The sequence below is a fragment of the Aedes albopictus genome, chromosome 1 (assembly GCF_035046485.1).
Source record: "Aedes albopictus strain Foshan chromosome 1, AalbF5, whole genome shotgun sequence".
Taxonomy (NCBI): domain Eukaryota; kingdom Metazoa; phylum Arthropoda; class Insecta; order Diptera; family Culicidae; genus Aedes; species Aedes albopictus.
In genome coordinates, this window is record NC_085136.1 from 107496019 (window position 1) to 107640197 (window position 144179).

General features: G+C 38.8%; 9 protein-coding genes and 2 long non-coding RNA genes across 12 annotated transcripts; 3 read left to right on the forward strand and 8 right to left on the reverse strand.

Annotated features, from left to right (window-relative positions):
• Window positions 1–14417: 14417 nt before the first annotated feature.
• LOC109397663 (leucine-rich repeat-containing G-protein coupled receptor 4-like) lies at window positions 14418–15811 on the reverse strand. Its single transcript, XM_029874422.2, has 2 exons — window positions 15627–15811; window positions 14418–15562 (listed from the first exon to the last, which is right to left on the reverse strand). Exons 1-2 carry the CDS (start codon window positions 15761–15763, stop codon window positions 14506–14508), a joined length of 1194 nt encoding a protein of 397 aa, XP_029730282.2. The 5' UTR covers window positions 15764–15811; the 3' UTR covers window positions 14418–14505.
• A 2562-nt stretch (window positions 15812–18373) lies between these two features.
• On the forward strand, window positions 18374–19987 carry LOC115266669 (uncharacterized). Its single transcript, XR_003897396.2, has 3 exons — window positions 18374–19051; window positions 19116–19165; window positions 19223–19987. It is a non-coding gene; the product is annotated as an uncharacterized LOC115266669 (long non-coding RNA).
• Window positions 19988–45612: 25625 nt separating this feature from the next.
• Window positions 45613–52062, reverse strand: LOC134288954 (uncharacterized). The gene is made up of 3 exons (XM_062854891.1): window positions 51815–52062; window positions 51621–51753; window positions 45613–51561 (listed from the first exon to the last, which is right to left on the reverse strand). The coding sequence occupies exon 3, from the start codon at window positions 51469–51471 to the stop codon at window positions 45613–45615; it is 5859 nt and encodes a 1952-aa protein (XP_062710875.1). The 5' UTR covers window positions 51472–51561; window positions 51621–51753; window positions 51815–52062.
• A 2857-nt stretch (window positions 52063–54919) lies between these two features.
• Window positions 54920–56680, reverse strand: LOC134285478 (uncharacterized). The gene is made up of 2 exons (XM_062846277.1): window positions 55058–56680; window positions 54920–54997 (listed from the first exon to the last, which is right to left on the reverse strand). The coding sequence occupies exon 1, from the start codon at window positions 56580–56582 to the stop codon at window positions 55560–55562; it is 1023 nt and encodes a 340-aa protein (XP_062702261.1). The 5' UTR covers window positions 56583–56680; the 3' UTR covers window positions 54920–54997; window positions 55058–55559.
• A 28-nt stretch (window positions 56681–56708) lies between these two features.
• LOC134288959 (uncharacterized) lies at window positions 56709–57973 on the forward strand. Its single transcript, XM_062854893.1, has 2 exons — window positions 56709–57796; window positions 57937–57973. Exons 1-2 carry the CDS (start codon window positions 56709–56711, stop codon window positions 57971–57973), a joined length of 1125 nt encoding a protein of 374 aa, XP_062710877.1.
• A 97-nt stretch (window positions 57974–58070) lies between these two features.
• On the reverse strand, window positions 58071–62486 carry LOC134288963 (uncharacterized). The gene has a single exon (XM_062854897.1). It carries the CDS (start codon window positions 62484–62486, stop codon window positions 58071–58073), a length of 4416 nt encoding a protein of 1471 aa, XP_062710881.1.
• A 6668-nt stretch (window positions 62487–69154) lies between these two features.
• LOC134285107 (phospholipase A2 inhibitor-like) lies at window positions 69155–80415 on the reverse strand. The gene is made up of 2 exons (XM_062845160.1): window positions 70853–80415; window positions 69155–70788 (listed from the first exon to the last, which is right to left on the reverse strand). Exons 1-2 carry the CDS (start codon window positions 70870–70872, stop codon window positions 69789–69791), a joined length of 1020 nt encoding a protein of 339 aa, XP_062701144.1. The 5' UTR covers window positions 70873–80415; the 3' UTR covers window positions 69155–69788.
• Window positions 80416–91850: 11435 nt separating this feature from the next.
• LOC109397662 (uncharacterized) lies at window positions 91851–93822 on the reverse strand. Its single transcript, XR_003897789.2, has 2 exons — window positions 93271–93822; window positions 91851–92866 (listed from the first exon to the last, which is right to left on the reverse strand). It is a non-coding gene; the product is annotated as an uncharacterized LOC109397662 (long non-coding RNA).
• Window positions 93823–108217: 14395 nt separating this feature from the next.
• LOC134285479 (leucine-rich repeat-containing protein 15-like) lies at window positions 108218–109664 on the reverse strand. Its single transcript, XM_062846287.1, has 2 exons — window positions 109614–109664; window positions 108218–109553 (listed from the first exon to the last, which is right to left on the reverse strand). Exons 1-2 carry the CDS (start codon window positions 109631–109633, stop codon window positions 108533–108535), a joined length of 1041 nt encoding a protein of 346 aa, XP_062702271.1. The 5' UTR covers window positions 109634–109664; the 3' UTR covers window positions 108218–108532.
• Window positions 109665–109962: 298 nt separating this feature from the next.
• Window positions 109963–112690, forward strand: LOC134285105 (uncharacterized). Its single transcript, XM_062845158.1, has 2 exons — window positions 109963–111432; window positions 111489–112690. The coding sequence occupies exons 1-2, from the start codon at window positions 111237–111239 to the stop codon at window positions 112688–112690; spliced, it is 1398 nt and encodes a 465-aa protein (XP_062701142.1). The 5' UTR covers window positions 109963–111236.
• LOC109419479 (uncharacterized) lies at window positions 112626–115931 on the reverse strand. 2 transcript variants are annotated; one of them, XM_019693699.3, is made up of 3 exons: window positions 115481–115931; window positions 114453–115420; window positions 112626–113472 (listed from the first exon to the last, which is right to left on the reverse strand). In XM_019693699.3, exons 2-3 carry the CDS (start codon window positions 115416–115418, stop codon window positions 112948–112950), a joined length of 1491 nt encoding a protein of 496 aa, XP_019549244.3. In that variant the 5' UTR covers window positions 115419–115420; window positions 115481–115931; the 3' UTR covers window positions 112626–112947. The 2 variants fall into 2 exon arrangements, with proteins under 2 accessions (XP_019549244.3, XP_029735862.2); XM_029880002.2 differs by having other exon boundaries at window positions 114453–115931.
• Window positions 115932–144179: the final 28248 nt, after the last annotated feature.

Consider the following 144179-nt stretch of genomic DNA (forward strand, 5'->3'; position numbering starts at 1 on the left):
TGAGGAAATTATATAATGAACTATCCCGCTGGACCAGCTCCATGATTTTTTTTGTTCACGATTTTATTCTGTTAACATTGTGGAAAGCACTTCATGGCAGAAATTCCTTTTATGAGATCCGCAGTAGTTCTTCCAAAGATTTCTCCAAGAATCCTTTAAAAGGTATTGTCCGCTTCAGAACCTTCTCCACGATTACTTCCAGAGACGCAGCCAGAAATTCCCTTGTCAAATCGAATCCAAAAGTTATTTTTTTCCTGGAATTTTGTGGACTGAAAAGTTTTTTTTGAAATTCTTTGGATGGTTTTAGCAAAAAAATGCATCAAAGCCTTCTCCATTAGTCTCTTTGGAATGTATTTGAGACGTTTTCAGGAGTTCCTCCAGAAATTTTCCTTGGGTCTTCTTCAAGGGTTGCTCGAGAATTTTCTCATATAAATTATTTTTGAACGAGTCCATGTTTTTTTTTCGGCAATTCTTTCAGAAATTTCACCTTCATGGATACATTGGGATACACCTTTAAGGATTGCTACGGACGTTCGTGCTTGTAAGTGTTTGTGAACAAATTTCTCCAGAAACATTATCGGAATTTCCGCCAGGATTTTTTATTTAGGATTTTTCCAAGAATTCTTCAATAAGTTTCTCGAGAAATTTCAGGAATTTCCCCTGGAACTCATCCAACGGTTTTGCAATTCAGCAGACCATTTTTTAACTGAGATTCGGAGATTGCTCAAAAGGTTCTTGGAGAAAATCCTTTGAGGATTTCCTCTAGAAATCCAGTTTTTTTCAGGAACTCTTTAAGAAGTTATGGCTGGACGTTAAAAATTATTCGATATATTTGAGAATTCTTCAAAAATTCCACCAGAATTCCAAGTATTTATATTCCAAATTTTCTTAAAAATGTGCTAATTCCAGATTCTTCTCCGAAGAATCTCGCAAAAATTTCAGCAGAAATTTCTCCATAATCTATTCATAGGCATTTTTCAAGAAATTCTTCTGTAATTTCTGAGTTCTTCCAAGGATTCCTTCAAAAAATCCTCCAGGGATCCCCCAGAAACTTTTCGATGGATTTCTCCAAAAATTCCTACCATTTTTTTGTCTACAATTTCTTCAAAAAATTCGAAAGAAAGTTTTAGTTGGAATTACTTCCTCCAAAAGTTTCTCATGCAAATTATCTGAGAATTTTTCCAGAAATTGCTTCATCGATTTCTGTTCAGGAATCCATCAAAAAAATTGAAAAGAATTTATTCTGGGAATCTCCAGAGGTATAACAAGGATATTTATAAGGGATTTTTTTTGGACTACCATCTAGAGTTTTCTGTTGAAGTTCATTCTGCTAATCTTTCAAGAATTCTTCCATTACTTGTTGTGCAATTACTGGAAGAAAATCGGAAATAAATCCTGAATGAATGTCTGAAACAGTTCCAGCAGGAATCCCTGAATGAATCAAAGGAAAAAATCTGCAGAAATCTCGTAGAAATTTCTGCAGAATCATTTGAAGAATTCCCTCATTTCAGGGAATTTGCAGAAAAAACATTTGGAAGAAATGCTCCTAAATGCTGTTTGGTAGGATTTGCATAAACAAAATTTTCAGGTGTTTTTAAAAAACTCCACGGGAAAACCATTAAAAAATTCATTAAAAAAGGCCTAAAATACCGAAGGACCCTGGTAGCATTTTTAATGGATTCCCTGAGAAAAAATATCAAAAGAAAAAAAACCTTTACAAATTATGGGAGGTACTCTTACATGAACTTCTGGAGGAACATCTGAAGAAATCTCAGGAGGAATTTCTGGAGACATCCTGGAGGAATATTTGGAGAAACTTCTTTGATGGAGTTCCCAAAAAAAGTTAATTTACGTTGAATGAGGTGTCGAGTTGTGCATCAGCACAAAATTTCTGAGTTCCCACTGCCAATCCGAGTCTGCTGTCTCTTGGCTGATTTTCAAACGCTTACCGATTGATCGATTTATCCTCTCGACCTCGCCGTTTGCCTGTGGCCAGTACGGAGTAGTTTTCCTATGTTCGATGCCAAATTTATTGCAGAATTCTAGTAGTTCACTACTTATGTACTGAGGGCCATTGTCAGTTTTGATAGACTCCGGCATTCCGAAACGGCAGAAGGTCTCGTGCAACGCCTTTATCGTCAAGCTAGCAGTAATCTGTTTCATGATGATTATTTCGGTAAACAGACTGAAATAGTCAATGACAACGAGCAGATTATGTCCAGATGGAAGAGGTCCGACGAAATCGATTGCCAGATCAGCCCAGGCTTTTCAGGCATCTTGGTTCGACTTAATGGTTCCGGATGATCAGGAGTGGAAACCAACGTACATGCTTTGCACCGCTTTACGAATTCTTCAACCTGCTTATCTAACTGAGGCCACCAAACTTTTTGCCTCAGCCTCCTTTTCATCGCAACCATCCCTGGATGTGATTCGTGAGCGATTTCAAGTGTCTGTCTTTTTAATGATTCTGGAATAACCAATCTGTCACCCCTCAGCAATAAATTCTGTACTACACATAGCTCAGATGCAAATACTTTAAAGGCCTTAACCGATTCAGGCCAAATTCCGTTTTCCAGACTTTCAATAACTTGTTGCAAAATCTCATCTTTTAATGTTTCATCCGATACTTTTTGAACAGTAATGGCATCAGGGACGTCGGCCAGCGCCAATTGATAGATGCAGCTCTCATCCTTGAAAGTGAGTTCTGTCGGTTTAGACACGGACAGTCGGGATAGAACATCCGCCAAATTGTTAGATCCTGGTTCGTAAATCACGTCATAAGCAAAGGTCTGCAGTCGTAGCACCCATCTCTCGATTCGCGCACATGGCTTAGTTCGTTCCTTGAACAGGAAATGCAGAGGTTTACAGTCGGTGATCAGCTTGAACTTCTTTCCCAGCAAGTAGAGTTGAAATTTTTCAACGCCCCAGACTATAGCTAATGCTTCTCTTTCTGTTTGGAAGTATTTCCGTTCAGTGTCTGTTAATGCTTTGCTTGCGAAGGCAATGATTCTCTTCTGACCAAATTGGTCCTGTTGAAGGAGAACAGCTCCCAATCCCACCGGACTAGCATCTGTTACCACAATGCAGTGATCATCTGGGTCATAGTAGCCTAGAGATTTTGAGGTGCAAATCGCTGTTTTGATCTCCTCAAAAGCTTTCGAGTGCTTATCTTGCCAATTAAATGTTTCTCCAGTACGCAACAAACTCCGTAGAACTTCCGTTTTATCCGCCAAATAGGGAATGAATCGTCCGACATACGTAACCAAACCCAAAAAAAACTCCGCAGCTCGGATACGTTTACCGGTGTTCTGAACGATGCTATGGCAGCTACCTTGCTTTCCATTGGTCGTATACCCTCACTAGACAGCTCATGACCTACGAACTCAATTCGAGATACATTGAACACACATTTTTCCTCGTTCAACAGGATGCCGTATTCTTGAATACGCTCCATTAGCCGAGCCAACCTCTCATCGTGTTCTTTTTGTGTTCGCCCCGAAACCATCACATCGTCAAGATAAACGACAACTCCTTCTAATCCAGCAACAATCGACTCCATCACTTTCTGAAATAACTCAGGAGCGCAGCTTATTCCGAACATAAGACGTTTAAATCAGTATGAAACAACAATTGTTTTTTTTTTAATTTTATTATCGAGAAAATTGACAAAACAACATTAGAACTTGTTTACATTAATAGACGTTTTACCTGAACAGGCCCTGTTTCGCAATGAAAGTAGTGACTTCCCTTGAACGCTCAGCTATTTCCACTTGATGATACGCCTCCCTGACATCTAGCTTCGAAAAACGAATAGCTCCATTTATTCCGCCGAAGAGTTCCTCAACTATTGGCAGAGGATGAGTTTCTCGTAGAACAGCTTTATTGACTCTGCGCATATCAACACACAACCGAATCTCCCCATTATCCTTGAGAATCGGCACTATGGGGGACACCCAAGCTGACGGCTGGTCAACTTTCTCAATGATATCTCGATCCAGCAGGCTTTGAAGTTTTTCCGAAATTTTGGATTCTAAAGCAAATGGCGCACGTCTGTAAGGTTGTTGGACTGGTTTCACATTGGGATCAATAGGAATTTCCACTAATAATGGTGCTTTCTCAAGTTTCAAACCCACTTTATCAGGAGTACCTCAAGGATCGGTTCTTGGTCCTCTTCTATTCTCTCTTTTTATTAACGATCTCCCAAGTATTTTGAATTATTGTTCGGTTCATCTGTTTGCGGATGATGTCCAAATATATATTTGTATCGATGATAATACGGATTTGACAACCATAGCGAGCATGATGAATCATGATCTCTGCATGCTTGTAAATTGGTCGAAAGATAATTTGCTGCCCATTAATCCTAGCAAAACAAAAGCCATAATAATTTCCAAAAGAAAACAAACGATTACACCACCTAGAATTTTAATCGATGGAATTGAAGTTATGTTTGTACAACGGGTAAACAATTTGGGTGTTATATTTACAAATAACTTAGAATGGGATGATCACATAAATCATCAGTGTTCAAAAGTGTATGGTTCATTAAAACGTTTGAACTTGACCACTAGAAGTTGTAGTACCGAAACAAAATTACAACTTTTCAAAACACTATTGCTTCCCCACTTTATTTATGGCGATTTTGTCTACACAAACGCCTTAAGTGGTACAATTCACAAGCTTAAAATTGCACTCAACGCCTGTGTAAGATATGTGTATAACCTTTCTAGGTATTCTCATGTATCCCATCTACAAAAGAACCTTATAGGCTGCCCCTTCGCTAATTTCTACAAGTATAGATCGTGCTTCAATGTTTTTAGAATAAGAATTACCTCCAGTCCAGGCTTCCTTTTCGAAAAACTGGTTCCATTGAGAGGCACACGTACAGCAAATTACAGAGTTCCACAACATAATTCTATGTATTACAGCCAATCCTTCTTCGTCAGAGGTATTGTTAACTGGAATAGTTTACCAATTTCTGTTAAAACAATCACTTCTAAATCAGGTTTTAGAAGAAATCTCCTACAGCACTTGCAATAGACGGGTAATTTAGTTAGTTGAAGAGAACAATCTTTCATTATGCACATTAGATATCTGTTTATCAATTTATAATCTAAACTGTAACAACAAAAAAGATGTATGTCTTACGTTACAAGGTATTCAATAAATAAATAAATAAATAAATAAATAAATAATACTCCTTTGAACTTAGGAAATATTTCGCACGGTTGGACAGATCCTACGTTGTATCCAATTTTCAGCACCTTAAGCCTTTTCGCTGTCTCGTCTCCTAGGAGGCTCTGACCGCCGTTTTGAGCGACGTAGAAGGTTGCCTCAACTTTGTTGTCTTCGGCTTCAATTTCCGCAGAGAACATACCAATAATGTTGAGTGGAGAAAGGGATCCATATGCTCTGAAAGAGCGGTCTACATGAGCCTTGAATGCCAGTTTAGCACCCTTGGCACATAGCTTTTCACAAGTGCGAAAATCTATTAGATTGGCTGCTGCGCCCGAGTCGATGGTCATTTCAATTCCAATTCCCCCTACCTTGAATCTGAATACGTTCTCACCCATCACGTAGCAAATCTCTTCCTCCAATTTACTATCGGTTGGCTTGCTATGGTCGCTTGTCTCGTATACTGCCTTGATACGCTTAGTGGGCAGAATAGTTTCGTTTGTGCCATCATTCGATCGCTTCGTACACCATTTAGCGAAATGCCCAACACTCCGACATTTTAGACATTGTGCGTCCTTTGCAATGCAGGCAAAACTTCCTCGCAGGTGCCCTCGACGACCGCATTCAAAACAGATCCTGTTGTCAGTGGCGAGTTGACGATCACCCCCACCTTGACCAGAAAACCGTGGCTTCGATTGCGCGTTCCAATTTGTTTAGCTTTCGGGACGGAAACGAGATTGCGGATGAACGAACTGCCGACGCGAATCTCCCGCGATACCAGAAGAACGATATCCGGAGGGTTGTTGTGAAATCTTCCGAGAAAATCTGTTTTGAGGATTGACCTGGTTGACCGTTTCCATCTGCGTTGTCCCTTTTTCCTTTTGACCCATCTCCTTGCATTGAAGAACTCTCAGTTCCTAAAAACACCAACAAATAATTGACGACGATCCAAAACCACACGAAATAAACAATTGCTACAAGATTTGTCCAAAAGTAAGTACCTTGTGAACGAAAAAAAATGAACGAAGACACTTCCAAACCTTCTATTTTTACTCAGAGACAGCAATGAAATCATATAAAAATATCACATGTCACATCATACCAAACACAATAATCACATATAACTACAGCTGCGTACATGTTAAAAAAAATACCAAGTTTTACTTGATAATACTAATGCAGGTACAAACAAAACAAGCAATCTACTAGCTCCATCTCTTGCCTTTCGTTTTCAAATAAGCGCAGTGCTCTACTAATTTCACTTTTCATTTTGAAACTATTCTATTTCGGTATACACTACCCGCCATAAATATGGAATCGCATCGTCTAGTATTGCAACACCCCAATTGAATATTGCAGCACCCCAAAAAGTTTGGCATCACCTGAAAACCTTATGGTTTACTAATCTATATCTCAAAAACTGTATCCTCTGCAAAGTTTAGACCTTCGGCAAAGTTGTTCAGCAGGTTTATGACCTTCAATTGGTGAAATGTTTGGTACGTAATTCCGCCGCTATGTGGCGCTAGTGTGCATTTACAACGATGTAGTTCGACATGGTTTATCTCATGATTCTGACCACCTAGAATGTTCGTGTCTTCAGCAATGTTGATCAGAAGGTCTATGGCTATCAAATGATGGTAATATTAGTGCTTAATTCCGCCGCTATGTGGCGCTAGTGTGCATTTACAATGAAGTACTTTGACATGGTTTATCTCAAGATTCTGACCACCTGGAATGTTCGAGTCTTCGGCAATGTTGATCAGAAGGGTTATGGCTATCAAATGGTGGTAAGTTTAGTATGTAATTCCGCCGCTATGTGGCGCTAGTGTGCATTTACAACGATGTAGTTTAACATGGTTTATTTCATGATTCTGACCACCTAGAAAGTTCGTGTCTTCGGCAATGTTGATCAGAAGGTCTATGGATATCAAATGGTGGTTAGTTTAGCGCGTAATTCCGCCGCTATGTGGCGTCAGTGTGAATTTAAAACGAAGTACTTTGACATGTTTTTTTTTTCAAGATTCTGACCACCTAGAAAGTTCGTGTCTTCAGCAAAGTTGATCAGAAGGTCTATAGCTATCAAATGGTGGTAAGTTTGGTGCGTAATTTCGCCGCTAGGTCGCGCCAGTGTGCATTTACAATGAAGTACTTTAACATGGTTTATCTCATAATTCTGACCACCTAGAAAGTTCGTGTCTTCAGCAATGTTGATCAGAAGGTCTATGGCTATCAAATGGTGGTAATTTTAGTGCGTTATTCCACCGCTATGTGGCGCCAGTGTGCATTTACAATGAAGTACTTTGACATGGTTTATCTCAAGATTCTGACCACCTGGAATGTTCGAGTCTTCGGCAATGTTGATCAGAAGGGTTATGGCTATCAAATGGTGGTAAGTTTAGTATGTAATTCCGCCGCTATGTGGCGCTAGTGTGCATTTACAACGATGTAGTTTAACATGGTTTATTTCATGATTCTGACCACCTAGAAAGTTCGTGTCTTCGGCAATGTTGATCAGAAGGTCTATGGATATCAAATGGTGGTTAGTTTAGCGCGTAATTCCGCCGCTATGTGGCGTCAGTGTGAATTTAAAACGAAGTACTTTGACATGTTTTTTTTTCAAGATTCTGACCACCTAGAAAGTTCGTGTCTTCAGCAAAGTTGATCAGAAGGTCTATAGCTATCAAATGGTGGTAAGTTTGGTGCGTAATTTCGCCGCTAGGTCGCGCCAGTGTGCATTTACAATGAAGTACTTTAACATGGTTTATCTCATGATTCTGACCACGTAGAAACTTCGTGTCTTCAGCCAAGTTTGTCTGGCGGTCTATGGCTATCAAATAATAGTAAGTTTAGTGCGTAATTCCGCCACTATGTGGCGCCAGTGTGCATTTACAACAAAGTACTTCGAAATGGTTTCTCTCATGATTCTGACCACCTAGACCTACCTGTGCGCCGACTATGTTTTGCTCGGCGGCAGCGTGAGGGCCATTTTTGGCCGGCGGCGGCGGCGTCACGCCGGTGGCAGCTTTCGGCGGCGTGAATCGGCGTGACCAAAATTTGACCGTAATGTTACATTGACAAAACAAACAACTTATCATTAAGCTCTAAAATTTGTAGTCTGAGCTATTTCATGACCATTGATGACACAAACTATTGATTGAATGAATACCTTTTGTAAGCCCTGTTCAGATCCGTCGCTGCGACCAGTGATTAGACCTGTTGTGACATTACCCGCATCCTTAGTGTAGGTCATGTTGCAATACTGCATTGCAATTGAAAGCAATACAATAGAGATTTTGCTACAGTTTTTCTTTGATTTATTTCTATTGATTTTTTAATTTCTTTAATCGCGTTTCTTCAGGGAGGAATCCAGGAGGAATCTTGAAAGAAACTGGAGAAATCCATGAAGAAAATTCTGGGCTTATCTCTGCAGGAACTGCTGTATGAGGTCCTGAAGCAGCTACTACAGAAATCTCTGGTGGTTCAAGAGTCTGTCTTAGAGAGATCTCTGCATAAACTTCTAAAGCAATCCATGATTGAAATTTTCGAGGAATTTCAGAAGGAAATTCAGGAACCCCATAAATGAATTCAAGAAGAAATCCTAAGGGATTTACAGCAGAAATCCTCGAAGGAATTCCAGTGGGAATTTCTATGGGAATTCGAGAAGGAATCCTTTAAGCAAGGAATTCTAGGAGGAATCAACGAAAAATATCCAGGAGAAATTCCGAAAGATTTTCCAGCAGGAAACCTCAAACGAATTCAAGTGGGAGATTAGAAGAAAGTTAGAAAAAGATTCCCCAAAGCAATTCTAAGAGGAATTAAACGAAAATTAGAGGTATTTCTGGAGGAATTCCAGGAGAAATCCCTGAGAGAATTCTAGGAGGAATCCCCGAAGGAATTCTAAGCGGAATCCTCAAAGGTTTTTAAGAGGAAACCCCCAAGAGGAATTTCTATAGGAAGTCCCCGAAGAAATTCAAGAAGGAATCCTCGAAGGAACTCTAGGATGAATCCACAAATTCTAGAAAGAATTTCCGAAGGGATTCTTGGAGGAATCACTGAATAAATTCAAGAAGGAAACCCTGAAGGAATTCCAGGAGGAATCTCCGAAAAAAATTAAAGAGGAATCACCACAGGAATTCCAAGAGGAAACTTCAAAGTTATTCCAGGAGGAGTTCCCGTGTTAATTTTAGGAGGGATCCCCGACGGAATATCAGGAGGATTGCCCGAAGAAATATCAGGAGGAAACTTTGAAGGAAGTCCAGTAGGAATCCACGAAGGAATTCCAAGACAAATCCCCGAAGGAACTCTAAGAGGATACCCCGAAGGAATTCCCGGTGGAATCCACGACGGAATATCAAGAGGAATCCCCGAAAGAATTTCAGGAGGAATCCATGAAATTCCAAAAATAATTTTTCAAAGTAATTCAAGAAGGAATCCTCTAAAGACTTCTAGGAGGAACCATCGAAAAAAAAAATTAGAGGAATCCTCGGAGAAATTTCTTGAGGAACCCGTGGATAAAATTGAAAAAGGATCTTCGACAGAATTTTAGGGAAAATCCCCAAAGGCATGGAATTTCAAAAGCAAATTCCAAAAATAATCCTGCGTGAATCCCAAAGAAATACCAGCAGGACTCCAGTGGGAACTTCCAAGGGAATTCGGGTAAGAATCTCCAAAGGATCTCAATAACGGATCAACGAAAAATATCCTCTGAAAGAGTTCCAGAAGAAATTCGTGAGGGAATTCTAGGAGGAATTCAATGAGAAATTTCTGGAGCAATCTCCGAAGAAATTCGAAGAGGAATCACAACAGAATTTCCAAGAGGAACTCCAAAGGAAATCCAGGAAGAACCTCCGAAGTAATTGCTGGAGGAGTTCCCGTAGAAACTCCAGGGGGAATCCCCGAAGAAATTTCAAGGGGATTCTTGAAGGAAGTTCAGCAGGAATTTCCGAAAGAACTCGAGGATCAATCTCCGAAATAATTCCAGGAGAAATCCCCAAAAGAACTCTAGGAGGAGACCCCGAAGGAATTCCAAAAGAAATCTCCGAAAGAATTCAAGGAGAAATCTCCGAAGGAATCCCTGAAGGAAGTCCAGAATGAATACTTCGACGGAATTCCAGGAATTGAAGAAATTTCAAGGGAAATCTCCGAAGAAATTACAGGAGAAATCCCTGCAGGAATCCCAGGGGGAAGAGGAAACCCCATAGGAAGTTCAGAAGAAATCTCCAAAGAAACTCTAGGAGAAATCCTCGAAGAAATTCCAGGAGGACTCGTGGAGGAATTCTATGAGGAATCCCTGGAGGAAATCAAGGAGGAATCTCCGTAGGAATTCTAAAATAAATCGTCGAATAAATTCCAGGAGGAAACCCCGAAGGAATTTTGAGAGAAATCCACGACAGCGTATCAGGAGAAATCCCCGAAAGAATTTCAAGAGGAATCCTTGAAGGAATGCAACATTAATTTTGTTTGTGCACTGATCACCGGCGCGAAAAACAAAAACCGGCGGTGTGACAAACTAGTGATCAGAATCATGAGATAAATCTTGTCAAAGTACTTCGTTTTAAATGCACACTGGTGTCACATAGCGGCGGAATTACGCACTATAGCCATAGACTTTCTGATCAACTTTGCCGAAGACACGAACTTTCTAGGTGGTCAGAATCATGAGATAAACCTTGTCAAAGTACTTCGTTTTAAATGCACACTAGCGCCACCTAGCGGCGGAATTATGCACTAAACTTACCATCATTTGATAGCCATAGGTCTTCTGATCAACTTTGCTGAAGAAACGAACTTTCTATGTGGTCAGAATCATGGGATAAACCATGTCAAAGTACTTCGTTGTAAATGCACACTAGCGCCACATAGCGGCGGAATTACGTACTAAACTTACCACCATTTGATAGCCATAGACCTTCTGATCAACTTTGTCGAAGACACGAACTTTCTAGGTGGTCAGAATCATGAGATAAACCTTGTCAAAATACTTCGTTTTAAATGCACACTGGCGCCACCTAGCGGAGGAATTACGCACTAAACTTACCATCATTTGATAGCCATAGGTCTTCTGATCAACTTTGCCGAAGACACGAACTTTCTAGGTGGTCAGAATCATGAGATAACCCATGTCAAAGTACTTCGTTTTAAATGCACACTGGCGCCACCTAGCGGCGGAATTACGCACTAAACTTACCAGCATTTGATAGCCATAGGTCTTCCGATCAACTTTGCTGAAGGTCTAAACTATGCAGGGGATACGGTTTTTGAGATACAGTTCAGAAAGTGATGAAGTCTTCAGGTGATGCCAAACTTTCTGGGGGTGCTGCAATATTCAACTGGGGTGTTGCAATACTAGGCGATGCGATTCCATATTTATGGCGGGTAGTGTAAATGATGTGAATCCAGTTCTCGACTCATTTCACATCAGATTAAAATACTCAACCACAACTTTGACTTCAACATTTTTTTTCAACCCCACGGAGTGAATCCAGTTCACAACTCATTTCACTCCCCCTCATATGTTATCATCCTCATTCTAGATCAACCTAGTGAATTAAGTTCTCAACTCATTTCACTTGTAACGCAACTCATTTCAGCTAGAGTAAAACCTAAATTATTTTCCCGTATCGAAAAATTTACCTCCATGAGTCGATATCGAGTTAAGGAACATCGACTCATGGAGGTTTGACTGTATAATTGCAAACCTCGCTTCAACCAATCAATATTTGCGTTTGCTTAGCAGCAGTAAATGATGTGAATCCAGTTCTCGACTCATTTCACATCAAATTATTATAATGTTCCACATCAGCATTTCATAACCATGGCGAGTGAATCCAGTTCACAACTCATTTCACTCCCGATCATCTAGAATTAAATCAACTGTCACCTCAAACCTCGATTCAATAAATAAATTTTCACTTTCTATAGCAGCAATAAACATCTCAGGTCATTATGATCAATATCAACATGATTTTAAATGAATTACGTGTATTATCACAAACAACAATTCAACATTTTAGATAAATCCAATTTCGACTCATTTCCCCTTACTAGGTCAGAAAAGTTTCTATTGTATTTTAATTAGGCTCAGTGTACCAGTTATGGCTATAGTACCTTAAATTCGCCATAGTTGAGTTTCAACCTTTAATGATGCAACTCAACAAGAAAAAAAAAATCGTGAACAACAGATCACGTTCTCAAAAGATGGTTGCAATAATTCAAACTTCACAATTTGCTCAAATTATGATAGAAACAAATCAGTTTCTTTAACTTTTCGGCTTCCTTGCACCATTTTTCGCCATAGTGTACCAGTTATGGCCAATCCCATAAGGAATGCTTGCAAATAGTGCGAAGTGGAACCCAAATTAACAAATGTGTCCATAACTGGTACAGGCACCCTACTGCAGCTGCTGACGTTCTGCGATACAACTATATGTATGCTGTACTATACTCACATTAAAAGTGTTGAAATAAGCATCCATATTCACATGTAGAAAATACATTTAAAAAAAACTTACCAGAGTTCACCAGGGGCAGAATCATTAGTGCATCAGACTGATGACGGACGACACAACTTTCTGACACAAACCATGCATACCTCTTTCACAGTCGTGCAACTTTTTTTCCAGCCACCACGTTTGTTGTTAACAGTTGAAGGAAATCAATAAAAAAAACTTAGATCAATTTCTCGCATGGCAAGTGATCTTCTTGTAAAACATTATCCTCTTAATCGAACACTCTGTCCACGATTTTCATCCCCATGTAACAATTTCATCTTCATTTGCACATCATTCGTCTGTTAATAATCTGCTACAACACAATGCTTCACCCCATGCTTTTGTCAAATGTCGGCATCTTGTTTTCCATTTACAACCACATCCAATACCCCCACTCTTTCTTCTTCCTTTAGGGGCTGTCCATAAACCACGTGGTCATTGGGGGGGGGGGGGGGGGTTTCGGCCAATGACCATTTTGTATGGACAAATAAAAAATTTTGTATGGACTAATGACCACGCGGGGGGGGGGGGGGTTGAAAAGTCAGAAAAAAAATGACCACGTGGTTTATGGACAGCCCCTTACCGCATCCGTGGCCGCATCATGTGTTTTGCCGCCAGATTTTTTTGTAAATACATCTTTGCTTTTGTTCATCTCCAATCAACTTCACATTCCATCGAAATTCTTCCAGCACATAATCTTTCATAAACCACCACAGCACTGACGCATCATTTTCCATTACAACCTCATTATCACATATTCTGATTCTCGATTTATTCTTCCCATAACAAATCAAACCAAGCGCACTCCTGGAGCAGCACCCCTACTATGCTGTTATTCTAAATTAAGTTTTTTTTTACACTGGCGCTGTGCCTTTATCACCCCGCATTGAAAGATTCTCCATTTTGAATAACAATCTGCCACAAAATGCACCTTAGAAAATTTTATATTTTCACTAATTTTCCCGGCCAAATTTACCTCCTGCACTTTGCAAACACTTCTCCAACAAAACAAAACCTACAATTGCTTTTTCCACTAAGATTGGATGTGAAATTGATCGCTACCGATATTGCCACGCTCTTTGTTTTCACCTCGTCAGCCAATGTAAAGTCGCGTCTCTCGGATCTCGGAATGAATAACACGTTCGTGTACGCTCGGTGGTAGTCAGAATTCAACTGCTTTATTTTGGTTTCTGTTTTCAACGTTAGTGTACATTAATAAGGTATATTATCACAAAGTCTATTTAACAAGAGGTATGCTGAAATCAAGATACATAATAATCAAGATTTATATAAAACATTATTGCACCGACACTACAATTCCCACCATATTTTTGTCCACAATTTCTCCAAAAATTTCTAAAGGAAGTTTTAGTTGGAATTACTTCTAGAGTTCCTCCAAAAGTTTCTCATGAAGTTTCTACCAGACATTGCTCCATGGATTTCCATCCGAAATTCCACCCAAATTAAAATTTGAGAGGGTGCTGCCAACTCCGAATACGATTTGAGACGAAATTTGTCAATGGGCGTTTACTTTTGGGGCAACGATGTTCACAAGTGCATTACAATCTCCAATAGAGTTTAGGTAGAGATGAAAACACCACAGAAAGTGTCGATTGAGAGATCATTGGAAACTGTTTCATCGGCGAATTTTCCATCATATGTAGCACAAGAAAATAACGGGAAATGAAGTGATATTTTTCACAACGCTAACTAAAACATCTGTGGAAAGCTTCTTTTCTGTATGACGTTTATTTTATAATGAACTTAAGCTCGATACATAAAACTTTTTTATACTTATGTCTATATTATTTAATAAATATGAACATTATTATTTCGAAAGTTATGGAATTTTCTTCGCTAAATTGGAAGCTCTCTCCATTTCAATCCGGTATATTGCCTCAATTATATCATTAGAGACATTTTGCTGTTCAATAATTTTTGCGGTAAGATTTTGCAGCAGGTCTTCAATTTTTTGCATTCTGTCGGAAACTTGTTGATAGTTGTTCAACATTTTTTCTTCAATTTGGCTTAACTTGGTGTTGACACTAGAGATCAGCTGCTTCAATTGATGATTAGTTGGTGGTGGACAATCCAATTCAAAGGCACCCACGCTTTTTTCGTCACAAGATGTAGGGGAATAGAGCCGTATTGACGTATTCTCTAAACTATCTCTCCATGCGCAATTCAATGGGTTTTCATCAATTAATAATAGTTTAAGCGCAGGAAATTGATGAATTGCGAAATGTGTCAAGTTGTTACCTCGCAGAAAAAGGCCGGAAAGAGTAGGCATGATCCAACTGCAGACGGCAAAATGTTGAAGTCGATTATTGTCAAGATACATTTCAGTGAGCGATGGCAAACTCACCGGACCGTCACTGTAAATGTGTTTTATTTTATTAGACGAAAGCCATAGGTATTCTAAATTGTCCAACCCATTTAACTGGTCCATTTGAACGATTTCTATCAAGTTGTCTTCAAGATTTAAATATTTCAAATGTTTTAATCGATTAATGTTCTCTGGGATATGACTCAATTTTGTTTTCTCACACCGGAAACTGCCCAGCTTGTAGAACATATCAGGTTTAATAATCGCATTTTCAGTAGATGTTTCGTGTAAATGATGGTAATCTAATTTAGGATTAATGTGGATTGATTTAACAGATCCACCTACAAATTTAATTCCCTCGCACTTCTCAAATGGCTCAGTGAAATTATATGGCAGTATGTCCACTATTGTATTGAAAAAAATATATTTTCTTTTTTGTTTTGGGATGTTTCCTATCGAGGCTGCATCAGCAGGCCAGTTGAAGTCATATATTTTAATTGAATTTGCCCAGTTTGAGCCGTTTTGCACAGTGAACGGTTTTATGCCGTTGAGTGAAATCATCACAATTAGTCTGTAAGAGGTATTTTGGAATCAATATATAAAAAAACAATAACATTTGCCACAGTTATACTTACATAGTTAAAATTACTTGCATCCTGAATGAATTTTCGACCGACTTCACTTTCACTGGTAGAACTGATGTTTGATGTTTGAGGAGTTGTCCCGACCGCTTTTTATACGTTTGCGGTGATTCAGAACTTAAGAGTAGCATTAGGGTGGTGTGATATTTTAGCAAAATCGTTCTCCGCAGGAAAATGCGAGTTGATTCCGATTTTTTATTGTAGTAAATTTTATGTGATTTTTTTTTATTTGTAAACAGTTTTGACTTCCGAGTGTGCTACCACTTATCAGATAAAAAGCATGCCAACGCAGAGTCGCATGGGCGTGGATTCGTTGATTTTTATTTTTCTATTTTCGCTTTGTTCGCTGCATTCTTCGGGTTGTGATAGTTATGCAGCTGGACAACATGTCTTAGTATTGCATTCGAACAGCGATAGAGCGTTGGATGGATGCATATCTATAGGTGTGCTCGTTCCATGCTATTGATTATACATTCAACGTACGTTCTAGATTACTTGAACAACAATTGTTCGAGTATGGTAATTGTAGAGGTATTAAGTTGTATTTATTCATACAAAATTGAAATGACCAACGCTACATATGCTGGAATGAACTCCTTGTTAACAGATTTGTCAGAACGTGACTAACAGCACTTGGTTAAGCTGAGAACTCTCAAAGCTGTCCATTGTAAACGGTAGTCAAGTCCCACGCTCCGTTTGTTGATTCCTTGTACATTTTCGATTGTTTTGGTCAATCACAGATCACAACTGCAAATTGTGAGGTCAGTTGAATTCATGTTCATTTGATTACCTTGCTTGGTTACCATGCCAAATCGCGGCAAATCTTATGCATGAAAAAAGAAAAATCTTGGAAAGCTGAAGTTAGTTCAAAAATTCAATAATAAGCATCGATTGAAGACTCCCCTTAGGTTTCTGGTACCACAGAGATTCATAACTTCAAAATCGCTCTAAAAATCGTTTAACATTATATTATACACTAGTGAGACTTCCATCGACCACGCATTCGATGATTGTTTGGACACAGAACAACAGATGTATCACTTGGAACAAAATGCAATTAAAATCATCGTCACGAAAACATAATCGCCCAATGCTAACCACGTTGTATTTCGCAAACTCACTGGGTAGATGACGGTAGTGGGCAAACGTCAAACTGGAGCGACAACGATGCGTGCGCCATGAGCGAGAGATTTGCGAACTACAAAATATTTGAATTATCCGTTAAAAAAGGAAACGATGGGAAGTAAGTAGAGTAAGACGTCTGTTTGTCTGTGGTTTGGAGTTCATGCCTTTCTTTCGTTTTGAAGTTTACCACTAGCGCGATACAGAAATCGTGAAAGCGCGTTTTGTGCAACATGTGCACCAGAAATTATAGGAATATTTCAAGGAAACCCATCAAGGTGGTTCGTCTGTTTATCTGTACAACGCCTGTAAATACAGCCATTGGTTATGGTGTAGATACGATTATGGTCAAAGTGACGTTCATAGAAAAAAAAAACAAAAATATACTCTTTAAGCACATCAAATTGAGAAAAAATAAGCTTGACACTCTTGAATCGCTCTGACTTGAACAACATCGAGTTTTTCTACTTTCTTCCGTAAAATGTTACAATTATATTAAAATAAGAAACTAAGAGTTCAAAATCTTTCAGATTTCAGATTTTAGTGTTTCACCCAAGCGTGGTCCACCCTAGGTTTGATTCAATGTGGTTTATGCATATGCGGCGAGAAAAAAAAACATCGGCGAGAACTGCGATAACAGCTCTGACCGAACAATGGGATCAATTCAAAGTTCGAAATTGAAATCGATTCAATCCAACGGAAAGGAAGCGTTGCGTTGTTTGAACAATTGATGAGCACAGCTCAAAGTTGGTCTCACTCTTGCAGCAAAATAAACGACACATAAACAAGAACAATCTTTCGAGAGGTAAACTCAAAAAAGTTTTCAAAGCTCAGACTCTCAAGGTTTAGTGTTCAAAATTTTGAAAGGCATCATATGTTTTTTGTTTTTTTTTGTGGTGTAAAAGATAATTTCAAAATTCAAAACAAATATTTTGGAACATAATTGAATTTCAAAACTTCACTTATATCAACCTACAATATGCCCTTGTGTTTTTATTTGAACCCACTGTTCGTATCGGGAATTTTTGGAACTTTATCTCAACCCGAATTTGCAAACATTCATATGGCATTGCAGTGGTGTAACTCGCCAGCTCGGGGTGGGAATCTACAGGGTCGTTGAATGACTTTCTTTCCCCATACATATACGGGCATGAATGGTACTCAAATCGGAACAGGAACGAAAAAGAATGAAAACTGTGTCATAGATGAACTATTGTCGGAGTGAGAGTGTCCAAACTTAACGAAGAGGATTTACACGCTGAACCGAAACTAATCACTCGAAAAGCGAGGCTTGGACGGTTCCTTTTCGAACCCCGATAATACGAACAAGGCAAAAGTGGTTAAAATTTTCACACCTCGAATAATTTACTGGATTCACGCGCGCACTTCTATTCTTTTCGAGAATCAGCTTTACAAGAGAATTTGCCCCGCCAACATGGAGTCATTTTATAGAGAATTCCTCTTTTACCAATCTTTTTATTATTTTTACTATTTTTTTGACATATCGGTAATATTTGTTAGTGTTTCCACACCCTAATCTCCGTTTTCATCTAGCGTCATCTATAAGTCAGATTTCCCTTGTTATCAGTGAGTATAATTTACCCACGCTCAAACTGCTCGACTCTCGTCTGACGTACATGTCCGAAACAAAGGGGAAAATGAAACAGGCTCACTCACTTGTCCGTCATCAACTAGTGAGTGCCATCTGTTTGTGTTTGAATTTTACTTTCAGGGTCGTAATCGGGAGGGGAAGGGAAAAAGGACTTGCGGTGGAGCCAGCAAGCGTAAACTGGGAACCGAACGGTTACAATACCCCATCGTCCCTCCTTCAAAATGAATGAAATTCATTTTGAATCAATGGTTTCAATCATTAACTTCTACCAAGATCAACTTTTGATTATGGTGAAACTGATTTAAATGCCCTTCTGCGGGAATACTCTATTAGCCCTATTAACCTTCGTCACTGTAGACGAAGCAAAGGTACTCAAATCGAGTGGTAACTCATAACCAACACTGTTGTTGTGTTGAAAAGTATCAATCAATGAACCAATGTTTATGTTTACATCGCGATTAGTACGACGGTTCGCGAGTCCTCGTACTATGTTTCGCGTTCTTTCTCGACATTTCGCGGTTAACGTGGCGGCTTTCAATCGTGTCCGGCAACAGAAAACTCTCGAGAGTACTCTGTATCGCGATTCCGTAAAAATCATTTGCCGGTCGGATTTCAATTTTACTGTTCGACGGAGTCTGCGGGAAAGAGAATTTTCTCTTGCGAAGGCGATTGGCTTTGCCATAAGGTAAGATCAGTTTTGGTAAACAATGCTTCGGTAATAGGATTGTAATCGTTTCTACCTCTTCTAGGTTCATATTTCGTTGAATAATTATTCGTTCCGGAACTATGAATGAAAAACGTAAGTAATCAATCAATCATTGCGACTGACTTGAAGACTGATGAATCATGATTCTAGGATTGTGAGGACTTCAGTCGTCCACAAATGTACACCGACGGGATATGGGGTGTCGCCAGCCATCGAACTGGTCCCGATCGAGTGTGAAACTTGACCTTTGAATATCTCGCATCCTTCGCTGGAGCGACACTGGTCTTCGATGGAATCGTTGGAGTTGCCGTTAATGTGATCTCGAGCTCAAAGGAGAGACCCGAGCAGAAATTTTATATCAACCTCGCTGTATCGTACAGGAGCAAAAATGTCAAAATAAATTCATTTTGGGTGTTGTTATTCGTTTGGGGATGGTGTCTATCGATCTGGTTTACCTCCGGTTTCCGCGATGATTTACCGAAGAGAAAGCATAACTTTTTTTTACGAAAGGTTTACGCGACGATTACGGCAAAAGTTTCTATCGGGTTAGCTAGTGTTGGTTTATGAATGGTCGATTGCGGTTTTTGTAAGATCCTACGGTTGGATACTCATGTTTACTCGCTAGATTCTATCTCGCGCCAGACATTTCTGGGCTTCGGCGGTGCTTGGCTTCCCGCTGAGCGGTCACGGAAAGCCACGAAGGAATTTGCATCTTCGTCTTTCGCGTCGACGGATAGGCTCGCGATTGTTTGCCGGAATCGGAAAAGGAACATTCTACTAGTTTTCGCATTTGTAAATCAACTATACGATGTTTTAATCGGGTTCTAGGCCGCCCGCGCGTCGTTTCGCGGATCAACATCGACCGGTTTGTTGAATTCATCGCAATAAACTGCCGTTTCCTTTTTGATCGGGAAACGTTACGTACGAAATTGAAACAATTAAAAAAAACCTAGTTTTTGCATAGTGCTTTCAACACTCTTCTAATGGATTTACGCGTTTCGATTCAAACATACATCGGAGATTTCTGTACGTTCACGCATTTCTACATAGTTCTAATTAGTTATCGAGCGATTTCAAATTTGTTATCCTAAATTTTCACACGAACGGGGTTCATTTCAAAATCGGGTTGAAATATTCTCAGGTAACTCAAATTTTCAAATTTGGTTCTGAATCAAACTGTTCTCATTCATCCTTCGTTAGGAGAACGAAATTTTTGCAAAACAGAGCTCTGTTTTCATCTCCCCTTCCGGGAGAAATGGAATCGCATGGGGTTGAAGTTGTATTTTTGTTGGGCGCCAATTTGTAACTCGCCAGCTCGGGGTGGGAATCTACAGGGTCGTTGAATGACTTTCTTTCCCCATACATATACGGGCATGAATGGTACTCAAATCGGAACAGGAACGAAAAAGAATGAAAACTGTGTCATAGATGAACTATTGTCGGAGTGAGAGTGTCCAAACTTAACGAAGAGGATTTACACGCTGAACCGAAACTAATCACTCGAAAAGCGAGGCTTGGACGGTTCCTTTTCGAACCCCGATAATACGAACAAGGCAAAAGTGGTTAAAATTTTCACACCTCGAATAATTTACTGGATTCACGCGCGCACTTCTATTCTTTTCGAGAATCAGCTTTACAAGAGAATTTGCCCCGCCAACATGGAGTCATTTTATAGAGAATTCCTCTTTTACCAATCTTTTTATTATTTTTACTATTTTTTTGACATATCGGTAATATTTGTTAGTGTTTCCACACCCTAATCTCCGTTTTCATCTAGCGTCATCTATAAGTCAGATTTCCCTTGTTATCAGTGAGTATAATTTACCCACGCTCAAACTGCTCGACTCTCGTCTGACGTACATGTCCGAAACAAAGGGGAAAATGAAACAGGCTCACTCACTTGTCCGTCATCAACTAGTGAGTGCCATCTGTTTGTGTTTGAATTTTACTTTCAGGGTCGTAATCGGGAGGGGAAGGGAAAAAGGACTTGCGGTGGAGCCAGCAAGCGTAAACTGGGAACCGAACGGTTACAGTGGAGCAGCCCCAAGTACAAAACAAACATACCGTAAAATGGGGTAGAATTGATCAGCAGACACTTGCTCATGAAATGTTCAAATCACCATTTTCATTGAATCTGTTTTTGGTCACGAACTTTGTTTTGGTTAAACTGCTCAAATATAGCTACGAAGAGATATGAAGGGTCATGGAAATCGAGTTTCGTGAATGTTTAAATGAACCGATTATTCTTTACTGTTTTTTTTTTATCGCAGTTTGTTACATTTTCAAAAATCCACGTTTTGCGTAAATTCTACAAACAATGTGGAACTCAAAATTCCTCTACCAGCTACACATGACTTCGAACCGATCCACTTTATAGGTGAATAAATGCTTATTTTTAGTAAAATTATCCATTTACCAAACATATTTCTAACTCCGATAGGAAATTGCCACATCTTTAGGCATTATTTCTAGCTTTGATATTTGTTTTTATTTTATTTTTTATCAAATACCTTTTAATGTTTATGACCACTTGGACTTTTGGCATCAAATATGAATTTGAGTACCTCGATTTAAACTTGTACAGGTATTGAAACAGAAACAAATACTGACTACTTGGGTGATCAGAAGTACCCCATTTCCAAATCAGATGATAAATTGTACGTATTCAAGTTTTTTATGCAAAGTAAGCTCGGATTACGGTTCTTGTGAACAACTGGGCCGCTGAATACTCGCACTTTTTCCTGCGAACAAGTTAAATAAGCAAACAGTAATGTAGTGCAGCATGCAAACATTCAATATGGATCTGCCTTCTGCTGCACTTCCAAAGTTACCCACTTCTAGGGTTCTTAAATGCCTTATTTTTTTTTCGTTTCCTGATTTCTATGTCAAGAGGCAATGTTTGATAATATGTTTATTGCAAATGAATCACTTGAAAAAATAAACTGCTTCGCCACACATCAACTAGCAGATAACAAACCACCATTCGTGCTGGAGCGACTTGAACTTGAACCACATCTGGCAAAAGGATAGACGAAAAAAAATCCGTTCACACATGTTACACTAGTTTACAGCACTTTGGAACTCGGTAAGCCGGTGATCATTTTTAGTGTACAATCCTGCTCTTAGTTTGAAAACGTGATGGAAAAAATACTAGAGCGGTCATTCTTTCGACTCTCCATACAAGGATAACAATTTGAAACCCATTTTTGTCCTATTTTCAAGCAAGGTTGTTCACTTCATGCATCTTATGCTTCGTAACCAATGCCCAGATTGAGCTGAAATGTTCACTTTTACTCGCTTACAACTCATTTTTAGCATGAACGCTGTGAAAGATTTTTTTTTCTGAAATTTTTTTTTAATTTTTTTTGAAAATTTTGCCAAACTTCAAAAAAAAGCTGACCAATTTCTCGACTTTCATCGATCCGACGAAAAAATCGTGTTCAGATGTTCGAAACACATTTTATTCAGTTTTCTATTGATGCAAAAAGATTGAAGATTGACTGACAGGCAAGGCAATATTTTTAACTTTTAGTAAATTCCATGTTTTATAATACTGTAGGGTTTGATTTTCAGGTAAAACTCAAAAATTGTTCACTTCAAAAAAACACGGTTTCGAAATCAGCACGTAATTCATCATCAAAACCAATGCCGTTGATAGAAGTTCACCACTTTCGTTTTATTTTGTGAACTAGTGTTATCTTTCCTCGTATAGAAAAGGAAGAACATTATGCTGCCAGTCGTAGCCAACTCATTTGGTGGGGAAATTTCAGTCGACTTGCTCACTTAGAATCCCCAGAATCGAACGGCGGATTCCGTTCGGGAAATGAAAGTTAATTTTTAAGTTACTTGATTTGGATGTTACAAGAATACCTACTTCGAGTAAGGTGGAACTGGATGAATTTCTTCACTTTTTGGTTTTTGATTTTCTTTTTTTTTTTCAAATAACGGAGCAATGTTCTCAAAATTGGAAGAATCAAGGAATCTCATGATTTTTTGTACTGTTGAATAATGATTTTAAGTTTAACAAGCACCAATTGTAAACTGTGAAGATATAGTGATAAGTTAAAATTTACTAGTAAAATTGAATAAAAAAAATCGAAACAAAATTTTGAAAACAAAATCTTTGCAATGCTATTGAACGTTTTCTACCAAAAAAAAAAAAAAAAAAAACAGGAGAAACCTTGATCCTTCCTCCGAATGTCTATGGAAATCGATTTTGAAAACATTGCTCCGTTGTTAAATAAAAAAAAATCATTAACATAAAAAAATGAAGAAATGCATACATTTTCGATTTTAAAATGACAATCAAACTCAATTTTTCATAAAATCTAACGCCTAGGCCTGGGGGTCTCCAATTCGCCATGTGTATAAGGCTTTCAATCGCCAATCCGCAGCAGGTGGGTTCGATTCCCGTTCCGGTCGGGAAATTTTTGCTGACTTCCCTGGGCATAGAATAGCATTCAACTAATAACTGTGTAAGTACTCAAAGAACACTTAGTTGAAGAGAGGCAGGTTATTGTACATATTAACCTTCCTCGGGCATTGAAAACAAGTTACGAATAATGCATTGGGGTCAATATGACCCAGAAATTCAAACGCTTATGGAACCAATTCAAATGACTAATGTCTTATTTGATAGATAATTTCGTCAAGAATGTATTGATATGTTGAAACAGTGGTTCCGGGAGCATTGGTCACCGGAAATCTGCTACACAGGGCACCATGTCGGACTTGTGCGATAGTATAACATTTTTCCAGTAGTTGTGGAATATCTCGCGTTCTGGACCACTTAGAACGATACTGTCTTCGGCAAAGTTGCTCAGAAGACTAAGAGCTTCCACATAGGAAACAATTTAGTTCGGAAATCACTCACGGCGAGGCGCTAGTGCTCTTTTGAGCCTCCAGTTCTGGACCACTTAGACCAAAGCTGTCTTCGGGAAAGTCGCTCAGAAGACTAAGAGCTTTCACATGGGAAACAATTTAGTTCCAAAATCATTCACTGCGAGGCGCTAGTGTTCTTAGGAGCTTCCAGTTTAGTTTAAACGTTATATATCTCGCGTTATGAACCACTTGGAAGGATACTATCTTGTGAAAAGTTAGTCAGCAGAATGAGAGCGTTCACATAGAAAACAATTTAGTTCGAGAATCACTCACTATGTGGCGCTAGTGCTCTTGGGAGCTTCCAGTTTAGTCTTAACGTCGTATATTTCACGTTCAGGACCAATTAGAAAGATACTGTCTCAGTCAAATTTGCTCATAGGACTGAAAACTTTCGCATAAAAACAATCTAGTTAGAGAATCACTCACTACCTGTCGCTTGTATTGCTAAAAGCTTCCAGTTTAACCTTATTTTCGTGATTCTCGCGTTCTGGAGGATACGGCAAGGTTGCACATAAGATTAAAGGCTTTCACATAGAGAATGTTGTGAACCACTTAGAAGGTTACTTTGATAAAGTTGCTCCAAAGACTAAGATTTTTCACATAGGAAACAATTTAGTTCGAGAATCACTCACTATGTGGCGCTAGTGTTCTTGAGGCATGCAGTTTGGTCAAAACGTCGTATATCTCACGATCTGGACCACTTAGAAGGATAAGTTTTTGGCAAAGCTGCTCATAAAACTGAAAACTTTCGCATGGCAATCTATTTAGTTTGAGATTCTCTCACTACGTGGAATTTTTGATCATAACTTAGTATATTTCACGAACGCTCTGGACCGCTTTGTAAAACACTGTCTTTGGCAAAAATTCTCAGAAAAACTAATAGATTCAATTTAGTTTGAGAATCACTCACTACGTGATAATATTGTTCTTGGCATGGTTCTTGGGGTCTATCAGTTTAGCCTAAATGTTGTAAATCTCGCAATGTGGACCACTCAGAGGAAAACCCACTTCAACAAAGTTGCTCGAAACAACAATAGTTTTCTAGTAGAAAGCGATTAAGTTCATCATTTATTCACTACTTGGCTCTAGTGCTGAAATGAGCTCTGATTTAGGGCGTCGCATATCTCACGATCTGGGTTGCTAAGAATGACAACTGTTGTTGCAAAAAAGGATGTCAAGTTTGATCAAAGGGTAATATATCTTGCGTTCTGAAACACTTCGAAGGACACTCTTTTTGACAAAACGCTCAGAAGACTAAGAGCTTTTATCTGAAAAGCAAATCAGTTTGAAATTTGCCTACTATGTGGCGCTAGTGATCTTAGCAGTTTCCAGTTAAGTCTGAGCATCATTTATCCCGCATTTTGAACCACTTGAAAAAATATCACTTCAGCAAAGTTGCTGAGAAAAAAATTAAGTTCCACATTCACTCACTATATTGGTTTAGTTCTGTAATGAGCTACGAGTTTGGTCTAAGCGTCCTACATCTGACGTTCTGGGTCATTTCAAAGAATACTGGTTTCAGAACATTTGCTTAAAAGAGTGAAAGCATTTGAATTTTTATTGGAAATTTTCAAGTAATCTCTTTGGAAACTTCTATTGAAATTTCGCAGACAATTGATAGAAAGTTTTCCCGCAGTTCTTTTGGGGTTTTCAACAATTACTTTGAAAACAGTTTCGGCATTTCTATTGGCTAATTGCTTTGGAAAACCATTGTACTAATGATTTGAAAACTTATCTTTTTTTTAATGTTTTTATTTTTGTTGGCTTCAGAAAACTCATTGAGAATTTTATTTTGATTTATTTGATTGCTTCGACAATTGCTTCGAAAGTTCGCTCGGCAAATTCTTTGTTATTTTTTTGCATTTATTTTTCAATCCATAATTCCTTTGAGTATTTGTTCTGCAGTTGTAATGAAAATGCATTACAAAATTCCGTCAAAAATTTATTTGATAAATATTTTCAAAATTTCTTACTGCAATTTCCTATTACTTATTTTTTTTTCTGCAGTTCCGTCGGTAAATTTATTGTGATATTAACTAGCAATTCGTTTGGTAATTTCTTCTTCGTTTTTTTCTAGAAATCACACAGTAAATTCCTTTTGGAACTGATCGAGAAATTCCTTCAAGGTTTTTAGGAAACTTCATTTGAGATGCTTTCGGAAGTGCCTTCGACAACTTCTTTGGTATTATTTTTTGGAAATTTCTTCTGCAACGGTATTTAATTCAGGATTCTCTTGTGAAATTTTAGTAGCAACCCCTTTGAAAAGTCATTCGGTTATTCCATTAGGGTGCCTTCAGCTATTTCAACATTCAAACGTGTTTAAAAATTGCTTTCTGAAATATTCTGGCAATTTATTTGAGAATTTCTTGATGTTTGATGAATTTCTTGAAAACACCATGATTTGTGGAAATTCATTAGTTAATTCCTTTGAGATTTTCTCCGGCCATACCATTGCATTTTTTTTTTTCAATTTTTAATAGAGTATCTAATTGAAATTCCAAAGTAATAACAAACGGAATTCTGTAAGGATTTTCTAAAGGAGTTTTCAATACTGAAAGAATACTGAAGAAATTAGAAAAATACAAATTTGCAAAGAGCTGCTGACAGAAATTTTCAAAGAAATTGATAAAGAAAATCCCGTGAGAGTTGCCTGATAAATTTGCACAGCGTCGTCAGCCAGAGACCGCAGACTGAATATAACTTTCACTAGACAACGGAAAACATGTAAGACTGTAAGACATTCAGTAAATCAATGAAGAATTTTCCATTTGGCGAAATTTTTCTTCCGACCGGAATGGGAATCGAACCCACAATCAGTGGCTTACAATATGCCTAAAAAGCTGGCGTCACTAAACAGTACGGTATTTTTAAATATAATATAATAATAATCAATTTCCTATATTACTGCAGAGAAATTTCCAGAAGAGTTATCGAACAAAATTTCAAAGGAATTACCGAAATAGTTTCCAAAAAAATTGTCCAAGAAATCCAAAAAAAAACAAACTTATATGAAGCTTTGAATCAAATCCAATAAAAATTGCTGACAATATTTCCAAAGAATTTGCCGAATAATTTCCGCCAAAAAGAAATTCAAAATATTTTCACAGGGTAACATTTAGGAAATTCGCCAAATCGATTTGCAAAGGAAATGCCCAGTTAAATACCCAATCGAGTTCAGTAAGAATTGGCAAAGATGTTTCCAGAAAAATGTTGAAAAATTCCTAAAGCAATAGCCATAGGATTTTCCAAACGAATTGTAAGAGACAAAAAGAACTTTCAAATGGGATTTCCAAAGAAATTTCCGTAGAAGAAATTCCTAAAGAAGTTCACAAAGCCATTGCCGAAGCATTTGTCACATAAATTCAAGTTCCCAAGGAAATTTGAAAATCTTTTTTGCCACAATTTTTTTAAAGAAATTTCCAACGAGGTTCCAACAAATCATGAAAACTTTTACCAAAGAGGTTGAGAATTCAATTGTGGACACCATAGCAGAGACAGTTTCCAACAGAATTGCCAACCAATTTCCAAAAATAATGTAGCAGGTTTAAAAAAAAAGTGCCAAAGAAGTTACCGAAGGAACTTTCGTAGTAATTTTAGAACCGATTTTCAAAGAAATACCTTTTGGAATTGCTGCACAGATATCCAACGTTATAATTGAACAATAAAGAGATTTCCGAATAAATTACGGAGAAGATACTTGACTGACAGCTCTAAAGAACATAAGTGCCACGTTGTGAGCGAATTTTGAAATAAACTTCAAATGTGGAAGCTTCTTTTTTTCTTGGAAGCTTTAACAAACATAGTAACATATGGATACACAACGATTATATCAAGCTTTCAGCTTCTAAGAACAATACATCCCGAATATGTTTTGCTGAAATTTGTCGAGTTAAAAATTTTAGCAAAATATTTGTGAAAATTCAGCAAGGTTTGCGGATTTGTTCAGTAAAATCTACTGATCACCATCAACGTTTTGTTGTAACTACGTAAACAAAGGACAGGTATTCTGGTGGATCAGTTTAACAAGTGATATTTTATTAAGTTTTGTGATGACAGCATACTCTTTATATGCTATAGCCTTTTTAACATGTCCTATGAATTATCATCATGATGAGCATGGGCATGAGCATGAGATGATCGTACAATTCGTAGTTGCTACTCCGTTAATGACCAGATCAGTCAACATTGCACAGGAAACCAAGAGGAAGGGGCCTGGGTGTAGCTTCCATCCTCAATGTGCAATTTTGAAGATTCAAAACTTTATATTGTCAGTACCGGCACCGGCCACGTCTTTACGGTCATCGGGAAGGGAAGGAATGTAAGTGTGACATCCGTTGCTACTAGAGACCGTGTGTACCTCCGCATTCCCACGGTTGTCACAGGAAGGAAGCTTATTAGTGGAAGGAGATAGATAGTTACATAGATCAGGATTCACATTGGTAAGTGATGTGAGCTATGCAACCCTTGATATGATTTAGTCTTCCGGCAGCAGGAAGAATACAACAATTTAATTGTATGTTTGTGTATTAAATAATGTAGGGTCTTGTACCATTTGGGCAGGTGTACCTATTTTGGGCACTTGCCGCTATAACTAAGTCAATTTCAACTCGATTGATTTGAAATTTTGTACAGAGTTAGGCACGTACAGTATCTAACTCTGTACAAAAATTCAAATCAATCGTTGTGAAATTGACTTAGTTATAGCGGCAAGTGCCCAAAATAGGTACACCTGCCCAAATGGTACAATACTCTATTAATAATTTTTAAACCACGCTTATGTCGGATCAACTCGTAATAAGGCACGTTCTAAGCTTATCGTTTCTCAGTTAAAAATGAACTGTATGCAATTCCGTTCAGTGCCAATGCTAAAAAACCGGAACACGCGCCCTAACTTTATGAGACAACTGAAGCTAAAAAGATGACAATAAATATCGCAAAACGATCTTTGTTTATGAGTTTCACCTATGTTTTTGTATTACTCTTTTCTCGCGTTCCCGTGTTATCAGGATTGCGGATAATTAAACCATTGTACATATTTATAATCCGCGAATGCTCACAAACGCGTAATATAAGTTGGAAATATGAACAAAAAAATCATTTCAATTTTGCATAAAAAATTGAATTTACCAAAAATAAAAATTATCGTACGTGTTCGAAAAAGACGCGAAATTATAAAACTTAGCACAAATAAATCGACGCGGACAACGGGGTCTACTTGTCACTGAATCGTACGGTAATCTTGACCTTTTGCCGATTTGATCGCTGATTGTCTGCTTGTAAATCTGAAATAGAAAAAAATATTAAATGGTGATACTTTCGATCCGAGGCCCGCAGGGCCGAGTCTCATTTACCAATCAACTCAGCTCGACGAACTGAGCAAATGTCTGTGTGTGTTTGTATATATGTGGTGTGTGTGTTTTTTTTTCTTCCCAACCTCCCAAGCAGAGAAAACCGATTGGAAAAACTCTGCTACACCTTGACGCCTCGATCCCCCTGGTACCACTGATATGCGACTGCTTCAGGGGGGGCAATGCGCTCATGCGCTCTTCTGCTATTGTGCTCATGCACTTTTTGTCGCTTCTAAATTTGTTATTCTAGTCGTTCTCGTTTTCGTACCTAACCTATCGCCATTCAGCGACACAGTTATTATTATTATTACATCAACAGGCATGGTATAGCCCCAATGATGGGTAAAAATTAATATAAAACGATGCAATACAAAAAAAAAATACAAATACTTATCGATAACACAAAAAAAAAGTCACAAATTAAATAGTCAAGAAATAACACTTAAAACTAAATCCGTCTGTTGTCTAGAGCTAATTGGTCCGTCCAGCGAAGAACAGGGAAAATCTCCGGCGAAGCGCCTCTCGTGTTGAGTGGAAGTCAAATAAGGCTGCGACTGTGTTAAACACTCGTTGCATACCGATGAGTGCGCCGTAGAATGCATAATTGGTTCGAAATAGAGGCAGTCGCAGCATAACACTGTTCCGTAGTGCTCTAGGCCGAACATTCAAATTGATTTGCTCCAGAATGGATGAGCAATCGACTCGTCCCTGCAGCACATCTGCGATAAATAGAGCTCTATTGATGTCCCTTCTGGTGCGAAGTAGTTCAAGGTCTATCAGTTGACATCGGCTTTCGTAGCTTGGCAGCCGAAATGGATCTCTCCAAGGTAATTTGCGAAGCGCAAAACGAAGAAAACGGCGTTGGACAGATTCTATCCTTTCTGCTCCATTATTGTATGCTGGGCTCCAAACTGCGGAACAATACTCCATCGTAGAACGAACTAAAGAGCAATAGAGCGATTTCAAACAGTGGATATCGGAGAAATTCTTTGCAACTCTGAAGATGAATCCTAAAGCTATGGATGCTTTGTTGATAGTGTACGAAACATGTTGCTTGAAATTTAACTGCGAATCGAGGATGACGCCCAGGTCCTTGATGTGACTAACACGATCAATTTCGGTATCGAGTAGACTGTAGATGAAGACGATCGGTTGTTTTTTCCTTGAAAACGTTATCATGGAACACTTGGCTGGATTAACTACCATCCTGTTTGCAGAACACCAGTTGGCGAAATTATCAAGTTGATGCTGCAGGTACATACAGTCGGCGATTGATTTGATTTGCAGAAAAATTTTCAGATCGTCCGCAAAGGATAACCGCGGGCCTTCGATTACAAAATGGACATCGTTGAAATAGAGCAGAAAAATCAGCGGACCCAAATGACTCCCTTGAGGTATCCCGGATGTAGCTTGAAAGCTATTAGACCTACAGTCTCCAATCACTACCGTCAGATATCGGTCGGTGAGGTAAGAGCCGAACCAACGCAGGAGGTTACCACATACTCCCAACCTGTCTAGCTTCGCAATGGCGATATCGTGATTCAATTTGTCAAAGGCTGCTGACAAGTCAGTATAGATTGCGTCCGTCTGGTCATGAGCAGTCATACTGTCGGTAATGTACGATGTAAAGCACAGCAAATTGGTGTTGGTAGAGCGGCCGCTAGTAAAGCCGTGTTGGTCGTTGCTAATCAGATGCTTACAGTGTGACAGAAGCGGATCCATAACAACGATCTCAAAGAGCTTTGAAATTGCACATAAAGCAGTTATGCCACGGTAATTGTTCGCGTCACGTTTTCTTCCTTTTTTATGCACAGGAAACATGTTAGCTACTTTCCAACAGGAAGGAAAAACACCAGAGGAAAGAGATAAACGGAACAAGCAATGGAGCGGATCAAGCAGACTGGCAATATGCTTTTTGATGAAGGCTGATGGTACACCGTCAGGTCCGGGATTATTAGACGATTTAAGTTGTACGGCAGCCCTTGAAATAGCTGTAACATCGATATCGAAAACGTCCAGAGCTTGTCCGTTCTGAGGAACATTGTTGGCTGCACGAGAGATGAGTTCATCGCTGATTTGTTCATCGCTGAACACGCTGGCAAATTTTGTGGCGAATAACTGGCAGATCTCTTGAGGGCAAGACGCGGTTTTGCCATTCAATTCCATCGAGGACGGAAGGCCCGATTCTTTACGCTGCTCGTTCACGTATTTCCAGAATGATTTCGGTTGGCGTTTGCATTTAAGCTCGATGCTGCGTTGATACTGCAAAAAACAGTGACGGCTAGCTCGTTGATACTCGTAGTTGATCCTCAAATAAATGCTACGCAGTGAAGGCGTCCGATACTTGGTGAACTTCCTCAAGGCTGCTCTCTTGACAGTTTTCATCTTCTGTAATTCACTGGTTTGCCACGGGGGTCGAGAGTTAGTATTAAGTGTTCTTTTCGGAACGTGCCTGTCAATAACGTATGACAAGACATGTGAGAAAGTCAGCGCAGCACGTTCGATGTCGTTGGAATCAAGAGTGTTGCCCCAATCGATAGTGGCCAGTACATCCGCAATGCTTCGATGATCAGCTTTGGAAAAATCGTGCACGACAGCGGGAAACTTGATGAAGTCACGAGCGAGTTTATTCTCCACGGCGATGACAAGAGGTGGATGATGTGGGACCACTTTGACAAGCTCACAGGGTGCCGTACCTATGAGCGGAAGATGGTCACGGCAGCTTACGAAACAGAGATCCAAACTGCGATTGTTCTCGTTGACTACGTGGTTGATTTGCACTAGAGTGGCGGCGCTGTAACTGTCTAAGAGACGAATTGCGGAAGCACTCAGTGTTGAGCGAGCAGGATCCGGGTAAAGGAAGCCGTTATGGGAAGGTTGCCATGAGATACCTGACAGATTGAAGTCCCCCAGGATGAAGAGATCGTCAACAGGAGCAGCAGTCTCCATCACAGTAAAAACGGAGCCACAGTGCGTTTCTATGAGCCCGTTCTCACCAATCCGATCGGGTGGGATGTACAGCGCGCACAAGAACAGAGTCCGATCGCCAAGCTCGATGGATACCCAAACTTGTTCAAGACATTTCCACGAATCGTTTTCAACAACTCTCGCCTTCAAGCCGAGACGAACTGCAACAAGCACACCACCTCCTGTAGATTTCCTACTGTTGTCAGGATTTCGATCACAGCGAAACACTTCATATTGCGATCCGAACACCTGACTAGACAGCGTTCGAGAGTCGAGCCAGGTCTCGGACAAGACGATAATATCGAAGCAGGAGTCCGAAACAGCTAAGCGGTAGTCGTTAACAAATGAATTCATTCCACCAGCGTTCTGATAGTAGATTAAGATGTGCTTCGATGCGGAAACGTCGCGGTCCCTGTAAAGTGTACGTATATCAGGCAATGGCTGGTGACTTGCAGTTGGAATATACTCGCCGTAGCTGGAATTTTGGAAGACCCTCTCACCACATCCGACGACAGGACCGGAACGACTATGATGAGCGAAGGCAGCAGGAGGCAGGACTGCGTCGGAGGGTTTGAGGGCTTCCACGGGGCTTTCTACAGCGCGTTCCGGGTATCCAGGAATGATAGTTGCAGAAGAATTCGTTTGACTAGCTCCCACGGAGTCCGGCAGGGGGAGTGTGAAGTAATCACGCGACCCTATACGGCAATCGTTGTTAGTATCCACTAGAACACTATGTCGGGACTGAATTGAACTCGTGCGCGAAGGACCGGCAACCGACAACTGCGAGTATCCGGTCGAAGCCCTCCACTGGTCGTACAAGAACGCATCGGTGAGTGCGTCCTTCGGAATGCGTTCAACATTATTACGTTTGGTGCACACTGATAGTCGATTTCGATGGATCCCTACTTCCAACTCGCTCGTCGTTGGATGGGTGGGCTCGATTGAGGTAACGGGAATAAAAGCTTCCTCGAGGCTGGCGAGAGGTCTGCATTCTGTTGTCAAGACTGATGTTGTCCAGCATGTTTTGACTGATGAGAGGAAACTAGAGGCAGCGGAGGGTACAACGGACGAAGATCTCATAATAGCAGGGTACTTGCCTGTTGCCGGAGTCTGGAAGACCCCGTTTCCCAGCTCACACGCAGGACCGGGACGACTGCTGGTCGATGGCTGGAGGGGCTCGACTGCGGTGAGAGGGAAAGGGGCTTCCTTGAGGCTGACGGCAAAGCTGCGTCCCGGTGTCCACACTGGCGAACACGTACATGGTCGGGTAGGTGATGTAGGACTGGAAGCAACGAGGAGTACAACGGACGAACTTGATAAAACAGCAGGGTACTTGCCTGTAGTCGGAGTACGGAAGACCCCATCTCCCAGGTCACGCGCAGGACCGGGACGACTGCTGGTCGATGGCTGGAGGGGCTCGACTGCGGTGAGAGGGATAGGGGCTTCCTTGAGGCTAGTGGCAAAGCTGCGTCCCGGTGTCCAAACTGGCGAAGACGTACATGGTCGGGATTGTGATGTAGAACTGGAAGCAACGAGGAGTACAACAGACGAACTTGACAAAATAGCGGGGTACTTGCCTGTAGTCGGAGTACGGAAGACCCCATCACCCAGCTCACACGCAGGACCGGGACGACTGCTGGTCGCTGGCTGGAGGGGCTCGACTGCGGTGAGAGGAATAGGGGCTTCCTTAAGGCTCGTGGCAAGTGTGCGTCCCGGGATGAAGGAGAAATTGAGTTTGCTGTAAGTTACTCCATTTCGACTACCTCGGGTGAAATGTTCAACGGATCGTCGGAAGGGGCCGCAGCAGTAGGGCGCCAAAAATTTTCCGCAGATCTGTTGTCACTGAACTCCCGGTAGACCAAACCTTTTGGCCACGTAGAGGTAGACAATGCCTTGGATTTCAACTCCATGTTTATGCCAATCTTAAACGAAATGAAGGACATTGTGCTTATGTCCCTTCCTTTGGCCACGAGTCGTACAACTTGGACATCCTCCGTTCCAAGGCGTTTCTTGGCTAAAGCGCAAACTTGGCCGACAGAAACATCTCTTGCTATACGCGACAGATACAACCAAAATTTCGGTTGACTCGGTGGTACCGTGGCGATTTCTAATGTTGGGGAGGGTGTACTACCTGTCCCAAGCAACAGAGGTGGCTGCTTATTCTGAGATGGATCAGCAGCCGTGCTAAACAACCTTCTACTTCTGGTGAACCTCGGGCCAACATTAACACGTTTGGAAGATTTCGGTGTGCATGTTAGTACATACATACACCAAATTTGTTATTCTAATACCAAAAGCAAGTAAAAAAAAAAAATCATAGTTTCTCCGAGGAACGGTGCCGTTTTAGCACTCCAGTTTTTCGCGCACGACTCGGATAGTCCCCGACGGTGGATCTACCCTACGCCGACAAAGACTTCCCCGGCAGTGGAACATCTTCCGAAACCGTTTCTTCCCGGACAGGTGCCGAGGTCTCTCCTGCGATTCCGGTTGGAGACTGGCTTCCGGTTCACAGGCGCCCCGACGATCAAGTTCCGGTGCTTCTCCGCGATATACTCGGGCTAGTCCCCGGTGGTGGACCTAGCCTACTCCGACGGAGAAAAACCCCGGCGGTGGAAGTTCTCCCGACACCGATGTTTCTATCCCGACCAGTCAGGTGCCGAAGTCGGTCCGACGATTCCGGTTGGCGGTGGACTTCCGGTTCACCGGCGCTCCGACGACCAAAAACCGGTACTACGCAACGGACGACTCAGTCATGTCCCCGGCGGTGGATCAAGCCTACTCCGATCGCGTTCCGGCGCTCTCTGGTCTTCGCGCCACTTCCTTTGCAGCGCGGACAGCATCCTCGTTACTGCTCTGTCGACAGCGTTCCACGTAGCTTCGTCGCGACACATTTCTTCGACAATGTTGTCGACTGTCAGGCCGCGCATATCCCTGCGCATCTCCGAGAACCTAGGGCATTCGAAGACGACGTGCGCCGGTGTTTCCTCCACGTTTACACACTCCGGACACAGAGGGGAAGACACGTGACCGAATCGAAACAGGTACTTCCGGAAACAGCCGTGCCCGGACAGAAACTGCGTCAGATGGAAGTTCACCTCCCCATGCTTCCTGTTCACCCACGCCGACACATTTGCGATCAGTCGGTGGGTCCACCTTCCGTTCGTCACATTGTCCCACTCTTGTTGCCACTTCACCAGCGAGTCCATTCTAGCAGCTGCTCTTGCATACCTTACGTTACTCCGCCGATAGCACTCGACGTCTTCTTCTAGGGTGATGCAGATGGGCATCATCCCAGCGATAACGCATACAGCCTCCGACGAGATTGTTCTGTAGACACTCGCGACTCTCATAGCCATGAGCTGGAACACACTGCCCAGCCTTCCACGGTTTCTCTTCGTTTTTAGCGCCGGAGCCCAGGCTGGCACTCCATACCTAAGTATTGAGGTTGCAACATTTGCCAAGAGGCGCCTCCTACTGCTTCTTGGACCGTCCGCGTTTGGCATAATCCTCGCTACTGTGTTAACCGCCTTCGCCGCCTTTTCGCAGGTGTAGTCTACGTGCGCGTTAAAGTTTAAGCGGTCGTCGACCATCACGCCCAGATGCTTCAAAGCGCGCTGCGATGAAATTCTCTCCTCTCCGATCGTGATCTCCAACCTTTGCACTGCTTTGCGGTTACTGACTACGAGCACTTCTGTCTTGTGATGGGCTATCTGCAGCTTCACTCCATTCATCCACCTTTCGACTGTGTCGATTGCCTCCGATACCAGCACTTCGACTTCATCGATTGATTCGCCAGATACCGCTAAGACAACGTCGTCTGCGAACCCCACGATAATGACACCTGCCAGAAGCTTCAGTGTTAACACGCCGTTGTACATTGCGTTCCAGAACGTTGGGCCAAGTATTGATCCCTGTGGAACACCTGCTGTCACTCTAAACGACTTCTGCCCTACGTTGGTTTCGTACACAAGGACTCTATTCTGGAAGTAGTTCCTTAGAATCCTACACAGATAGTCGGGGACCCGCATATTATGTAGGGCTACGGTGATAGCTTCCCAACTGGCGCTGTTAAACGCGTTTTTAACGTCTATCGTTACCACGGCGCAGTAGCGATCTCCTCTCCGCTTTTGTAAGGATGCCCTTTCCGCCATATCAACGACGGTCCGAATTGCGTCAACCGTCGATTTTCCCTTGCGGAAGCCGAACTGCATCGTGGACAGCCCTCCCTCACTTTCGGTATACTCGGTCAGCCTGTTAAGGATAATCCTCTCCAGAAGTTTTCCGAGCGTGGTGTGTGTGTGTGTGTGTGTGTATGTGTGTGTGTGTGTGTGTGTGTTTTTTTTTTCCTTCTAAACCATAGGGGGATAATCTGCTCAACAGACACCCTAACAGAAGGTTAGGGTAGTGTAGGTCTGACAGGCCGTCTTCTACAACAAAAGTAAAATCCAGGACTACTCTCTCCTCGTACCCACTAAACCATTCCTATGGTCGCCAAACCCTACGTCTCTCCGGAACCACCAAGAAGGTATTGCTTCAGAGAGGGGCTAGTGCACATCGCACCCACAAGGTTAGCTGCGTAGCCTGCAGCAACGAACATCGATGACTCGCTTTGGAGAGTCCATCACGGTAGCATGCTGGCGCTTAGCCAGTTTCCCGAGTGGTCCTCGCCACTCCCTTTGTCCTCGGAAGGCGGGCAGAGTCAACCCCGCCCGCGCCCTACTGCTGAGCGGACATCAAGAACTGATGTGTGTGTGTGTGTGTGTGTGTGTGTGTGTGTGTGTGTGTGTGTGTGTGTGTGTGTGTGTGTGTGTGTGTGTGTGTGTGTGTGTGTGTGTGTGTGTGTGTGTGTGTGTGTGTGTGTGTGTGTGTGTGTGTGTGTGCGTGTGTGAGTGTGTGTGTGTGTGTGTATGTGTGTGTATGTGTGTGTGTGTGCGTATGTTACAAAAAAAAGTCACGCACGTTTCTCAGCCGTCTGCATTGGCGTATCTAGGATTTTTACCTAGGGGGTGCCTAGGGGGTGCCAGATCTAATGGCTTCCAGTACTACTGCGTTGCGGGAAAAACTAGCCTTCGCGCACTTAATGAACTTAACTTTCATCGCAAAAACCCCTCTATTATGTTGATTGAAAACAATCATGTGTTCAAGAATACATTTTCAGAGCAATTATGAGAAATTAAAGCCTTAAAACTACAAAATTGCATAATACACGAGATATTTATTTTCGTTTCAAATTTAATTTATATGAAATTTTGACTTGTAAAATCAGCTTTGATTCAAAATCAGTCAAAATTTCAGCTTCGTACAGAATTCCGTTTGCAAGATACATGTTTTGGGAGGTTTTGATACTCGACTCCAACTAATCGAGTCCGGTCTGTACTACGGAAAATTTGTGCTTTAGACAATTCTTTAGGGATTATTCCCGGTAATTTATTTGCAAACTGTTTTGCAATTCGTTTGTCAATTCAAAATCCTTTTAGAAATCGTTAAATAATTCCCATGGAATCAGCAAATTTCCCCGGCCCTTTCTTTGGTTCCGCTTTCGCAATTTTATTGAGAATTTCTTCTGTAATATGTTAAAAATTTGTTACATAAGAGCTTCCGCTACATTATCTAAATATGTCATCGGTAGTTACATTGAAAACTTCATAAGCAATTCCTATAGGAGTTTATTTGGCATTTTTGTTAAATTCCTTCGGCATTTCTTCGCCATTTTTTGGCAGTCTCTGAAGCATTTCTTTTTTTAATTATGCCAACAATGATTTTGGTATTTGTTTTTTTTTTTGTATTTTCTATAATAAAGCTTCCGGGAATTTCTTTAAGAATCTCTTCGATGATACTTCTGGTAAATCATTCGATAATGACTCTGAGAACAACCTCAAAAATTTCTTGGGAAATGTCTCAGACGATTCTTTTTTTTATCGTGAATTCCATCGGTATTTTTTTGCATTTCTTTATATACAGGGGATACTCAAAATAACTGGGACAGGTACAATTTTCACTTTTCAAAAAATGTTCAATTAGCTGTAACTTTTCGAAAAGGGCATCAAATATTTTCAAATTTCCACTGTGAGTTCACTACCTAGTTGTATCGCTGGTCCAATTTTGAAAGATCGGGCTTTTCTACATAAAGTTAGAAAGATTCTAGAAAAAGGTATAATTATCCGATAGCCAACATTGAGCTGTTATATCTCCGGAATCAATGAACCGAATGCAATGAAATTTTGATCACTTATGACTAATATAACGAACTTTGAAAAAACATTTGACTTAACTTGAAATTATTATTTTGTAAATTTATCTATTTTTTCATATTTATCCCATTACTTTTTCAATTTAATGCCGGCGATATGGTTGCTTTCCCACGAAACATATATATATTCAAGTCAATTAGAGGGAATTTAAATGAACTATAATTCGACAATGATTTTTCTTAAGGGCCTAACTGACTTGATCGATTTCTCTTCGTCGACTCTCTCTTTCGCTAATAACTTGATCAAAACAAACAAAATCATTATTCTTTTTGTTTCTAGAGCAAGATGTAGTTGTCGTCTTCGCATTTCAACCAAAAAATCTTTGGAAAACTTAATACACTTTCCGTAATAACACAACGAGAGAAATCGAAAATGTCAGTTAGGCCTAATGAAAAATCAGTGTCGAATTACTATCCATAATTTTGAAACGATGATGAAGTTTCGGATAAATTGGTGTTATATTAGAAAAATAATCTAATCGTTTTAATTTTTTTTTTCATGTAAAGATTTTTAAGTTTGGTCAAAAGTTTTTAATAGCTCATTATATTAGTCATAAATGATTAAAATTTTATTGCATTCGGTTGGTTGAATCCGGAGATATAGCAGCTCAAAGTTGGCTATCGGATCATTATACCTTTTTCTAGAATCTTTTCAACTTCACATTAAAAAGCCCGAACTTTTCCAAAAATGGACCACTAACACACAACTAGTTGATGAACTCACAGTAAAAATTTGAGAATATTCGATGCCCTTTTCCGAAAAGTTACAGCTAGTTGAACATTTTTTGAAAAGTGGAAATTTTACCTGTCCCAGTTATTTTGAGTATCCCCTGTATGCTGAGTAATTCGGAAATTTCAATAAAAGCTCTTTCGAAAATTTTTGTGTGAATTACTTTTATAATTCTTATGAGAATTCTTTAACAAATTTCTTCGAGATTTTTTCCGTAATGATTTAGAAAATTCCTGCAGCAGATTCTTTCGGAATACCTTCAGCAATTCCGTAGAAACTTGCTTCAAAAGTTTGCATGGGAATTTAATCAGCAATTGGTTTGAAAATTTCTTAGGCAAGTATTTTGAAGACCTCTCCGATTATAACTCTGGGAACTTTTCTTGTAATTTTTGTAATTTCTGGTTTTTTTTTAAACATCGGCATTTTTTAGAGCTCTTACAGTCAGAATTCAGAATTTGCATGCAAATTCTTTCAGCAATTCCTTTTGAAATTCTTTCTAAAATTCCTTCAGAAATTCCTTTGATAATTTCTCCAACAACTCCTTTAAACATTTCTCTGACATGTTTTTTTTTTTTTGGAAAATTATTTGGTAATTCCTTCTTCGGCGTATTCATCGAGAGTTCCTTTGAAAATTTTGTTTTAAATACATTCAATTTCTTCAGTAACTCCTATATGTCGGCAATTTATTTGGATTTGGCCAATTTCCTTTGAAAACCTTTCATAATTTCTTCCTTAGGAAGTTCTTAAAGGCATTTTAGATCAACTGCTTTAAACATTTCTTCGATAATTTTAATGGAAATTTATTCGGCAATTCCTTTGGAAAACTAAACTGGTATTTCTTGTAGTTGAAAATCACTTCGAGAATTTCTTTGCAATTCATCCGATAATTCCATTTTCATATTTCTTCGGCTTTTCTTTTGGAAATCGCAATTCCCTTGAAAATTCTTTGAGTAAGTCCAAATGAGAATTTTTTAAATTTCAAAAGGAATAGTCTAAGAATTTTCACAGAAATGCCTGAAGAAATACCAAAAGAATTCCCAAAGAACATACCTAAAAAATTGTGAAATAAATCCCTAAAATTATTGTTTGAGAAATTTCCAAATTATGGGCCTAAGGAATTTCCAGAGAAATTGCCAAAAAGGCTTCCTATGAAAATTTCAAAAACAATTACTGAAGGATTTTCCAAACAAATTGTCAAAGGAATTCTCAAGGAAAATGTTAAATAGTGAAGAACTTCACAAAAGGACCGCTGAAAAAATTATCGATGAAATAGCCAAAGGAATTGTCAAAGAAATTTCGGAATAAATTTTCAAAAATATGCCAACAAAATTTGAAACAAATTGCCGAAGCAATTTTCAAATGCAATAAATATAAAGTGAATGAAATCATGGAGAATTACAAAAAAATACGTTCAATGCTTCCAGTGAGCGATTCGCTCTTTAAAGGAAGCACGACACTAGACAGCGGACTAGCATGCAACGCCCAGTGGCACAGCCGAAAACTTTTCCTGACAGCTGCGGCGGGAATCGAACCCGTGCTCCTCCGCACATTGCAACCTAATACTTGGTGACACTAGCCACACGGCCTCGAATTGACGAAGAAATTTGCATAGGAACAACCGCAGAAATTCTCAAAAAAAAAAATAAACAAACATGCCGAAGAAATCCTCAAAGAAATTGCCAAAACAAGTTCAAAAGCTATTACCACAGAAATTCTCTAAGAAAATAATGGAAAAGTATTGAAGGAATTTACTAATATATTTCCAATCATATATCCGAAAAAAAAAATCCCAAAGGAATTGACGCACTATTTTCAATACCATTACTAAAGTAATTTATAAAGCAATAATCAAAGAATTTTACAGGAATTACCAAATCAACTTACTAGTATAAATTTTGTTGGCAAAAATTTTGATTGTAATTCTGATGTAAATACCGATGGAATTCCCAAAGAAATTTCTAAAGAAAATCACAATGATTGAAATAATTACCTACTAGATTTCCGAAGAAATGCTGAGTTCGATTTGTAAAACAAAATTTTCAATTGAACGTTCTTCATGTACCAGTAAAATTAGACGGTTCGTTGTTGCGCACAATAGTTGAGCAAGTCCGGCTTTAACCCACGGGTGGCCTGCTGCAGCGAGCAACGATGCGTCCGGTGCGTCCGACGGCCAACCGAAGAAAGAGGAAAAGTCATGGCCAACCTTGTTCTGGTTGACAACGCGCTGACAGCAGGGCGTTAGGCGTTACTTGGAAAAGGCTGTTTTTGGTTCGTTAGTAGATTGGGGGCAACACTCTAAAATACGCTAAAGACATGTTGCTTATTATGCATTGCACTCCACACAATAGTGATTTCAAATTTAAACATGTATCGCAATATAAAATAGGCATTCCTGTAGACATACCCTGATATTCATACGAACAGACGTTGCAAAGAAGGAGAGTCATTATACAGCTTGTCTCTCATTCTGCTGGAAGAGTCGATCTCAAATCCCCTCCTGCAATCGCAACAATCGTGTTTAATAGAAAGTTTCAATAGTATAGAAAAAATGGAAAATATCATATAACAGGCTTTTAAAATTAGGGTAATTCGCTAATTGTTGAACACTACCCAAATGTTGAACAGTTTCTGAATATTTTATTATAAATCTTACTTAAGTAATTTTCATCCAACGTAAACATATGATGTAGATGCATTTACATGTGGGTCACGATATTGCTCTAATTAAGTTACAAAATTATACATATTTTTAGTCAAAAAAATTGATTGAAAATTTTGTACCGCTGATGACACGAAAAATGCACAATTCTTAAGATTAATTTTAAGAAATTGCTGTTACGAACTAAGCTTTGCGGGCAAATCGACCACAAATATCAAAGGCACACCATAGTTACAAGAACTGGAAAGATGTCATTAACAGTTTAACATTGTTTAAAATCACATTTTCATTGTAATTTAATTTGAAAAAAATATTTTTCTTATCACACTATCATTATGCATCCATGATCCAATTGTTGAACACTGGCATAACCTACGATGTTAGCATGACTGCTAGATTTTTTTTTCAGTTTACCTAACCGTACATTTCGTGGGGTTTCAAAGGCGTTCCAGGGATGTTCTAGGGGTGTTCCAGTGGGTTTCAGAAAGATTCCAGTGGTTTTCAATGGGTTTCAAGGGCGTTTCAGAGATGTTCAAGAGGAATTCAGAGTGTTAGAGGGTCCCAGGAGTATTTCAAGGCGTTCCAGGAGGCTCAGGAGCAATCCAAGGGTTTTCAAGGGATTTCAGGGTCGTTCCATGAGTGTTATTGGGGGTTGAGTGGGTCCCATGGGTTTCCAGAAGAGTTTCAGGGGCTTTAAAAGGCGTACTTTTCTTCTGTCGTTTTCGCTTCTAATCAAATCTTTTCAGCCATTTTTGCATCTAGTCAGCTTTAAACCGATTTCAGTCCACTAGTGCTCTCTTCAAATGTGCGATTTTTGTCATTTAAATGAATTGTCACTAGCTCGGACTAGCTGGGCACAAAACACAAAAAAACCGGAAAAAATCCGCCAGGGTGAAAAAATATCGGATGTCGGGTCAAAGTCGGGTCAATTTTTATCAAATTTGGACCACTGTTGGACCCACATCGGGTAACTGTCGTGTCTATGTTGTGTTTGGTGGCCAAAATAAAAACAGGTGAATGATAGGTTGATGTCGGGTTATACGCCATCAATTACGAACAAAGCTTCAACCATTCAACAATTGGCGAGAACCGTCCAACATTAGGATGAGCTAGCTTAAGGAAGCGTTCAGCATTTGGGTTACAGACTTCCCATACAAATGTTTTATTTTCTCTTAGAAAATGGAATTTAAGGTAATACAAATTCAATGGGCAGTATAAGGGATAAGTAGATCTAGACATTCACTGGATATTTTTCAACTAAAGTGGAATTATGCACGGAAAAACAAACGAAAACCAAAATGCCGGTACTAACCGTTCAACAATTGGCGAATTACCCTACTGTTTTTCATCTCTCTTGAAAATCATTCAATTGTTCATGTAATTATTTACGGGCAATAATATTGAATAGTAGCTTTGCGAAAATTTTTTAATTCGAACCGAAAACACAATATTTCTGTACTACATACACATATTTTTTGTTGTTTTTTTTAGTTCCTGTAATTCATACTTCTCACAATTGTTCTTGCAAATAATTTTCATATGCAAGCTATAAAAAAAAATTGTCGCTATGAACGTTGTGATCGATCCGAAAATACTAACATCCTGTACTGCCCATAATCGCATAAGAGTAATATTCAATAGGAGTAGGCATCGGAGAAAACGCAGCCCAAAGTTTGCAACTTTCGTTTGTATGGAAATGAACCTTATTTTGGAAATTTATCATGTTTAAAAATATTAAAATTTTGTTTGACAAAGTGTCTACATATTTTGTATTGAATAAGTCAACCGTGAGAAACCCACATCCCAACCAACATTTAGGAGACCAACTAATCTTGTAGCGTGGCTTTCACAACCGCTCATAAAACCTAAAACGTTCTATTTTAGTTACATCATCGTACTGAGCTCTTCTAGTCTGTTGAAAAAAAAATACTAGAGATGTCACGCACTTAATATTTTATTACTACAAGCTTTATTCAAACGAATTCGCTGGATTTTACAATAATGCATTCCAATTAAACCAACTCAACAAAATTGAATCAAATAACAACGCATACCGTGAGAATTTGCCTAGAGAAATCACAAAAAAATCCGCGATTTGAGCCTAAATACCTCCAGCATAGATACACATAGTTTAAATAATGTCTCAGGAAAATCCTTTTAGAGATTTCTAAACAAACTACTCAGCTAGGATTGAATATACACTATTATGGTGCTTAATTTCCAGAAAGTAAGTCTGCCGATTGTTCTTACCAATCCAAATCTCTAAAAATTAAACAGGTAATAAAGTAACTCCAGGCGTATTTAATGTTTTGTTCAAATACGCCATTAATAAACATTGGAATAATCATATGAATTTTTAAATTTCAGGTGATTGTCAAGGAAAAATTCTAGGGGGTGCCAAATTTATTCTAGGGGGTGCCAGGCACCCCTGGAACCCCCCCTAGCTACGCCAATGGCCGTCTGATATCCGATTTGGATTCTCTTAGTTGCAAATGAAAGCTACAACATCCTAGTAGAACCCTATTGAATTTTATTACGATCGGACATTTAGTTACTGTTGGCGATAGAAGACGAAGTCTCAATTTTGTGAAGACTGTATTTGACGAATTACAAAATTCCTGTGGCAACATAATATGCTTTAGTATTAAGGTTAACTAGGAGGAATTTCAATACTTACGATAGTAACTTCTTCACTATCGCTCAACAATATAGCCGTTGTTTTCAAGGGCTAAGATAGAGAAAACCTCGTAGCTTTGGTTAGCACTTTCAATAGATACTTCGGTTTCTCTAATCTAGCTATCTATCAATTCCTGTTTGCAAATAACTAGGCATTAATTTCAATTAGGATAACGAATTCACTGCATGTCTTACCATATAAGTATTTAAGCAACAAGATAGGAGAATTTAAGTATAGATAGAATAACAAATTTAGTTTTAAAGTAGAAATAACAAATTTGCGGCACCAGTCCACTCAATCGCCTTTCGAGTTATTCTGTTTGCTCATCTATTATTGCATGACCGTCGTTCAGTAGTCGATCCTTCTGTTGGACGCTGGGTGTGGTTTGTAGTCACGTCAGCCATAGGTGTATCAAGGTCGCTGGTAGACGTTGCGCCCTTAACATTCCCCCCTTCAATGCGCCGAAGTTCTCTCTGAGTTGCATTTCCACCTACGCCAACGTCGAGCACTGCGAGCTTGATGACTGGTCGCTCATATATCCCGTTAGCAGTTTGCACCGTAGCCTGCCTAACTTGGCCGTCTGGTGCGACTTTGGTGGCTATGACTCGTCCCTTAGGCCAGCAGCTGCGGGGGAAATTTGTGTCGACGATGACCACGATATCATTGATCTCGATTGGCTTAACGGCCGCAAACCATTTCGCTCTGCGGGTCAAAGTCGGGAGGTAGTCGTGCACCCATTGCTTCCAGAACTGGTTGGTTGCGCTCTGCGAAAGTTTCCAATTAAGTTTTAGTCGGACAGGGTTGTCATCAAAGCTGGTCCACGGAAGCGCTCCATTCGACGACCCCATAATGAAGTGATTTGGCGTCAATACGGGAGATTGATCGTCGTCCAGTGGAATTTCGGTCAAAGGCCTTGAATTTACTAGGTACTCCACTTCTGTCAGTATGTTTCGTAGCGTTTCGTCTGACGGTATACGGTGAGGTTTAAGCTTCTCTAGGTTTTGCTTGACCGATCGAATCAGCCTCTCCTAGGCTCCGCCCATATGCGGGGACAAGGGTGGGATGAAAATCCACGTCGTATGCGGCGAAGTGAATTCTGCCACGATTTTGTCGTGCTCCAATTCTTCAAGTGCGGTCGTTAGCTCTTTGCTAGCCCCCACAAAGTTAGTACCACGGTCGCTGTAAATGGCAACTGGTACCCCCCTTCTGCCAATTATGTTGCGCAAGGCCATGATACACGAGTCAGTAGTGAGTGAGTGTGCGATCTCCAAATGGATGGCACGAACAGTCAGACAAGTAGCCAAGACCCCCCAGCGTTTCTCCACTCGGCGGCCAACGGTTACCATCATTGGGCCGAAGTAGTCCACCCCCATGTGGCTGAAAGGTCGACTATAAGCTGCGAGGCGCGCATGCGGCAAGTCACTCATCAGTGGCGCCTCTGGACAAGCTCGTTCGTTTTTACAGACTTGGCAGTTGTTCCGGACCGATTTGTAGACCGCTTTCAGACGGGAAATATAGTAGCGTTGTTTCAGCTCGTTGATGGCGGTTTCGTGATTCTGATGCAGGAATCTCTGATGAACGTCCAATACGATGAGCTTTGTGACGCTGTGCTCCCGAGGTAAAATGATTGGATTGACGATGCTGTTGTCGATGAATTGGCAGGCACTGGTACGCCCGCGGATCCTCAGAACTCCCTTTTCATCCATGAATGGGCAGAGGCGGTACAACGAACTGCTTCTTGAGATTTCCTTTGAGGAGGGTTCTTGTTTTGTAGATAGAATTGCTATCTCATCTTCATACGTATATCTCTGGGCTATTTGGTACAGGTAGGATTCGGCCATGATGAGCTCATCACGAGAAAGCGGTCCATAAGCTTTGGGTGATTGTCGTATAGTTCGCTGCATGTTTCTAATGGCTCTGAATACATACGCCGTAGTCTTCAGTAGACAAAGCCATCGACTGAATCTGCTTGTATCAATTATTGACTCGAGGGTCTTGAAGTGGAGGTGCAGATGTGGACGCAGCTCCGTGACAGTGGTTTTGACAGGCTGAGGAGAGATAGGCCATTTCTCTTCCGGTTCCCGAAGAAATTCAGGTCCATGAAACCACCGGCTAGAGGCGCTGAAGTCAGGAGAACCTTTCCATTTGGTACCATCGTCAGCTACGTTCAATTTAGTAGGAACCCACCGCCAATCTCGTAGGGCCGTGGTTTCTAGGACCTCGCTGATTCGGACACCTACGTACTGACTATAACGTCGATGATCCGAGTGTAGCCAGCACATGACGTCCCGGGAATCAGTCCAAAAGAATCGCCTTTGAACCTTAATCGAGAGGGACTCCTGGATAGAATCTGCTAACCTGGTCCCAATAACTGCTGCTTGCAGTTCGGATCGGGGTATAGAGAGGAACTTCAACGGCGCCACCCGGGTTTTGGCTCCTGCTAGAGCGCACTCAACTGTATTTCCCTCCTGGAAACGGAGGTAGACGACTGCCGCGAAGCCGTTCTCGCTGGCGTCCACAAAAGTATGCATTTGGACAATGGTTCCTTCTTCAGCAGACGTGACGGTCCGGTAGCAACGAGGAATCTTGATGTCCGCTACACGAGGAAGAAACCGCAGCCATACGAGCCACTTCTCAAAGTGACAATCGTGGATTTGCTCGTCCCAGTCGACGGATGCTCTCCAGATCTCCTGTAAAAGGCTTCGAAGAAACATCAGGAAGTGGCTGATCAGCCCGAGAGGGTCGAACACCATCATAAGGGTCCTTAAAACTTCACGCTTCGTTGGTCGTTTGCGGCCAGACAACAGATCAGCGTCGTGGCGGGAAGATAGCTTGTATGTGAAACAGTCTGCTGTGGTATCCCACCACATTCCGAGCACCTTCTCAGTGGTGTCTGTTTCTCCGATGCTCAGGTTTTTCCCGTCGGTTTTCTCTCCGTCCAGTGCGGCAACTACCGCTGGTGCGTTGGATACCCAGTTTCTCATTTCAAAACCTCCACGTTCGTGGATCCCTTTTACTTCCGTTGCTAGCTGGATCGCCTTCTCCTCCGTTTCGACACTGATCAGCATGTCATCGACGTAGTGGTCATGAACGATGGCGTGAACAGCTTCAGGAAACTCTTGCTCGAATTTCTTGGCATGTGTGTTCTTAACGTATTGTGCTGTGCTTGGAGAGCAGCACGCACCGAAGGACATCACTTGCATGACGTATGTGCTGGGGGCTGTGGCATCTTCGTTATCCTTCCAAAGAAAGCGTAAACAATGCTGGTCCGCCGGTCTCATCAGCACCTGATGGTACATTTCTCTGATGTCACCAGAAACCGCCACACGAAACTCACGGAACCGTACTAAGACTGACAGGAGAGAAACCAGTAGATCAGGGCCCTTAAGAAGCACCGAATTAAGGCAGACTCCATGGATCTTCGCGGCTGCATCCCAGACAAGTCTGATTTTGCCTGGTTTGTTAGGGTTTACTACCGGAAAGATTGGTAAGTACCAGACTCGGTTGCAAGGTGACTCCAATTCCTCCGCGGTTAGCTTCCTGATGTAGCCTTTCGCCAAGTAGTCATTTATCTTCGCATTGAGAACTTGCGCAAGGTCATCGTCCCTCTGCATCCGACGATCTAGACATTCCCATCGACGTAGTGCCATAGGCTTGCTGTCCGGAAGCCGAACGTTGTCGTATCGCCATAGAAGACCGCATTCGTAGCGTCCGTTTGTGTTTCTGGTCAGAGTTTCCAACAGTTCATTCGCCCTATGATCTTCGTTGGATAACAGAAGTTTACTGGGCTTGCTATGGGTTTCCAGCGAAAAATACTGCTTCATAGCCTCATGTAGCTCCTCGTTCGAGTTGCTTTCGCATTGACAAAGTTGGACACGATGGTGATTGATGTGGTTGACACTGGTTGTGGTGCGGGAACAGCATCCGAAAATCATCCAACCCAGGCGAGTCTTCACCGCTATGGGTTCGTTCGGCTTGCCTTCGCGACATTTCATCACGTTACCTAGACTCGCATGATCCAGCCCAATGAGAAGTCTTGGGCTGACCTCTTGGTAGGATTCCACAGGTAATCCCTTCAGATACTGGTACTTCCCCTGCATCTCGTCCACTAGCATCGTTTGTGGTCGGAGCTGTAAATTCTCAACTGTGTGCACTTCGCCGAGCCTGAACTTCTTGAAGGGACTCGTAACGCTGGAAATCTGGAAGTTTACTTTCTGTGACAGAGCTTCGGTCCTGTTAGTGCCACCGGTCCATCGTAGACATAGAGAATTTTGCGGTCCCTGCACTCCTAGTTCGTTCGCCAAGCTCTGCTCCATCAGCGTTAGTTCCGAGCCGTCATCTAAGAAGGCGTAGGTTCGTACCACCTTCGATGGACCGTACAGAAGCACTGGTACGATTCTGAACAAGATCTCGGACTGTCCTTGGTGTACATTACAGCTGGTATTTGTGGTTTGATTCTGTTGGGTTTCGGTGGACCGGACCGGAACCTGAGATGCCGCAGCCGTGTGTCGTTCTGCATCGTGTAGGAGAGGATGATGTAGATAGGAGCAACCATTGGTGCCGCATTCCTTTTTCTGCTTGCACGGGCCGTTGTGCTTCCGCAGGCACTTTCGACAGATGCTAAATTCTCGCACAACTGCCCATTTCGAATCGTAACTAAGCTCCTTGAAGCGTTTACATTGCGCCAACGTCAGACAGCTTCCTTTGCACCCAACGCACTCTTTGACGTACTCTTTCGAATTCGGAAGTTTACTGCTCACCGAAGCGATTGATGGTTTCTTCAACGACTGTTGGCTATCCTCGGAGTGAAGATTCAGAAACCCATCTTTTTTCGCCGTTCTGGCTCGGTGGTCGCCATCTATGGAAATAGAAACAGCGCTGGCATCCTCGGCTACAAAACGAAGCCACGAGCTGAAGTCTAGGAGGTTTGGATTGGGTTCATTCCGAGAAAACCGTGCCCAATCCAGTTTTAACGTTGGTGGCAACCTTTCCACCAACTCGTACCTTAGCGAGATGTTATACATAAAGTCACCTATCTCACAGGCTTCCACCGTCGCAACTAGATTCTCTACGCTGAGGGCAAACTGGATCACGGTGTCCAGTTTTTCGATGCTGGGAGATGGTAACGAGCGAATCTTCCTAACAATTGCCTGAATGATGATTTCAGGCCGTCCATACAGCATCCTGAGGGTGGAAATCACTCCCTGAACGTTTGACGGATGAAGCATACGGCACTTAACGGCATCCAGTGCCTTTCCTTCGAGGCACTTCCGAAGCCTCAGCATGTTTTCCTCGTTTGAGAATCCACAAAGCTGAGTGGACGAAACGAACATCGAAAAGAAGAGCGGCCAATCTTCTGGATTGCCATTGAAGTCTGGCAAATCTCTGGATACTGCCTGCCTAGCAGCTAATTGACTTCGGTTCAATGTGTAGGCAGCACCGTCGTCTTCAATCTCGCGCTCTGCAGAGGGGATTCTTCTTCGCGGTTGGGTGACTGGAGTGGATCTCTGTCCGGGAACGAAATCCACAGCAGTAGTAAGGAATCTGGTTTCCCTACGGTTGTCAGATCGTGGACGCGGCTCACAAGTTGGAATGTACTGTGATCGCCGTTGGTTTAGAACTGGGTCTGATGGTAGAACTTGAGGACCAAAGGTTCTGCCGGTACTCTGCTGAAACGTTTCCGATGTAGTTTGCTGTGGCTCTAAAGTTCTTAGGCTATTTGTTGGTCTACGATCAGCGTCCCCTAGTCCGATTTGTGAACGCGGGGGTTGATATCTGCTATCGCGATGATTCGTGCAGTTGTTTTGCACCGGCATGTTCACTATGGACGGAGCACGACGTTCTGCAACTTGCAGCTTGTTCATCAGGTGTGTGATTTGGAGTCTGTCGCAGTTCTGTTCGCCTTGAAGTTCTTGGTCTCGCTTACGCCGCCGTTGAACTTCCTGTACGTTAGCCAATACATGTTCGTCTTCCGGATCTACGTCGACAAGACCAGAATCGTCTCCACAATTCTCCGTGTTTTGAATCCACTGCTCGATTTTCGCCGCATTCTCTTCCATCGAATCTTGGTGGCTGATCTTAGATGACGTATCACTCTCCAGTTCTTGCAGCAGGCTGTACTTCTGCTTCAGGTACTGTTGATGCCATTCCCGCTCCTCCTCCAGTTTCTGCAGCTGTAGTTCGATTTTCCTATGCTCGCTACGCCTACTTGATTGGCCAGCCGACTGGGATGAAGCTACTATGCTGGGGGGTGAAGTAAATTGTTGACGATGCTCGCTGGCTCCTTGCATCGCGGGTGCCGAAATTTGCCTGGGGGTCTTTTTCTTGGACGCACTTGCACAGTCAGGGCACGACCAGCTTATTTCCTCCGCTGACTGACTCACTTCAACACACGAAAGATGAAACCGCGAACCACATTCGCCGCACTGCACCATAGCTGTATTATCGGGCTCACTACACAGTGCACAACTACTGACTCGGTTTTCGCGAACGCGGCGCGGGGGGTTTCGCCTAACAAACGGATCGTTACGAATGGTGACATAGACTGACTTTCGTTTGCTTTTATTCTTTGTGGCCGTTTTAGTCTTGGGGATCTTAGGGATGGCTCCTTTGCCGGTACTCACCGTTCTGGTAACGATTACCTGAGGGCTAGAAGGGAGGGCTGCGTTGACCGTCGGCTGAGACTCGTACTGGACTACCTTGCATGGTACTGTCTGCTCCGGCTGAATCCTTGAATCAGTCTGGACGACGTTCTCCAACAGTCTTGCCGTCTCCGGATGAGCAATATCCGGATGGTTTCCGCTGGCCGCATGCGCATCCCCATCGTTGGCCGGGCTATATGGAACATTCGCATGTCGTCGCTTTTGAGAACTGCTCTGACTCGCCATAGTGTCCCGTATCGAATTTTGTAAATTTGTTGGCGATAGAAGACGAAGTCTCAATTTTGTGAAGACTGTATTTGACGAATTACAAAATTCCTGTGGCAACATAATATGCTTTAGTATTAAGGTTAACTAGGAGGAATTTCAATACTTACGATAGTAACTTCTTCACTATCGCTCAACAATATAGCCGTTGTTTTCAAGGGCTAAGATAGAGAAAACCTCGTAGCTTTGGTTAGCACTTTCAATAGATACTTCGGTTTCTCTAATCTAGCTATCTATCAATTCCTGTTTGCAAATAACTAGGCATTAATTTCAATTAGGATAACGAATTCACTGCATGTCTTACCATATAAGTATTTAAGCAACAAGATAGGAGAATTTAAGTATAGATAGAATAACAAATTTAGTTTTTAAGTAGAAATAACAAATTTGCGGCACCAGTCCACTCAATCGCCTTTCGAGTTATTCTGTTTGCTCATCTATTATTGCATGACCGTCGTTCAGTAGTCGATCCTTCTGTTGGACGCTGGGTGTGGTTTGTAGTCACGTCAGCCATAGGTGTATCAAGGTCGCTGGTAGACGTTGCGCCCTTAACAGTTACCGAGATATCTTTCGATGAGTACTTAGAAGTAATATAGGTTGGCTTTTTGAGAGATTTTTTACATTTAGCATATTGATGGATATCTCAGCCGTCTGTCAACCGATTTGAGTTCTCTTGGCAGCAAATGGAAGCTACAACATTCTAGTAGAACGCTCTGAAATTTTATTTCGATTGGACATTTGGTTACTGAGATATCTTTCGAAGAGTACTTAGGAGTTTTACAACTAAACTTTTTGAAATTTTTAACAAAGTTTATCATACTAAATATCTCAGCCATGTGTCAATCGATTTGGGTTCTCTTGGCACCAAATGAAAGCTACAACATCCTAGTAGATTGCCCAGAAATTTTATTAGGATTGGACATTTGGTTACAGAGATATCTTTCGAAGAGTACTTAGGATTTATACAACTAAACTTTTTGAGATTTTTGACCAAGTGTATCATAATAAATATCTCAGCCGTCTGTTAACCGATTTTAGATCTCTTAGCACCAAATGAAAGCTACAGTATCCTTGTAAAAGGCCCTGAAATTTTATTTTGAATGGACATTTGGTTACTGAGATATCTTTCGAAGAGTATTTCAATAAATTCCTTTTTTTATTATTATATTCGCTTGTTATCTTGCTTGAGCTTTTGACCAGTCTATGGGAAATTATGGTTCAATAAATAATGCTGACCTTATATAAAGTGTATACTAGCAGGTTGTTGTTTTTAATAAAATTATAAATAACAAATTACAAATAAACAGGAATTCAATGAAAACATATTGTTATGTTAAATGAAAGCTTTGAATTTATATATTGTGGGAAAAATGCAAGAACTGGACAGCCAAAATAACTAACTAATTCCAAAACTGATTAGCATAGTAGATATATTATTTTTGTCTTTTTAACACCATAACCATGAATACCAAGTACATCGGAGCTAATTTATTAGACTGATTAAGAGATATTAGACAATAGTGTATCTCGCTGATTTTCTTATCCATTTGTTAATCGATTCAAGATCTTTTGGCAGTTAACAAAAGATACAATATTCCAGAATATGTAAGTTATTTTTTTTTATTTCACACAAGATTCTAGAAGATGTCTGGCATTTCTGGTAGTTTAGTCCATGGTCCGTGATGCTATTTTGGAAACCAATCCACAATATTTTCTAGAACTTTAGGTCCATCACACAAAATAAATATGTTAAATACAAATAATACAACATTAGTTTTAATAAGTGTAAGAAGGGTTCTGTTCACCATAGGTGAATTAAATCGGGTGTTTTAACATGCTTTTCCAATGAAAAACACTGTTTAACAGATTAAATTTATTGGAAATTTTACAAGGAATCCAAATATGTAAAAATATTTGAGGGTTTACGATCGAATTTAAAAGGTATAGTGGAATATTGGACCGAAAAGGCGTCAAAACGTTGTAAAGTCACGGTAGTATGTGTCAGAAAGCTATCAAAAATAAAAAAAATAAAAAATAAACTTTAGGAATAAAAAAAATAAAACACTATTCTCTACAATTTTTCTTTTCAGGGATAAAGACCGGTCCAGAAAGTATGGACGCAGTGAGAAAATACTGGCATTTCATAACTATTGATGACTATTTCTTTTTGAAAGCTACATCCTGTTGGTCAACCTATTTTCTCGGCATTTGTATGACGGCTTTTGCGGTTCCAACAGTGTATTTCAAAATACATGAACTTTCAACGGAACATCATTGAAAAATGTGCACAAACGATGTACAGAGGTCACTTAGGAAAAGAACAAAAGATGGTGAGAGTAAGTTAGAAAATTGTGCAACCAGCAATTAGCAACCACGATAGGAACAACACATTGAAGCATAGGCAAAAATTGGATTAAAAATACAGATCCTGCTATCCATCGTTTGGATAAACAGATAATGAAGGTGTTTGAGCATAACAAAAAACCTTCTAACTAACGCAGAGCGGGGTATGACCAAAAAAGTTACCATTTCAAATTCCAACGTTTATCGTGGCAAAGAACGTTTGAATTTTCGATCCTATAGTAAGCAGAAACAGACAAAACGGAGCCCGAAAGAAGAACCATCGGCACAGACAACTGAAGACTAGGTGCGTCCATACTTTCTGGGGCAGTCTTTATATCCTAGGATATATCCTAAAACTTCGCCAAAGATTTTTATGAATGGAATTTCTAGAAACTTTCGCAAACGATATGTCTTTTCAAATTCGACAATAGTTTTACAGAAGTGGCCTTAAAACAAATGTCTTTAGAATCTCTAGAATTTCTGCTGCTATTTCCAGGGAACATTCCGCCGAAATGACGTTCAAACGACAATTTAAAGATCTTTCAATGATTTCTCAAACAATACTTTGAATAAGACTTCAGAAATTATTCAAACAATATTGGGACACAGCCGAAAAAAAAATCGGCCAGAAATACATGAATTTCATTTGATCTGATGTTCAGCAACCAAAATAATCGTCAAAAAATGTAAATTGTTCAGGACTTGGGAATTATGCAAGATTTTCCTCAAAAAAAAAAAAAAAAAATAAAACATCAATGCCAATTTTAACTCTATCACAATATTCTTAGACGAAATCAAATTGGTTCAATGTCACTGTTATTTTTAAGACTCTATTCAACAGATTTTCAGTGGCATTATCTGTCCAATAAATCATTTGAATTGCTAAGAATCGCACAATCTTAATGCAAAGCTAAATGCATTTCTCCATTTTTATGTTTTTTTAATTTTTTTTTAATTTAGAATAATTCCAAAATCGGTTTCCATACACAGCTAGAGAAAGGATGAAGATATTTCCGCTGAATTTATTACCAAAGTTATTCCAGACAACATGTTTTGCCAATATCATAACTGTTACGGAAGTAACAAGATCGAATTGCATCCGGTTTTTTAAATCGTTTATTCCACAGGAACGGTTAAAAAATTCCTACAATAATAGATATTTAATTAGGATAATTCATTTTGGGTTGTTTTAGATTTAACCTACGTTTCGTGAGTTCAGCCAGATTACTTAACCGTGTCTTGTTCCCGGATTATTTGGAGTGCTTGACAAACAGGCGAATGTTTTACAGTACTGCGGAACTTTTGGCTAACTGTTTAAACAAGTAGTTTTAGTTGTAATTGTTTGTAACATAAGCAATACGTTTACCTGAATGTTAACAGTGCTTGTCCTGATTATTGCATAATCATTCTATTAGTCTAACCCTAATTCACTGTAGCAAACCTAATTGAGAGTTCAAGATGTTTTAGAAGAAAAAATGAATAGAAAACTTATTTTATACCTACTATTTTAGGCTTAGATAACAACAAATTGAATTTTAGTGTTTTAATTAGGATATTTAAAGTACTTTATCTAGTTTAAGAATTCACGTTGTCTTCAGACGTAGTTCGTAGTTCAATTTCTCAGCTTTTTCTTCCCTTCTTCTCATTCTGGCTCTTCTGACAATCGCCGTTGACAGTCGTACTGTTTTGGCGCAAGGTCATCCAATTTACGGTATAGTAGGTGCGGCGTCGCACAATGGGCGTGCGCAACAGTCCCCCCCAGTGGTTGGACCCTGGTCTGAACCACTCGTATTTGCACCTACATCCAGTACAGCGAGGTTGACTGCAGATCTTTGAAAAATTCCTCCAGATGTTTGCACTGAAGCTTGTCGAACTTGACCATCCTTCGAAAGAATTGTAGCTAGCACCCTTCCTTTTGGCCAACAATTTCTGGGTTGCTTGGGATCGACGATAACAACTATGTCACCCACTGCAATTGGTTTTACTGGAGCGAACCACTTTGAACGGCGAGTGATGTTTGGGAGATATTCGTTCACCCAGCGTTTCCAGAAGAAGTTAGCGAGAATTTGCGAGGTTTTGTGGGACTGCTTTAGAGATGTAGCACTGTCGTCAAACGGTACCAAGGGCTTTAAACCATTTGACGATCCCACCAGAAAATGATTGGGCGTTAGCGCGGGTGATGATTCGTCCTCTATCGGTACGTGCGTCAGCGGCCTGCTGTTCACTACGTTTTCCACTTCGATGAGACAGTTTCTCAGCACCTCTTCTTTTGGTAGACGGTCTGGCTGCATTTCATAAAGTACTTTCTTCACTGATTGTATCAACCTCTCCCACGAGCCTCCCATGTGGGGAGTGGCTGGAGGGTTGAATGTCCACGAAGTTGAGGTAGTAGTAAACTCCCTTATCATGGCGTCCTGGTCGACCGATTGCAGAGCGTTTTTGAGCTCTTTTTCTGCGCCGATGAAATTTGTGCCACGGTCACTAATAATCTGGATCGGTACTCCTCGCCGTGAGAAACAGTTGCGCAATGCCATAATGCACGATTCTGTGTTGAGTGTGTGAGCTAACTCTATATGTATGGCACGCACGGTAAGGCAGGTCACTAGGACCCCCCAGCGTTTTTCTACTCGACGACCAACTGTGACGCTGAAGGGCCCAAAATAGTCCACTCCTATATAAGAAAATGGACGGACATATGCTGCTAGGCGTGCTTTAGGAAGATCTCCCATTGCGGGCGGTGCTGGTTCGGCCCTACGGATCTTACAACGCTGACAGTTTAAGCGGATTCTTTTGCACTCTATGCGGAGTTTAGGAATATAGTACTTTTTGCGGGCTTCATTCACAAACGTCTCAGGATGGATGGAGGATGGATTTCAAATTCCCCAACGGTTACGACGGCACTCAACAGTGAAAACTCGCTAGGCAAGAGTTTGGACCTTAACAAGGAGATCGCCCTGGAAAAGGTGCTGGGAATGTGGTGTAACACCGACACCGACGAGTTTCAGTTTAAACTATCGAAAGAGCGACATGTAGACCTGCTGTCCGGTGCCAAGCATCCAACAAAGCGGGAGCTACTCAGCATGCTCATGTCCGTTTACGATCCACTAGGCCTGATTGCCAACTTCCTCATGCCCCTGAAACTCTTGCTACAGGAGATTTGGCGGTCAGGTGTATCCTGGGACGAGCCGATTGAGTTTCGTCATATGCAAAAATGGAGAGCATGGCTGAACTATCTCCCCCAAGCAGGTTCCGTTCGAATCCCACGATGCTATACCATGGGACGCACATACGAGAATTTGAGCATTGAGCTGCATACATTTGTGGATGCAAGCGAGTTCGGCTACTGTGCTGTGTCGTACCTGCGGTTTGAGCAAGGCGGACAAGTCGATTGCGTCTTAGTGGGCGCCAAAACAAGGGTGGCTCCCCTGAAATTTGTTTCAATACCGCGTCTGGAACTCCAGGCGGCTGTAGTTGGAACCCGACTCGCCAAAAGCATCCAAGAAGGACATTCAATTAGAATAATGCAACGCTACTTCTGGACAGATGCCGCTGATGTATTGTGCTGGTTGCGTTCAGACCACCGGACATACTCACAGTTCGTGGCTTTTCGGATAAGCGATATTCTGGAGTCCAGCGATATTAGCGAATGGAAATACGTACCAACCAAGGAAAACGTGGCAGACGAAGGCACAAAGATTCAGCGACAAATAAGACTTGATGCAGAAAGTCGATGGAGAAGAGGACCACCGTTCCTCTGGGGACCGAGAAACAGCTGGCCACTGGAGCCGGTATCAAAGCAGATGACCACATTGGAAATTCGACCGAGCATGCTTCATCACTCCGCAATGTCGACTCTTGATTGCCTACAGGCCGACAAGTTCTCCAATTGGCATCGTTTGCAACGGATCACTGCTCTAGTAGCAAGATTCCCGTTGAACATAAGGCAAAGAATTGCAGGAGAGTCACCAGTGACTGGTCCTCTGGCAAGTGCAGAACTTCTACGAGCGGAAATTGTTCACTATAAACGTGCACAACGCGACGTCTACTACGATGAAATTGCCCTTTTGACAACCTCGGGGACAGGTACATCCACTCTTCCAAAGGGAAATCGACTCTATAAGCTCAATCCAATAATCGACGATGACGGAGTGCTCCGCATCCATGGTCGTATCGATGCATGCGATTATGTCGGGAAAAACACTAAATATCCAATTGTACTACCAAGAGGGCACGCACTTGCAAGGTTGGTACTCCAAAACATTCATGAGCAATATCATCATCAGTACCATGAGACGTTTGTTTTTCCCGACATAATCGCATGCATCGATACGACCATGGATGCGGAGCACTCCGTCATCGTCGATTATTGGATTGAGCTTATAGAGTCGATTTCCCTTTGGAAGAGTGGATGTACCTGTCCCCGAGGTTGTCAAAAGGGCAATTTCATCGTAGTAGACGTCGCGTTGTGCACGTTTATAGTGAACAATTTCCGCTCGTAGAAGTTCTGCACTTGCCAGAGGACCAGTCACTGGTGACTCTCCTGCAATTCTTTGCCTTATGTTCAACGGGAATCTTGCTACTAGAGCAGTGATCCGTTGCAAACGATGCCAATTGGAGAACTTGTCGGCCTGTAGGCAATCAAGAGTCGACATTGCGGAGTGATGAAGCATGCTCGGTCGAATTTCCAATGTGGTCATCTGCTTTGATACCGGCTCCAGTGGCCAGCTGTTTCTCGGTCCCCAGAGGAACGGTGGTCCTCTTCTCCATCGACTTTCTGCATCAAGTCTTATTTGTCGCTGAATCTTTGTGCCTTCGTCTGCCACGTTTTCCTTGGTTGGTACGTATTTCCATTCGCTAATATCGCTGGACTCCAGAATATCGCTTATCCGAAAAGCCACGAACTGTGAGTATGTCCGGTGGTCTGAACGCAACCAGCACAATACATCAGCGGCATCTGTCCAGAAGTAGCGTTGCATTATTCTAATTGAATGTCCTTCTTGGATGCTTTTGGCGAGTCGGGTTCCAACTACAGCCGCCTGGAGTTCCAGACGCGGTATTGAAACAAATTTCAGGGGAGCCACCCTTGTTTTGGCGCCCACTAAGACGCAATCGACTTGTCCGCCTTGCTCAAACCGCAGGTACGACACAGCACAGTAGCCGAACTCGCTTGCATCCACAAATGTATGCAGCTCAATGCTCAAATTCTCGTATGTGCGTCCCATGGTATAGCATCGTGGGATTCGAACGGAACCTGCTTGGGGGAGATAGTTCAGCCATGCTCTCCATTTTTGCATATGACGAAACTCAATCGGCTCGTCCCAGGATACACCTGACCGCCAAATCTCCTGTAGCAAGAGTTTCAGGGGCATGAGGAAGTTGGCAATCAGGCCTAGTGGATCGTAAACGGACATGAGCATGCTGAGTAGCTCCCGCTTTGTTGGATGCTTGGCACCGGACAGCAGGTCTACATGTCGCTCTTTCGATAGTTTAAACTGAAACTCGTCGGTGTCGGTGTTCCACCACATTCCCAGCACCTTTTCCAGGGCGATCTCCTTGTTAAGGTCCAAACTCTTGCCTAGCGAGTTTTCACTGTTGAGTGCCGTCGTAACCGTTGGGGAATTTGAAATCCATCCTCTCATTTTGAATCCGCCTTGCTGATGGATGAAGCGGACGTCTTCTGCTAACTGAATGGCTTCGAATTCGGTGTCGACACTAGCCAACATATCATCCACGTAATGGCACTTGCGAATCGCCCTGGCTGCTTCTGGTAGCTGTCCCTCAAAACGTTCTGCATTTTGGTTGATTACGAAGTTGGCGCTGCTCGGCGAACATGTGGCTCCAAACGTCATGACAGTCATTACGTATTCATCAGGTTCAGTCGCATCCACTTTGTCCTGGAAGAGGAATCGTTGACTTTGTTGGTCCTCCTCATTCATCCTGACCTGATGGAACATTTCTTCGATGTCTCCACATATAGCTACCCGACGCTCTCGAAATTTGTATAGGACGAACGGAAGAGGCTCCAAGCGATCCGGACCTTTTAACAGGACGGAGTTGAGGGATGTGCCACCAACAGCTGCGGCCGCGTCCCACACAATTCTTACTTTTCCTGGCTTGTTTTCGTTGAAGACTGGGAAAATGGGTAGGTACCAAACACGATTACCAGGTTGGTGCATCTCCTGATGTGCAAGCTTGCGTATATATCCCTTTCGAACGTAGTCGGCTATTTTGTTTTTCAGTGTTTCGCCCAGAGTCGGCTCCCGTTTCATCCTTTTCACGAGGCAGTTGTGACGTCGGAGAGCCATCGGTTTATTGTTTGGCAAACGTACATCATCATATTTCCATAGGAGGCTCGTCGTGTATCGCCCATTTTCGAGACGCGTGTTGGATTGTAGAATCTTAAGAGCACGTTCATCGTCAACTGATAACAGCTCCTTCCTTGATGCGGTGATGCCTATACTGTCTAGGGCAAAGTAGTTCTTAACTACGGCGTGCAGATTCTCGTCTGCTTTGGTAGAGTGGGAGCAAATGTGGAAGCTGTGAGGAACAGTAGATGACTTGGGGTGATCATCTAAGCAGGTTCCAAAGATTGTCCATCCCAATCGAGTTTTTGTGGCGATGGGTCCATTTTCACCGCCCTCTCGACTATCCAGAGCGTGACCGAGTCGAATGTTGTTCATTCCGATGAGCAGGCGTGGGCGAATGTTGTTATAAGACTCCACCGGTAAGCCTTTCAGGTAACCGTATTTCCTGCATAACTTGGACACGGAGAGCGTCTGGGCTGGCAGCTTGAGATCTTTCACAGTGAACACCTCTGATAGCAAGAATTTATTGTCCTCGTTTACGGTTCCGGACACGTGGAGTGAAACTCGTTCTGCCGAGTCTTCGAAACGGCAATGATCGGCGGTCCATCGGATGCACAGAGGATGCTTTTCTCCACGAAGGTTCAAGTCGGCAGCCAACTCATCTTCAAGCAATGTGATGTGTGATCCACAATCAACAAATGCGTAGGTGTGTACAGTGTTCCCATTGTGATGGAGCACTACAGGGATATACTGAAACAGTACCGATTTTTCGTTCCACCGGTGTGTGTTGCAGTTAAGCTGATTGAAACTGACGTTGGTTGAAGGGTTTTCACCCTGTTCGGATTCGGCCGATGACCTGGTAGCCGAGTACGTGCCTGCGCGTTCATTGTGAAGCAGGCGATGGTGTTTGAAGGTGCATCCATTCTTGCCGCAGATATCGTTTGATCTACACGGTCCACGGTGAGTTCCTAGGCATGTTCTGCATAGCTTGTGGTCCCGTAATGCTGCCCAACGATCAGAGTGGCTCAGATTCAGAAATTCTAGGCAATTTTCCACTGCGTTGCACGACCTTCGGCATACTACGCAACCTACTTTCACTTGCTGTGTCCATGTTAGCCCTTGTTGTGGTTCGGAATGAACACTCAGAAATCCATCTTCTCTATTGCCGCTTCTACGAGGTTTTGTTTCGTATGCATGTTGGGACGTGGTCGACATTGTCACGGTACTGGCTGCTTCTGCAACAGTGTACAGCCAGTCACTGAACTCTAATAGTGACACTCTCGGTAGCCGTAAGCGGTGTGTAGCCCAGTTTAATTTCACCATTGTGGGCAGTCGTTCAACTAGGCCCTGAAGAAGAGTGATGTTATAAAGATGTTCCTCCAAGTTGCAGGCTTTCACCGTGGCAACCATATTCCGTACAGCTAGAGCAAAATCAACAAGTGTACTGAGCCTGTCTGGTTTAGGTGCCGGAATTTTGTTGATTTTCTCAATGAGGCTGTGGACTATAATCTCAGGGCGCCCAAAAAGCATTTTCAATGTAGAGAGTGCGTGTTCCAAATTTGCCGGGTGCAGTAACTGGCATCTGACTGCATCCAGTGCTTTTCCACGTAGGCAACGCTGTAATCGAACCATATTTTCCTCCGGGGTATATCCGCATAGCCTAGTGGTGTTTTCGTACGTGGCGATAAATAGGGGCCACTCTTCTGGTTCGCCGCTGTAGACGGGTAGCTCCTTAGCCACCGCGTGACGAGCTGCAATCTGGCTGGAATTCAGCATTGCTGTCTCGTTTACTCCGCCTGTGCCTTCAAGGAGGTGGAGCTCAGGAGCGGTAGATGGAGCTGGCCGTAACGGGGATGAGTGACATGGTGGCATACGAAAGCTATCATCGGGCATCGAATGGGAGGCTGGTAGTGGCTGACTTGCTGTTCCTGATGCTTCCATCATCAACTGGTATTTACGCTGCAGATATTTTCGCTCTAGCGCTCGTTCTTCCTCGAGCATTTTCAACTGCAGGTCAACTGACAGCTGGACAGGGCGTGTGGGAGGAGGTGGTAGAGCGGTCGCTAGCGCAGGCGCTGCCGGTGCAGGTACCTTTGATGTTACCGGTTCGCTGAATGGTACTGGCGTAGATGTCGAGCCAGCCGTGGGGTTTATCATATTCGCTTTGACGCAGCTTGGGCAAATCCATGGGTGATTGGCAATATCATCTGTCACCCCGACACAGTCGAAATGGAACCAGTTAGTACACTGATCACAACAGATCATCCGACTGTTGTCGTCCGACTGACACATCGAGCAACTGTGCTCTGGAGGGGCAAGCGGTGGCATAATTGAGTTACTCCTTGAATAGTCCGGGAAACGAATTTTTTAATTTGTTACGGAAGTAACAAGATCGAATTGCATCCGGTTTTTTAAATCGTTTATTCCACGTGAACGGTTAAAAAATTCCTACAATAATAGATATTTAATTAGGATAATTCATTTTGGGTTGTTTTAGATTTAACCTACGTTTCGTGAGTTCAGCCAGATTACTTAACCGTGTCTTGTTCCCGGATTATTTGGAGTGCTTGACAAACAGGCGAATGTTTTACAGTACTGCGGAACTTTTGGCTAACTGTTTAAACAAGTAGTTTTAGTTGTAATTGTTTGTAACATAAGCAATACGTTTACCTGAATGTTAACAGTGCTTGTCCTGATTATTGCATAATCATTCTATTAGTCTAACCCTAATTCACTGTAGCAAACCTAATTGAGAGTTCAAGATGTTTTAGAAGAAAAAATGAATAGAAAACTTATTTTATACCTACTATTTTAGGCTTAGATAACAACAAATTGAATTTTAGTGTTTTAATTAGGATATTTAAAGTACTTTATCTAGTTTAAGAATTCACGTTGTCTTCAGACGTAGTTCGTAGTTCAATTTCTCAGCTTTTTCTTCCCTTCTTCTCATTCTGGCTCTTCTGACAATCGCCGTTGACAGTCGTACTGTTTTGGCGCAAGGTCATCCAATTTACGGTATAGTAGGTGCGGCGTCGCACAATGGGCGTGCGCAACAATAACTTTTGAATCAGCAGGCCGATGTTTTTTTTTCTATTTTTTTTTTTGTTTCAAAGACACTTAATTTGAGTTTGCAGGAAAAATTCATTGAGTGAATCAAATTGTGTTAGGGTGCAACAAATATGTAAAAATACATTTTTTTCCTGTTTTAATGTTCTCGGGACCAAAGGGATAACCTGTTTTTATATTTTTACCCGAAAATTCAGAAAAGGTGACGTAAAACTCAAAAAAAAAACGAATCAGATATGTATGTTTTTTTGGTTTTTGGGATACGACTTTTTGAAATCGGAAAGCCATACTTTTTGATACTTGCTACTCTAAAAGATTATTACATTGTTTTGGAATGGATCACTAAAATATCTAAACTGGACGCTATGAGATGAACAGATAGCGCCACCGACCCTCGACTATATAGACCCTCGATTCTATGCACATTTTATCTCGATTTTATGTACATTTTCAATATTAAATTTTTTACTATCCAATCCGAAAGTCAGTGATGACTTTCAATGCAGGGGTTTTATACCTTTTGGCAAGCGGAGCACTATGCATCAATAATTTTTTTTGTGGAGCACCTAAAGTAGCGCCAGAGCATACCTCATGACATGCTTAGTTTTATATATTGACCTTAACCTCATACTCTTCCCTCTCTGACTTCAATTTTTATAAATACCTCTCGCTTTGTTGGTGATCATAATCTGCCCATTCGCCATACATTTTCTCAAAGATTTCTAACAATTTTTTTTCAAGATTTTTTATGACTTCCTCACCGAGAATTGTCATACAAAAGCTGTAGATATTTTTAGTTGACGCCTTTTACTATCTTGGCATGTACTTAGCTGATTAAATTCCAAAATTTGTAGCATATTCCATGAAAAGGTCATTGCTGCGGCAGATTACTGACTTACTGATGTGTGATACATTATTTCCAGTGTATGGTGAAATCGGAGCTAGTTAGTCAAGGTTTCCCGATTCCAGTGCCCTTTCACTGGTACATTCCTCTCCTGGATGAGTGACTGGAGGAAACTTTGAAAGAACCGCTTTAGCAATTCCCGAAGGAACTGCTCGGGTGGAACAACTTTTGAAGAAATCCCTTCTGAATTTCTGAAGTACTTCCAGGAATATTGAAGAAGTCTGTAAAGATATTTCCGAAAGTTAGCTGAAGAAAATGTAGAAGGAATTAAAAAAAAACCCAATGAAATCTAAATGATTTCTGAAAGAATTTAAAAAAAAAAATACAATAGAAATATTTTAAGAATCCGGATATGGATTTTCTGAAAAGAAATTCCCGGAGGAATAGCTGAAAAACACTTGAAAACCCCTGGTGGGATACCTAACAAAATCTCTTGAGGTATTTTTGGGAACAAAATCTTGTACAAATAAAATCTAATAAAAATCCTAAACATGTTTTTTAATGAATTCCTGGAGGAATTCATTGGCAAATTTCTAGGGGTACGCTTGGAGGAAATGCTGCAGGAGCTTCTGAGAAAATACATAGAGGAATACCCGGCGAAATTTCTGATGAAATCTCTGTGTGAATTCCCGTAGGAATCTTTGCTAGAATGTCGTCCAGCCTCTCCGTAAGAATCCTTATTAGAATCTCTGAAAGAATCTGTAGAAACATTTCCGAAGGAATCTTTGGAATATTTTCTAAGACTTTCTTAAAAAAATATCCTTGGAGCAATTTCTGGAAAAGAAATGTCTTGAAGGATTAACTATGGAAATGTGTAGAAATCTTGGGAAATTCCTTGATAATCTCTTGTAGTATTTCTACAGAAACATCTTTAGAAAGCTTTTGAGAAAATTTTCGAAATAGTTTTTAATTTCTGATTCTTTTTGTATAAGTGAATAATTTTCTTAAGTATTTTGGAGAAACGCAGTTTCTCCACCTAGGCTTAACCGGTAAGCCAGGCTTACCGATATAGTTAAACCTGGTTTAACGCTTAAGCCAGTGTGAAGAAGTCGCCCCTTAGAGAACCCATCTATGTCACGCTGCAAGTTAACCGTCGTGTCTTTGTTTATCTTAATGTGGATCACCTCGGCTGTAAATCTGCTCGCGTAATTTTCGATTCTCTCCAGAATGTGAGTTCTGGAGAAGTCGAAGTGATGACCGTTGTCAACCGCGTGTTGGGTGAGTCCCGTAGCTGATGCGTTGGTGCGTACAGAGTTTTTGTGTTGCGCAATGCGCTTCTCTAAGGTTTGCGACGTTTGTCCTATGTATTCCTTTGATTAGGTAATTAGAATTGAGAGCACCGCCTTGGAAGATGAACGGGCGGCGGAATTGTAAGTGTTGTTTCTTTCTTGTCAACTGTTTTGTGTTAAATTTTAAAATTTGAAAATGTTAGTTATTTATGATTTTTTTTCTCATGTGTTTATACATAAGGTACCCCGGGGCAAGTGGGACCTAAAAAAAGGCTAGTTTGGTTTTGTCGAATTTTTACATTCTATATATTATACATATAATGAAAAGTGAAGCAGATCTTCATTTACTCCGTATCACGGGGCAAGTGGGACTCATTCGGAATGTTTGTACAAATGGCTTAATATAGTTGCTGCATATATGTCAGGTAGCATAAATTATAAATAACTTTTATGAATAATTATGTCTAGCGATTTATGTTGGAAGTGTTTTGTGGTATCGTGCATAAATTACGTAACACTCATAATAACGCATCACTGACAAAAAGTTGATTTAACATTAGCATCTTGTGCAAAACAAATTGATTTTTTCATACAAAAAGCGCTATACAGTTACATGCCGGAAGGTTTCCAAACTTGCTTGTTATATTACATAGTTGATGAATCTCGTCAAAAGATTTTTCAAGTTTTACAGATGTTATGTTTTTCCTTACATAATTTTCCGATCATTAAATAAAGATGTTTAAATCGTGCACTTTGAATAAGTCGTTTACCAATTTTTTCATACTTTATGGCCGGTTTCTTAACACTCAGAAAAACTCATTATGCAACGGAAAACGGAAAAAAATAGAATGTGCTTAGATGAAAATATGAAAAATAGATGGTTTCGGAAAAAAATAAGCTGAGAAGCAGGCTTTGTCCCAGTGAGGACGTTACGCCAAGAAGAGGAGGAGAAATTCGGACGTTAGAAATTATTCGATATATTTTGGAATTCTTTAAAAACTCCACCAGAACTTCTCAAGAGATTCTTCAAGAGCTTCCTCGGAGGGTTTCTCCAGAGGTTCCAGCAAAGATTGCTTAGGATTTATTCAGACCATTCTCCAAGTATTTATTTTTCAAATTTTCCTAAAAATGTCCCAGTTCCAGATCCCTTCACAACTTCTCCGAAGAATCTCGCAGAAATTTCAGCAGAAATTTCTCCATAATCTATACTTTGGCACTTTTCAAGAAATTCTTCTGAGTTCTTCAAAGAATCCTCCAGGGATCCCCCAGAAACTTTTTGACTGATTTCTCCAAAAATTCCTACCAATTTCTATTGTCTACAATTCCTCCCAAAATTTTGAAAGGAAGTTTTAGTTGGAATTACTTATAGAGTTTCTCCAAAAGTTTCTCATGCAATTAATCTAAGAACTTCACCAGAAATTGCTTCATCGATTTCTATCCAGGAATCCATCCAAAAACTTTAAAGAATTTATTCAGTTACATCTCTGGAGAATCCTATCCAGAGATGTAACTAGGAGTTTTATAAAGGATTCCTTTGGACAACCACCTAGAGTTGTCTGTTAAAGTTGTTTCAGTGCATATTTCAAGAATTCTTCCATTAATTTTTGTGCAATTACTGGAAGAAAATCTGAAATAAATCCTGAATGAATGTCTGAAACAGTTCCAGCAGGAATCTCTGAATGAATCGAATGAAAAATCTGTCCAAACCGCAGGTGCAATTTGTTAACAAAAAAAACTTGTAAAAGTTTCTGAAGAATCATTTGATGAATTCCCTCATTTCAAGGAATTTGCAGAAAAACATTTGGATGATTGTCTAAATGCAGTTTGGTAGGAGATTCAAAAACAAAATTTTCAGGTGTTTTCAAAAAAACTCCACGGGATAACATTTGAAAAATTCAATTGCTGAAATTCATTAAAAAAAAGCCTAAAATACTGAAGGACTCTGGTAACATTTTTAAAGGATTCCCTGAGAGAAAAAAGTCAGAAAAAAAACCTTTACAAATTATGGGAGGTACTCTTGCATGAACTTCTAGAGGAATATCTGAAGAAATCTCAGGTAAGTTCTCGAAAGAATCTCAGAAGGAATTTCTGGAGATATCCTGGAGGAATATTTGGAGAAACTTCCTTGATGGAGCTCCCGGAAAAGTTAATTCACGATATTTTGGGAAAATTCCTGGAGCAATCTTTAAAGAAAATTCTTGGAGGTTTCCAGCAGGTATTCCTGGAGTAATCTGTGGAGGTTTTTCTGAGGAAATCCCTGGAGAATCAGCTAGATAAGCTTCTGTAAAGATTCCTAGAAGCAATTGGGAAAGTTCTAAAGATATTCTTGTTAAAATTCCTAGAAAATATTTCTGAATAAACGAATTGAAGAATCCGTGCAGAAATTTTTAGACAAATTTCTGAAGAAGAGCATTCCTGAAGGAAATCCTGATGGAATCTCTGTTTGAACTCCCGCACAAATCTGTGAAGGAATTCTTGGACAAATTTCTAAAGAAATGCATTCCTAAAGAAAATCCTGAGGGAACTCCCGCAGGAATCTGTGAAGACATTCCTGTTGGAATGATTGTATTAAATAATGCAAGATTTTCTGGAAGTTGTAGTGCAGAATTCTCCGAATGAATTCCTGGAAAAACTTCTGGACACATTCCTGCGAGACTTTTCAATGGGATTTACGATGAAATTCTCCAACAAATCTGATGGTCTTCTTGATGAAACAATTGTACCATTTTTTTTAAGGAATCCCTTGAAAATGAAGAAACCACAGGAAGACTTCCTTAACGAAAATTTGAAAGAATTTCTGAAAGAATCCCAGCGGATAATTCTAGAGGAAGCCATGGGGACATTTTCGAAACATTGTATAATCGAATCCCTACATAAATTTCTTAAACAATTCCTGGAGGAGTGCCGGAAGGAATCTGTGGAAATCTGCCTAAAAGACTGCTTGCAGAAATTTAAAAAGGTATTCTTGAGGGAATGTCCTATGGCAAAGTTCTGGGGATATTTTCCAACAACCGCTCGAAGAAATCCTGAAGCAATCGCGGGAGAAATTTCTGAAAGAAACCTTGGAAAAATTCGCCGGGGAAGTTTTTAAAAGAATCCATGGAATTATTTCTGAAGAAGTCTTGGGTTTTCTTCGAGAATTTTCTCATAAGAATTATTTTGAAGTTAGCCCATGTTTTTTTTTTTTCAGGAACTCCCTCACAAATTATTTGGGATATTTCTTTAGGGATTGCTACAGAAGCTCGTGCATGTATTTCTTAAGTATTTATGAATAAATTCCTCCACACACAGTATCCTGACGGATTTTTTTTATTTGTCAGGGTTTCTTCAGGATTTCTTCAAAAAATTTTCAAGAAAGTCTATGAATTTCTCCTGGAAATATTCCAATGGTTTTGTCAAATGCGATTCAGCAGGGTTTTTTTACAGAGATTCCAAAATTTCTTAAGATATTTTGCAGACACTCTTTTGGGGCTGTTCATAAACCACGCAGACCTAAATTTGGCCATCTCTGACGCCCCCTCCCCCCTCGTAGACTTTTGTCCATTCAAAAATTTTAAAATTTGTATGGGGCGTAGACTTTGGCTAGACCCTCCTGCCCCCCAAATAGTCTACGTGGTTTATGAACGACCCCTTTAGGGATTTCCTTAAGAGATCACTTTTTTTAATGAACTATTTCAGAAGTTATTGTTGGACGTTCCTTTAGGAATTATTCGATATATTTATGAATTCTCTTTTAGGTGTTTATCCACAAATACCATCAGAAAAATCTCTACAGTTCCTTCTAGAAGTTCCTGCGAAGGTTTCTACAGAGGTTCCTGCAAAGATTGCTAAGGGTTCATTCAGACTATTCTTCAAGCATTTATTTTAATATTTTTCATAAAATGTTCTAAAACAAGATTCTTTCAGAACTTCTCCAAAGAATTTCGCAGGGATTCCAGCAGAAATTTTCCCAGAATCTATACTTTGGCATTTTTCATGAAATTCTTCTGTAATTTCTGAGTTCTAACAAGAATTTCTTCAGAAAATCCTCAGAAAGTTTTCGACGGATTTCTCTAAAAATTCCCACAATTTCTCCAAAAATTTCTAAAGGAAGTTTAAGTTGAAATTACTTCTAGAGTTCCTCCAAAAGTTTCTCATAAGGTTTTTCGAGGAATTCTACCAGATGTTGCTAAATAAATTTTCATCCAAAACAAAAGTGTCGATTGAGAGTACATTGCAAACTGTTTCATCAGCGGATTTTCCATCATATGTAGCACAACAAAAGAACGGGAAATGAAGTGATATTTTTCACAAGGCAAACTAAAAGAACTGTGAAAAGCTATTTTTTTCTGAATGACGTTTATTTAATAATGAACTTAAGCTCGATACAAAGATTTTTTTTATACTTAGGTCTATGTTATTCAATAAATATATACATTATTATTTAGAAAGTTATGGAATTTTCTTCCTGTGATTGGAAGCTCTTTCTATTTCAATTCGATACATCGCCTCAATGATGTCATTAGAGACATTTTGCTGTTCAATAATTTTTGCGATTAGATTTTGCAGCAGGTCTTCAATTTTTTGCATTCTGTCGGAAACACTAGAAATCTGCTGCTTCAATTGATGATTAGTTGGTGGACAATCCAATTCAAAGGCACCCACACTTTTCTCGTCACAAGATGTTCGGGAATAGAGCCGTATTGACGTATTCTTTAAACTATCTGTCCAAGCGCAGTTCACTGGGTTTTCATAAATTCTTAATGCTTGTAGCGTAGGAAATTGATGAATTGCGAAATGTGTCAAATTGTTAACTTGGAGATTAAGGTGGGAAAGCGAAGGCATGTTCCAATTACAGACGTCAAAATGTTGAAGTCGATTTTTGTCCAGATCCATTTCAGTGAGCGATGGCAGACTCGCCGGACCGTCACAGTAAATGTGTTTTATTTTATTAGAAGAAAGAAAAAGTTTTTCCAAATTGTCCAACCCATTTAACTGGTCCATTTGAACTGTTTCTATCAAGTTGTCTTCAAGATTTAAAACTTTCAAATGTTTTAACCGATCGAGGTTCTCAGGGATTTTTGTCAATTTTGTTTTTATACACCGGAAAATGCCCAGTTTGTAGAACATATCAGGTTTAATAATCACATTTTCAGTAGATGTTTTGTATAAATTAATTAAATACAACTTAGGATTAATGTGGATTGATTTAACCAATCCATTTTCAAATCCAATTCTCTCGCACTTCTCAAATGGCTCAGTGAAATTATATGGCAGTATGTCCACAATTGAATTAAAAAAATTAAAACTTGTTTTATGTTCTGGGATGTATCCCATCGAGGCTGCATCAGCAGGCCAGTTGAAGTCATGTATATTAATTGAATTTTCCCAGTTTGGATCATTTGACACAGTGAACGGTTTTAGGCCGTTGAGTGAAATCATCACAATTAGTCTGCAAAAGGTATTTTAGAATCAATATAAAAAAAAACAATAATATTTTCCACAGTTATACTTACATAGCCAAAATTACTTGCATCCTGAACGAATTTTCGATCGACTTCACTTTCACTGGTAGAACTGATGTTTGATGTTTGAGGAGTTGTCCCGATCGCTTTTTATACGTTTGCGGTGATTCAGAACTTCAGAGTAGAATTAGGGTGGTGCGGTATTTCAGCAATATCGTTCTCTGCTTGAAAATGTGGATTGATTCCGATTTTTGATTGTAGTGAATTTTATGTGATTTTTTTTATTTGTAAACAGTGTTGACTTCTGAGTGTGCTACCGCTTGTCAGATAAAAAGCATGCCATGACAGAGTCGCATGGGCGTGAATTCGTTGATTATTATTTTTCTTTTTTCGCCTTGTTCGCTGCATTCTTCGGGTTGTGATAGTTATGCAGCTGAACAAAATGTCTGAGTATTGCATTCGAACAGCGATGGAGCGTTGGATGGATGCATATCTATAGGTGAGCTCGTTCCATGCTATTGTTTTTACATTCAACGTACGTTCTAGATTACTTGAACAACAATTGTTTAAGTATGGTAATTGTAGAGGTGGAAAGTTGTATTTATTAAAAAAAAATGAAATGACCAACGCTGCATATGCCGGAATGAACTCCTTGTTAACAGATTTGTCAGAACGTGACTTACAGCACTTGGTTAAGCTGAGAACTCTCAAAGCTGTCAATTGTAAACGGTAGTCAGCTCCCACACTACGTTTGTTGATTTCTTGTACATTTTCGATTGTTCTGGTCAATCACGGAGCACAACTGCAAATTATGAGGTCAGTTAAATTCATGTTCATTTGATTACCTTGCTTGGTTACCATGCCAAAACGCGACAAATCTTATGCATGAAAAAAGAAAAATCTTGGAAAGCTGAAGTTAGTTTTAAAATTCAATAATAATTATAAGCATCGATTGAAGACTAACCTGTGGTTTCTGGTACCTCTGGTAACTTCATATTCGCTCTAAAAATCGTTTAACATTATATTATACACTGGTGAGACTTCCATCGACCACGCATTCGATGATTGTTTGGACACATAACAACAGATGTATCACTTGGAACAAAATGCGATTAAAATCATCGTCACGAAAACATAATCGCCCAATGCTAACCACGTTACATTTCGCAAACTCACTGAGTAGATGGCGGTGGTGGGCAAACGACAAACAGGAGCGACAACGATGCGAGCGCCATGAGCGAGAGATTTGCGAACTACAAAACATTTAAATTGTTCGTTAAAAAAAGGAAACGATGGGAAGTAAGTAGAGTAAGACGTCTGTTTGTCTGTGGTTTGGAGTTCATGCCTTTCTTTCGTTTTGAAATTTATCACTAGTGCCTTCTGTATCGTGAAAGCGCGTTTTGTGCAACATGTGCATCAGAAAAGATGGAAATATTTCAAGGACACCTTTCAAGGTGGTTCGTCTGTTCGTCTGTACAACGCCTATAAATACAGCCATTATTAGTTGTGGTGTAGATACGATTATGGTCAAAGTGGCGTTCATAGAAAAAAAAACAAAAATATACTCTTTAAGCACATCAAATTGAAAAAATAAGCTTGACACTCTTGAATCGCTCTGACTTGAATTACATCGAGTTTTTCTACTTTCTTCTGTAAAATATTACAATTATATTAAAAAAAAAAACTGAGAGTTCAAAACCTTTTCAGATTTGAGTTTTTCACCCAAGCGTGGTCCACCCTAGGTTTGATTCTATGTGGTTTATGCATAGGCGGCGAGAAAAAAAAATCATCGGCGAGAATTGCGATAACAGCTGCGACCGCACAATGGGATCAATTCAAAGCTCAAAATTGAAATCGTTTCAATCCAACGGAAAGTAAATGTAGCGTTGTTTGCACAATTGACGAACACAGCACAAAGTTAGTCTCACTTTTGCAACAAAATAAACGACGCATAAAAAAGAACAATCTTTCGAGAGGTAGCTCGAAAAATTTTTCAAAGCTCAGACTCTCATGGTTTAGTTTTCAAAATGATGAAAGGCATCATATGTTTTTTTTTATTTTTTGTGTTGTAAAAGATAATTTAAAAATTCAAAACAAATATTTTTAAGCATAATTTAATTTCAAAACTTTACTAATATCAACCTAAAATATGCCCTTGTGTTTTCAACTGAACCCACTGTTCGTATTGGGAATTTTTGGAACTTTATCTCAACCCGAATTTGCAAACATACATATGGCATTGCAGTGGAGCAGTTCTAAGTACAAAACAAACATACCGTAAAATGGGGTAGCATTGTTCAGCATAAACTTGCTCATGAAATATTAAAATCACCATTTCCAATGAATCTGTTTCTGATTACGAACTTTGTTTTGGTTAAACTGCTCAAATATAGCTACGAAGAGATATAAAGGATCATGGAAATCGAGTTTCATCAATATTTAAATGAACCGATTATTCTTTACTGTTTTTCTTGTCGCAGTTTGTTACATTTTCAAAAATCCACGTTTTGCATGAAATCTACAAACAATGTGGAGCTCAAAATTCCTCTACCAGCTACACATGACTTTGAACCGGTCAACTTTGGAATAAATGCTTTTTTAGTTAAATTTTCCATTTACTAAGCATATTTCTAACTCCGATAGGAAATTGCCACATCTTTATGCATTATTTCTAGCCTTGACATTTTTTTTTTCAAATTCCTCCAAATGTTTATGAACAAGACTTCTGGCACCAAATATGAATTTGGGGACCTCGAATTAAACTTGTACAGGTATTGTAAGCTGAACAAATACTGACTACTTGGGTGATTAAAAGTAACACTAATCTAGTGCAGCATGCAAACATTCTATCTGGATCTACCTCCTGCTGCACTTCCAAAGTTACCCACTTTTTGGGTTCTTAAATGCCTTATTTTTTTCGTTTCCTAATTTCTATATATCTTCTAACAGCAATGTTCGATAGTATGTTTATTGCGAATGAATCATTTGAAAAAAAAACTGCTTCGCCACACATCAACTAACAGATAACAAACCACCATTCGTGATGGAGCTGCGACTTGAACAGAGCATCCATCACATCTGGGAGAAGGGTAGACGAAAAAAAAATCCGTTCGCACATGTTACACTAGTTCACAGCACTTTGGAACTCGGTAAGCAGATGATCATTCTTAGTGTAGAATCATGCTCTTAGTTTGAAAACATGATGGAAAAAAATAATAGTAGAGCGGACATGCTTTCGACCCTCCATACTAGGCTGATAATTCAAAACCAATTTGTGTTTTATTTTCATGCAAATAGCTCACTTTGTGCATCTCATTCGCCGTCATCAATGCTCCGATTGAGTTAAAGTGTTTACTCTTACTCGCTTACAACTCATTGAACGCTGCATTAACGCTGTGAAAGATTTTTCTTATTGTTTTTTTTTATTGAAATTTATTTTGTTTTTTTTTTGAAAATTTTGCCAAAATAAAAAAAAAAAGCTGACCAATTTCTCGATTTTCATCAATCCGACGCAAACATTGTGTTCAGATGTTCGAAACATATTTTATTCAGCTTTCAATAAATGTAAAAAGATTGAAGATTGACTGACTGGCAATGCAAGGTATTCAAATTTTAGTAAATTCCATGTTTAATAAAACAGTAGGGTTTGATTTTCAGGTAAAACTGAAAAATTGTTCACTAAAAAAAAAATGTCTCGAAATCAGCACGTAATCAATCATTAAAACAAATGCCGTTGAGAAGTTCACGACTTTTGTTTTATTTTGTTAACTAGTGTTATCTTCCCTCGTGGGGAAAAGAAGAACATTTTGCTGCCAGTCGTCGCCAACTCATTTGGTGGGGAAATTACAGCCAATTTGCTTACTCAGATTTGAAAATACCTGACAAAAATTGTCAAATCATAGTAGTCTGCAAGTTTAGCCTTTATGAATGTATTGGTACATGATTTAGCGCTCAATTTCATTTTAAAGGCATTTTCATTTTGTGTCGATATCTTCGAACAAAATCCGAACAAAATTGATATTTTTCTTACAATTTTACTGTACACATATCATCATGGCGCTATTGTTTTGGCAGCTCTTGGCAGTTGCATTTCTCTTTAACCAATTCTGCATACGTAAACGAGCATTTGAACGGAATCTCCCCGCGGGGAGTAGCGGGGAGCGATTTGTAAGACACTTTGATGTCGAGTTGTAAGAATTTCTCGTACTAATGACATCTAATGTCAATTTTAAAGCCAAAAGTGTCATTTTGATCTCTTGCTTCATTGCAGATGTCTGATATACACAAGAACTTACAAATAAACTTTTGAAAGCAATTGTATTACTTATATCAATAGACTTTTGTAGTGGTTGAACTTGTTCCTGTTCCTTATCGAAAATTCAGAATTTTTTCCACCAGCAGCTAATCAATATTTTCAAATTTTTTAAATGCCAGTTAGTGCTCCTGGTATTATGGATGAATGCTCAATATACTATATCCCATATAAGACATGTTTAAAAATTGAGTTTCTGCCAGCTTTTCTCAAAATTTGACCTCTGTTCGTCGAATTTATTTTGGAAAATTAAAGTTTATTCGATTTGGATGTTACAAGAATACCTTCTTCGATTGAGGTGAGATGGGATGAATTTCCTCGCTTTATGGTTTTTGATTTTTCCCTAAATAACGGAGCAATATTTTTAAAATCGATGTTAATACACAATTAAAAGACGGATCAAGGTTTCTCCTGTTTTTTTCCTGTATGGAAATGTTTTTAAATTGTTCAAATACCATTTTTAACTATAAAAAAACAGCAATTAGTTGAAATTCTGGAAAATTGATGAATGTTTTCCACTGGATAACAATCAAGAGATACCTTGATGCTTCCTCTAAATGTCTATGGAAACCGATTTTGGAAACATTGCTCCGTTATTGATTAATGAAAAAAAAAACAAAAACAAAAAATGAAGATATACAGCCAGTTTTGTCTTAAGTAAACATTTTCAACTTTAAAATGTTGATTGAACCCAATTTTTCATAAAATTTAGGCCACGAATTCATTTTCCGTTCCGATCGGGAACTTTTCTCGGCTTACCTGGGCAAATTGTGCATTTGAAAGAAAACCGAAGAATGAGCATCGTTCAATCATCAGTGCATTACTAGCGAACTTAAGGTGAGTTGAGACGGACTCCACATGGTACTCAGCAGCACTTTACGCTGTGAAAACAAAAAAAAAACCCAAACCCAGATTAATACACCTAGCGGTGACAGTGCCTTTCTTCAGTGCATGATTCTTTAACCCTTTGTAAGGCAGTGGCAACTATATTGCCACCTACTGTTTGTATTTTTTTCTGTTTTATAACAATTTATTTCAAACTTTTTTTTTTAGTTCACGCAAAATTGGGATTACTAACAACGCCTGGTATTTTTTTTGATACTAAACAAAGCTTTAACAACAATTTGGGAGCCATTTGTAGTCTCAAAAATGGCTAAATTTGACCGCGTGAAGAAAATTAGCTCAAACTTATAGTAAAATTATAGATTTGGTAAATATTTTAAGAAATAATCAAATTATGGGTTGACATGAGCTGAACTACACAGTTTATATTATGGGTTAAGCCCTAATCCACTTTAAAATCTCTTTTCCGGCTTTTTGTTGAAGTCCAAAGAAGAAAAGTATCCTAAACGGGCAGTGGCAAGAATATTGCCACCAGCGCTGGTGACCTAAACGGGCAGTGGCAACTAGGGTATATGTACCATTCCTTGGCCTAATTTGCAAGCTGCCTTGACAACTTTGACCATAACTCATGAATTAATAGCACTAGAAATGGTATGTTGACCCTATTACACACTGTAGGCAATGCATGTTTCACCAACTGGAATTAAACTAACGTAAATATTCAAGAACTCACTTAATTAAGTTGAAAAGATTCGTTGCGATGGTATGCAACGTTGGTCTATGGTACAAAAATTGGCCTATTAGTGGATACAACGTTGGCCTATTGCTTTCCATGCACTAGAACCATTTATTATCTCATTTTTTCAATATTTCTGCTGAGGTATTATCTCTGATTGTTCATCAATTTTACTTTTAAATTACATTTTCGGACCCAAATTTTTAAAAAATTATAAATAAATTACTTAAACTCAAGTTCTTTCTTAATTTAGTAACGGTAAGCAGGAAAATAGTTTCAGACCATATCTGAACCGCTTATATATTAAACTGACGAAGGTGAAGGGTGTATCCAACTGAATGCGTCTGATGACGACCAAAGAATAGTAGATCGAAACGCGTAACGCTTAACAAGCTGTTTCCGATATATGGCACCGATAATTACACAATCAATCCACAAATAACATACTTGAACCGGTTGTGTTCCGGAACCAGTTCCAGATGTCCCACCGGAAGTGGACAGTTAAAAAAGCGAACCAAATCCATGCATATGAAACATCAAATCATCAAAAATGTTGGATAACCAGATAAACGGGCAGCATGAAAATAGTCTCTGACCACACCTAAGATTACCAGCAGTCAGTGTTGCAGAATCAGGATTGGATGCATCGCTGAAATTACGAAGGTGAACAAAATCAATGCAAGCGATAAATATGCGTAAAAGAACAAAATCTTAATAAAAATTAAAGCAATCTTGTCAAATCACACCATTTTAGATTCCTGAGACGTAATTATACAGTAGGATGAAGCAACGTTGTATGGGGAAATTTTAATTTTATAGCATCAATACCCTTTTGCGGTTGAAATTACTACGCACAATTTTGATGCAACTGGTTTAGCCCTCGCGCTCTGTAACATGGTTGAAATTTGAATGGGTTTTATTATAAGAAATTTCACTATCTTGCACTTTTTTTGTCAAATTTTACAACAATCTTATAACCAATGATAATAGAATAAAGGCTAAACTGCCCATAATTGCATAACAGTAACATTCGACAGAAGTAGGCATTGGAGAAAATGGGATTCAAAGTTGCAAATTTTAATAGTATGGGAATGAACCGACATTGTAAACATTTTTCATTAATTCGTAATCAATTGTTTAGCAATAAGATCTTCTACAGCACTTCTTGTATGCTGGACCTATTGTCAGAAAATAAACCAACGAGACAAAACGACTTGGTGTTTTTTCACAAATCCTAGAACAAACTTGAAAATTTTATTCAGGTAGTCGAAAGTACTTGTAATTTGGTGATGATCCCCGATATTAAGTCAATAACAGCAAAATATGCAAATGTTACAATTATGCGGTTATAGGCAGTAAAGTGCGCAGAAAAAAACTGCCGAACTATCTTGATAATGATCGGCATCCAGTGCTAGTGAAGGTGGTCAAACAGTCAACTGAGAGGTTTGATTTTTTTCAGCTCTGCTTATACGTTTAACATAATACATAACTTCAGAATATGAGCCATCAATAAGTTTTCAAATTCGATTATGGCTTTGATATAATTGTTGCTTTTCTGAATAAGGCTGACACAAATTTCGATTTTCTCTTAAGTCCCTTTGAAAATTTGATTCGGAATTCATCATTTTGAGGAAGGGCACAAATAAATAGGGGAGATCGGGGCATTATGGACACCCGGGGCGAAATGGACACCCCTATTTTTGCCGAAACCGTTGACTTTTATGCTAAACTTTTGATGCATAAGTATAAAGGAAAAAGTCATCGTTCTATTTTTCAAAAGTACCATTCATATGCCTCCAAAATAACCTAAATATCATTGAAATTGAAACATGTTTTTCATATGGTGAAATTCTTATAATTTCAACGCTGCAGCAAATAAGGTATTACGAGTGTTTGAGTGTGTTCACCATAAAAACAGGTGAAATGCTACCTTTTCTGCATGTATACGTAGATTTAGCAATGGATAAAGTAATTTATTTGTGATTAGAATTTACTCAAAATAGAAATTTCAATGTTGTAGTTGATTTGGGGCGAAATGAACACTGGCAATTACGAATGGATGTACGCGCATTGCATGCTGTTAGGCGTTTAAGAGTGTTTGGAAAAAAAATCAATTGGATTATTTTAGCCTTAAGTTTATTTAATTAATTTGGATGTTATGTAAACACGTCTATAATGGAGTATTTCATCTGTGGTATCGATCTCCGTGGGCAAATTACTTAACTGATCGATGTTATTAAAGAATTAGCATAAAATATGCAGGGGTGTCCATTATGCCCCAATGGGTGTCCATTTCGCCCCGTACCTTCTATGCCAGCCCAAAAAAAAAACACGATTTACAATTCATTATTTCTTCACAATAAAGACATTCTACTTGCTGTAAATTATTGAAATACGTAGGAAACAAACTAAAGTTGTAAGCCAACTGATAATATGTTAAGGTTTTCTCTGTTGTACAGGCCTAAAGTGTCCCACACAATGCAACGTTTGCGTGTGCGTGACAGTAATTTGACACATTTCCCATGGGAAAACTGTCAAAAAACGCAAACCTCGACGGAACGGACGCTATGTGTTCCTGGCTTAACGTACTCATTTGATTAGGGTGTCCATTATGCCCCTAATCCCCCTTATTTCACTTTAAATTTTAAAGTGAAATTAGAGTCCTTCAGAAAATTTATTATCATATCCGATGAGTTAAGCGGATTTGCTCAATTGTTTATGTATTTATTTCATCAAATACATTAATTATTTATCAACTCTACTCCCCCATTGATAAGTCAACGAGCACTGTGACAAAAGAAGAAAATGAGATTTGTTCCGTTGTAGAGTATTCTCAGAATTCAGGAACACTTCGGCTTATGGCTCTTGAATACATATTCGACGAGAAAGGCACTATCACCACTAGGTGGATTAATCTGTTTTTTTTTGTGTTGTAAAAGATATTTTAAAAATTCAAAACAAATATTTTGAAACATAATTGAATTTCAAAACTTCACTAGTATCAACCTAAAATATGCCTTTGTGTTTTTAACTGAACCCACTGTTCGTATTGGGAATTTTTGGAACTTTATCTCAACCCGAATTTGCAAACATACATATGGCATTGCAGTGGAGCAGCCCCAAGTACAAAACAAACATACCGTAAAATGGGGTAGCATTGATCAGCAGAAACTTGCTCATGAAATGTTCAAATCATCATTTTCATTCAATCTGTTTCTGATCATGAATTTCGGTTTTGTTAAACAGCTCATATATAGCTACGAAGGGATATAAAGGGTCATGGAAATCGAGTTTCATGAATGTTTAAATGAACCGATTATTCTTTACTGTTTTTCTTATCGCAGTTTGTTACATTTTCAAAAATCCACGTTTTGCAACAATGTGGAACTCAATATTCCTCTACCAGCTACACATGACTTGAAACCGACCAGCTTTAGAATAAATGCTTTTTTAATTAAATTTTCCATTTACTAAACATATTTCTTACTTCGATAGAAAATTGCATTATTTCTAGCCTTGATATTTTTTATTTTTTATTTTTTTTTCAAATACCCCAAAATGTTCATGACCACTTGGACTTTTGGCATCAAATATGAATTTGGGGACCTCAATTTAAACTTGTACAGGTATTGTAACATCAATAAATACTGACTAATTGGGCGATCAAAAGTACCCCATTTCCAAATCAGATGATTAACTCTATAAAAAAATTAAAAGAATACATGAATAAGCATTTTAACAACATATATTCATGTTTTTTATGCAAAGTAAGCTCGGATTACGATTCTGAACAACTGGGCCGCTGAATACTCACACTTTTTTCCTGCGAACAAGTTTGTATATGCAAACACTAATCTAGTTCAGCATGCAAACATTCAATCTGGATCTGCCTCCTGTTGCACTTCCAAAGTTACCCACATTTAGGGTTCTTAAATGCCTTATTTTTTTTTTCGTTTCCTGATTTCTATGTCAAGCAGCAATGTTTGATAAAATGTTCATTGTGAATGAATCACTTGAAAAAAAAAACTGCTTCGCCACACATCAACTAGCAGATAACAAACCACCTTTCGTGATGGAGCGGCGACTTGAACAGAGCATCCACCACATCTGGGAGAAGGGTAGACGACAAAAAAAATCCGTTCGCGCATGTTACACTAGTTTACAGCACTTTGGAACTCGGTTAGCAGATGATCATTTTCAGTGTAAAATCATGCTCTTAGTTTGAAAACGTGCTGGAAAAAAATATTAGTAGAGCGGGCATTCTTTCTGCCCTCCACACAAGGCTGACAATGTAAACGTATTTCTAAGCAAAGTTGCTCACTTCATACATCTAATTCTCCGCAACCAATGCCCAGATTGAGCTGAAATGTTTACTCTTACTCGCTTACAACTCTGCATGAACGCTGTGAAAGATTTTTTAAATTGTTTTTTTTTTCATTGAAAAAAATTTTTTTTTATTTTTTTTTTTTGAAAATTTTGCCAAAATTCAAAAAAAAAGCTGACGAATTTCTCGACTTTCATCAATCCGACGCAAAAATCGTGTTCATATGTCTGGAACACATTTCATTCAGTTTTCCATTAATGCAAAAAGATTGAAGATTGACTGACTGGCAATTCAAGATATTCAAATTTTAGTAAATTCCATTTTTTTAAAAACTGTAGGGATCGATTCAGGTAAAATTGAAAAATGTTTCACTTAAAAAAAATGAACACGGTTTCGAAATCAGCACGTAATAAATCATCAAAACAAATGCCGTCGATAGAAGTTCACGACTTTTGTTTTATTTTGTGAACTAGTGTTATCTTTCCCCGTATAGAAAAGGAAGAACATTTTGCTGCCAGTCGTAGCCAACTCATTTGGGGGGGAAATTTCTGTCGATTTGCTCACTCAGAATCCCCAGAATCGAACGGCGGATTCCGTTCGGGAAATGGAAGTTAATTTTTACTTGATTTGGATGTTACAAGAATACCTACTTCGATTAATGTGGAACTGGATGAATTTCCTCACTTTTTGGTTTTTGATTTTTTTTTTTCAAATAACGGAGCAATGTTCTCAAAATTGGAAGAATCAAGGTATCTCATGATTTTTTGTACTGTTGAATAATGATTTTAAGTTTAACAAATACCAATTTTAAACTGTGAAGATATAGTGATAAGTTAAAATTTACTAGTAAAATTGAATAAAAAAAATCGAAACAAAATTTTGAAAACAAAATCTTTGCAATGCTATTGAACGTTTTCTACCAAAAAAAAAAACAGGAGAAACCTTGATCCTTCCTTCGAATGTCTATGGAAATCGATTTTGAAAACACAACTCCGTTGTTAAATAAAAAAAAATCATAAACATAAAAAAATGAAGAAATGCATACATTTTCGATTTTAAAATGACAATCAAACTCAATTTTTCATAAAATCTAACGCCTAGGCCTGGGGGTCTCCAATTCGCCATGTGTATAAGGCTTTCAATTGCCAATCCGCAGTAGGTGGGTTCGATTCCCGTTCCGGTCGGGAAATTTTTCCTGGCTTCCCTGGGCATAGAATAGCATTCAACTAATAACTGTGTAAGTACTCAAAGAACACTTAGTTGAAGAGAGGCAGGTTATTGTACAAATCAACCTTCTTCGGGCATGGAAAAAAAAGCTACGAATAATGCATTGGGGTCATTATGACCCAGAAATTCAAACTCTTATAGAATGATAATTTTTTCACCAATTCAAATGACCAATGTTTCATGATATGTATGTTGAAACAGTGATTCCGGGAACATTGACCAGGGAATTTGCTACACCATGTCGGGCAACATGTCGGACAGGTGGGATAGTATTACATTTTGCCAGTAGTTGTGGAATATCTCGCGTTCTCGACCAATTTGATGGATACTGTCTTCGGTAAAGTTGCTCAGAAGACTTAGAGCTTTCGCACAGAAAACAATTAAGTTCATGAATAACCCACTGCGTGGCGCTGGTGTTCCTAGGAGCTGCCGGTTTAGTCTAAACGTTTGTTTATCTCTCGTTCTGGACCACTTAGAACGATACTGTCTTCGGCAAAGTCGCTCAGAAGCTAAGAGCTTTCACATGGAAAACAATTTAGTTCGAGAATCACTCATTGCGTGGTGGTACTGTTCTCTGAGCTTACAGATTAGTCTAAACGTTGTATATCTCGCGTTATGAACCACTTGGAAGGATACTATCTTGTGAAAAGTTAGTCAGCAGAATGAGAGCGTTCACATAGAATACAATTTTGTTCGAGAATCACTCACTATGTGGCGCTAGTGCTCTTGGGAGCTTCCAGTTTAGTCTTAACGTCATATATTCCACGTTCAGGACCAATTAGAAAGATACTATCTTAGCCAAATTTGCTCATAGGACTGAAAACTTTCGCTTAAAAACAATCTAGTTAGAGAATCACTCACTACCTGTCGCTTGTATTGCTAAAAGCTTCCAGTTTAGCCTTATCTTCGTGAACCTCGCGTTCTGGACCACTTAGCAGGATACGGCAAAGTTGCACATAAGATTAAAGGCTTTCACATAGAGAATAGTTTGGTTCGAGTATTACTCACTACGTGGCACTAGTGCTTTTGGAAGCTTTTAGTTAAATCCAAACATTCTGGACCACCTAGAGGTAGATGCTGTCTTTGGCAAAGTTACTCAGAAGACTTAAAGCTTTCACATGGAAAACAAACTGGATTCACTCCCTGCGTAGCGCTAGTGTTATGAACCACTTAGAAGGTTACTGTCTTTGATAAAGTTGCTCCAAAGACTAAGACTGTTCACATAGAAAACAATTTAGTTCATGCTACTCATTACGTGGCGCTAGTGTTCTTGAGGCATCCAGTTTGGTCAAAACGTCGTATATCTCACGATCTGGACCACTTAGAAGGATAAGTTTTTGGCAAAGTTACTCATAAGACTGAAAACTTTCGCATGGCAATCAATTTAGTATGAGATTCTCTCACTACGTGGATTTTTTTTTATTTTTTGGACCGCTTTGTAGGATACTGTTTTCGGCAAAAATTCTCAGAAAAAAATTGATTTCAATAGATTCAATTTAGTTCGAGAATCACTCACTAAGTAGTAATATTGTTCTTGGGGTCTATCAGTTTAGCCTAAACGTTGTAAATCTCGCATTGTGGACCACTCAGAGGAAAACCCACTTCAACAAAGTTGTTCGAAAGAATTATAGTTTTCTAGAAGAAAGCGATAGAGTTTATCATTTATTCACTACTTGGCTCTAGTGCTGTAATGAGCCCTGATTCAGGGCGTCGCATATCTCACGATCTGGATGGCTAAGAATGACAACTGTTGTGGCAAAGCAGGATGTCAAGTTTGATCAAAGGGTAATATATCTCGCGTTCTGAAACACTTCGAAGGACACTCTTTTTGACAAAATGGTCAGAAGACCAAGAGCTTTTATCTGAAAAACATTTTAGTTTGAAATTTGCCCACTATGTGGCGCTAGTGATCTTAGCAGTTTCCAGTTTAGTCTGAGCATCATTTATCCCGCATTTTGAACCACTTGAAAAAATACCGCTTCAGAAAAGTAGTTGCTGAGAAAACAATTAAGTTCGAGATTCACTCACTATATTGGTTTCGTTCTGTAATGAGCAACGAGTTTGGTCTAAGCGTCCTACATCTGACGTTCTGGGTTATTTCAAAGAAAACAGGTTTCAGAACATTTGCTCAAAAGAGTAAAAGCATTTGAAGTTTTATAGGAAGTTTTCAAGTAATCTCTTTGGAAACTCCTATTGAAATTTCGCAGACAATTGATAGAAAGGTTTCCCGCAGTTCTTTTGGGTTTTTCAACAATTACTTTGGAAACAGTTTCGGCATTTCTATTGGCAATTGCTTTGGAAAACCATTCTACATTTTTTTTATAAAAGACACTACACCGTCTTCAGCCAGAGGCTGCACAGACTGAACATTACACATACACGAGATAACGGACAACACACATAACACCCAGTGGCCCAATGGAGAATTTTTCGTTCGACGAAAAGTTTTCCCCGACTGGAGCGGGAATCGAACCCGCACTCCGAGGCTTACGTAACGCCTAGACGACTGACGCCGCTAACCGCACGGCCACGAAGCCCACATTTGAAAACTTCCTCATTTTTTTATGTTTTGATTTTTTGTTGGAAATCCTTCAGAAAACTCAATAAGAATTTTATTTTGATTTATTTGATTGCTTCGACAATTGCTTCGAAAATTCGCTCCGAAAATTCTTTGTTATTAGTTTTGCATTCATTTTTCAATCCATATTTTTTTTGGGTATTTGTTCTGCAGCTATAATAAAAATGCATTTCAAAATTCCGTCGAGAATTTATTTGATAAATACTTTTAAAATTTCTTTCTGCAATTTCTTACTGTTATTTTTTTTCTGCAGTTCCGTCGGCAAATTGATTATGATATTATCTAGCACTTCTTTAGGTAATTTCTTCTTCGATTTCTTCAGAAATCACACAGTAAATTCCTTTGGAAATGATCGAGAAATTCCTTCTAGGTTTTTAGGAAACTTCATTCGAGAAGCTGTCGGAAGTGCCTTCGACAACTTATTTGGTAATCTTTTTGGAAATTTCTTCTGCAACGGAATTTACTTCAGGATTCTCTTGAGATATTTTAGTAGCAACTTCTTTGAAAAGTGATTTGGTTAGTCCTTTAGGGTGCCTTCAGGTATTTCAACATTCAAACGTGTTTAAAAATTGCTTTCTTGAATATTCTGGCAATTTATTTGAGAATTTCTTGAGGTTTGATGAATTTCTTGAAAACATCATGGTTTTTGGAATATCTTTAGGTAATTCCTTCGAGATTTTTTGAAATTTCCAAAGAAATTGAAAAAGAAAATCCCGTGAGAGTTGCCTGATAAATTTGCACTGCATCGTCAGCCAGAGAACGCAGACTGAATATAACTTTCACTAGACAACGGATAACATGTAAGACTGTAAGACATCCAGTGGTTCAATGAAGAATTTTCCGTTTGGCGAAATTTTTCTTCCGACCGGAATAGGAATCGAACCCACAATCCGTGGCATACAATTCGCCTAAACGGCTGGCGTCACTAATGGTATTTTTAAATATAATAACCTTAATCAATTTCCATTATTATTGCAGAGAAATTTCCAGAAGAGTTATCGAACAAAATTCCAAAGGAATTACCGAAATAGTTTCCAAAAAATTGTCCAAGAAATCCAAAAAAAACAAACTTATATGAAGCTTTGATTCAAATCCAATAAAAATTGCTGACAATATTTCCAAAGAATTTGCCGAATAATTTCCGCCAAAAAGAAATTCGAAATATTTTCACAGGGTTACTTTAAGGAAATTCGCCAAATCGATTTGCAACGGAAATGCCCAATTAAATACCCAATCGAGTTCAGTAAGAATTGGCAAAGATGTTTCCAGAAAAATGTTGGAAAATTCCCAAAGCAATAACCATAGGATTTTCCAAACGAATTGTAAAAAACAAAAAGAACTTTCAAATGGGATTCCCAAAGAAATTTCCGTAGAAGAAATTTCTAAAGAAGTTCACAAAGCCATTGCCGAAGCATCTCATACATACATAAAGTTCCCAAGGAAGTTTGAAAAACTTTTTTGCCGCAATTTTTTTAAAGAAATTTCCAACGAAGTTCCTAAAAAATCTTGAAAACTTCTACCAAAGAAATTGAGAATTCAATTGTGGACACAATAGCAGAGACAGTTTCCAACAGAATTGCCAAACAATTTCCAAAAATAATGTAGCAGGTTTAAAAAAAAGTGCCAAAGAAATTCCCGAAGGAACTTTCATAGTAATTTTAGAACCGATTTTCAAAGAAATAACTTTTGAAAATACTGTACAGATATCCAAAGTTATAACTGAACAATAAAGAGATTTTCGAATAAACTACAGAGAAGATACTTTACGCTGAGATCAAACTGACAGCTCTAAAGAACACAAGTGCCAAGTTGTGAGCGAATTTTGAAATAAACTTCAAATGTGAAAGCTTCTTTTCGTCTAGGAAGCTGTTACAAAGATAGTAACATATGGATACACAACGATTATATCAAGCTTTCAGCTTCTAAGAACAATACACCCCAAATATGTTTTGCTGAAATTTGTCGAGTTGAAAGTTTTAGTAAAATATTTGTGCAAATTCAGCAAGGTTTGCTGATTCATTCAGTGAAATCAACTGATCACCATCAACGTTTTGTTGTAACGGCTTGTTTCCACTTCGTACGTACTGTGCAAAAAGATAGGACAAGTAATGATCAAGAACACTAGCGCCACGCAGTGAATGATTCTCGAACTAAATTGTTTCCTATGTGAAAGCTCTTAGTCTTCTGAGTAACTTTGCCGGAGACAGAATCTTTCTGAGTGATCCAGAACACGAGTTATACGGAGTGCAGACTGAACTGCACTCAACATTATGAACATCATTATGAAGTTCATAAGATCCCTAGCGCAGTGATTCTCGAACAAAATAGTTTTCTATGCGAAAGTTTTTAGTCTTCTGAGCAACTTTGCCGAAGACAGAATCTTTCTAAGTGGTCCAAAACACGAGAAATTCGACGTACAGACTGAACTGAACTGTAACCGAGATATCTTTCGAGGAGTACTTTGGAGTAATACAACTTAACTTTTCAAGAGTTCTTGGAAAAATGCTTCATAATAAATTGACCAGCAGTGTGTCAATCGATTTGAGTTCTCTCATCAGTAAATGAAAGGTGCAGCATCCTAGTAGTATGCTATTGAATTTCATTCCGTTTGGACATTTTGTTTCCGAGATGTCTTTCGAGAAGTACTTAGGTTTAATACAATTTACGCTGTAGAGAGATTTTTGATAAAATGTATCATGATAAACTTCTCAGCAAATTTTTTTTTATCAGGAACTCTTTCAGAAGTTGTGGTTAGACGTGAGAAATTATTCGATATATTTGGGAATTCTTCAAAAATTCCACCAGAATTTCTCAAAAGATTCTTCAAGAACTTCCTCCAAGGCGTTTCTCCAGAGGTTCTAGCAAAGATTGCTACATGATCCAACTCCCGATTCCTTCAGAACTTCTCCGAAGAATCTCGCAGAAAAATTCAGCAGAAATTTCTCCATAATCTATTCCTTGGTATTTTTCAAGAAATTCTTCTGTAATTTCTGAGTTATTCCAAAGATTCCTCCAAAAAATCCTCCAGGGATCCCCCAGAAACTTTTCGACGATTTTTTCCAAAAATTCCTACCATTTTTTTTTGTCTACAATTCCTTCAAAAATTTAGAAAAGAAGTTTTAGTTGGAATTACTTATAGAGTTCCTTCAAAAGCTTCTCATGCAATTATTCTAAGAATTGTACCAGAAATTGCTTCATCGATTTCTATCCAGGAATTCATCCAAAAAATTAAAAAGAATTTATTCTGGGAATCTCCTGAGGTATAACTAGGAGATTTATAAGGGATTTCTTTAGACAACCATCTAGAGTATTCTGTTGAAGTTCATTCTGCTAATCTTTCAAAAATTCTTCCATTACTTTTTGGGCAATTACTGGAAGAAAACTGGAAATAAATCCTGAATGAATATTTGAAACAGTTCCAGGAGGAATCTCTGAATAAATCAAAGGAAAAAATCTGACCAAACCGCTGGAGCAATTTGTTCACAAAAAAAAACTCGTAGAAATTTCTGCAGAATCATTTGAAGAATTCCCTCATTTCAGGGAAATTGCAGAAACACATTTGGAAGAATTCCTAAATGCTGTTTGGTAGGATTTTCATAAACAAAATTTTCAGGTGTTTTTAAAAAAACTCCACGGGAAAACTATTAAAAAAATCCCTTGCTGAAATTCATTAAGAAAGGCCTAAAATACCGAAGGACTCTGGTTACATTTTTAAAGGATTCCCTGAGAAAAAAATCCAGAAAAAAAACTTTTACAAATTATGGGAGATACTCTTGCGTGCACTTCTAGAGAAACATCTGAAGAAATCTCAGGTAAGTTCTCGAAGGAATCTCAGGAGGAATTTCTGAAGACTTCCTGGAGGAATATTTGGAGAAACTTCCTTGATGGAGTTCCCAGAAAAGTTAATTTACGATATTTTGGGAAAATTCCTGGTGCAATATTTAAAGAAAATTCTTGGAGGTTTCCAGCAGGTATTCCTGGAGTAATCTGTGGAGGTTTTTTCTAAAGAAATCCCTGTAGCCTGGAGAACCAGCTAGATTAGCTTCTGTAAAGATTCTTTGAAGAAATTGGGAAAGTTCTAAAGATATTCCTGTAAAAATTCCTAGAAAATATTTTCGATTAAATTAATTGAAGAAACCGTGCAGATTTGTTTTTTAAAGAAAATCCTGATGGAACTCCCGCAGGAATCTTTGAGGGAATTCCTGCTTGAACGACTGTATTAAATGATGTTAGATTCTCAGGAAGCAGTCCTGCAGGATTCTCCGAATGAATCCCTGGAAAAACTTCTGGCCACATTCCTGCGAGACTTTTCAATGGAATTTTCGATGAAATTATCCAACAAATTTGGTGGTCTTCTTGACGAAACAATTGTACCGTTTTTTTAAAGAATCCCTTGAAAATGAAGAAATCACAGGGAAACTTCCTTAACGAATATTTGAAAGAATTTCTGAAAAAAATCGCAGCGAAAAATTCTAGAGGAAGCCATGGGGACATTTTCGAAACATTTTATAATCGAATCCCTACATGAATTTCTTAAGCAATTCTTGGAGGAGCGCCGAAAGGAATCTGTGGAAATCTGTCTAAAAGACTGCTTGGAGAAATTTGAAACGATATTCTTGAGGGAATGTCCTATGGAAGTGTTGGGGATATTTTTCTACAATCGCTCGAAGAAATCCTGAAGCAATCACGGGAGAATTTCTGAAATAAACCTTGGAAAAATTCTCCCGGAAATTTTTAAAAGAATTCATGCAATAATTTCTGAAAAAATCTAGGGTTTTCTTCCAGAATTTTCTCATAAGAATTATTTTGAAGCTAGCCTATGATTTTTCTCAGGAACTCCCTCACAAATAATTATTTATTTATTTCTTAAGTATTTGTGAATAAATTTCTCCACAAACATTATCCTGACGGATTTTTTTTTCAGAATTTCTTCAGAAGTTCTTCAAGAAATTGTTCAAGAAAGTTAAGGAATTTCTTCTGGAATTCTTTCAATAGATTTGTCAAATGCGATTCAGCAGGTTTTTTTACTGAGATTCCGAAATTCCTTAATAGATTTTTCCAGATACTTCTTTAGGGATTTCCTTCAGAAATCCCGTTTTTCATGTACTCTTTTAGAAGTTATCGTTGGACGTTCCTATAGGAATTGTTCGATATATTTAGGAATTCTCTTAGGTATTTATCCACAAATACCATCAAAAAATTCTCAACAGTTCCTTCTAGAAGTTCCTGCGAAGGTTTCTCCAGAGGTTCCTGCAAAGATTGCTAAGGGTTCATCCAGACCATTCTTCATGCATTTATTTTTATTTTTTTCCACAAATGTACTAAATCAAGATTCTTACAGATTTTCTTCGAAGAGTCTCGTTGAAATTTCAGCAGAAAATTCTCCATAATCTATTCTTTGGCATTTTTCATGACATTCTTCTGTAATTTCTGAGTATTTCCAAGGATTCCAAGGGTTTCTCCAGAGGTTCCAGCATAGATTGCTTAGGATTTATTCTCCAAGTATTTATTTTTAAAACCTCCTAAAAATGTTCCAGTTCCAGATTCCTTCAGAACTTCTCCGAAGAATCTCGCAGAAATTTCAGCAGAAAAATTCTTCATAATCTATTCTTTGGCATTTTTCAAGACATTCTTCTGTAATTTCCGAATTCTTCCAAGGATTCCTTCAAAAAAATCCTCCAGGGATCCCCCAGAAACTTCTCGACGGATATCTGCAAAAAATCCTACCATTTTTTTTGTGTCTACAATTCCTCCAAAAATTTCTGAAGCAAGTTTTATCTGGAATTACTTCTAGAGTGCTTCCAAAATTTTCAGGTGTTTTCAAAAAACTCCACGGGAAATTCATTTTAAAAAAGCCTTATATACTGAAAGATTCTGGTAACATTTTAAAGGATTCACTGAGAAAAAAAATCCAGAAAAAACTTTTACAAATTTTGGAAGGTACTCTTGCATTAACATCTAGAGGAACAGCTGAAGAAATCTCAGGTAAGTTCTCGAAGGAATCTCAAGAGGAATTTTTGAAGACATCCTGGAGGAATATTTGGAGAAATTTCCTTGATGGAGTTCCCAGAAAAGTGATTTTACGATATTTTGGGATAATTCCTGGAGCAATCTTTATAGAAAATTCCTGGAGGTTTCCAGCAGGTATTCCTGGAGTAATCTGTGGAGGTTTTTCTAAAGAAATCCCTGTAGGAATGCCATGAGAACCAGCTAGATAAGCTTCTGTACAGATTCCTTGAAGAAATTGGGAAAGTTCTAAACATACATTTTCTTGTAAAAAATCTTAAAAAATATTTCTGAACTAACTGAAGAAACCGTGCAAAAATTCTTAGGCAAATTTCTGAAGTAGTGTATTCCTGAAGGAAACCCTAAAGGAACTCCCGCACGATCTCTGAGGGAATTCCTGCTGGAATGACTGTATTAAATAATGTAAGATTCTCTGGAAGTATTCATGCAGGATTCTCCGAATGAATCCCTGGAAAAACTTCTGGACACATTCCTGCCAGACTTTTCAATAGGATTTTTGATGAAATTCCTCAACAAATCTGGGGGTCTTCTTGATGAACCAATTGTACCAATTTTTTAGAGAACCCCTTGAAAATGAAGAAACCACAGGAAGACTTCCTTAACGAATATATGAAAGAATTTCTGAAAGAATCCCTGCGAAAAATTCTAGAGGAAGTCATGGGGACATTTTCGAAACATTTTATTGAACATTTTATTGAATTATTTTACATGAACTTCTTAAGCAATTCCAGGAGGAGTGCCGGAAGGAATCTGTGGAAATCTGCCTAAAAGGCTTCTTGGAGAAATTTAAAAAGGTATTCTTGAGAGAATGTCCTAACAACCGCTCGAATAAATCCTGAAGAAATCGCGGGAGGGATTTCTGAAAGAAACCTTGGAAAAATTCTCCGCGGAAGTTTTCGAAAGATTTCATGGAATTATTTCTGAAGAAGTCTTGGGTTTTCTTCGAGAATTTTCTCATGTGAATTATTTCGAAGCTAGCCCATTTTTTTTTCCAGGAACTCCCTCACAAATTTCATTATTTGGGATATTTCTTTAAGGATTGCTACAGAAGCTCGTGCATGTATTTCTGAAGTATTTGTGAATAAATTTCTCCACAAACAGTATCCTATTCACCTTCAATGTCCTCGAAGTTCTCCATCAGCTTGTCCAATCTAGCCAATCGTATCTCTACCTCCTTGGTGTCTCGTTCGGGATTGAAGTTGGTCAGGAACTCATCGATGCGGGCGATCGAGTCCATGATGTTCCGACGCTTGAGCTCCTTCTGCTTCCTCTTCTTCTCCGACATTGTGTGCGCTGGACGACTTCCAAATGGGAGCTGTAATGATCGGGAGGACCCAGGAAGTACCGAAGGGGGAGGTATAAAACACTTGGACAGACACTCACCTGCGCCTGTCCAAAGACAGGCCTTGTGTTATATTAATAGCAGGAACCTCGAACACGATGTTGATCCACGGACGTGGACTATCCGCTGCATACAAAACGGCTCAGCAGACCAATGATTGGATAATTGAATTCACTTTAGCACCGGCGGTGGTACTATTTATCATATCACTGCAGCAGCAGCAACAACCTCGTGTCTCCCAGCAGCAATCACACCAGAAATGGACTGAAATCGATCATAAAAAAAACACCAAGGAAGCATCGTGCAATGGGGATGGGAAATAATGGACAAATACTCACATGTACCTGTCCAAAAACAGGCCTTGTATTATGTACGGTACTGCAATCCTTTGGGAAATACTTTCGACCGGTGATGGGGTTAGGTGTTAGCGTCGAAGTACACGATCCAGAAAGTGATATTCACATACCCGTGATCCTGGTCACGGCATCAAAATGTTCTGTACGGGGTCAAAATCACGGGCGTAAATTTCGGTAGACAAACCACAAACAACGACGCGATTACTGATCGTAAACCCGAATTTATTTGCACGAGAAGACACTTTATTGCATGTGGGTCAGTTCACTATGGTTGCTTTATTATAACTATGGCTATCTACACTACTGTGCTGGTGACGGGTCTGGTTGGGCGATAGTGAAAAAGCAGGAAGCACAAAATCGCCTAATTAGCTTATGGAATGCGAGTGCGTTTTTACACAATAGAATGTGAGAGTGCGTTGCAATACGCAATTATGGTAGAAGCTGGATTTTATAGCGAAGTTTAAATTTGAATATTGTGTTGAAATATTTCTAATCTTAACAGGTATTGTAACATAAACTTGACTTGAGTTATCACAATTACCACTGGAGAAATATTCAATATTTTTTACAAAGTATTTCCGGATTACGGTTCTCTTGAACAACTGGCCTGGTGAATAGTCTCATATTTTATTTGCGAATAAGTTAACCATACAAGCACAAAATAGTACAGCATGCAAGATTTGAATCGGGTTCAGCCCCCTGCTACATTTGCAAAGTTACCCACTTTTGAGGTTCTTAAATGCCCTTTATTTTCGTTTTCTAAGGTCTATGTCAAGCAGCAATATTTGATAATGCATATATTAATTGCGAGTGAATCACATAAAAAAAACTGCTTTTCCATACATCAAATAGCAGATAACAAACCACCATTCGTGATGGAGCGACTAGAACAGAACATTCACTACCAACCGAGAGAAGACTTACACTTAGTGTAAACCCGAGCAGAGTGAAATAGCTCAATAAAAGCATATTTTGATGGCTTTAGGACAGAAGGTCGAAGGACAAAAGGTCGAATGGACAAAAGGTCGAAGGGACAAAAACATTACTAAACTAAGTTACTAGCTGATGTGTCACGTATAAGAATAATTAGTTCATGTTGTTGTTGTTCATTGAGAGAAACATTATGGTGCTGTTATAGTAGTCATATGTATTTCAGCCACTGACATTTCTATAGGAAATTTTTCCTTATTTTGTTTATAGGCTATTCTTTCAAGTTGTGTTGATGTAGTATTTTATAGCAATATAGTTTGATGTTTTGTTCAGTAATTTTTCCTTCTTAAATTTATAGGCTGTTCTTTTAAGTTTTTTTACTAAATTAATTATCGACTATTTAGGTACTTATAATTCAATTAGAAATTTTGCCTTCTTTAATTCAATAGCTGTTCTTCCTATCTATTCTGCAGAAACCATTACTACTTGTGGTTAGTGATCATCCCCTCTTTATAGGTAGTTCCGACGAATTACACTGTATAAGTATAAATAATTTCTTCGAATTTCGACTGTTGACGATTATGTTGGGAGGTATGGCGTTCAGTCTTTGCAAGAATAACTCAAAAACGGATTCTTAAGTTTTCCATAAGTTAATCCTCCAAGGATTGAAAGCCATACCTCCCAACCCGTGAACCGTATAGTACATTTTTTGTCTTTCTCGTACACTGAGTGTACTGGAAAGGCTATATGTTCACTCCAAAAATGACTTTTTGATAGAAGGCCCGGTGGGTCAAATCACATATACCAATCGACTCAGCTCGACGAATTGAGATGATGTCTGTGTGTGTGTATGTGTGTGTGTATGTGTGTGTGTATGTGTGTACGTGTGTGTGTGTGTCTGTATGTGTGTGTACAAAAAAACTCACATCACTTTTTGGCAGTAAACCTCATCCGATTTCAATGACCGACGGTTCATTCGACGCGGAATCTGGTCCCATTGTTTCCTATTGAAAATTGTTCAGATCGGTTCAGCCGTTCCGGAGATATGGCCATTTAGGTGTTCCGGAACGGTACCGCAGTAAGGGACCAGATATGAAAATGCATCAAACCCATGCATGAGACACATCAAACCACGGCATTTTCGATAACCTGATGAGTGGTAAGCAGGAAAATAGTCTCAGACCATATCTGAACCGGTAGTGTTCCCGAACCGGTTCTGGGCGTCCCGCTGGAAGTGGCCAAATATACAATTGTACCAAACCCATGCAAGCGACACATCAAACCACGGCATTTTTGATGGCCTGATGGACAATGAGCAGGAAAACCATCTCAGACCATATCTGAACCGGTTCTAGTCGTACCGTTGGATGAGGCCAAATATACAATTGTACCAAACCCATGCAAGCGACACATCAAACCACGGCATTTTAGATGACCTGATGGATAATGAGCAGGAAAATCATCTCAGACCATATCTGAACCGGTAGTGTTCCGAAACCGGTTCTAGGCGTCCCGCTGGAAGTGGCCAAATATACAATTGTACCAAACCCATGCAAGCGACACATCAAACCACGGCATTTTTGATGACCTGATGGACAATGAGCAGGAAAACCATCTCAGACCATATCTGAACCGGTTCTAGTCGTACCGTTGGATGTGGCCAAATATACAATTGTACCAAACCCATGCAAGCGACACATCAAACCACGGCATTTTAGATGACCTGATGGATAATGAGCAGGAAAATCATCTCAGACCATATCTGAACCGGTTCTAGTCGTACCGTTGGATGTGGCCAAATATACAATTGTACCAAACCCATGCAAGCGACACATCAAACCACGGCATTTTCGATAACCTGATGAGTGGTAAGCAGGAAAATAGTCTCAGACCATATCTGAACCGGTAGTGTTCCCGAACCGGTTCTGGGCGTCCCGCTGGAAGTGGCCAAATATACAATTGTACCAAACCCATACTGGCGTAACATCAAATAGCGGCTTTTTAGATTACCTAATGAACGGCCAGCAAGTGTTTCGGAATCGGTTTTGAGTGGCCGGAAGAGGCCAAATGTAAAAGTAAACCAAATCCAGGCATGTGACACATCAAATCGTGGCTTTTGCGATAACCTGATGAACAGTTAGCTAGAAAATAGCCTTACGTCACACTAAAGACAACTGGTAGTGTTCAAACTTTGCATGTGACACCTTCAATTTGCAGCGTTTTTGGTTAACCGATGAGCAGTTAACAAGACAATAATGTTAGACCATATTTGGATCCGGGTAGTAAAATGTAAAATTTAACCAAACCCATGGATGCGGTACATCAAATCACGACCAGTCTTGTAAACGTTCGACACTTTTGATCGCGTCAACAGAAGATGGTGGCTGTTTTAAGGAATTTTGAGCTCTAAAACTATGTAAAATAAGTGTATTTGGCATGGGAAATATGTTCGGAGTCCACCAGAGTATCCAAGATAGCGGTCCAAAGTCCAAGATAATGGCCCAGTATTCTAGTTAGTGCCTATTTTATAGGATTTTTAATTCTTGCATTATGGGCATCATACAAAAAAAATGTCCAGAATTCAAAATTTGTAATCAGAAAACCCAAGCTGTGCGCTGTTTCACAAGGTCTGCAATATGACTATAGTTTGAATGGGGAAGAATGCCGGTCTTCGTCCAAAACTGGTAACCAGAAAATCATAAACGACATGCCAAAATTCAATACGGCGTCTATTTTGTGTAATTTTAGGTACAGCGTCCAAAAATGAATACCAAAACATCCAAGATGGTGTCTCAATGTTCAAGATGGCGGTTAGTTTAGTTGGGGTAGATATCCGGAGTCATAAAGTGATGACCGGAAAATCTTAAATGACGTTTCAAAATTTTGCGGCTTCATGACACTTGTTTGGTTTGTCTTATATTTTGGATCGTTGTCTTATATTTTCTGAATATTGGATGTTATGCTAATATAAAATGTATCCATATTGAGTAGATTTAGCAAGCAGTTTTCATTTTGTATTTATGTCAATGTCATCAACATGTCGCTCGAGTTTTGTTGGAAGGATATTTAAAAGCACGAGAAAGGCACCATCACCGCTAGGTGGATTAATTAGGGTTTTTTCCTTATCGTCGCAACGCCTTTACCGTCATGACTAATGTTGCATAGTACCGTCACACACTACATTCACACTGCCGTCGATGCACGAATGTCGTCTACCATGAATGTAACATTTGGCACCATGATTGTAACACAAATCAAGATAATGGGAGTACGAAATAAATGTTTTGAAATGTAGAGCTGGAGTGGTTCCGAAAATCGCGAAAGAAAAATGCGGATAACTCGTGCTAGAGGGTGTCAGGGACGTTACTTGGGGTCTGACCGGGAAGCGGGATAGTTTAGGAAGATTTTGGAGGTTTTTAAGGAAGTTTCAGAGGATTTTCGGCTGATTTCAAAGACATTACGAAGGCGTTACATGGCGTTTCGGGGGTTCCAGAGATTCACATGTGCGTTTCATGGGGTCAGAGGGGGTTTAAGGGGAATTTCAGAGGCATTCCAAGAAGCTTCAGAGCATTTTCAACAGATTTCATAATCGTTACGGAGGCGTTACATAGCGTTTTCGGGGGGTTTCGAAAGGTCTGAGGTGCGTTACATGGGGTTTCGGGGGGTTTAAGGGGGATTTTGGAGGCATTCCAAAGAGCTTCAGAGCATTTATCGGCGGATTTCAGAAACGTTACGGAAGCGTTATATGGCGTTTTTGGGGGTTTCGAAGGGTCTGAGGTACGTTACATGGGGTTTCTGGGGGTTTATGGGGATTTTGGAGGCATATCAAAGAGCTTCAGAGCATTTTCGGCGTATTTCACAAACGTTACGGAAGCGTTACATAGCGTTTTCAGGGGGTTCGGAAGGTCTGGGGTGCGTTACATGAGGTTTCTGGGGGTTTTAGGGGGATTTTGGAGGCATACCAAAGAGCTTCAGAGCATTTTTCGGCGGATTTCAGAAACGTTACGAAGGCGTTACATGCCGTTTTCTGGGGTTTCGGAGGGTCTGAGGTGCGTTACATGGGGTTTCTGGGGGCTTAAGGGGGATTTTGGAGGCATACCAAAGAGCTTCAGAGAATTTTTGGCGGATTTCACAAACGTTACGGAAGCGTTACATAGCGTTTTTATGCGTTTCGGATGGTCTGAGGTGCGTTACATGGGGTTTCTGGGGGTTTTAGGGGGATTTTGGAGGCATTCCAAAGAGCTTCAGCGCATTTTCGGCGGATTTCACAAACGGTACGGAGGCGTTATATGGCGTTTTTGGGGGTTTTGGAGGGTCTGAGGTGCGTTACATGGGTGTTAGGGGGTTTTGGAGGCATTCCAAAAGGCTTCAGAGCATTTTCGGAGGATTTCAGAAACGTTACGGAGGCGTTATATGGCGTTTTCGGGGGGTTTGGAGGATCTAAGGTGCGTTACATGGGGTTTCAGGGGGTTTAAGGTAGATTTCGGAGGCATTCCAAGAAGCTTCAGAGAATTTTCAGCGGATTTGATTTCAAAGTCGTTACAGAGGTGTTTTGAGGATGGCGGAAACCCTCAGTAGTATCCCTATATTGTCCTCGAAACCCCAAGCGCAATATTTATTTCCAAAATGGCCTAGGATATCAGGTTTCAACATAAACTTAATTAGCCAGGTTCGAAAATATCCGTATGGCATGAGAGTTTTTGATTTGTTAGACGTGGGTCGTAACTATTCAGTTGGGAGCCACTGACTTTTGTTCCCCTGCAATCCGAAAATCTTTGTCTCCGCTTCTTCACACTTCCGGTTCCTAAGTTATACGCCGTGATTAAAAAAATGTCACAGTCACCCATGAATATTTCATCTGCTCATACGTGAATGTTTTTGTTGCATGATAGTCAAGACCATACACCGAAGATTATCATGCAAACTACAGTTTTTGACAGTACATTTTGGATTACTGCTCCCAACGTAAATTATTTCGTTTTGTTTGCTCATATAGTACCCAGATATTTGTTCTTCTCTAATTAATAGCTTGTTTGACTTTATTAAATCGCTGTAATGATTGGAATTACAAATGACAATATTTCAATATATTATTCATCCTTCTTCTACCCATAGACTATTCTTTCAAGGAGTACTATTTTGCACATTTATGAATAACATTACTTTATATCCTTCTATTGGCTTCTACTTTCTATCATTCTAGGCATCTATTTTGGATTCCAATGCGGTAGTAAATAGCTGCATATGAGCTAATTGTCGTTTTTCTGTCAAATACTGACCACTTTATCATGTCTTCCAAATTATCTACTGTCAATAGGACAGATCAGTGAAGTACTAGATTTGTAGTAATGAGCTGAATTTTAGTATGGTGAGAAGGTCAATTCTCCGTTTCTGCAGTGAAATGGTGCAAAAAGCGTGGGTATTATGATTCCTTGCCTAGTTTGATGCTGTATGAGTAAAACTTTGGGCAACAGTGTTGTTGTTTTTTCCATTTCTTGCAACATAAACAACATAGTTATCCAAAGTTTTGCTCAAACAGCATCAAATCAGGCAAGGAATCATAATACCCACGCTTTTTGTACCATTTCATTGCAGAAACAGAGAACTGACCTTCTCACCATACTAAAATTCAGCTCATTACTACAAATCTAGTACTACACCGAACGTGCCCCATTATACCTTTTGTTCTATTCGACCTTTTGTCCATTCGACCTTTTGTCCATTCGACCTTTTGTCCATTCGACCTTTTGTCCATTCGACCTTTTGTCCATTCGACCTTTTGTCCATTCGACCTTCTGTCCCATTCGACCTTTTGTCCATTCGAACTTTTGTCCCTTCGACCTTTTGTCCATTCGACCTTTTGTCCCTTCGACCTTTTGGCCATTCGACCTTTTGTCCATTCGAACTTTTGTCCTTCGACCTTATGTCTTTCGACCTTTTGTCATAGATTCTATTTTGATACGGAGATCAAAAAGTGATATTTGTTTGTTTGAGATAAGAGGTAAAAGTACTGAAAATAATATCTCAATTTTACTCCTGGAACATCATCATCATAGCATATTTAGCTCTTGGTAAGATCTAACCAATAGCAGTGAGCTAGTTGATTGATCTTCAAATATCAAATTTTGCTATTGGCTAAATGGTTTAAGAACAAATTTTTGCTACTATTTTCAGTATTTTACCTCTTATCTCAAACAAACCAACATCACATTTTGATCGTCAGTACTTGACCTCTGCTCGGGAAGGAAAAGAAATCTGTTTGCATGTGCTACACTAGTTTACAGCATTTTAGAACTCGGTAAGCTGATGATCATTTTAAGTGTAGAGCTATGCCCTGAGTTTGAAAACGTGAAGGAAAAAAATAAACAGTAGAGTAGAAATGATTTCGACTTTCCATGCAAGGCTGACGATTCGAAATCGATATTTGCCCTATTTTTGAGCAAAGTTGCTTACTTCGTATATCCCATTCTCCGTAAGCAATGCTTTGATTGAGCTGAGATATTTACTCTTACTCGGTAACTATTTTGCAGGCACGTTGTGAATTTTTTTTTCTTGTTGAAAAAAAAAATCTGTTTTGTTTTTGAAAATTTTGTAAAAATTCAAGGAGATTGTCCCATATACTGACCAATATCTCGACTTTCACCAATCTGACGCAAAAATGTGTTCAGATGATTGAAAAATATTCAGCTATTTTCAACTTTCAACTTCCATTTCACGAAAATCAGTTTGAAAATTGACAGGCTGGGGGGTGGTGACATAATAGAAAATCGAAATTTGTGTCATCCTTATAAGTTCAAACTTCTATCAGAACATACTTCTGGACAGAGAAACAAAGTTCGTGTTTTATTTTCTTTAATCATTATTATCTTTTGTTGATTTTTTATGCGAAGGTCCACTCTCTTGTAACAATGTGGTACAAAAGAACAACCTATTTTCAAAAGAAGGAAAAATCTCAGATCAACTATGTAGTTTGGTTGCTAACCAACTCATTAGCAGCGTAACTTAAGGGGACAAATCTGCCATAGAGTTAATAGTTCAACTGCCATCAACTACACAAAATTACCACTTGAAAGAAAAACCTCTGATTAAAAGAAGGAAACATTTCTGTTCTCATTTTCAGCAGCCGGACCGCAAACAATGTAACAGTTTGATTTGAATGAACAGCCTATTACTAAAAAAAAGGAAATATCTCAGATGGAGTGAGCAGTATAAGCAGCAGGAAGTACAACGTGTGTGACAATGAGGACGTTCTGCCTTATGCTCATTCGGGATATTGTACATCCGGTTTTATGACGTTCGGCCTAATCGTCGACAGCTGAACAACATTTCCAAATTATGCCTTTTCCCCTTCCAAGGACGGATACTATGGACATTTTTAGCCTTGAAAAACCTTCAGATGCAAAATTTAATTCCCTTTGCTTTTTAATGCTCATGTTATACTACTTTTTCTGTTTTAATAATGTCCTGCAAAATAAAAAGGGGTTGCACACGGCTTTTGAAACATATCTTGCCTTCAAAACCAGCCACATTCATATTTTGGTTCCATTTGATTGAGTAATTTTCTATTTATGCAGAAGTTTCTGTTTTATTTGTATTCCAAAGAAAAGAAGAGATCTCACGATACATAGAAACATTCTTTGCCTTGCTATTAGCTGGATTTGTTCAAATAATGTTCAGTACTGTTTTGATTCGTTCGTATAGAAGTCTCTCCTGCCAAAGAGGAGAGGGTCTCAAGCCATCATAAAACATTTCTTGCTCTCTTGAATCTCCACATTCCAAATTTGGTCCGTTTGTTTGATCATGAAGATTTTTTGCTTTCTTTAATTTCCGTTGATTCTCAAGTTATGCAGAATTGTTCATTTTATTTGTATAGCAGTTTTCTTTTTTCAGAAGATGGAGCGATCTCAAGCCATCATGAAAACATGTTTTGCGTTCTTCACATGCCAAATTTGATTGATTGGTGCTCAAGTTTTGCAGAAATTTTTGTTTATTTTGTATAAGTTCCTCTTTTTCCAAAGGGGGAGCGAAGAGTGGTGGATTTCACGCGTTACGCCACCATAGAAACATTTCTTACCTTCTAAAGCTTCCATATGTCAAATTTGGTTCCATTTGCTCAATTGATTCTCGAGTTTTGCAAAAGTTTTCGTTCCATTTGTATGCAAGCCCCCCCTTCGTAAGAGGGAGGGGTCTCACATTACCATAGCCATAGGAACATTTTTTGCCTTTTAAAACCTCCGCTTGGCAAATTTGGTAACATTTGCTTAATCTGTTCTCGATTTATGCATAAGCTTCCGTCGCATTTGTATGGGAATCATCGTTTTCCACGGAAGGAGGGGTCTCACACACCATAGGAACACTTTTTGCCTTCTGAATCCTCCACATAGCAAATTTGTTTTTTATATGCTAGGTTCTAGAGTTATGCAGAAATGTCCGTTTCGTGCGTATGGGAGACCCCTTTCCAAAGGGAGAAGGCGTCTTACATCACCGTAAAAACATTCCTCACTTTATGAGCTCCCTACATGCCAAATTTTGTTATTTTGGTCCTATAGCATAGCATATTCTGCTGAGATCCGTGAAGCTCTTGAAACCTCAAATGACATTGGAAAACACTATGGGAATGTTCCAGGTCAGCAAAACTATCTATGAGTTCAGAACTTCAGGTCTACACTCGTAACATCAGCTACATCTGACATACTGAGTAGCGTTTCATAACACTAGTTTACAGCATTTTTGAACTCGGTGAGCTGATGATCATTTTTGGTGTAGAATCATGCCCTGAGTTCGAAAACGCGAAAGAATAAAATTACAGTAGAGCGGAAATTTTTTCGACTTTCCATACAAGGTTGATGATTTGAAATCGATTTTTGTTCTATTTTTAAGCAAAGTCGCTCACTTCAAACATCTCATTCTCCGTAATCAATGCTCCGATTGAGCTGAAATTTTTACTGTAACTCGCTTACATATGATATGTCAAAGAAACGCCGAGAAAGAATTTTTAAGTTGTTTTTTTCTTATTGAAAAAAATAAATTTCTTCAAAAAATTTTGAGAATTCTGCTAAAATTTAAGAAGATCGTCCCTAAAACTCGCCAAAATCATGAATTTCTTCAATCTGACGCAAACCATGTATTAAGATGATCGAATGGTATTGTATTCAGCTTTTAATTTATGAAAAAAAAAAATTAAAATTGGTTGAACAAAACGCAAGATATTTGAAATTTAGTAAATTACATATTTTGAAAAGTTGCAAAACTCGATATTGAGCTAAAACTCAAAAACTGTTCTACTTAAAAATTTTTGCAGGTCGGTTTCGAAATCAGCACTAAATTGTACTTCAAAAATTTTGGTCGTTGACAGAAGTTCACGACTTTCGTTTTATTTTGTAAACTTGTGTAATCAATCGCGGTGACTGGATCAACCTGAAGTCTACTATCTACTCTAATGAACCTCTGAGACATTGGGGGTCGTCCAAACTATCCTGAAGTTTAGCTCTTGATAGTAACAGTAGTTAGCCTCACGATGAACTTTAGACTGTAATCTGTAATCCCCCTGGCCTAGCATGAGTCAATTCAAGACAGTTTTGAGATATTCCAGATCAACAACACTACTCTGGAGACCATAGCTTCAGGTCTACACTTGTGATAATAGCTTTTGCCACTACGTTTGGTAGTGCTACATAATCCACTGTACTTACCAAAGCAGTTAGAGGAACAATACGTGTTGTTATATATTTTTGGGATATTATGGGCTCCTTACTGTTATGAAGCTTAGTTGATAGAAACAACCACTGTAACCTTCAGAAGACTTACTGGACATGATGGATTACAAATCGAAGCTTTGTATAACGAAAAAAGTTAAAGTTACACCCGTAGACTTAAGGATCCAAACTCAAGAACAGTTTGTATGACCTAGGATATCCCAACTGATCTGATATTGTCTATTGAACTTTCAGAAGACTTACTGGACGTGATCGATGACAAATAGTAGCTTTGAATAATGAAAGAAGTTACCGTTACACCCATAGACTTAAGGATCTAAACTAAATAATAATTTGGATGACTTAGGATATCCAGAAAAGTATTCCGCATAATATTCTACCGTTTTTATACTATTGACCACCAAAACTGGAGAAAACGTTGAAAAAACTCCAGAATAACACTTGGAAAAAATCCATCTTCAAAGGGTTGAACAGATGCCATCTTGAATTTAAATCCGCCATCTGGGATTTTAGACCGCCATCTTTTATATTCTGGTCACCATTTTTGAACTCCAGACAACTTCCCCTTATCAAATATAATCCATAGTGCATGGTTTTGGAGCCTAAAACACCATTAAACAGCCACCATCTTAAATATGGGGCCGCCATCTTGAATATTAGGCTACCACAGGCCCGTGCACAGAAGTGGCGCCAAGGGAGGGGTTTTTCCCAATTTCGGCAAAAGGCGGAGGGGCGCCTAGTGTAAAAAGCACCGGGAATGGGGAGGGTTTAACCCCCAAAACCACCCCCTTGTGCACGGGCTTGGGCTACCATCATAACTCCGGAACGCCTTGACCAATCCGGACCACAAACAATGCGGTAAATTTCTGCTCCGATTCGAGCTATAATCTGAATATTTAAAGGAAAGTGCCTTAAAAGTGAGTGACCTTTTTGTACACAGACATACATACATACACATATACATGCATACATACACACATACAGACATCACCTCTATTTTGTCGAACAGAGTTGATTGTTATATGTTACTAGATCCTCCGAGCCTTCTATCAAGAATTCGTTTTTTGAGTGAACATATAGCCTTTCAGTACATCCATATTCAACCTTCCCAATGCATTAGGAAAAAAGTTATACGCTGTATTAAGGGTAAAAAAGACCCATAACCTTACACATTTCAACTCTTTTGGCCTCAAACGAAATACATTTAATGCCTAAATTGTAGTCCGGCCAAAACTACTCAGCTAGGCCATTCTGACCACCGAAGCAAACCGGCTCCGGATGGATTTTAAAAAGGATCAATTCAGGAATTGCTTGTGAAAGTAGATTTTAAAAAATCTCAAGCCAGCAAAACTATGGGCCAACCATCTGAATATTCTTGAATCGGTGCCGGTAGGGAGGACATTTCCAGAACAATCATATATTGAGGAAATTGTACAATGAACTATCCCGCAGTACCACCTCGATGATTTTTTTTTTCACGATTTTATTCTGTTAATATTGTGGAAACCACTTCATGGCAGAAATTCCTTTTATTAGATCCGCAGTAGTTCTTCCAAAAATTTCTCCGGTGTTGTCTGCTTCAGAACCTTCTCCGCGATTACTTCCAGAGACGCAGCCAGAAATTACCTTGTCAAATCAAATCCAAAAGTTATTTTTTCCTGGAATTTTGTGGATTAAATAGTTTTGTGGGAATTCCTTGAATGGTGTCAGCATGATAATCCATCAAAGCTTCCTCCAGAGATCTCTTCGGAACGAATTCCTGCCCGTGTATTTGAGACGTTTTCAGGAATTCTTCCAGAAATTTTCCATGGGTCTTCTTCAAGGCTTGCTCGAGAATTTTCTCATAAAAATTATTTTGTAACGAGTCCATGTTTTTTTCTCGGCAATTCCTTCAGAAATTTCATCTTCATGGATACTTTGGGATACACCTTTAAGGATTGCTATGGACGTTCGTGCTTGTAAGTGTTTATGAATAAATTCTACCAGAAACACTATTGGAATGTACGCTAGGATTTTTTCTTTGGGATTTCTTCAAGCATTCTTCAAGAAGTTTTTCAATAAATTTCAGGAATTTCCCCTGGAATTCATCCAATGGTTTTACAATTCAGCAGACTGTTTTATTAACTGAGATTCGAAGATTCCTTAAGAGATTCTTGCAGAAAATCCTTTAGGAATTTCCACTAGAAATCCATTTTTTTTTTCAGGAACTCTTTCAGAAGTTATGGTTGGACGTTAGGAATTATTCGATATATGTTGGAATTCTTTAAAAATTCCACCAGAACTTCTCAAGAGATTCTTCAAGAACTTCCTCGGAGGGTTTCTCCAGAGGTTCCAGCAAAGATTGCTCAGGATTTATTCAGACCATTCTCCAAGTATTTATTTTTCAAATTTTCCTTAAAATTTTCCAGTTCCAGATTCCTTCAGTGCTTCCCCGAAAAATCTCGCAAAAATTTCAGCAGAAAATTCTTTGGCATTTTTCAAGAAATTCTTCGGTAATTCCTGAGTTCTTCCAAGGATTCCTTCAAAAAATCCTCCTGGGATCCCCCAAAAATTTTTCGGCAGATTTCTCTAAAAAATCCTACCATTTTTTTGTCTACAATTCCTCCAAAAAATTCGAAAGGAAGTTTTAGTTGGAATTACTAATAGAGTTCCTTCAAAAGTTTTTTTTTAATTATTCTTGGAATTTTACCAGAACATGCTTCATCGATTTCTATCCAGGAATCCATCCAAAAAAATTAAAAAGAATTTATTCTGGAAATCTCCAGAGGTATAACTATTTAGGAGATTTTAAAGCGATTTCTTTGGACTACCATCTAAAATATTCTATTGAAGTTCATTCTTCTAATCTTTCAATAATTCTTCTATCACTTATTGTGCAATTACTGGAAGAAAATCGGAAATAAATTCTGAATGAATGTCTGAAACAGTTCCAGGAGGAATCTCTGAATGAATCGAAGGAAAAATCTGACCAAACCACAGGAGCAATTTGTTTACAAAAAAAAACTCGTGAAATCTTCTGCAGAATCATTTGAAGATTTTCCTCATTTCATGGAATTTGCAGAAAAACATTTGGAAGAATTTCTAAATACAGTTTGGTAGGAATTTCAACAACAAAATTTGCAGGTGTTTTCAAAAAACTCCACGGAAAAACTTTTGAAAAATTCCCTTGCTGAAATTCATTGAAAAAGGCCTAAAATACCGAAGGACTCTGGTAACATTTTTAAAGGATTCCCTGAGAAAAAAAACCATTACAAATTATGGGAGGTACTCTTGCATGAACATCTAGAGGAACATCTGAAGAAATCTCAGTTGAGTCCTCGAAGGAATCTCAGGAGAAATTTTTGGAGACATCCTGGAGGAATATTTGGAGAAACTTCCTTGATGGAGTTCCCAGAAAAGTTAATTTACGATATTTTGGGATAAATCCTGGAGCAATCTTAAAAGAAAATTCTTGAAGGTTTCCAGCAGGTATTCCTGGAGTAATCTGTGGAGGTTTTTTCCAAAGAAATCCCTGGAGAACCAGCTAGATAAGTTTCTGTAAAGATTCCTAGAAGAAATTGGGAAAGTTCTAAAGATATTCTTGTAAAAATTCCTAGAAAATATTTCTGAATGAACTGATTGAAGAAACCGTGCAGAAATTCTTAGACAAATTTCTGAATAAGTGCATTCCTGAAGGAAATCCTGTTGGAATCTCTGTATGAACTCCCGCACGAATCTGTGAAGGAATTCTTTGACAAATTTCTAAAGAAATGCATTCCTAAAGAAAATCCTGATGAAGCTCCCGCAGAAATCTCTGAGGAAATTCCTGCTGGAATGACTGTATTAAATAAGGCAAGATTCTTTGGAAGTGGTCCTGCAGGATTCTCCGAATGAATCCCTGAAAAAACTTCTGGACACATTCCTGCGAGAAATGCAATGGAATTTTTGATGAAATTCACAAATGAACAAATCTGGTGGTCTTCTTGATGAAACAATTGCCATATTTTTTTTAAGAATTACTTAAAAATGGAGAAACCGCAAGAAGACTTCCTTAACGAATATTTGAAAGAATTTCTGAAAGAATCCCAGCGAAAAATTCTAGAGGAAGCCATGGGGACATTTTCGAAACATTTTATTATCGGATCCCTATATGAATTTCTTAAGCAATTCCAGGAGGAATGCCGAAAGGAATCAGTGGAAATCTGCCTTAAAGAATTCTTGGAGAAATTTAAAAAAAAATATTCTTAAGGGAATGTCCTATGGAAGTGTTTGGGATATTTTTCTACAATCGCTCGAAGAAATTCTGAAGCAATCGCGGGAGGAATTTCTGAAAGAAACCTTGGAAAAGTTCTCCGGGGGAAATTTTTTAAAAGAATCCAAGGAATTATTTCTGAAGAAGTCTTGGGTTTTCTTCCAGAATTTTCTCTTAAGAATTATTTTGAAGCTAGCCCATGTTTTTTTTTCAGGAACACCCTCACAAATTTCATTATTTGAGATATTTCTTCGTTCCTTTAGAAATTAGATATTTATCCACAAATACCATCAGAAAATTCTCAACAATTCCTTCTAGAAGTTCCTGCGAAGGTTTCTTCAGAGGTTCCTGCAAAGATTGCTAAGGGTTCATTCAGGCCATTCTTTAAGTATTTATTTTTAAATTTTTCACAAGTGATTCTTTCAGAACTTCTCCAAAGAATCTCGCAGGAATTCCAGCAGAAATTTTCCCAGAATCTATTCCTTGGAATTTTTCAAGAAATTTCTCTGTAATTTCTGAGTTCTTCCAAGAATTTCTTCAAAAAAGCCTTCAGGGATTCTCTAAAAATTGCCACCATTTTTTTCTGTCCACAATTTCTCCAAAAAATCTAAGGGATGTTTTAGTTGAAATTACTTCTAGAGTTCCTCCAAAAGTATCTCATGAAATTTTTCGAGGAATTCTACCACATAATGCTCCATGGATTTGCATCCAGACAGAACTCCATCCAAAATTGGAATTTAAGAGGGTGCTGCCAACTCCGAATACGATTTGAGACGAAATTCCTCAATTGGCGTTTATTTTTGGGGCAACGATATTCACAAGTGGATTACAGTCTCCACTAGAGTTTAGGAAGAGATGAAAACACCACAGAAAGTGTCGATTGAGAGTACATTGCAAACTGTTTCATCGTCGAATTTTCCATCATATGTAGCACAAGAAAAGAACGGGAAATGAAGTGATATTTTTCACAAGGCAAACTAAAAAAACCTGTGAGAAGCTATTATTTCTGTATGACGTTTATTTAATGATGAACTTAAGCTAGATACATAGCACTTGTTTATACTTAGGTCTATATTATTCAATAAACATGAACATTATTATTTCGAAAGTTACGGAATTTCCTTCGTTTTTTTGGAAGCTCTTTCGATTTCAATTCGATACATTGCCTCAATAATATCATTTGAGACATTTTGCTGTTCAATAATTTTTGCGGTTAGATTTTGCAGCAGGTCTTCAATTTTTTGCATTTTTCCTTCAATTTGGCTTAACTTGGTGTCGACACTAGAAATCTGCTGCTTCAATTGATAATTAGTTGGTGGACAATCCAATACGAAGTCACCCACGCTTTTTTCGTCACAAGATGTATAGCGAGAGAGCTGTTTTGACGTATTCCTTATACTATCTTTCCAAGCGCAATTCACTGGGTTTTCATGAATTAATAATACTCTAAGCGCACGGAATTGATTAATTGCGAAATGTGTCAAATTGTTACTGTGGAGATAAAGGTAGGAAAGCAAAGGCATGTCCCAATTGCAGACGTTAAAATGTTGAAGTCGATTATTGTCAAGATGTATTTTATTGAGCGATGGCAGACTCACCGGACCGTCACTGTAAATGTGTTTTATTTTATTAGAAGAAAGATAAAGTTCTTCCAAATTTTCCAACCCATTTAACTGGTCCATTTGAACTGTTTCTATCAAGTTGTATCCAAGATATAAAATTTTCAAATGTTTTAACCGATTAACGTTCTCTGGGATTTGTGCCAATTTTGTTTTTAAACACCGGAAATCGCTCAGTTTGTAGAACATATCAGGTTTAATAATCACATTTACAGTATATGTGTTGTATAAATAAATGTAGTCTAACTTAGGATTAATGTGGATTGATGTAATAGATCCACCTTTAAATTGAATTTCGTTGCACTTCTCAAATGGGTCAGTGAAATTATATGGGAGTATGTCCACTATTGCATTGACAAAATGATAAATTGTTTTATGTTTTGGGATTTTTCCTATCGAGGCTGCATCAGCAAGCCAATTAAAGTCATATATTATAGTTGAATTTTCCGAGTTTGAACCTGAACGCACAGTGAACGGTTTTATGCCGTTGAGTGAAATCATCACAATTAGTCTGTAAGAGGTATTTTGGAATCAATTTAAAACAAATAATATTTTCCACAATTATACTTACATAGCCAAAATTCCTTGCATCCTGAATGAATTTTCGACCGACTTCACTTTCACTGATAGAACTGATGTTTGATGTTTGAGGAGTTGTTCCGACCGCTTTTTATACGTTTTCGGTGGTTCAGAACCTCAGAGTAGCATTAGGGTGGTGCGATATTTTGCTTTTTGTTAGCAGTAAATTTTATGTGATTTTTTTTATTTGTAAACAGTGCTGACTTCCGAGTGTGCTATCACTTATCAGATAAAAAGCATGCCAACGCAGAGTCGCATGGGTGTGAATTCGTTAGTTATTATTTTTATATTTTCGCTTTGTTCGCTGCATTTATTCAAACAAACTTGGAATGATGACCCAAGCAACCAAAAGTTCGCATTTCACTTCATAGACGAACTCAGAAGTTCACATCTAGTTCAAAATAGGATCCCCAGAACTTCAGTTCCGAATGAAGTTCGTTTAACAGCCACGGTTACTTGAAAGTTCAATACAATTCACCTTCACTTCTTTCTTCCGACATTAAAGTTTACAACAGGAGAGTACTGAACTTGTTTCGAACCTATGATTTGAAGTTTAGTTATAGTTCTAATCGTACCTTAAGTCAACTAGAAAGTTCACAATGAATATGTACTGGGCTTTTTTATCGACTTTTCAGTACAAGGAAAGTTCTGCCTGGAACTTTATAAGCGACTAACAGCAAACGTCAAAAGTAAAATGTTTACGTTTCATAATTAACATTTCAAGCTTAAAATTAACAGCGGAATAAAATGGATTATTCAAAAACTATTAAAAAGAATGGCCTGTTTTACTATCATCGTAAAAAACTGTTGGCAAAATGGGAAAAGGAAAACGAAGCTACTGCTCAGCCAGGTATTTATACATGTTTATATTTATTTTTTTTTATAAACCCTTACATTTGTTAATTTATTGATCCTATAGAATTGCAACAACCCTCTTCTTCTAAAAATGTTCCGAACCCGAAAAACGTAGATGTTCCTAGACCACGACTTCAATCTCTTACGGAAGAAAACGATGGAATTGACGATTTTTCGACGAGTGATGACGACCTTTGTGACGACGAACATATATCATTTGATACTGATTATTGTAATGATGCATTGGATCAAATGGACTTGAACGAGTGTATTAGATATTGGGCTCTGAAAACAAATCAATCTCACGAATCCATAAACTTGATTATGGAGATAATCAGGAGAAAAACTAACGAGAAAAGATTGCCCCGCTCAGCAAGAACGCTACTAAAAACATCCCGAAGTGCAACCTCAGAAATCGTTGCAATTGCTGGTGGACAGTTCTGGTACAAAGGCATCAAGCGAAATCTCTGCGATTATTTTCGGTAAGCGAAAATAAGGGGATTCCCTAAACAGCGTGAACTGCTGCGATAAATATCATCAAGGAAAAAAGTAGAAAATCATGGCTAACACAGTTATTTATGCTGTTTAGTGAATTCCTTTAACAATTTATTTTCATTTATATATAAAAATTCGTTTACTTATTTTTCACAGACACACAGAAAAGTCATTCGACATTTCGATCAACATTAACATTGATGGGATTCCTGTGTTCAAAAGCAGCAAATTGCAGTTTTGGCCCATACTGTTCAACATTACAGAAATGCCTGAAATTGCACCTATGACCATTGCTATATTCTATGGCCAAACCAAACCAACTAGCCTTGATGATTTCCTCAAGCAATTGGTCGAAGAGTTAATCGATGTGCTGAATCACGGAATTTCGATCAACGATCACAAGATCAATGTCAAGCTTCGCTGCTTTATTTGTGATTCACCCGCTCGTGCATTTCTTAAAGGTTTGCTTGAGTTTAGTATCCTTGCTTTGGTTTTCAAATAAACATATATTTTACAGGTGTCGCCAATTTCAATTCCAAAAGCGGTTGCCTCAAATGCGAGTGTGAAGGCGAATATTCTCACGAGTCTCGAACGGTTGTCTTCACCTCGATTAACAGTACAAAACGAACAGATGAAATGTTCAGGAAAAATGCATACAACCATCACCAAAAGACAACCACTCCCTTACTGAAAATACCCAACATAAATCTGATCGAAGATGTTATTGTAGGAGACCGTTTGCACCTCATAGATTTGGGCATCATGAAGCGATTGCTACTTGGTTGGCGGGATGGAACTTTGGGTTATGCTACACAATTGTCATCGCAACAGACTGGTAAAATCTCACAGATGCTAAGCCACATACTATTGCCTACTGAAATTCATCGAAAATTACGTGGATTGGATTTCTTGTCGTTTTGGAAGGGTTCTGAGTTCAGCAGCTTTTTACATTATGCAAGCATAGTAGTGCTTAAAGAGTTTCTTCCTGACGACAATTATAAGCACTTCTTACTACTCTTTTGTGCTATTACTATGTTATCTTCGGAAAACTACAAATCAAACTGGCACGTTGCTAGAAAAATGCTGGAAAAATTTGTTGAGGAGTATATGGAGCTTTACGGCGAACAATTTTTGACTAGCAATGTGCACAACCTACAACATATCGTAGATGAAGTTGAGCGGTTTGGACCGTTATCGACATTTGCAGCCTATCCTTTCGAAAATGCCTTGCAACGAATAAAACACCTGCTTCGAAGTGGGTGGAAAAGCCTTGAACAAGCCATCAACAGGATGTCTGAAATTAACTCCAAAGATTATTACACAACCGCTAGATCGAAATCTCGAGATCAAAAATATCCTTCTGTTAAAATCTGTGGAGATAAAAAAGTTATTGATGTAAATGAAAGCTGTTTTTTAAGCAGTTCTGATAGAAACTGTTGGTTTCTTACTCATAGGAACGAAATTGTACGCTTCGAACATGTGCTAGAGACTCCTGAGTTGCTCATCAATGGGAAAATCATGACATCAAAAACTGATTTCTTTACATATCCTATAGCATCGTCTTTTTTGAACATATATCTCTCTAAAAAGAGCAGTTTGGCTCGGTTTGATTCACAGTTTAGTTGTAGTGACATCAAATGTAAATTAGTTGCAATTGAATTTGGGGATCATCAAGTGTTTATTCCATTGGTGCATACATTTATAAAATCCAACAGTTGAAATATTTTACGATGAACAGAAAATTAAAATAATTCAAAACCATTTTGCGTATGAAAGAGAAGATTACATATTTATGTAAATTGACTTCTAAAGAAAAATAATCAGATAACAATGATTGAAAAAAAAGCCTTTTCATGTACTTTCATGTAAAATATTATGAGAATAAAAATATTTTTTTTGATTAAAACCTGCATTAAAAAAAATCTTAAAGTCTTCGTTATATGCAGTCTTTGATAACAGTTAATCAGTGCGTGCAGTTATTCGCTGGAATCGTTCACATCACTCGAGTCGGTTGGAATGTCTGCATGATCTAAAGCGTCTGAAGAGTTTACGGCCGAACCAGCATCCTCAGACTCGGGCTCATCGAAACTCTCGCAACTCATCGCAGCTTCATCGATCTGGTCACCTAATGCGTTGCACGATCCACCAACAGGTTCCGATTTCACGTCCTGCTCCAATGCCTTCGTTTGTTTCCTGCGTCTTACATGCCGGGTTCCTCGACGAATGCCAATAGCGATCGAGCGTTTGAGCGAGTTCTTCAGTTTTTTCTTAAAAAAGTCCGCCAGCTTCCGTTGGGTGACGACTTCCGTTTCGTCGCTTCCGATCTGCTGGAAAACCTGAAGAATATTGCGGTTTGGCATTATGGCAAGCTTAGGCCCTTTCCGACTAGCTCCCGTCCACGTGCACTTCGTTTGAAAATCTTTACTGAATAGCATATCCAGAACGCAAAGCATGCGATTATCTGCACAGTCACCACTGACGTTCAGGCGCAACCATTTAACCTAGAATGATACAAATTGAAAATGAAATACCTAGTGGCAATCTATGTTTGCGATGTACAGGGAAATGATTCACAAACGGTACGTGTTCATAATAGAGGTAATAAACTATAGAGGAAGAATGTCGCTGGCGTCGCTGCCGAAACATCTCTTGCTGGCGGAGATAGGCCGGGCTATAAGTGTCAAAGCGAAAAAGTATGCAGTTTGACAGATAGATACCCGACATATGTGCGAGCGAGAACAAAGGGAACAGCAGCGACATTCGTCCTCTATAGTTTATTAACTCTATTGTGTTCATCCTCCTCTTTAATTAATAGCAGGTATATTCTACCGCTTTTGCGTTCAAGTATCTGTGTCCATATGAACTGAACTAAACTGGGTTGGGTTTGCAAGTAGTTCGTTTGCGTTTCTGAAGAGCCACTTTTTACATACCGCGCCACATAGGGTCTGTGACCATTTGGGCATGCGGACCTATTATGGACACAGAATTCAATATTTGTACATGGCTATATACTGTATGTATCTCTCAGTGTTCCAAACATCAAGTCAATTGATCAATAATTGGTCAAAAGTTATAGCACCAAGTGCCCAAAATAGATCTGCCTGCCCAAATGGCCCCAGACCCTACCATATCTCAAATGATTAGTGATAGCGGAAAAAGCCATTGGTAATCAAGTGTGTACCTCATGTATGAGCGAGCACATCAATGAAAACATATGAATTTGAAAATCACTGTCTTGAAGACAGAACCACTTGTTGTCTGCTGATAGGTTAGAGATGTTCATTTTTTTCAAGCGCTAAAACACAGCGGCATGGTAATGGCTTTTACACCGTTATCACTAATCATTCGATAAACAAGGCAGGTTGATATTTTATTTTCCAAAGGATTCAGTTTGATCGAATAGGCTCGCTATGAAAAATGCAAACGTGATTGTCTTCAAAACCAGTTTGATCATTTTCTAGTTCAAAATCATTATATTTACCATGTTTGATCTGAATTCGTTATCCGCCAGTTTTTCCTCCAGGTCAGCAAGCTGTTGGTCCTGTTCCATGGGATCGAATCGGAAAGACAGTGGCTCTTCCGGGTTATTTGCGGCACACGAGCTCAATTTTCGGATGGCGTCCAAGATGAACTCATTTTGTGTGGCGATGTCCGCTACACGCCTTTCAAGCAGATCTAAACGACGATTGATTTGCTGCTGCTGTTCCAAGATTTCAGTCAACAATTTGTGTACTGCATTGTTGGTTTCACCTGCTTGATGCTCTGACTCGTATGTCACATATTGAACGGTAGCGATGTTGTCCTCGGCGACTTCCTCATAGCCACAGTGGCTGGACTGTGCTGGTCCTTGCGGAAGAATTTCATACGGAGATGTTTCAGCGTTGTTTTCAATGACTGGAGCAAACACAGGGGCTTGTGATGATGCAGGTAGGGATGTACTTTCCGGATGAAATGCATCACCAGCATTACCTCTTACCTCGATGACGATGGGAAGCGGCGAATGTGATACCAGCGAGTCGTTGGCGGCAGCTGGAAGTTGTACGTTCGATGTTGAAGCTTGAGGTGCTGGGAGAGATGGGTGGAGGCTCGTGTTTTCCAGAATGAGCATTTTTTGGAAAACATTGGTGTCGCGGCTGGTGGCCTTTCTTTTACGTCGCTGGAGTTCACTGACGTCGGAAGATGACTCGCCAGATAGTTCTTCCAATAATCGCTTTGCCTCAGCAAAAGATGAAACCGGATTCCGTTTAACCATGCATTTATATTTGAGCCACGATTTCTTTGGACAGCTCCCTTCATCACGGATCAACTTTTCTTGCTCCGAGACGGTTTTTGCGTTCGGCCAAAGAACAATGTTTCCGTTTCGGGAGCTTCGCAGCCATTTATCTGGAACAACCGACAATTCTTTGCAGCCTCTGGCGTTGGTCGTTTCTACGACGGCGAATGGCATTGCTGTAGGTTTGGATGAATTATTTAATGGGCATTTATAATTATTCAAGTCAATAGACGTACCTTAGCGAGTAAACCAGTATCACAAGTAATAAATTAAAAGATTTCGCTTGACCGCAACAGAAATGTAGCTCGAATGATTTGAGGTTCGCGAGAAAGCTGCAGCAGAAACAAAACAAACAAGAACTGTCAAGGTGAGTTTACGAAAAGTTTCGCGTGAACTCAATGTAAACTTTGATGTTCATAATGGGTTTCAGATGAACTTATCAATGATTTTTAAGTTTATAAAAAGTTCTAAAGCGTTTATGATATAGAATTTTAATTCTGAAATCAACGCATGGAGTAAAATCCAATGGAGTCCAGCAAAATTCATATGGTGAAGTGGTATGCATCCTGATTATAAAGAGGAAGGTCTAAGTTCGAGACTAATGGTGAGTACTTCAAATATACAATTTATATTAAAAATTTCAATAAATTATGAAATCTCTATAAGGGAAAATAAAACCAACGATAAACATTCCTTGAAACATTCTTCTACAACTGAAGTGGGCAACAAACTTAAAAAACCAAAAATTGTAGAAAAATATCTACTTTTTGTATTTTCGCGGCTTTACTCATTTTGTTGAAGTTTATTTTGGAGCTGAATAGAGTTCTATACAGCGGTATCAGTAAACTTTTTGTGAACTTTGAAGGCATGCTATTAGAAGTTCTAATAGGAACCGAAAGTGAACTTGATGGTTCGGTTAACTACTTAAAAAGTAAGCTGAATAGCATTCTCTTCATTATCCTTCCGGGAGCTGATTAAGCTTAAAATTGCTCTTTTATCCGAACTTTTGGTTGCTTGGGGAATGCTACATATGCGGGAGTGAACTCCTTGTAAACAGAACGTAACTTACAGCTCTTGATTAAGCTGAGAACTCTCCAAGGTGTCCATTGTAAACGGTAGTCAAGTCCCACGCTCCGTTTGTTGATTTCTTGTACATTTTCGATTGTTCTGGTCAATCACGGAGCACAACTGCAAATTGTGAGGTCAGTTAAATTCATGTTCATTTGATTACCCTGCTTGGTTAAACTGCCGACTCGCGACAAATCTTATGCATGAAAAAAGAAAAATCTTGGAAAGCTGAAGTTAGTTTTAAAATTCAATAATAATTATAAGCATAACCTGTAGTTTCTGGTACCTCTGGTAACTTCATATTCGCTCTAAAAATCGTTTAACATTATATTATACACTGGCGAGACTTCCATCGACCACGCATTCGATGATTGTTTGGACACAGACCAACAGATGTATCACTTGAAAAAAAAAGCTATTAAAATCATCGTCACGAAAACATAATCGCTCAATGCTAACCACGTTGTATTTCGTAAACTCACTGGGTAGATGGCGGTAGTGGGCCAACGTCAAACAGGAGCGACAACGATGCGAGCGCCATAAGCGAGAGATTTGCGAACTACAAAATATTTGAATTATCCGTTAAAAAAGGAAACGATGGAAAGTAAGTAGAGTAAGACGACTGTTTGTCTGTGGTTTGGAGTAAATGTCTTTCCTTCGTTTCAAAGTTTACCACTAGCGCCTTCTGTTTCGTGAAAGCGCGTTTTGTGCAAAATGTGCACCAGAGATGATGGAAATATTTCAAGGAAACCTATCTTGGTGGTTGGTCTGTTTTTCTGTACAACGCCTATAAATACAGCCATTGGTTGTGGTGTAGATACGATTATGGTCAAAGTGGCGTTCATAGAAAAAAATAAACAAAAATATACTCTTTAAACACATCAAATTGAGCAAAATAAGCTTGACACTCTTTAAACGCTCTGATTTGAATCACATCGAGTAAAATTATTACAATTATATTAAAATAAAAAACTTTTCAGATTTGAGTTTTTCACCCAAGTGCGGTACACCCTAGGTTTGATTCTATGTGGTTTATGCATATGCGGCGAGAAAAAAAATCATCGGCGAGAATTGCGATAACAGCTCTGACCGCACAATGGGATCAATTCAAAGTTCGAAATTGAAATCGTTTCAATCCAACGGAAAGTAAATGTAGCGTTGTTTGAACAGTTGATGAGCACAGCACAAATTTAGTCGCACTTTCGCAGCAAAATAAACGACGCATAACCAAGAACAATCTTACGAGAGGTACACTCAAAAAAGTTTTCGAGGCTCACACTCTCATGGTTTAGTTTTCAAAATGATGAATGGCATCATATGTTTTCTTTTGTGATGTAAAAGATAATTTAAAAATTCAAAACAAATATTTTAAAACACAATTTAATTTCAAAACTTTACTAATATCAACCTACAATATGCCCTTGTGTTTTTAACTGAATCCACTGTTCGTGTTGGGAATTTTTGGAACTTTATCTCAACCCGAATTTGCAAACATTCATATGGCATTGCAGTGGAGCAGCCCCAAGTACAAAACAAACATACCGTAAAATGGGGTAGCATTGATCAGCACAAACTTGCTCATGAAATTTTAAAATCACCATTTTCATTGAATTTGTTACTGATCACGAACTTTGTTTTGGTTAAACAGCTCAAATACAGCTACGAAGAGATATAAAGGGTCATGGAAATCGAGTTTCATGAATGTTTAAATGAACCGATTATTCTTTACTGTTTTTCTTATTGCAGATTGATACATTTTCAAAAATCCACGTTTTGCATGAAATTTACAAACATTGTGGAACTCAAAATTCCTCTACCAGCTACACATGACTTCGAACCGATCAACTTTATAGGTGAAACTTGAGAATAAACTCCGATAGAAAATTGCCACATCTCTAGGTATTATTTATAGCTTTGATATTTTTTAATTTTATTTTATTTTTTCAAATACCTCCAAATGTTTATGACCACTTGGACTTTTGGCATCGAATATGAATTTGGGGACCTCGATTTAAACTTGTGCAGGTATTGTAACAAAAACAAATACTGACTACTTGAGTGATCAAAAATACCCCATTTCCAAATCAGATGATAAATTGTACATAATAAAGTTTTTTTTTATGGAAAGTAAGCTCGGATTACAGTTCTTGTGAACAACTGGACCACTGAATACTCGCACTTTTTTCCTGCGAACAAGTTTGAATATGCAAACACTAATCTAGTGCAGCATGCAAACATTCAATCTGGATCTGCCTCCTGCTGTACTTCCAAAGTTACCCACTTTTAGGGTTCTTAAATGCCTTGTTTTATTTTTCGTTTCCTGATTTCTATGTCAAGCTGCAATGTTTGAGAATATGTTTATTGCGAATGAATCATTTGAAAAAAAAAAAGTAAACTGCCACACATCAACTAGCAGATAACAAACCACCATTCGTGATGGAGCGGCGACTTGAACAGAGCATCCACCTCATCTGGGAGAAGGGTAGACGACAAAAAAAAATCCGTTCGCGCATGTTACACTAGTTTACAGCACTTTGGAACTCGGTAAGCAGATGATCATTTTCAGTGTAAAATCATGCTCTTAGTTTGAAAACGTGATGGAAAAAATATTAGTAGAGCGGGCATTCTTTCTGCCCTCCACACAAGGCTGACAATGTAAACGTATTTCTAAGCAAAGTTGCTCACTTCATACATCTAATTCTCCGCAACCAATGCCCAGATTGAGCTGAAATGTTTACTCTTACTCGCTTACAACTCTGCATGAACGCTGTGAAAGATTTTTTAAATTGTTTTTTTTTTCATTGAATTTTTTTTTTTTTTTTTTTGAAAATTTTGCCAAAATTCTAAAAAAAGCTGACGAATTTCTCGACTTTCATCAATCCGACGCAAAAATCGTGTTCATATGTCTGGAACACATTTCATTCAGTTTTCCATTAATGCAAAAAGATTGAAGATTGACTGACTGGCAATGCAAGATATTCAAATTTTAGTAAATTCCATTTTTTTAAAAACTGTAGGGATCGATTATCAGGTAAAGTTGAAAAATGTTTCACTTAAAAAAATTGAACACGGTTTCGAAATCAGCACGTAATAAATCATCAAAACAAATGCCGTCGATAGAAGTTCACGACTTTTGTTTTATTTTGTGAACTAGTGTTATCTTTCCCCGTATAGAAAAGGAAGAACATTTTGCTGCCAGTCGTAGCCAACTCATTTGGTGGGGAAATTTCTGTCGATTTGCTCACTCAGAATCCCCAGAATCGAACGGCGGATTCCGTTCGGGAAATGAAAGTTAATTTTTAAGTTACTTGATTTGGATGTTACAAGAATACCTGCTTCGAGTAAGGTGGAACTGGATGAATTTCCTCTCTTTTTTGTTTTTTTTTTTCAAATAACAGAGCAATGTTCTCAAAATTGGAAGGATCAAGGTATCTCATGATTTTTTGTACTGTTAAGTATTGATTCTAAGTTTTACAAATACCAATTTAAACTGTAAAGATATTGTAATGAGTTAAAATTTACAAATAAAATTGAATAAAAAAATCGAAACAATATTTTGAAAACAAAATCTTTGCGATGCTTATGAATGTTTTCCACCAAGAAAAAATCTGGAGAAACCTTGATCCTTCCTCCGAATGTCTATGGAAATCGATTTTGAAAACATTGCTCCGTTGTTCAATAAAAAAAAATCATAAACATAAAATCCCAAATTAATCCACCTAGTGATGATAGTGCCTCTCTCGTCGAACATGTTCTTACAATCTTTCCGGCAACGTAAGTCAAAGTGTTTCTGAATCCGAATATTTTTATAGAAAAGCAAGCATTTTATCAAAGACATCTTTGAATTGAATAAAAACTTATTGATTGCACATAGTCCGACGCTAGGGGCGAGACAGTGCCTAATACCAACGCTAATACCGCCTAATAAATATTAGTTTCCTAATCTTCACCGTTTACCCGAACATTATTTGTGTAGTATGTCATGACTTTTCATACAACAACCATCTGTCACGAAAACGAGAGGTGAAAATACGGTTTGTCTGTTCTCCTTCAATTTGTTCAATATAAATTCAATTAATTTTAGTAAATTATTTTAGCTGTGAACATCAGAGGAGATGACTTTCAAAAGTCGTTGTTGCTGAACCCAAAAAATCAAAGAGGTGGCTGCATCAGATGTGATGTGATTAGACGTGGCTCCAATACAGATCCTAAGCATAAAGCTCATGGAAAACTGTAGTTTTCAGATGTACATATTGAATAAATACATGTAAAATAAAAACCGCATTAAATTAAAGACTATGTTTTTAAACTTTCATTGACCAAACCCAGAATAAATCAGCATTGGAATTAACAGAACAGGGTTATATCGTAATATGGCACAATACACTTCAATGACGTTTTAGGCTTGAATGCTACTGCTTGCTACCGATTGTGGTGGGTCTAGCTAATTGGATGATGGCCATCAAAAATTGATCCAAAGGTAAACTCTTAGGATTTTACCACTTGGAATGATCTGTGTGATTTTGAAGATGATAAATACACACTTTTGATAGTTAGATGTATATCCACTTATCCACGAGCGGTAATGGTGACGGCGGGCAAAACCGTGGGGAAAACTAACCGGAAATCAACTTGGGCGAAAGTCAAAGCGGGTACATTCTCCACTTCACCTCTTCACTCAGCATTAGGCGTCAAAAAACGTCAAAATTTGAATCGATTGGATGTGTCCGCCGCCGCCTTTACCGGATAAGTAGATACGAGGTCCACCAGCCAACTTCTTATTGCTGTTCTGATAACATTCATTCATACAATCTCAAAGCGATGAAGCACGCATTTCTTATTGTTGACATTTCGAGTCATCAAGTTTAATAAGCATGGCTAACTTCGTTCAAATTCAGATTTCCTCTGGGATTAATATGTGCTAATACTGCCTAATACCGCTAATCAATATTAGAGCTGTCCCGCCCCTAGGTCCGACGTTATGTTAAACGTATAAGCAGGGCTGAAAAATATCAGACTTCTCAGTTGACTGCTTGAGCACCTTCACTAACACTGGAGGCTGATCAATATCAAGACGATCCCGACTAGAAGATTCTAACCAAAATATAACATAATTATAACAAACCATGATATGTATAACTCACTGTGATATAATAATGTTTAACATCATTGGTGTTTAAAAATATTATAACTCAATTGTATCATATTATGTTACAAATGTTGTTCAATAACTCGATGTGAAGTTATTTAGTTCTGATTCTTTAACATTCAGAACATAATTTTACACAATTGTATCAAAACATGATAGAAACTAGTTTTCTTGAAGCTGAAATTTGTATCAGATTGTGTTATAATTTTGTTCTGATTATAACAAAATAGGTTGTTATTTTGATTAGACCGGTGTACTTTTTGTTACAGTTTTAGTTATTTTAACATCATCCTACATCTAGTTGTTTACAACAAAATAAGTTATAGAAAAATTTTATATCGTCATAACACATTATGTTATAAACTTGATATATTTTTCTAGTCGGGATACTAACAAGCTAAGCTATAACTCTTTACACAATCACAGATCACAAAATTTTTTTCTGAACATTTGGGCTATATCTTATTGACCGTTGAAAACAAGAGCGATAGGGGGTACCCACAAGTGGTGTGTGGGTTTAATTTGTAAGATTTTGTTCTCTTACACATATTTATCGCTTGCATTGATTTTATTTACTTTCGTAGTTCCGGCGAGGCACCAAACGCTGGTTGTGCAACCCAACCGGTAGTCTGTATTGTGGTGTGAGCCTATTTTCTAGTTAACCATTCCTCGGGTTATTCAAATAGCCGTGATGTAATATGTTGCATGGTACATTTGGTTACTTTCGATGCGGTACCGGAACCGGTTCCGGAGCACACCGGGTCTTCCAAATATAGTCTGAGACTATTTCATTGCTAACGTTCATTTGGTTACCCAAAAAAAAAGGGTTTGATTTATCTCATGCATGGGTGGGTATATATCACTTTTACATTTGACCACTTCCAGTGGGACACCCAGAACTGGTTTCGGGACACTACCGGTTGTCTTAAATATGGTCTGAGGCTATGTTATTACGAATCGATCATCGTGTATTCAAAAAAGCGGCTATTTGATGTACTGTCAAAAACTTATTTGTGCATTTCGCCAGTTCCGGCGAGACACTCGAAAGTGGTTCTGGTACACTACCGGTAGTCTTAAAGTGGCCTGAGACTTTTCTTGCTGACCGTTCTGCGCGTCATCGAAAAAGCCGATATTTAATGCGCTGTGTGCATGCGTTTGGTTCCGTTCTACATTTGACCACTTCCGGCGGAGCACCTGGAACCGGTTTCGGCACAGCATTGGTTTTCCAAAGTGTGGTCAATGATTGTTTCTATTGTTAACGTTCATCAGGTTACCAAAACAGCTATTTATGGGGTTGGTTCTCCTTTACATTAGACCACTTCCGATGGGGCACCCTTAATCGGTGAGGAATACTACCGGTTGTTCCAAATATGGCCGGAAACTTTTTTTTGCCTAATCAAGATACCTAATCCGCGATTTGATTTGTCGCATGGGTTTGGTTCACTTTTTTTTTGTTTGGCCATTTCCGGCGAGACACCCGGAACCGGTTCCGGATCACTACCGGTTCAGATACATATGGTCTGATAATATTTTCCTGCTGACTGTTCATCAGGATATCAAAAAAGCCACTATTTGATATGTCGCATGTATGGGTTTAGTTAACTTTTAAACTTGGCCACCTCTGGCGGGACATCTGGAACCGGTTCCGGAACACTACTGGTTCCTATATGTTCTGAGAATGCTTTCTTGCATACTGTTCATCAGGTTATCGAAAAAGCCGCGGTTTGATATGTCGCATGCATGGTTTTAGTTCAATTTTATATTTGGCCACTTCCGGCGGGACACCCGGAACCGGTCCCGGAACACAACCGGTTCAAAAATGGTCTGAGAATATTTTCCTGCTTACCTTTCATCAGGATGTCAAAAAAGCCACTATTTGATATGTCGCATTCATGGGTTTGGTTTACTTTTATACTTGGCCACCTCTAGCGGGACATCTGGAACCGGTTCCGGAATACTACCGGTTCTTATATGGTCTGATAATGTATTCCTTCTTACTGTTCATTAGGGTATCGAAAAAGCTGCGGTTTGATATGTCGCATGCATGGGTTTGGTTCACTTTTATATTTGGCCACTTTTGGCGGGACACCCGAAGCTGGTTCTGGAACACTACTGGTTCAGATATGGTCTGAGACTATTTTCCTGCTTACCGTTCATCAGATTATCAAAAATCCCGTGGTTTGATGTGTCGCATGCATGTGTTAAATGCATTTTCATATCTGGCCCCTTCCTGTGGTACCGGTCCGGAACACCTAAATGGCCATAACTCCGGAACGGCTGGACCGATCCAAACCATTTTCAATAGGAAAGAATGGGACCAGATTCCCCGTCGAATGAACCGTCGGTCAATAAAATCGGTTGAGGTTTACTGCCAAAAAGTGATGTGAGTTTTTTTTGTACACACACATACACACATACACACACACACATACATACACACACTGTGCACTAGCCCCTCTCTGAAGCAATACCTTCTTGGTGGTTCCGGAGAGACGTAGGGTTTGGCGACCATAGGAATGGTTTAGTGGGTACGAGGAGAGAGTAGTCCCGGTTTTTACTTTTGTTGTAGAAGACGGCCTCAGACCTACACTATCCTAACCTTCTGTTAGGGTGTCTGTTGAGCAGATTATCCCCCTATGGTTTAGAAGGAAAAAAAAACATACATATACACACACACACACACATACATACACACAGACATCACCTCAATTCGTCGAGCTGCGTTGATTGGTATATGTGGCTCGACCCTCCGGGCCTTCTATCGAAAAGTCATTTTTGGATTGAACATATAGCCTTTCCAGTACACTTAGTGTACGAGAAAGGCAAAAATGAAAAAATGCATACATTTTCGATTATAAAATGACAATCAAACTCAATATTTCATAAAATCTAACGCCTAGGCCTGGAGGTCTTCAATTCGCCATGTGTATAAGGCTTTCAATAACCAATCCGCCGAAGGTGGGTTTGATTCCCGTTCCGTTCGGGGTTTTTTTCCTGACTTCCCTGGGCATAGACTATCATTCAACTAATAACTGTGGAAGAACTCAAAGAACACAAAGTTGAAGAGAGGCAAGTTATTGTACATATTAACCTTCCTCGGGCACTGAGAACATGTTACGAATAATGCATTGGGGTCATTATGACCCAGAAATTCAAACTCTTATAGAATGAAGATTTTTTCACCAATTCAAATGACCAACGTTTGATGATATGTTGAAGCAGTGGTTCCGGGAACATTGGCCACCGGGAATCTCTCTCTCTCTCTTGTTGGCGTAACGTCCTCATTGGGACAAAGCCTGCTTCTCAGCTTAGTGTTCTATGAGCACTTCCACAGTTATTAACTGAGAGCTTCCTCTGCCAATGACCATTTTGCATGCGTATATCGTGTTGCAGGCACGAAGATACTCTATGCCCAAGGAAGTCAAGGAAATTTCCTTTACGAAAAGATCCTGGACCGACCGGGAATCGAACCCGTCACCCTCAGCATGGTCATGCTGAATACCCGTGCGTTTACCGCCTCGGTTATATGGGCCACCGGGAATATGCTACACTATGTCGGGCACCATGTCGGACAGGTGGGATAGTATTACATTTTGCCAGTAGTTGTGGAATATCTCGCGGTCTCGACCAATTTGAAGGATACTGTCTTCGGCAAAGTTGCTCAGAAGACAGCAGACAATTAAACGTTCCATAATAAATACAAATTTTCCCATAAATAATTCGAAAAGTCCCAGTGAAAGAACAGGGGTGTAAGCAGCAGAGATGCTAGATGATTTTCTGTATCACTCGTTCAAAAATCTGTATTCCATATAAAATTTGAGTGAGAAATCTGTACCCCATACAAATACAAAATCTGTATTTCATTCACGCTATCTGTATTGATGCTGAAAAATCTGTTTATATGGCATCCCTGGTAAGCAGTAATAAATAACAAAAGTTCCATAAACAAATAAAAAAATGCATAAATTAATCAAAAGTTCCCATAAATAATTGATTTTCGAGCAATTAAAAACGTTGGTGTGTTCGACTGTTTTACGAAACTGTTTCGTGGTGGCTTGTCAGTCTTGACAAAAATAAAACACTATTTATGTTATTTTGTTATCGCCGCATAGTCTATGTAATTTTTTGGCTCAAAATGCATTTACGTTTATTGCTCGTTATTTGACATTTATTGATAATTTAGTTTTTCGTTTATTGTACTTTTTGGATTATTTATTGCTCTTTAGATATTTTTTATTGTGAATTTTCTAATTTATTATGGAAAAATTGGATTTATTTATGGAAAATTCGAAGTTTTTTGGTGGGAAAAATGGCTTTTTTTATTGCAACAGTTGAATTATTCATTGCATTTTTGGCGTTTTTAATTGCTCAAAAATCAATTATTTATGGAAACTTTTGATTTATTTATGCATTTTTTTATTTGTTTATGGAACTTTTGTTATTTATTACTGCTTGCACCCCTGTTTCTTCACTGGGACTATTGGAATTATTTATAGAGAATGACCACTTTCTTATGTGTCGTTAATATTTTAGCCACATATATACATACGTTCATACATCTATATATATAAAAATGAGTTTGAAGTCCCTTTGAGGCAACAAAACTTACGAACGGCTGAACCGATCAGAATGACTCTTGCATGGTTAGAACCAGTCACAAACTATATTTTCCAAGCAAGGTATGGGTGTGGAGAATGTATTCTAAAATTTTGCATAATTCTGGAGATATTCACAACAAAAGGACTGCCCTATATATAGGACGCTGGGCGGATATGGGTTAGTGTCTCTGACAGATTTTGGGCCGCTGAATCCGAATGATGGGCTCAGATCTGCTCCAGCACATCACAGTTTTGAGCTTAACCACAATTTATAGGACAAAATATAGGATTTTGGACTTTTTTGATTGCAAGCCATTAAGCATAGAAATATTTTTTTAAGCAATCAAAGAGTAAATCGGTCAATAAACATCTAAATTAGCGACTAATGCAAAATATTTCGTTCTACCAAATCAAATTTGATAGATTTTAGCATTTTATGTTAGTAAGTACACACCGTGTCCAATAAGTTCGGGTTACGTACAAAAGGCTGAATCACATAAGGCTGAATGATCAAAAGGCTGAAACACATAAGGCTGAATGATCAAAAGGCTGAAAGCATCAAAAGGCTGAAAGATATCAAAAGGCTGAAAGATATCAACATGTTGATAAGTTTTGAAAGTTGTAGAGAATCGAATGAAATGACATTTTGGACATTTATGGCTAATCTATTGGTCTTTGATAAACATTTGACTCGACTTGAAAATGATCATAGGGAACAAAAGAATCTTTGCTCGAAAATACATTTGGTCAAACGGTCATTTGGTCAAAACCCATTTTACAGAAGAGGAAGTATATGACATTCAATCGATTTGACTATTCAGCGAATGGACATCTGGTCACGTGAGCTAACTCTAACTGATGAAAAGACATTCAAGTGGAACATAATCTTATGGATTTCGGTGTCATAATGTCTATGTTATTGTACTTTCTTCAGTATCATATCGGCCAATACCCCGCTAATACTAAACTATTTTAGCTCAAATAGGAAGCAATCAGTGAAGTACTAGATTGAAAGTAGTGAGCTGGATTTTTGTATGGTGAGATGATCAATTCTCCGTTTCTGCAATGAAATGGTGCAAACTGCTTGGGTTATATGATTTCTTGCCTAATTTGATGCTGTTTGAGCAAAAGTTTGGGTAACTGTGTTGTTATATTATTTATTTCTTGCAACTTCAACAACACAGTTACCCAAAGCTTTGCTCAAACAGCATCAAATTTGGCAAGAAATCATATAACCCACGCTGCTTGCAGCATTTCTTTGCAGAAACGGAGAATTGATCATCTCACCATACAAAAATCCAGCTCACTACTTTCAATCTAGTACTTCAATGATTGCTTCCTATTGGCAAAGGATTTCGCCAACAATTTATTTCCGCTCGTTTGAAGTATTATGTGTGTCAACTCGGAAACTAGGTTGAATGAGTCTTAGATGTAAACAATTGTTCGGGTAATTCGGGTAATAAGCGGTAGTTGAGGCAAAAACTATTGTACCTAACTGTTGCTCAAAAATGTTTGAACTTTGTTCAGTTCTAAATTTATAACGCGGGCGAGCTCTTAATTGAACACTAGCGAAATCCGCGAAACTGAAATAGCCATACCTCCACCATGTTTCCACAGATTTCAAACATTTAGAGCTCATTAGATTCAGAAATTTTTCTGCTATTGGAACCATATCTGAGCGTACCAGTCCGGTCAACATGGGTTTTGGAAAATCCGGATTTCCAATCATATGATTTAATACAATACAGTAACGGAGTTATTGGCATGAATTATCGAAAATCATAAAATTGCCTAAACCAATAGAGTCTGATCGTCGATCCATCAGTTGGCCATTCCTGATTAAGTTTCTCAAGGAACTCCGGGGGACTAAACAGGTTTATTAGCATCGCATATCGACAGAAACTATTTCCCCCAATATTGTGCGCATAAGAATTCAGAACCGAATTGCAGCACTGCAGTGTGAACGCGTTTAATTTGCATTGAAGTTCAAACTCGGCACACTGCGATCAAATATATTTGAACATGCAAATTGAACGCGGCATGAACTGGAAAGGACTGAACCCGTAGCACGCTGACTAACATGTTACCCTGGTATCTGTGATACTAAAATGATCATATTTGCGCCATTTCACCCTTCAATTTTGGCAATCTTTTGGGCTAATCCAATCTCCTTCTATTGAAGAGTGAACCAGTCCCAATGTCATATACCCTTTATAACACATTGAACCAGTCCGAACATCGTGTGTTTCGAAAAATCTAAATTCCTGGAGCTGTATTTCAATATCCGAGACCACAATGTTGTACCAAAAGATCAATGATGCATTTCCCTGTGACATAACATAATAACGTCCAAATATGTAGATGCGGCACAAGGTTCTAGTCCTAGGAAAGAAGACACATAGGATTTAATGATGAAGATAAGCGCATGTGAACTAAGAGTCGAATGGGAACCGAGCGGGCGCTCTTAAGCAGCAAAAGCTCTGACAGAGTTCAATGCTTTGTCGACCAAAAAAAATTAAAGTGTTCAGTTCATTTTTGACTCACGTTCTGTTCGAATACAATACTGCTTGAAAGAATAGCATATAAGAAGGAGAAACATCTGGTAAAAAGTAAGCGGCTTCAACACCTGAACTTCAATTATGGTTCTTCCAACATTTTAAAAGAAGGAAAACCTTTGATAAAAAAAGATGCAGCTATGACATTCAAACACAGTGAGAACAGCCTATGTTCAAAAGAAAGGGAAATCTCCGATGAATCGTTTTTAAGGAATATGCGCACGCAGAAACTCGCTGCATTTTACACATTGGTAAGAATGCCAACACTGAATATATACAAATACCTCAAAAGAACAGCCTATTTTTAATAGAAGGAAAAATCTCTCACGGGAGAGTTATTAGTATGCAGATATTATCATCAAACCTTTCCGCTTGGTCGTTATACTGTACTATTTGCGGCCACAATACTTACTCTTCCATCAGAGATTTTTCCCGCTTTTTTAGAAAGGCTGTTCTTTCGAGGTAAATGAATAGATCATAATTTAACCATTCAACTAGGTTGCCTAGTAAACTTCCTTAGCATTAAAATCATTATAACCCATTCGCCTTAGTGGCATTTGAGGCCTGATATCCTTCGGCATAATGACACAGCACCAACGGGAACGACATTTCGGCAAATGCCACTCCGGGGAATAGTATTCCGGAAAATATAATACCTTGTGTAATACCATCTTTTAAATCATTAAACCCTCAGCTCAGATTCTATAGAGCTCATTATTATGCATATTTCAAGTTTTGGAATTTGCCATGTTTTCAGCCTTTTGTTATTTCAGCCTTTTGTAATTTCAGCCTTTTGATACATATCCATAGTTTCAGCCTTTTGTATTCAGCCTTATGTGCATTCAGCGTTTTGAAATTCAGCCTTATGTTACCATCCCATAAGTTCTCATACAAAATCATTTGAATTCATTTCACATCTGTAATTTGGATTTTAAAAGTGATTTTATTTATTGAAAGGCCAACTAATACTGATCTAATACAGCATATGTTTTGGAAATAACTGTCCTTTATCCTTCCCTGCTGATCGCTTATGTGTCGTAAGTACATTTCAGGTGGCACGCGCGTCATATCATTGGCATTTCGTCTTATTTTAACGAGTAATGATTTTAAGTTGGAACAAATTAGGTTCCTGTCCTCACCATTGCTAGTAGCAACTATGACCATAAGAGAAAAAATATGAGACTCTGTATTGGTGAAGTGCGAAGCCGTTTTATTTTGTACAAAATAAAACGTAAATTAAACAAAAAACCCAGATTAATCCACCTAGTGGTGATAGTGCCTTTCTCGTCGAACATGTACTCATGATCTTTTCTTGGTTGGGATACGACTGGGATGATTTTGCTTCAGAATGTTGGCTTCAGCCTTTTGGGGGAATCGAAAACACTAGTTTATGATTTTTTCCGACGTTTCGATCTGTATGGCGCCTTTTCAAGGGTTCAATCGGTCAAGATTTCCTAGTCAAGATAGCCTAGCCTAACTTGAAAATGTCATACGGAAGTTTTGGTATTCATTGAGTCCGTTCGGTTTGAAACCGTCGTGATGTGAACAATCTCCTACCTATCGGGCGGTTTAGAATTCGGTCCTGTTTTTGGAATCTTCTACTATTGTTTGTTAAGCTAGTTTCTGTGCTAGGGCCATCATTCCGAAGCATGATCTTTCTGTCGACGTAATGCGAACTGTTCCTGAATCCTGAGAATACCTTATTTAGGAAAGCAATAATTTTAATAAAATTGGGAAATTTATTAATTGAACATATTCCGACGTTACGTTAAACGTATAGACTGGGCTGAAAAATATCAGAATTTTCAAAAATAAAAAGAAAATCGCGTTAAGTACTGTTCCTTTGAATTCCACTAAGAATTTGCATCCTTTGACAGATACGTATTTCGACCTCAACTGTAAGGTCGTCTTCAGTGTCTTGTACTTGACTCGACTCAAGTACAAGACACTGAAGACGACCTTACAGTTGAGGTCGAAATACGTATCTGTCAAAGGATGCAAATTCTTAGTGGAATTCAAAGGAACAGTACTTAACGCGATTTTCTTTTTATTTACAGATATTCCCCTAACAAGCTCAGGTTAATCATCATTAGAATTTTCAGTTGACTGCTTGAGAACCTTCACTATCACTGAAGACCGATCAACATCAAGATGATAATTACAAGCTAGGATATAACGTCTTTCACAATCACAGATGACTTTACGGCAGGCCTGCCCAACCTTTCGTGGCCGCGGGCCACAAGTGATACTCCATACCAGTCGACGGGCCAGACATTACATTTCGACATCAAATTTCTAAAGCACGAATGCAACAGTGAAATTTTGTACATCCGATTACCCGTTCTCACGGCAAATCACAACACTGACATCATTTGGGTCATAAAATGTGAGCAAGAATTCTTGATTGTTTTGCAAAAATCACCCTGAATACTTTTTTTCTGAATTTTGCCGAACTGCAGGTTGCAGCAAACAATTTGCTGAAATTCAGCAAACTTTCCTGATTCGTTCTGCTGTTCAGCAGCAACGTTTTTCTGAAATTCAGTAAATTGTGAAGACATTCTGCTTCAAATTTGGCTGTACCTTTCAAGTTTAAAATTTTTAAATTTATGTATTTAACCCTTGAGTGATCGCGCTGTTGTATTTTGTACAACACGTTGAAAAAGTCTCGCTTTTTGTGTTCAACATGAGCGGGGTGCTGACGCTGGTGGCCAACCACGCGAGTTACGGAAGGTTAATTTTTTTAATCTTTGAAAATTTTTAACAAAACAGTCTACCTATTTCGAGTTTATTTTTAATATTAAATTTTATTTAAATATGAAATATCTTCAAATATTTCAATCCTTGGGCCAAGTTTCATTCATCGATTCCGCGGGCCGTATGTTGGACAGCCCTGCTTTACGGTCTTCGACATAGTTTTTTCTTCACACTTTAGGCTATATTTTATTATCATAGGTTACAAAATTCATGTAAAATTTGACAAAAAATGCAAGCAAGTGAAATTGCCCATACTAAATCCCATAAAAAAATTCCCAGTAGTTTTAGACGGTAAAGAGGATTGAAAAAACTTTCTCCGGGGTTAATGCGATTATTTTCTCATATAACGTTGACCTATCCTACTGTATATTTTTACACCTCAGTGATTTGATGAGATTGCTTTAGTACAGACAAACAGACATATCATTCGTAACATATTGCTATTATATTCATCGTTACGAAAAAAAAAATAATCGCCAAATGCTAATCAGGTTGCGTTTCACTGCGGCTTGATGTTGGTAGTGAGTAGACGTCAAACAAGCAACAACGATTAATACATATTTGTTTCAACCGTTGAAAACAAGGACGATGGAGAGTGAGTAGAGTAAGACGTCTGTATGTATGTGGCCTTAGTTCAGTCAAGATTTTGTTTTCTTACACATATTTATCGCTTGCATTGACTTTGTTCATTTTTGAAGTTCCTGCGAAGCACCCTAGGAAGCACCCAATGCTGGTTTTGCATCACTATCGGTAGCCTCTATTGTGGTCTGCGCCTATTTTCTTGCTAATCGTTCCTCATGGTTTAAAAAAAGACCGCGGTTCGATGTGTCGCATGCTTAGGTTTGGTTCTTTTTGGCATTTGGCCACTTCCGGCTGGACACCCTAGATCGGTCCTGGAACACTATCGGTAGCCTTTATAAAGATATTCGTTGTGGTCTGAGCCTATTTTCTGACTAATCGTTCATCACGTTATTAAAAAGCCGCTGTTTAATGTGCCGCAGGCATGGGTTTTGATATCTACTACATTTGACCACTTCCAGCGGGACACCGGAACCGGTTCCGGAACTCTATCGGTTGATCCAAATATGATCTGAAACTATTCTCTTTTATTAACCGTTTAGGGGCTGTCCATAAACCACGTGGTCATTTTTTTGGGAATTCTCAACCTGATATTTGTTGTCAACTTGATATTTGTTGTCTTTCCAAATCGTGACAGATATCAAACCGTTCAAATACCAAACCAAACATGTGAACCAACAACAACCACAACAAAATTGTCCACAAAAACAATATCAAGCCAATTTTGAATCATATCTCAAACCATGTATCATGCCATGTCACAGACTGCCATTTAATTTTATTTCTAAATTATTAAATATTTATCAAATATTCTATTTTGTTTCAATAATTTGTGATATGTATGTATAAACTTGGCAAATTCTTGAGAAATATAAAGCATGTTTGAGTTTTTGTGTTAAAATAAGATGAAAACTATTTATTTATTTTGATGCAAAATTCTTCAAAAATACTGACGGCGCATTAATTTTATCGGGGAACAATAGCCTATTTCACCGTAAAAAATGATTGGCAATCAAATTTATGACCACAGTATGGCAATTTGGCGTTAAAGTGGCTTGGTAGAATTATTTATGCATGTCCATTTTCGCAGTTGTCGATTTTTGTTATTGACATTTTGAAACTTAATTATTTACAGTAATAAAACATCTTGACTGCCAAGGCACTGTTTTCTAGAATTTGTTGAAAATATATAATGGAAAACATACTACGACACCCGACTAGATGGACATTACAAAATTATAACAAGCTGTGTTATTTTGTTACAATAAATTTTTATAACAAGGGTTGTTATAAAACATGTACCGTTAGTAGTTAAAATAACAAAAATTCTAACAAGGTTCCCATATGGAAAGAACAAAAATGTAACAACTTTTGTTATGATCATAACAAAAATATTACAAAACTTGCTCCATGAAATATGGTAGAATTTTACAAAATTATAACAAATTGTGTTATGATTCCTTGGCAATCTTTTAGGGTAAAAACTAAATTTATATACTCATTTTTTGGGTTAATATTTTAAAGTGTGTAATTCTATTTTTAGAAAATGTGGGTAACACAAAAAGAAAGTTTCCAGTACGTTATAAAATTGAACGGGATTTGAACCAAGACACCTACCATCGGTAGCAATCTGACGCCTCTGCCAATGAGGCCATCACAACACTTGAAGAGAGCGGTGATAGAAGCTTTACTGGTTCTACGTATTGCCAGTTTCCTCATTCAAATCCTTGTTTGTCAGACGCACACAAGCGGGGTAGTATGACGTCACATTGAGCTCGTTGACGTATAATAGACTTGATTTGTCGTTAGTGATTTTGTTTTAATCTATCACAATTATATCATATGCAGATATGATAACAGCTGTAGATATAATTTAGTTATATTCCACATCTTTTTTTTAGCAATGAAATGGAATCTATCCAGTGGCGTAGCCACGGGGGGGGGGGGGGGGGGGGGGGGGGTTTAGGGTTAAAACCCCCCCAGAGCCAAAATTTCTGGAACAAATTTCAAGTATAAACCGTGGCGAAAAAAATTTTCGGCAGCGCCGCTATTTTCAACCTACGGCTCAAATTGACTATATATATATTTACGAAATGTGAGTGTCAAATAAAAAAAGCTATTATTGAATATCGAAAACCCCTCCCAGAGCAAATTTCTGGCTACGCTAGTGAATTTATCACATAACCCGAATAAAACGATATCATACGACTGTGATACAGTCAATCATTTTCTGATTATTCGTGGAATCATAAAATGGATCATAAACTGATGATTATGTGAATGATATTAATGATAACAGGAATCATATCCGGAGTTTGAATGATAGACCGAATGGGTTGTTAAGTATCGTTACCATTCAAAAACGACTATTTTCTCGAACAAAAATTTCATCAAATTATACACGTTATAATCACTTTATCATTGATTTTATGATACACTGAATAATAAAAACAAAAACTGAAATATTTCACAGTTCTGCCTTACCGACTTAAAAAATGATACACCCCTGCAGATCCTTCTACTGTCAAAGTTTGTGATGTTATCTGTTGTGTTTATTTCTGTGCCTCCTGGAAGTTTTTTTTGTTCACGGTTGGGAATCGAACTACTGATGCTGCTGCTGCTGGACGGCTTCGTTTATTCTTGCGATGCGTTTTCTCGTTTGACCACATCGGCAATGTGCTCGCGGGTGGTTTGAAATCAGTTTTGTGAAAGCTGAAAATCGCTAAGCAGAAACGACTTGTCCTAGGTCTCAATGTGTGTCATCGCGAAACAGCCGTTTCCTACAAGGTACGTTATTCTAATACTTACGACCTATCAATGAGGAATGCGTGCTCTCTCCTACGCTAATTTTCATGACAGTATCATTATAGTGCAAAAAGTTAGTTGCCAGACAGTAGCCAATGCACAGGTGTGGCATAATCGGGGGAAATATGCTGCAGTGCGATACATTGCAATGCTTTTCCGTGTCATTATTCACGATATTTCGCATGCGCTCAGGATTTAGGATTCTACAACTTCTCTGTATCCTTCTAACCAAACTTTTTGAACTCTTACTCACAAGCTTTCTCCCTATAAGCACACAGAAATCGAAAAATGTAGGAAAATCGAATTATTTAAAATTGTATACTTATCATTAGGTGTGTCATAATCATTTGTGCTATGATATATCAAAAATATTGAATGATCTCGTTTTTAGAGTTTGCATCATCTGATCATTGAGCAATAATTACTTCTATGATTATCATTCAGTGAATTCAAAGCTTATAATATGCACGATACCACGAATTGTAAAAATCTATTCGGGAAGGAGGCAGGGAGGGTTGAAAATTTCCAATTTTAGCGTGACGTACTTAATAGATGCTCCCTAAGGTCGAAGCAAAATAGTAGAATAAACAAATTCCATGTTATAATTATTTAGTTCCACTTTTGCTTTCTCCATGTTCAAAAACATTCACTACTTGGTATATTTTTTGCGAAATTAGAACAGCAGTACTGTTTATTGTAATCGATCTAATGTTTTCGCGTGTAAAGATACGTAATTTGTGTAAAATTCAACTCAAAAGTATTTGAAGGCATACAAAACGTAGTTCTATGTAACGGAAACATTGTTCATCCGGTCGCAAATTGCAGCACATGCAATATCCGTCGTTTAAGAAAACTTTAGTTATTATCGAAAGGTTTGTTCTCTTCGTCTTGAGGGTTGTATCGGCCAAACATCCCGGTCAACCAGTGAGAGATTTTTGATATCGATCGATATCGATTTGTATTGAACCGATGTCGATCGCTATCGTCAGATAAAGCACTATAAAGGAAATCCGAATCTGGTTCATACGGATTGTTACGCAGAAATGACGCTTGTTTAAAATAATAAAACGCATGATTGATTTACAAACTTAGAGTTTACTTATAGTTGTATTTCTTTGTTCTTACTTAGAGTTTATCGATAAAAACAACCCATTATCATCATTTCACGTTGGTTTTGTTGAATTTGTTTTAACAAAATGAAGTTCACAATCTTCCTATAACTTTCAAACTGTTCGTCCAATCAAGTGAGTGATTGTTTCTGGGATATACAAATGTGTTGGAAATAACATAATGTAGTTGATTGAGCATGGAATAACTTATGAAAATAACGCATCTTCTTACATATTTATTTATTTATTTATTTTTATTTATTCAACGTCTTCAACAGTGTGTTGTACAGACTGCTTAAAATTAAGTATAACTATATTTGCGATACAATTCATTCTAGACATTTTTAGTCATTTACAACAGATTATTTACCATAACAAACGAACAATCATCATTTCATAAAACTACAATGACAAACAAAATTAACATATTTCAATACAAACATAACAGAGAAAAACTTTTAGGGCTTCCAAGTGTCGATCGAGCGATTGTGAAATTCACGGAATTTTATTCTATCGGGCCATGTCGACGCACACATTGCTAAACTTTTCCATCTTGACTTCAGAACAATTCTAAATGAAACATAGTCTAATAAACTGCAGTCCATCCTTTTCGACACCAATTTCGTAACGTTCATGCAGTCATCAATCGGGACTCCTAGACATCTGCGCACCATCGTTTCTACAACTTTTTCGGAGGTGGAACTGTCGATGTTTGTCAATAGTAATGAGAACCAGTCGTCTATTGTTGATTCTGTGATCTTCTGTTTTTCATGCGGCTGTGTTTGAGCTGTGCTATCACTCTTATAGCTCGTGTTTGTTCCACGTATAATCCCAGCACTTGTGATAGGAGTGGAATGAAGCAGACTTGCGTTCGCGGAAGCAGTATCGTGCGGTGCGATCTGTTGCAATTTGTCCATTATCGTGGACACTTGCGATTTCAATAAAGATATCTCCGAATCAATCGATTTTGTATCTGGCGGTGAAGATGATGTTTGTTGACCTTTTTTCCATTGAGTAAATGCTGGTAAACATCCTTTGCAAAGCCACACTGATCCATGAGTGTGAGATAAACCTCGCTGCTGATCTTTGGTCATTCCAACACATGCGATATGGAATGAGTTGCCGCACGGACCAGCACACACAATGTATAAAGCTAACTCCGTGTATATGCATATCGAGCACTCATTGCAATATACATCTTTGGCGCAGCACGTCGAACTCTTTTTCATGTTTATCAACGAAAACCTAGCAGTTATTAAGATTTCTTTATACGAAATCGACGAAACACAGAAAAATTCACGAATGTAAGGCCGTTTCAACAATTTAATCGTTCTAGAAACTTAATTAACAGCACAAAGACAAACGGAGACTAAGCGAGACAACAAGCGAGACAGCGATAACTCATGAGACTCATGAAGTTAAATTCCGAATATCTCGGAAACGGTTACTTTCAGAAAGGCTATTACCACTTATTACAGTAGAAGTCCGGTTAGTGCAAGCGGTTTAATTGCAATGCTTTTTAACTGCAAGTCTGGTAAGTGCAACAAATTTTATGTTATCGCACCGCTAAATGTCAAAATGGTGCGCCATGTTAGCCAGAATGAACAGACGGATGAAGTTCACGTTCATTTTAAGTCAGTTGATGGTTTGTTGATAATGTCAGGCGTTTCAGTTATCGGATTTTTGTTCGCTAAGTGAAACGTAAACATGTTGCAGCTACAGAACGTCTACTGTATCTTTGACATCCTACCAAAATTTGAAAACGATCTGATAAAAAGCTCCAAACTTTTCTTCACGTTGTTTACCCGACTATTTACCGCGTAAGAATACAAAACTAAGGTTAACAGAGAAGAAAGAAAAACTAATGACCTGATGAAGGGAAAGTTTGTCAATGTTTACTTGTTTTGTTTCACACCGGCCAAGACTTAACAATTGTGCCACAAAACTAACTCAACATCATCTAGAAAATACTGTGCTGTTCCGTCAACAGGTTCTTTGTCACAGTTTCCAGCAGAAAGAATTTTCTTTAAAACCCTACAAAGCGCTGTTACAGTAGGTAGGTACAGTCTTGTTAGAGATCACAGTCATTTGAATCTTTTCGTTGATATTCAGCCTCCTTTGTTTCCGACATTCGCAACACAAGCAATCAAACTACTGAACGAAACAAAAATGTCAAACGAATGCACATCGCCACGATAGCGGCTTCGGGAGACAGTTCGACTTTTGTTATTCCTGTCTGCTATGTTGGCCATGTGTGTGTCGTATTCAATACAAAATGCAAGAATAAACTAATATCAACATTCATAATCGGAATTGGCTGAAAATATATACGGAAAGCTGTAATTAGACAGATGTCATCGTATCAGACGATATTGATTTGACCCTTTCTTATGTTTATTGATCTTCGTTCTACCGCTCGTGTTGTGTGTAAGAGGTAACGGTAGCGTACGAATGTAACAAAGCAACCTGACACCCGACTGCGGCAACGAAAGGAAGGTAGTGAAAAGTGTCGAATGTTTACAAGACTGGGTAGGTATCTTTATTAGAGAGATTTTCAGCCCGAGTCTGGTTCATCTCTTAAAACTGTAACAGCACTAAAACGTACTCTATGAAAGCAGCCGTTTTGTTGGTGAGGATTCTTATTTGATTAGCACATCATCCGGGAACTATTCCGGTTTTGGATTAGAGTGCAATAAAGGAACCCCAACAAAAATACATAAAAGATAGCTGTGAAGTATTTGATTTCCAGCTATATTCCAGCTCACAGTTAGTATTGAGAATAATGTTTATATCCGACAAGCCATGGTGATATCTCAACAGTTTTTTTTTTATTACACCTTCCAGCTGTAATGATATCGCGTAACGATAGTAAAAGTTAACAAGTTGTTCTGTTGCATTTTTTTAACAAATATGACGCCGTCCCCAAATTACGCGTCGGCCAAGAGAGAGGGGAAAATACAACCGAGCGTTGCGGTCCATACAAAAATTTTAGGACTTTCATACAAAAAAGCGTAATGGAAGAGGAGGGGGTTTTAACATGACGATTTCAGCGTTGCGTTAAGTTTGTTTTATGGCTTTTGGCTCGAGTGGTCAATATTACAAAAATGATCAGGGGTTTATGGATACCACGTGGTCATTTTTTGGGAGATTCCAAAACCCTTCTCTCCCCCCGCGTTGTCTTTCGTACATACAAAAAAAAATGTATGGACCGTGCTCTTTGACCGACACCCCCCTCCCCCACCAACATGACCACGTGGTTTATGGATTGCCTCTCAAACTATTTCGCGTCAACACAAAAAACATATCAAATTTTAAAATTATTTTGTTACAAAAAATGTAGCAAAAATTACAATAAATTTGTTACGAAATTTTGTTATAGGCAATTATTTTAATACGCATAATGTAACAAATGCTGTTATATATCTGTTTGAATAAATAATACAAGTTTTCTTATAGTTTTGTTTTTAAAATAATAACTAATTATGTTACATTTTTGTTATGGTTATTCACATATAGGAATCCTTACAACAAAATTATATCAATTTGTGTTATTTCTAACAACGGTTGTAATAATTTTGTTATAAACTTGTTAGGAGCTTCTGGTCGGGTAATCTAGTGTAGCATGCCAAAATTCAACTTGATTCAGCCTCCTGCTGAATTTCCAAAGTTACCCACTTTTAGGGTTCTTAAATGGCTACAACTTTTTCAAACCAGGAAATCTATTTTAAGCAGATATGCTTGAGATATATTTATTCTATAATGAATCACATGAAAAAAAAAAACTGCTACGCCACACATCAACAAACCATCATACGTGATCGAGCAACTTGAACAGAGCATTCGCCACCAACTGAGAGAAGTGTAAACAAAAAAATCCGTTCACACATGTTACACTAGTAAACAGCATTTTTGAACTCGGTAAGCTGATGATCATTTCAAGTCTAGAACCATGCCGTGAGTTTGAAAACCTAAAGGAAAAAAAAAAAAATACAGTAGAGCGGACATTTTCCGGCTTTCCATACAAGGTCTTTTTCTCCCTCACCAATGCTCCGATTGAGCTGAAATTTTTATTCGTACTCGCGTACAACTTATATTTTGCATGAACGCGATAAAAGATATATACGAGTATTTTTTATTGTAGAAAAAAAAAACAATTTTCTTTTTTTTTTGAATATACACTTTTTAAAACTTAAGGAGATCGTCCCATATACTCGTCAATGTATCGACTTTCACCAATCTGACGCAAAACTGTGATTAGTAGGTCGAAACAAATTATATTCAGCTTTCTGTCCACGCAGAAAGATTGAAAATTGACTGACTGCAATGCATGCTATTTAAATTTTAGTAAATTAGGCTGAAACAAATTTGTCTTTTTGTCCCCCCCCACCCCCCTCGAAAATTTTTGGCTGGATTTTGCGTTTTTAGGGGGCAGCTAAAAAATATTCATCAAAATATCGGGACTTGCTAAAAATTCTTTAACAAATCCGATGAGTTTTTAATATTTTCCAGATTAAATGCTTTATTATTTTTATCCCCCCCTCTCGATTAGTCAAAAAGTGGTGGGACAAAAAGTGAAATAAATATTTGTAACGGCCTTATTACCCTTCTTACACCCATAAGAAGGGTATAAACATCGCTCGAAAAACCGACTTTCGATCCGAGGCCCGGAGGGCCGAGTCTCATATACCAATGAACTCAGCTCGACGAACTGAGCAAATGTCTGTATGTGTGTGTGTGTGTGTATGTGTGTATGTGTGTGTGTGTGTGTGTATGTGCGTTACAAAAAAAGTCACGCACGTTTCTCAGCCGTCTGTCAACCGATTTGAGTTCTCTTGGAAGCAAATGAAAGCTACTACATCCTAGTAGAACGCTATTGATTTTTTTTTCGATTGGACGTTTGATTACCGAGATATCTCTCGAAGAGTACTTATGAGCCATACATCTAAACTTTTTAAGATTTTTGATCAAACGTAACATAATAAATATTTCGGCCGTTTGTCAATCGATTTGGGTTCTCTTTGCACCAAATGGAAGCTACAGCATCCTAGTAGATCGCCCAGAAATTTTATTTCGATTGGACATTTGGTTACAGAGATATCTTTCGAAGAGTACTTAGGATTTATACAACTAAACCTTTTGAGATTTTCGACCAAGTGTATCATAATGAATACCTTAGCTGTCTGTCAACCGGTTTCGGTTCTCCTGGCACAAAATGAAATCTACAACAATCTAGTAGAACCCTATACAATTTCATTAGTATTGGACATTTGGTTACCGAGATATCTTTCAAAGAGTACTTCGGAGTAATGCAGGATAACTTTTTGAGAAATTTTTGACCAAGGGTACCATAATAAATATCTCAGCCGTCTGTCAACCGATTTGGGTTCTCTAAGCACCAAATGAAAGCTACAATATCCTTGTATAAGGCCCTCAAAATTTTATTTGGATTCGACATTTGATTACTGAGATATCTTACGAAGAGTATTTCAATAAATTCTTTTTACCCTTCTTACACCCATAAGAAGGGTATAAATATCGCTCGAAAAACCGACTTTCTATCCGAGGCCCGCAGGGCCGAGTCTCATATACCAATGAACTCAGCTCGACGAACTGAGCAAATGTCTGTATGTGTGTGTGTGTGTGTGTGTGTATGTGTGTATGTGTGTATGTGTGTGTGTGTATGTGCGTTACAAAAAAAAGTCACGCACGTTTCTCAGCCGTCTGTCAACCGATTTGAGTTCTCTTGGAAGCAAATGAAAGCTACTACATCCTAGTAGAACGCTATTGATTTTTTTTTCGATTGGACGTTTGGTTACCGAGATATCTCTCGAAGAGTATTTATAAGTCATACATCTAAACTTTTTAAGATTTTTGGACAAATGTATCATAATAAATATTTCGGCCGTTTGTCAATCGATTTGGGTTTTCGTGGCACCAAATAAAAGCTACAGCATCCTAGTAGATCGCCCAGAAATTTTATTTCGATTGGACATTTGGTTACAGAGATATCTTTCGAAGAGTACTTAGGATTTATACAACTAAACCTTTTGAGATTTTTGACCAAGTGTATCATAATAAATATCTTAGCCGTCTATCAACCGATTTCGGTTCTCCTGGCACCAAAAGAAAGCTACATCATTCTAGTAGAAGCCTATACAATTTCATTGGGATTGGACATTTGGTTACCGAGATATCTTTCAAAGAGTATTTGGGAGTAATACAGGTTAACTATTTGAGAGATTTTTGACCAAGGGTACCATAATAAATATCTCAGCCGTCTGTCAACCGATTTGGGTTCTCTAAGCACCAAATGAAAGCTACAATATCCTTGTAAAAGGCCCTGAAATTTTATTTCGATTCGACATTTGATTACTGAGATATCTTACGAAGAGTATTTCAATAAATTATTTTTACCCTTCTTACACCCATAAGAAGGGTATAATACCGCTTGGAAAACCGACTTTCGATCCGAGGCCCGCAGGGCTATCGGCTATCGGGCTACCAATCAACTCAGTTTGACGAATTGAGCAAATGTCTGTATGTGCGTGTGTGTGTATGTGTGTGTGTGTGTGTGTGTATGTATGTTACAAAAAAATGTCACTCACGGTTCTCAGCCGTCTGTTGACCGATTTGAGTTCTCTTGGAAGCAAATGAAAGCTACTACATCCTAGTAGAACGCTATTGAATTTTTTTTCGATTGGACGTTTGGTTACCGAGATGTCTCTCGAAGAGTATTTATAAGTCATACATCTAAACTTTTTAAGATTTTTGGACAAATGTATCATAATAAATATTTCGGCCGTTTGTCAATCGATTTGGGTTCTCGTGGCACCAAATAAAAGCTACAGCATCCTAGTAGATCGCCCAGAAATTTTATTTCGATTGGACATTTGGTTACAGAGATATCTTTCGAAGAGTACTTAGGATTTATACAACTAAACCTTTTGAGATTTTTGACCAAGTGTATCATAATAAATATCTTAGCCGTCTATCAACCGATTTCGGTTCTCCTGGCACCAAAAGAAAGCTACATCATTCTAGTAGAAGCCTATACAATTTCATTGGGATTGGACATTTGGTTACCGAGATATCTTTCAAAGAGTATTTGGGAGTAATACAGGTTAACTATTTGAGAGATTTTTGACCAAGGGTACCATAATAAATATCTCAGCCGTCTGTCAACCGATTTGGGTTCTCTAAGCACCAAATGAAAGCTACAATATCCTTGTAAAAGGCCCTGAAATTTTATTTCGATTCGACATTTGATTACTGAGATATCTTACGAAGAGTATTTCAATAAATTCTTTTTACCCTTCTTACACCCATAAGAAGGGTATAAATACCGCTTGGAAAACCGACTTTCGATCCGAGGCCCGCAGGGCTATCGGCTATCGGGCTACCAATCAACTCAGTTTGACGAATTGAGCAAATGTCTGTATGTGCGTGTGTGTGTATGTGTGTGTGTGTGTGTGTGTGTGTGTGTGTGTGTGTGTGTGTATGTATGTTACAAAAAAATGTCACTCACGGTTCTCAGCCGTCTGTTGACCGATTTGAGTTCTCTTGGAAGCAAATGAAAGCTACTACATCCTAGTAGAAGGGGCTGTTCATAAACCACGTAGACCAAATTTTGGCCATCTCAGACCCCCCCCCTCCCCCTTCGTAGACTTTCGTCCATACAAAAATTTTGAAATTTGTATGGAGCGTAGACTTTGGCCAGACCCCCCCCTCCCCCCAAAAAGTCTACGTGGTTTATGAATGGTCCCGAACGCTATTGAATTTTATTTTGATTGGACGTTCGGTTACCGAGATATCTTTCAAAGAGTGCTAGGGAGTAGTACAACTTAATTATTTTAGATATTTTTGACAAAGTGTATCACCATAAATTTCTCAGCCGTCTATCAACCGATTTGGGTTCTTAAGGCCCCAAACGAAAGCTACTACATCCTAGTAGAACGCTATTGAATTTTTTTTTGATTGGACGTTCGGTTACCGCGATATCTTTCAAAGAGTGCTAGGGAGTAGTACAACTTAATTATTTTAGATATTTTTGACAAAGTGTATCACCATAAATTTCTCAGCCGTCTATCAACCGATTTGGGTTCTTAAGGCCCCAAACGAAAGCTTCTACATCCTAGTAGAACGCTATTGATTTTTTTTTTGATTGGACCTTCGGTTACCGAGATATCTTTCAAAGAGTGCTAGGGAGTAGTACAACTTAATTATTTTAGATATTTTTGACAAAGTGTATCACCATAAATTTCTCAGCCGTCTATCAACCGATTCGGGTTCTTAAGGCCCGAAACGAAAGCTACTGCACC

What these genes read in the sequence shown, in the direction of transcription:
- LOC109397663 (XM_029874422.2), bottom strand. Translation starts at nt 15,763, where the DNA reads ATGCTACTCTTAAGTTCTGAATCACCGCAAACGTATAAAAAGCGGTCG. An exon ending in ATGCAAGTAATTTTAACTAT is followed by an intron (nt 15,563 to 15,626) that starts GTAAGTATAACT and finishes TACCTCTTACAG; the next exon opens with ACTAATTGTGATGATTTCAC.
- LOC134288954 (XM_062854891.1), bottom strand. Translation starts at nt 51,471, where the DNA reads ATGGCGAGTCAGAGCAGTTCTCAAAAGCGACGACATGCGAATGTTCCA.
- LOC134285478 (XM_062846277.1), bottom strand. Translation starts at nt 56,582, where the DNA reads ATGGGAGATCTTCCTAAAGCACGCCTAGCAGCATATGTCCGTCCATTT.
- LOC134288959 (XM_062854893.1), top strand. Translation starts at nt 56,709, where the DNA reads ATGGATGGAGGATGGATTTCAAATTCCCCAACGGTTACGACGGCACTC. An exon ending in AGATTCCCGTTGAACATAAG is followed by an intron (nt 57,797 to 57,936) that starts GCAAAGAATTGC and finishes CCTCGGGGACAG; the next exon opens with GTACATCCACTCTTCCAAAG.
- LOC134288963 (XM_062854897.1), bottom strand. Translation starts at nt 62,486, where the DNA reads ATGCCACCGCTTGCCCCTCCAGAGCACAGTTGCTCGATGTGTCAGTCG.
- LOC134285107 (XM_062845160.1), bottom strand. Translation starts at nt 70,872, where the DNA reads ATGCAAGTAATTTTGGCTAT. An exon ending in ATGCAAGTAATTTTGGCTAT is followed by an intron (nt 70,789 to 70,852) that starts GTAAGTATAACT and finishes TACCTTTTGCAG; the next exon opens with ACTAATTGTGATGATTTCAC.
- LOC134285479 (XM_062846287.1), bottom strand. Translation starts at nt 109,633, where the DNA reads ATGCAAGGAATTTTGGCTAT. An exon ending in ATGCAAGGAATTTTGGCTAT is followed by an intron (nt 109,554 to 109,613) that starts GTAAGTATAATT and finishes TACCTCTTACAG; the next exon opens with ACTAATTGTGATGATTTCAC.
- LOC134285105 (XM_062845158.1), top strand. Translation starts at nt 111,237, where the DNA reads ATGCCTGAAATTGCACCTATGACCATTGCTATATTCTATGGCCAAACC. An exon ending in CGCTCGTGCATTTCTTAAAG is followed by an intron (nt 111,433 to 111,488) that starts GTTTGCTTGAGT and finishes TATATTTTACAG; the next exon opens with GTGTCGCCAATTTCAATTCC.
- LOC109419479 (XM_019693699.3), bottom strand. Translation starts at nt 115,418, where the DNA reads ATGCCATTCGCCGTCGTAGAAACGACCAACGCCAGAGGCTGCAAAGAA. An exon ending in ACGAATTCAGATCAAACATG is followed by an intron (nt 113,473 to 114,452) that starts GTAAATATAATG and finishes GTATCATTCTAG; the next exon opens with GTTAAATGGTTGCGCCTGAA.